Source organism: Brassica rapa, chromosome A03, assembly GCF_000309985.2.
Source record: "Brassica rapa cultivar Chiifu-401-42 chromosome A03, CAAS_Brap_v3.01, whole genome shotgun sequence".
Classification (NCBI taxonomy): Eukaryota; Viridiplantae; Streptophyta; class Magnoliopsida; order Brassicales; family Brassicaceae; genus Brassica; species Brassica rapa.
The window spans coordinates 7,512,366-7,633,608 of NC_024797.2; the positions used below are offsets into that span (position 1 = coordinate 7,512,366).

General features: G+C 34.4%; 21 protein-coding genes, 1 long non-coding RNA gene and 1 pseudogene across 33 annotated transcripts; 12 read left to right on the forward strand and 11 right to left on the reverse strand.

Annotated features, from left to right (window-relative positions):
• Positions 1–1,841: 1,841 nt before the first annotated feature.
• LOC103857322 (trans-cinnamate 4-monooxygenase) lies at positions 1,842–8,170 on the reverse strand. Its single transcript, XM_009134490.3, has 3 exons — positions 7,145–8,170; positions 6,942–7,069; positions 1,842–6,252 (listed from the first exon to the last, which is right to left on the reverse strand). The coding sequence occupies exons 1-3, from the start codon at positions 7,927–7,929 to the stop codon at positions 5,654–5,656; spliced, it is 1,512 nt and encodes a 503-aa protein (XP_009132738.2). The 5' UTR covers positions 7,930–8,170; the 3' UTR covers positions 1,842–5,653.
• A 47-nt stretch (positions 8,171–8,217) lies between these two features.
• LOC103857323 (trans-cinnamate 4-monooxygenase) lies at positions 8,218–12,959 on the reverse strand. Its single transcript, XM_009134491.3, has 4 exons — positions 12,090–12,959; positions 11,871–12,004; positions 10,880–11,576; positions 8,218–8,356 (listed from the first exon to the last, which is right to left on the reverse strand). The coding sequence occupies exons 1-3, from the start codon at positions 12,872–12,874 to the stop codon at positions 10,978–10,980; spliced, it is 1,518 nt and encodes a 505-aa protein (XP_009132739.2). The 5' UTR covers positions 12,875–12,959; the 3' UTR covers positions 8,218–8,356; positions 10,880–10,977.
• A 196-nt stretch (positions 12,960–13,155) lies between these two features.
• Positions 13,156–14,681, forward strand: LOC117132505. Its single transcript, XR_004456098.1, has 2 exons — positions 13,156–13,971; positions 14,068–14,681. It is a non-coding gene; the product is annotated as an uncharacterized LOC117132505 (long non-coding RNA).
• Positions 14,682–15,569: 888 nt separating this feature from the next.
• LOC117132800 (protein NETWORKED 4B-like) lies at positions 15,570–17,443 on the reverse strand. Its single transcript, XM_033287965.1, has 3 exons — positions 17,183–17,443; positions 16,988–17,099; positions 15,570–16,913 (listed from the first exon to the last, which is right to left on the reverse strand). Exons 1-3 carry the CDS (start codon positions 17,195–17,197, stop codon positions 15,727–15,729), a joined length of 1,314 nt encoding a protein of 437 aa, XP_033143856.1. The 5' UTR covers positions 17,198–17,443; the 3' UTR covers positions 15,570–15,726.
• A 1,782-nt stretch (positions 17,444–19,225) lies between these two features.
• Positions 19,226–21,484, reverse strand: LOC103857324 (protein NETWORKED 4B). 3 transcript variants are annotated; one of them, XM_033287968.1, is made up of 4 exons: positions 20,943–21,484; positions 20,397–20,444; positions 20,198–20,309; positions 19,226–20,116 (listed from the first exon to the last, which is right to left on the reverse strand). In XM_033287968.1, the coding sequence occupies exons 2-4, from the start codon at positions 20,409–20,411 to the stop codon at positions 19,377–19,379; spliced, it is 867 nt and encodes a 288-aa protein (XP_033143859.1). In that variant the 5' UTR covers positions 20,412–20,444; positions 20,943–21,484; the 3' UTR covers positions 19,226–19,376. The 3 variants fall into 3 exon arrangements, with proteins under 3 accessions (XP_033143859.1, XP_033143857.1, XP_033143858.1); XM_033287966.1 differs by lacking the exon at positions 20,943–21,484 and adding an exon at positions 20,705–20,912; XM_033287967.1 differs by lacking the exon at positions 20,943–21,484 and adding an exon at positions 20,700–20,905.
• Positions 21,485–22,912: 1,428 nt separating this feature from the next.
• LOC103857325 (root phototropism protein 2) lies at positions 22,913–26,195 on the reverse strand. Its single transcript, XM_009134494.3, has 4 exons — positions 25,704–26,195; positions 25,537–25,606; positions 24,953–25,330; positions 22,913–24,325 (listed from the first exon to the last, which is right to left on the reverse strand). The coding sequence occupies exons 1-4, from the start codon at positions 25,772–25,774 to the stop codon at positions 23,117–23,119; spliced, it is 1,728 nt and encodes a 575-aa protein (XP_009132742.1). The 5' UTR covers positions 25,775–26,195; the 3' UTR covers positions 22,913–23,116.
• A 3,200-nt stretch (positions 26,196–29,395) lies between these two features.
• On the forward strand, positions 29,396–31,284 carry LOC103857327. 2 transcript variants are annotated; one of them, XM_033288967.1, is made up of 6 exons: positions 29,396–29,810; positions 29,893–30,066; positions 30,151–30,243; positions 30,317–30,445; positions 30,563–30,730; positions 30,827–31,284. In XM_033288967.1, exons 1-6 carry the CDS (start codon positions 29,631–29,633, stop codon positions 31,076–31,078), a joined length of 996 nt encoding a protein of 331 aa, XP_033144858.1. In that variant the 5' UTR covers positions 29,396–29,630; the 3' UTR covers positions 31,079–31,284. The 2 variants fall into 2 exon arrangements, with proteins under 2 accessions (XP_033144858.1, XP_009132743.1); XM_009134495.3 differs by having other exon boundaries at positions 29,405–29,810; positions 29,893–30,084; positions 30,154–30,243.
• Positions 31,285–31,311: 27 nt separating this feature from the next.
• Positions 31,312–34,381, reverse strand: LOC103857328 (monothiol glutaredoxin-S9-like). Its single transcript, XM_009134496.3, has one exon. The coding sequence runs from the start codon at positions 31,782–31,784 to the stop codon at positions 31,476–31,478; it is 309 nt and encodes a 102-aa protein (XP_009132744.1). The 5' UTR covers positions 31,785–34,381; the 3' UTR covers positions 31,312–31,475.
• Positions 34,382–34,619: 238 nt separating this feature from the next.
• LOC103857329 (probable WRKY transcription factor 21) lies at positions 34,620–36,496 on the forward strand. Its single transcript, XM_018658108.2, has 4 exons — positions 34,620–34,829; positions 35,002–35,815; positions 35,903–36,028; positions 36,125–36,496. The coding sequence occupies exons 2-4, from the start codon at positions 35,070–35,072 to the stop codon at positions 36,267–36,269; spliced, it is 1,017 nt and encodes a 338-aa protein (XP_018513624.1). The 5' UTR covers positions 34,620–34,829; positions 35,002–35,069; the 3' UTR covers positions 36,270–36,496.
• A 7,860-nt stretch (positions 36,497–44,356) lies between these two features.
• LOC103857332 (histone H1.2) lies at positions 44,357–45,458 on the forward strand. Its single transcript, XM_009134499.3, has 2 exons — positions 44,357–44,619; positions 44,694–45,458. The coding sequence occupies exons 1-2, from the start codon at positions 44,443–44,445 to the stop codon at positions 45,252–45,254; spliced, it is 738 nt and encodes a 245-aa protein (XP_009132747.1). The 5' UTR covers positions 44,357–44,442; the 3' UTR covers positions 45,255–45,458.
• A 4,131-nt stretch (positions 45,459–49,589) lies between these two features.
• On the reverse strand, positions 49,590–52,297 carry LOC103857333 (uncharacterized GPI-anchored protein At1g61900). Of its 2 annotated transcripts, XM_033288963.1 has the most exons (7): positions 52,044–52,270; positions 51,675–51,718; positions 50,699–51,526; positions 50,372–50,617; positions 50,132–50,290; positions 49,983–50,033; positions 49,590–49,893 (listed from the first exon to the last, which is right to left on the reverse strand). In XM_033288963.1, the coding sequence occupies exons 3-7, from the start codon at positions 51,315–51,317 to the stop codon at positions 49,802–49,804; spliced, it is 1,167 nt and encodes a 388-aa protein (XP_033144854.1). In that variant the 5' UTR covers positions 51,318–51,526; positions 51,675–51,718; positions 52,044–52,270; the 3' UTR covers positions 49,590–49,801. The 2 variants fall into 2 exon arrangements, with proteins under 2 accessions (XP_033144854.1, XP_009132748.1); XM_009134500.3 differs by lacking the exon at positions 51,675–51,718 and having other exon boundaries at positions 52,044–52,297.
• Positions 52,298–52,707: 410 nt separating this feature from the next.
• LOC103857334 (TBC1 domain family member 22B-like) lies at positions 52,708–58,213 on the reverse strand. Of its 2 annotated transcripts, XM_033288966.1 has the most exons (9): positions 57,986–58,213; positions 56,892–57,306; positions 56,513–56,599; positions 56,286–56,424; positions 56,040–56,211; positions 54,086–54,156; positions 53,688–53,825; positions 53,531–53,622; positions 52,708–53,426 (listed from the first exon to the last, which is right to left on the reverse strand). In XM_033288966.1, exons 3-9 carry the CDS (start codon positions 56,590–56,592, stop codon positions 53,162–53,164), a joined length of 957 nt encoding a protein of 318 aa, XP_033144857.1. In that variant the 5' UTR covers positions 56,593–56,599; positions 56,892–57,306; positions 57,986–58,213; the 3' UTR covers positions 52,708–53,161. The 2 variants fall into 2 exon arrangements, with proteins under 2 accessions (XP_033144857.1, XP_033144856.1); XM_033288965.1 differs by lacking the exon at positions 57,986–58,213 and having other exon boundaries at positions 56,286–56,599; positions 56,892–57,425.
• A 179-nt stretch (positions 58,214–58,392) lies between these two features.
• On the forward strand, positions 58,393–60,814 carry LOC103857335 (PTI1-like tyrosine-protein kinase 2). Of its 2 annotated transcripts, none has more exons than XM_033288964.1 (7): positions 58,393–58,647; positions 58,930–59,083; positions 59,286–59,531; positions 59,613–60,013; positions 60,106–60,238; positions 60,314–60,400; positions 60,471–60,814. In XM_033288964.1, the coding sequence occupies exons 2-7, from the start codon at positions 59,033–59,035 to the stop codon at positions 60,594–60,596; spliced, it is 1,044 nt and encodes a 347-aa protein (XP_033144855.1). In that variant the 5' UTR covers positions 58,393–58,647; positions 58,930–59,032; the 3' UTR covers positions 60,597–60,814. The 2 variants fall into 2 exon arrangements, with proteins under 2 accessions (XP_033144855.1, XP_009132750.2); XM_009134502.3 differs by having other exon boundaries at positions 58,394–58,647; positions 58,930–59,074; positions 59,284–59,531.
• Positions 60,815–61,037: 223 nt separating this feature from the next.
• Positions 61,038–69,168, forward strand: LOC103857336. 2 transcript variants are annotated; one of them, XM_033288968.1, is made up of 2 exons: positions 61,038–64,825; positions 67,879–69,168. In XM_033288968.1, exon 1 carries the CDS (start codon positions 64,652–64,654, stop codon positions 64,796–64,798), a length of 147 nt encoding a protein of 48 aa, XP_033144859.1. In that variant the 5' UTR covers positions 61,038–64,651; the 3' UTR covers positions 64,799–64,825; positions 67,879–69,168. The 2 variants fall into 2 exon arrangements, with proteins under 2 accessions (XP_033144859.1, XP_009132751.1); XM_009134503.3 differs by lacking the exon at positions 67,879–69,168 and adding an exon at positions 66,771–67,162.
• Positions 66,771–69,203, reverse strand: LOC103857338 (indoleacetaldoxime dehydratase). The gene is made up of 4 exons (XM_009134504.3): positions 68,735–69,203; positions 67,775–68,266; positions 67,409–67,693; positions 66,771–67,115 (listed from the first exon to the last, which is right to left on the reverse strand). The coding sequence occupies exons 1-4, from the start codon at positions 69,143–69,145 to the stop codon at positions 66,786–66,788; spliced, it is 1,518 nt and encodes a 505-aa protein (XP_009132752.1). The 5' UTR covers positions 69,146–69,203; the 3' UTR covers positions 66,771–66,785.
• Positions 69,204–84,925: 15,722 nt separating this feature from the next.
• LOC103857339 (protein JASON) lies at positions 84,926–89,002 on the forward strand. Of its 5 annotated transcripts, XM_009134505.3 has the most exons (8): positions 84,927–85,319; positions 85,423–85,477; positions 85,556–85,608; positions 86,160–86,371; positions 86,511–86,991; positions 87,059–87,150; positions 87,224–87,324; positions 87,580–89,002. In XM_009134505.3, exons 1-7 carry the CDS (start codon positions 85,251–85,253, stop codon positions 87,312–87,314), a joined length of 1,053 nt encoding a protein of 350 aa, XP_009132753.1. In that variant the 5' UTR covers positions 84,927–85,250; the 3' UTR covers positions 87,315–87,324; positions 87,580–89,002. The 5 variants fall into 5 exon arrangements, with proteins under 5 accessions (XP_009132754.1, XP_009132753.1, XP_018512690.1 ...); XM_009134506.3 differs by having other exon boundaries at positions 84,926–85,319; positions 87,208–88,968; XM_018657174.2 differs by having other exon boundaries at positions 87,224–87,958.
• A 536-nt stretch (positions 89,003–89,538) lies between these two features.
• Positions 89,539–90,703, forward strand: LOC103857341 (glutathione S-transferase F9). Its single transcript, XM_009134508.3, has 3 exons — positions 89,539–89,799; positions 89,883–89,931; positions 90,070–90,703. Exons 1-3 carry the CDS (start codon positions 89,656–89,658, stop codon positions 90,522–90,524), a joined length of 648 nt encoding a protein of 215 aa, XP_009132756.1. The 5' UTR covers positions 89,539–89,655; the 3' UTR covers positions 90,525–90,703.
• Positions 90,704–91,951: 1,248 nt separating this feature from the next.
• Positions 91,952–93,401, forward strand: LOC103857342 (glutathione S-transferase F10). The gene is made up of 3 exons (XM_009134509.2): positions 91,952–92,243; positions 92,332–92,380; positions 92,784–93,401. Exons 1-3 carry the CDS (start codon positions 92,100–92,102, stop codon positions 93,236–93,238), a joined length of 648 nt encoding a protein of 215 aa, XP_009132757.1. The 5' UTR covers positions 91,952–92,099; the 3' UTR covers positions 93,239–93,401.
• A 264-nt stretch (positions 93,402–93,665) lies between these two features.
• On the reverse strand, positions 93,666–96,293 carry LOC103857343 (annotated as a pseudogene).
• A 973-nt stretch (positions 96,294–97,266) lies between these two features.
• On the forward strand, positions 97,267–101,814 carry LOC103857344 (cytochrome b561 domain-containing protein At2g30890). Its single transcript, XM_009134510.3, has 4 exons — positions 97,267–99,724; positions 100,088–100,255; positions 100,797–100,945; positions 101,308–101,814. Exons 1-4 carry the CDS (start codon positions 99,587–99,589, stop codon positions 101,627–101,629), a joined length of 777 nt encoding a protein of 258 aa, XP_009132758.1. The 5' UTR covers positions 97,267–99,586; the 3' UTR covers positions 101,630–101,814.
• A 1,842-nt stretch (positions 101,815–103,656) lies between these two features.
• LOC103857345 (alpha carbonic anhydrase 2) lies at positions 103,657–106,685 on the forward strand. Its single transcript, XM_009134511.2, has 7 exons — positions 103,657–104,399; positions 104,486–104,703; positions 104,980–105,086; positions 105,298–105,400; positions 105,495–105,662; positions 106,335–106,388; positions 106,461–106,685. The coding sequence occupies exons 1-7, from the start codon at positions 104,321–104,323 to the stop codon at positions 106,536–106,538; spliced, it is 807 nt and encodes a 268-aa protein (XP_009132759.1). The 5' UTR covers positions 103,657–104,320; the 3' UTR covers positions 106,539–106,685.
• An 822-nt stretch (positions 106,686–107,507) lies between these two features.
• Positions 107,508–110,802, forward strand: LOC103857346 (actin-related protein 2/3 complex subunit 1A). The gene is made up of 15 exons (XM_009134512.3): positions 107,508–107,835; positions 108,011–108,096; positions 108,197–108,273; positions 108,363–108,457; positions 108,547–108,616; positions 108,734–108,803; positions 108,992–109,065; positions 109,159–109,201; positions 109,318–109,399; positions 109,516–109,604; positions 109,703–109,788; positions 109,908–109,971; positions 110,088–110,194; positions 110,316–110,374; positions 110,456–110,802. Exons 1-15 carry the CDS (start codon positions 107,766–107,768, stop codon positions 110,521–110,523), a joined length of 1,140 nt encoding a protein of 379 aa, XP_009132760.1. The 5' UTR covers positions 107,508–107,765; the 3' UTR covers positions 110,524–110,802.
• A 3,944-nt stretch (positions 110,803–114,746) lies between these two features.
• Positions 114,747–117,830, reverse strand: LOC103857349 (mediator of RNA polymerase II transcription subunit 37f). Its single transcript, XM_009134513.3, has 6 exons — positions 117,616–117,830; positions 116,988–117,255; positions 116,682–116,896; positions 116,346–116,588; positions 115,542–116,259; positions 114,747–115,470 (listed from the first exon to the last, which is right to left on the reverse strand). Exons 1-6 carry the CDS (start codon positions 117,668–117,670, stop codon positions 114,960–114,962), a joined length of 2,010 nt encoding a protein of 669 aa, XP_009132761.2. The 5' UTR covers positions 117,671–117,830; the 3' UTR covers positions 114,747–114,959.
• Between the last annotated feature and the right edge of the window lie 3,413 nt (positions 117,831–121,243).

A 121,243-nucleotide genomic window follows, 5' to 3' on the forward strand; every position in this document is an offset into this window, starting at 1 on the left:
GTAAAATTTGTAAATTATGTAATATTTTATATAAAATAAAGTAAAATTGTTAATATATGTTAAACTTTTTATCTACAACTATACATTATCTATTTATTTATTTTAAAATTGCAACATATATTATCTAAAAATTATTACATAAAAATATAATAGAATATAGCTAACATTTACTTTAAGTGCTACTAGATTTTGACCCGCGCTTTTAAAGCGCGGAATGTTTATTGATGAAAAATTATACTCCTATTAAAGAAGTTACTAATTTTTTGTAGATTTGTAAGAATTTTTTTCTATTTAAATTAGTGCTTTTAAATCAAACCGTGACCCGCATGTTAACCCATTTGAAAATCCAATTTGGATTTTAATAAATATTCATTATTTTAAAACCTTATAAAATCTGAAAATGTTAAGGCCTGAGGCTAACCAGTTAAACCGATGGGTGACCGATGTGTAATCCAATTTTATTTTATATTTTTGACAGCACTTTGATTTGAATTTTTATTTTAAAAATTTAAAAACTTATTGATTTTAACCTTATTGTATTTTTATTATCTCATAACTACAACTTGTTATAAATTTTTTTTATATATCTATTTATATCTATAAAATATAATGAAAAACTATTTTAAAATTTTACTATATTTTTAAACATGATTTTTGTATTTTAATATTAATATATGTATTTGTATATTAAAATGAAATAAATTATTGACCAATGGCTCACCCGCGGTCATCCTAATAACCTAATGACCAAAAATATTCCGGTTCAGTGTCGGGTTTAAAAACTTTAATTTAAACATATTTACTTTTATATTTTCTTATAATGTCATTCATTAAATTTTAGGAAAGGATATATGATTTATATACTAAATCTTTGTATTGATTATATCCCAAAAGTTAATAGAATTTATTGGCTGCCTCCAATTATAATGGTATAATCCAGTATTAGAGATAAATAAACATTTATATTTTATGGTTAACTAATTTAGAGCTACGGTTTAGATTTGAGCGGTGAAATTTTGGAGCGGGATGAAGTATAGGATGTTAATAGAATTGTGGTAAAAAAAAGGATGTTAATAGATAAATAATATATATTTAAAACATTAAATAAAAAATTTAAACATAGTTTCAAAAAGAATTCTAAAATTTCAAAATAAAATTTATTTATTTATTTTAAATAGTATAAGGTTGTCAATTTTGGTATAACATATAGTTTGAAAAAAAAAATTCACTTAGACACAAGTTATCCCAATTTTGTGCTTCTATTTTAAGAATTAATGATTTTGACACCCATTTCCAAATATGGAATTAATTATTTTTTGTCGAAAATTTTAATTTTTAATTAAAATGTGTACATACTATATATTTAATTTTTCAGTGTGCATAAATTTCTCTTGGCGACATATAAGTAAAAAAGTATATAAATGTTGAATTATTTATTATTATATTGTTTTTAGACTGTTATATATTATATTGTAATTTTTTTGATTATTTGTTTTCATATAATTTTATCCCATTCCATCTAATGAAATTTACAAAACATTGTTTTAAAATGAGCTATTGTTAGAAGTGGGTGCTGACATAAGAAAATTGTAATGAATAATGAGGTTTTTAATATGCAGCAGATTTATATAAGAGAAATTCTTTTGTATAGCTTTTTTTGTTTTTTTTTTCAGAAAATAGCTATTAAGGAGGAAAATGACCAAAAGAAGAGTAAGTATGCACTTATATCCCTATAATTAACTAATTTAGACTTATGGTTTAGAGTTAGAGGGTGGAATTTCAAATTTTAAAAAAAAAACTATAAATTTTTCAAAATAAAAAATATTATTTTGATCATTTTATTTTTTTGAATATTATTTTTGTGACAAAAACTTAAAGTGGACTATTTGAGAGAATTTCCCTTTATATAACTTCTACATAAATTTATGATTTAAGTTGTGATTTTTTTTTGTTGACCAAAAAAAGAACATTAGTTAAACAAAACAATTCAAGTGGAGACTTATTAGACCCATTAATAAAAACTGATATATATATAGTTTCCTAAAAATATCTGTAGACATAAATCTTAATAACTAAAACTATTAAAATAAAAAAATACTATAATTAAATGGTACACTTATAAATACTAAAGCAAATGAAGAAGTCCTAAAAAAAGGGCTTATATTTTATTAGTATAGATATTAGATTTTGTTGTGAGCAGATGAAGAAAAGTAAAATATTAGTGAATGATTTTCCATTCTCCAACTTGAACCATCCTCTCCAACCGATTGAGATATGATTTTCTAACACCATATAACAAATGATAAGAATGATTGTAGGACTATTATCAAGAAAATAAATAAATAATATAGTAAGAAGTGTTTTTTTTTTTTGGAATAAATATAGTAAGAAGTTAATGAATCCACTTAAATTCTTATATGCAATTAATATAATCTCTAACATTTCACCAGATTATGCAGTGTCAGTTTTCAAATATGTAGAGGACGTTTTACTTGGATTCACCAAAGCTATATTGAGTTCTCGGAGTTTGATAAAATTAATTGGGGCAGGTTTACATTTATATGAATTGTGTGTACGATATGGTTCCGATTAGAGTTAAATTAAAATAGATATATTTTCAATTTATTTGAAAGATTTGCGGCTACAAATCTTGGTATAATTTATATAACACATGTCAATTATATTAAATGGTTTTCTGGTGCAAATTTGAAAATGTTTAGAATATAATGAAATTAGTAATCTCTTTTATTTCCAGTTCCAGATTTTGTGTTGGTCACACATCCACAATCTTCGTGAATATTAGAACCTCATATGAAACAAATGTATACAGATTTTAGTTTTAAAAAAACAAATGTATACAGATTTTGATATTTTCCAGTATGCTAGAATATTAGAACCTCATATGAAACAAATGTTTACCCCACTTCTAGAAGACATCAATTATGAGATATAGCATATCATCGTATTGCTTTGGTGTCACTTCTTTGATTGCTAGAATACACAGTCATCATATTGCTAAAGCTAAAGCAATGGTTTTGGAATTTCACGTAGCATAAAATTAAATGGGTCGGATGTTTTAGAACATTTATGATTTTACAGAAAAATTAATAAATGATAAATCTGGTTCAATCAATACATATATTGTTATAGTTCGTATATTGGAGGATCTTGTTTAGTGATGCTGAAAAGGAAAGGAAATAAAAAAAATAAAAAGTTGTTGGATTAAAATATATTGCAAAATAAAAAGTATATGTTTAAAGTAAATCTCAGTGGCAGAAAGTTGTAAATATGGTTGAAACATAAGGGCACCTCAAAAAAGCCCCTTGTGTTTTAATAGTATTGATTTACAAAATATGCTATTGGAAAACTTTAATTTTTATTTCATTTAAGATACTAAAAGAATTCAATTTTACTTATTAATTTAATATTTATTTTTAATTATGACAAAGAATGTTAAAAAAAGTTATAAATGATTTCATCAAAATTTTGAGTTTTTTATATAAAATAATGCATTAGTTTAGTAACAAAAAAATATCAAAAAATCATCTAATTTTTTAAGCTCAAAAGTTTTGAAAATTAAAAATTCTCCGCACGGATGTGCGGGTTAAAATCTAGTTTTGAATTATATATAAAGGCATAGTTTTTTTTAATTGGCTTGGGGCATCATAAGATGTTGGACCGGGGCACTGGATCAATCATCAACCCATGACCACTTGCCCATTTTCCTTCTATTATATTTTTTTTGTTGCTAAAAAATCTATTATATTGTGGTAGTCTGCAATTAATTCATGAAACACGGACTTGGATAGTCCGAACTCCGAACCACCACTAGATTAGATCGACATTACACGATTCCATATTATAAAATCAAAATTCATTATAACCTTTTTGTATGTTGCCATATTAAAATCAAAATTAACACTAAACTATTGAACTTACAGGAAGATTCGAATAATCCATCATCATAAGAAAAAGCAAAAAAAAAAGCAATCAGCAAAGACTATGAATAGTACTGTTTTTTTGAAAAAAGGTTTTGTTCAAAATTTATATTAAGATCTAAAGAAACAAACTTAAGAATACTAACAAACACATCAATAAATCTAATGTAATTCAAATCAAATTAAAAAAGGAGAGGGATCTATGAATAATACTGTTTTACAATTAAATCCAAACGTATAGATCAAATTCAATGATTGGCTTGAATTACAGAATAGAGATTGAGATCAACGTACTAATTAATTGTGGAGTTTGATATGATTAGGTGAACGTTTTCTGTTTTGGCCATGTGAAACCTCTTCTAAACATAGTTGTCATCACGCGATCTTGGCCAACGTAGCAAGTATCAATCTCGTACCAAACATGTTTGCACATGAGAAACAAACGGCCGCAATATTTTTCTGCTGTATACTGAGAAATTAACAATATATATTACTTACTCGGATATTGGTATTGCAAGTAACATCCAAGGACCTTTTAGGACGGCATGTAAGAAATAAAACCAATTGCTAAAAGCTATAATAATGCCCTGATACACGCACACAGCTGTAATTGGGACTCACGTTCCCAGCTTGCAATATACATCAGTATTATTTTCTCTTAATAATTAAAGTATAACTATAATAGTACTTATATCAAGGAATCTCATTATGCGACATTGACATAATTTAAAAAGTACAAACTTTGTTAAGACTAAGACTAATATGCATTGTGAAAACATAAATATGTCATGCTAATAAATATGTTAGCCTCTCCTGAGTGTAGGAAAGAAGGCTGATAAATATCTTTTTATTATTATAGATTTTATAGGAACCTTATAAAAATACAAAGTTTTCACAACACACGCCTATCTAAATTTGGTAAAAACATGTTTCATGTGATTGGTATTTGGGCTTATACAGAGAGAACCACAAAAGCATCTTAAATAATACAGAGGAGAACGTGGGTAATGTGACTAAATGACAAATACGGTGGCATGTAAAAGTAGGTGCAAAGGCATACGCTGTGTGGATCTTATCCCCAAGAATAAATATTTTCTTTATTTCAGATTTAGAGATAACTTGAAATAAAAGACACAAGATATGGGTATGAATTTTTCTTACCTAAGTTTTTAAAGAGCCAAGGAGCAATGTCTTGTTTAAACAAACAAGTTGAAGGGTGTGTCTTTCCAGCACTATTATCATTTGTTGGAACGAGTCTCTACATGTATTTTCTCCTCCTGATTCTATCTCACACTCAAGTGTTAACTTTATTATTATAGTCCTAATAATAGACAAACAGATGTTTCCAAAAATCCCAACACATGAATTTTTAAGGAAAACATATACATGCACTCAACGCGAGAAAGACCTCTCATTGAAATAGTGAGAGGTGTCAGTATATTTATAGCATATATAACACAACTAAAACAGAAAAATTTAGATGCTAACCTAGGCAAACTAAGGCTGTCTTTATCTTCCTCCAGTACAACGGATGGCTAAACCGGTGGGTCAAACACATTGTCAAATGATAATAACATTTCATTCAAAACAATGAACGGCACCATTTATTCTTGAAATTGTGGAACGAACCCTTTTAAAGATTTTACACAATGTGGCTTATTCAAAACATTTTACAAACATCGTTATAATGCCATTCATTTCAAAAAGGTCAATTTTCAGACGGCCCTTGGTTTCATAACGATTGTGGAGTGGTTAAGGATCTTCAGGCTGAACTGTCCACCTATCTCAGTGGTATCCACTTTAGACTGTCCCGGAGGAGGAAAAAGCTCGAAGTTTTGTACCAATCTACCAATGGTGATTCCCAAAATGGGCAATGCTAGTACAATCCCAGGACAGCTTCTACGTCCAAGACCAAACGGCAAGTACCTGAAGTCGTTACCGTTTGCTTCCACATGCGCCTCTTCTTCAAGAAACCTCTCCGGCCTAAACTCTTCAGGTTTCTTCCAGCTCTCAGAGTTGTTCGCTAGCCACCAGGCATTGACCAAGATTTTGCTTTCTGCTGGGATGTCATAGCCAGCGAGCTTAGCGTCCTTGAGGTTCATGTGTGGTACGAGGAGTGGTACACCCATTCTTAGACGAAGTGTCTCCTTGAGCACGACTTGGAGGTATGGAAGCTTGTGAAGGTCAGGCTCTGTGACTTGCACGCCTGGTCCAAGAACCGTGTCGATTTCGTTTCTTAGCTTGCTCTGAATCTCAGGATGGTTCACTAGCTCCGCAATTCCCCATTCAATAGACCATAGTGTTGTCTCAATAGCTGTTTCGGCATATATTACCCAAGAAATCAGCATCATAAAACTGTATAAATGTCCATTAAGATTCAAGTCTTTTTCAGGGGAGACAAGTGACAATGCAATTTGCCTACCCTACAAGGCTACAAGGATAATAAAAAGGAAAAGATAAAAAAAATTTCTTTTGATTTTTTAAGTTTGTAAGTAATTTTGGATTTTAGAATTTTTTTTTATAACACAAACATGTCCTCAAACCGAAGGAGACTGCAAAGATTCGAACTAGATCCGAACTTAACCCAATTATATATATATATATATATATATAAATACCTGAATGATAGTTAAGACATCTGCAATAGGAATACCTCAAAAAGTATTTCCCATAAAATTAATATAAAAAACTAAAAAAAAAATAGGAGACACATGTATTTAGTGAGAATCTATTTTTACCAAGGTACTCAAGAAACAATGATGATTAAGTTTCTAACATATGGCAATGTTTTAGTGGTGTAAATTAAAAAAACAAAAATTATAATTTTATATTAATTACTACTTATTTATTATTTTCTAAGAAACCCATTCACATTCAACCACTGCTGGTGCTAAACTTCTTCCCAAAAAAATCCAAAATCCAAACCGAACCTTATCCGAATAGGTATCCGAACTCCTGACTACACTGAACCTGTGAAAGTGCATAAAGGGTAAGGAAGTTAACCAGCTACGTTGATGTTCTCGACGATATAAAGAACGTTGTCCGCATTGATTTCTCCCTTCTCTTCAGCTTCAAGGATGTGATCAATGGCGTATTTCACGCTTCCCGTAGGCTTAGCACTCGCAATCTCCCTGTTTGGTTTCCTCAAATGTCAATTTCAAGATCCCAAAATGGAAATACATAATCTAAAGAGACCACAAACTCACTTCCTCTCGTCTACAAAGTACTTCTTGAAGAGCGCTAGTCTTCTCTCTTTCACATCTTGGCAGCTCTTCAAATAGCCTCTAAGGAACGGCCTAAGGATAGGAATGAAATCTCCATAGTTATACTCAAAGCTCTGAGTCAACCTGCTTCTCTCCCCGTTCAAGAACTTGAGCCGGAGGAGAAGAGGATCATCTTCACTCTCGAACCTTTTACCGAACATAACACGGAACATGTTGTTGTACATCATCAACTGCAAACGCTTCCTCGCCACGATCCCTTTCGTGGCCGCGTCAGGGTTCTTCTTCACTTCCTCCACAACGCTCGCAGCTTCGAACTCCCATCCTTCCCGGTTCTGCTGGACCACCTTGTTGGTGAAGAAGGGAACCGTCATGATACGTCTCATCTTCCTCCAGTGCTCACCGTAGACAGTGAACACCATGTCTTGTCCTTTCCCAGTGAAGATGTCGTAGACGATGTTTCTGTATCTGGATCCAAACTCTACACCTTGCGTTTGGAGCACTTCCTTGGCTAGATCCGGTGAAGAGATGACGACTATGTCTCGTTGACCCATCCTTAGGTGGAAAAGGTCTCCGAACTTCTTAGCGTAGTCCACGAGGTTACGGTGATTTAGATCATTTCCGACTTCAAGCCAGTTTCCGAAGACCGGGATTGGTATAGGACCAGGAGGTAGCTTCAGTTTCTTGCTGCAGAGCTTGGAGATCATTTTGGCGAGAACCACCGCCAAGAAGACGGCGATTAGAGGTTTCTCCAACAAGAGAAGGTCCATTACACTTCACTCTCAGTAGATAATGAAAGCAGAAGAAGCTGATGCTTTGCTGAGGAGCAAATGTTAAATGGGAGGCTGTGTATGTGAGGCTTAAAAAAGATGGATATGTTTGGTCGAAGAGAGTTATTATTTATTTAATCTAGGTAACTCAAGTTCGCTTTGTCCTTTCTAATTTTTTAATGTAATTAAGAAACGTTTAATGTAATATTTCCAATGGTTAAACGACTAATATAATGTTATTTTCTCCATTTCTTTCACGTTTGAAAATGAGTTCAAGAATGTTAGTTAAAGCTAGAAAAAAACTCCAAATTAAATAATTTTTTGTTCAACAATCATGTGGGTTTGAAAGTATACAACAACAATATCTATTCAAAATAGTGGGAACCACTATTGGCTTATTGCAACCCTTTAAAGACATTTTACATATACTAGAGCCGGTGTCCGCGCTCCGCGCGGATTACATATTTAATTAAAGTATGTTAATATTTGTGTTAATAGATTTCTACGCGTTTTCCTGGGATTAAAACAAGACTTATTCTTAGGTCCAACCTCTAGGTTCACCAAGCAATATGATTATTTTATTTTATATTCGATATCTTTTAAAAAAGAAACAAAATATTGTCAAATTATATTATGTTTTTAAAATTAAAAGGTAAAAAAAATAGTAATAATTACAAAAAAAAATATTTTACGTCGTCAGCATAACATTAAACCCTAAACCCTAAATTATAATTCCTAAACCTTTAATCCTAAACCCTAAACCCTTGGATAAACTCTAAACTCTAGGATAAATCCTAAACTCTAGGATAAATCCTAAACTCTAAATCAAAATCACTATACACTAAAACATTCAAGCGTTTAGGGTTTAGGGTTTTAGTGTTTTTTATTTAGAGTTTAGGATTTATCCAAGGGTTTAGGGTTTACCCAAGGGTTTAGGGTTTACCCAAGGGTTTAGGGTTTATCCAAAGGTTTAGGGTTTAGGATTTAGGGTTTAGGGATTAGGATTTAGGGTTTAGTGTTTTGTTGAGAACATTAAAAATATATATTTTTTTAATTCTTTTTTTCTGTAACTATTATCTTTTTTTACTTATTTATTTTAAAAACATAATATAATTTGAGAATATTTTGTTTCCTTTTTTAAAAGATATCGAATTTGAAATAATAAAATCCTATTGGTTGGTGAACCTAGAGGTTCACCCTAAGGGGTGACTCTTAAAACAATGGTGAAGAGGTGCCGCATGTTTGTATAGAAAACGATCATCATCTAAAAATCTTCATCACAAAAATGTTTTTTTTTTTGCCAAAGTATTTAATTATTCCTATATGTGTCTTCTAAGGGTGAATGACGAATCTGTTGATACAGTTGGCAGCATGATTTTTTTATTAAGAACTAATTGTAATTTCTTTCATAATTTGTATTTTTAAATAAAAAACATATTTTACTAATAATGTTTATATTTGTTTTATTAGAGTTTTGTAACTATAAAATGAATAAAAATATCTTTATTTAGTACTTATATAAAATTATATAGAGATAGATTATTAATTTATGATTATGATGGGACTATATATTAATTTGGAACAAATATTAAGCAACTCAATTAGATTCTTGCAAACCGGGGGAAAAGGAGTGGCCGGTCATGTCGTCTGTATTTTTACTTTTTCTCAAGTTTTTAAAACGTTTCGTAGCAATAAACAAAAATCAAAACGTAGCATTTCATTTACATATTTGGAATCTTATCAAATAAGATGTAACTTTTCTTTTTTTTGTGCACTTCAAATTTAATAAGATGTAAATAGTCAAAAAAAAAAATATATATATATATATAAAACATAATTTGTATTTTATATTTGTTTTATTAAAGTTTTAGATTAAAGTATTAAATTAATATATCAATACTAATAATGTTTTTGATTCAAAAATGTACTTGTAAATTCAAAATTCCTCCCATAAGCGGAGGATCTTTGGCGGTTGGTTTGACCATGGTATTGAGGAACAATCAATCCTTAAACAAAGGAAAGAATATTTAAATGTTAGGCAAAGTGAAATGGTTGATAATAAAACATAGTGAAAAAGGTCTCAACGGATAAAATGGAACCATGAGATTAATTACAAACTAAAATCTTATAAAGCCAAATAAAAACTAAATATTTTATATGACCGATAGATGTGAACTACAATTGTAGTAGCTTAGCAGGCAGGAACTATTATATTAAATCAAATTTTTTTGGCGGAGACCAATAGCTAAAGACGGAAGATTGTCGGTCTATGTTTAATCTTAACCAACTAAAATCTTATACGTTTGTTCGCACAGATTATCAATATGAATCTATTATTAAAACAATTGAAAATAAACAGTGGAAGGTGAGCCAAACCCCACGTCCCCAACCGCATACGGACTTAACTATCCAACTCTTAAACATATCACTTATGCCAAGAAATTGACAAAATTGTGACATTCAAATATTGACTTACACAAAATCTTGAACGGTTGGCGGTGGTGGTTTTTTCAGAGTGAGAGGGAATGAATATATGGTCTTCAGATTAGAGTTCTTGATCCTAATGGTAGAATATATGTTATTTAATTTTCAATGAATACAGTAGGCATTTTTGGCATGAAATATAACGATTTCTTAAAAATTAAATTGTTCACCAGCTATAAGAATATTAAGTATGGGGCAAGTTAAAGTTGTAAAAATCGATTTTGATTTAGGATGGCAAAGATGTGGTAGCTAGAAGACTAATAATCAACAATCAATGCATGCATTGTTTTATTATGATGTAACTGGAGTTGAACCGGGTTAAACCGTGACTCTTCGCATATTTTAATGGTTGGTTTTTTTTTTTTAAGTCCAGTCCAGAATGACATGGCATAATGGTTGGTTCTGATTATTTTGTTCATGTGGCAAGGCTTAGGAGGCTAGGATTTAGCTCCTTTTATATAGTAGGATAACACATCCAATAGATTTCACAAACATCATTATCATCCATAAAGAAAAAGTCATTTTGCAGAAACTACTTTTATTTTATTTTTTTGTATAAATTATTTAAAAGGACCTTGGCTTCATTACAATTGTGGAGTGGTTAAGGATGTGCAAGCTGAACTGTCCACCTTTCTCAGAAGTATCAACTTTAGACTGTCCTGGAGGAGGAAGTAGCTCGAAGTTCTGTACCAACCTACCGATAGTGATTCCCAAAATGGGCAACGCCAATATAATCCCAGGACAGCTTCTACGTCCAACACCAAACGGCACATACCTGAAGTCATTACCATTGGCTTCCACATGCGCCTCTTCTTCAAAGAACCTCTCCGGCCTAAACTCTTCAGGTTTCTTCCAGCTCTCAGGGTTGTTCGCTAGCCACCAGGCATTGACCAAGATCTTGCTTTCCGCTGGGATGTCGTAGCCAGCCAGCTTAGCGTCGTTGAGGTTCATGTGTGGCACAAGGAGAGGTATAGCCATTCTTAGTCTAAGCGTCTCCTTGATCACGGCTTGGAGGTAGGGAAGCTTGTGCAGCTCAGGCTCTGTGATTTGAACGCCTGGTCCAAGAACCGTATCGATTTCGTTCCTTAGCTTGCTCTGGATCTCAGGATGGTTCACTAGCTCCGCTATTCCCCACTCGATAGACCACAATGTTGTCTCAATAGCTGTTTCACCACAAATAACAAACTTAGTATAGCCATTACAAGAAAAGAAAACAAAATATAGCCATTACAAGTAGGTATCCAGCTCCTTTAGGTGTGTGACACATAAACATATTGGTTGTTAATGGACTGGCCATAACGCTTTATATATTATTTAAAGTACTATTAAATTTCCAATGTGGAATACTTATCCTTAATAAAACATAACAATCTCAATAGTTTCCTACGCAAGCAAGAAATATCTAGAGGATTGGTTACGTATTCTACAAGGAACAAAAACAGGGTAAGGTAAGTTACCAGCGACATTGATGTTCTCGACGATGTAAAGAACGTTGTCCTCGTTGATCTCTCCCTTCTGTTGAGCTTCAATGATATGATCAATGGCGCATTTCAATCCTTCGCTTCCTGTAGGCTTCGAACTTGCGATTTGCCTGCGTGGTTCCTCTCAATATCAGTTTCAAAAACCCTAAATCAAGAATCAAAATATAATTAAAAAAAAAAAAAAAGGAAACTCACTTCCTCTCGTCAACAAAGTACTTCTTCAAGAGAGCTAATCTTCTGTCCTTCACATCCTGACAGATCCTCAAGTAGCCTCTAAGGAACGGCCTAAGGATAGGGATGAAATCTCCATAGTTATACTCAAAGCTCTGAGCCAATCTACTTCTCTCTCCGTTCAAGGCTTTAAGCCTAAGGAAGAGAGGATCATCTTCACTCTCGAACCTTCTATCGAACATGATACGGAACATGTTGTTGTACATCATCAACTGCAAGCGTTTCCTCAACACGATCCCTTTGGTCGCGGAGTCTGGATTCTTCTTCACGTCCTCGACCACGCTCGCGGCTTCGAACTCCCATCCTTCTCTGTTCCGCTGCACAACCTTGTTGGTGAAGAAAGGAACCGTCATGATCCTCCTCATCTTCCTCCAGTGCTCTCCGTAGACCGTGAACACCATGTCCTGTCCCTTGCCCGTGAAGATGTCGAAGACGACGTTTCTCGTCCGAGATCCGAACTCCACGCCTTGCGTGTGGAGCACTTCTTTGGTTAGGTTTGGGGAAGAGACGACCACTAGGTTTCGCTGTCCCATCCTGAGGAGGAAGAGGTCTCCGAACTTTTTGGCGTAGTCGACGAGGTTACGGTGGTTGAGATCGTCTCCGACCTGGAGCCAGTTTCCGAAGATTGGTATCGGTATAGGACCGGGAGGTAGTTTTAGTATCTTGCCGCGGAGCTTGGAGATCACGGTGGCGAGAACCACCGCCGCGAAGACGGCTATTAGAGACTTCTCCAACAAGAGGAGATCCATTGGTGACACGTGGACGGTTGTGAGATTTGATTTGACGGCGAGTGGTGAAAGCAGGAGAAGCTGCTGAGGAAGAAGTGGTGGTGAGAGAGACGGTTTTATAAGAGAGGGAAGAGGTTGGTTGGTTTGAGAATTGAGAAAACCAACGGCAAAAAAAAAAGATAACGGCGTTAGGTGCGTGGGAGTTGGTGAAAGATGGAGTACTAAACGGCGTTAAGTTTAACGGGATGGCTGTTGTGTGAATGGTGGTGGGCTTGGTAGGTAACGACCGTAAAGTGAAAGAGGGTTTGGTGAAGGTAGGAGGTGAGGCAGCTAGCTTGTTGTCATCTATCTATACAACAACAAAAAAAAAGGGTTAAAAACTGAAGTTAGCTTTGTCCGAATGTTATGTTAAGAAATCACTAATATAATCACTTTTAGTAACTAGTCTAAATTAAAGGATTTATTTGAATAACAACAGGTTTCTTGCAGTTTGATAATGCAAAAAAATATATAATATAAATAACTTTGGTAGTGGCATATATCGATCGTACTAATTTAGAAACATATTATATAATTTATTTTATATTTACGTGTCACTATTATTGAAAGTAGCGTTAGTTTTAACTATTTTATTAAAAGTATTATAGTCAAACTAAATCATGTATATTTAAACAAAAATCTACTGAATATCTTAATGGATGATTAAATAAAAATCTAAATAATATTCTTTTACTATATATAGATATTGTAATTAATTTTGATTTCAATAAAAACATCAAATCTTAGTTAATTTAATTTATTATATCAATTTTATTATTTTAAGTTTATACTTAAAAATGTTAACTACAGTTTAAATTAGATTTACACAAACTTGTCATATATTATTTGTAAATTAATTTAATCTAATAAAAATACTATGACTTTATTTGTGATAAAATTCATCAAAGGTCATAGTTTTCAATGCTTTATTAAATGGGTTTAGAGCAATATAAAACGTTAAACCGGTACTAGTTATAAAAAGCCTTGTAAAGCACACAAGAACAAAAAGTCATAGGATACAGGAAGACTTTCAATCGCGAGAAAAGGAAAGAAAAAGCGTGAAACAGTGGCTGATGGTGGTATGAATACGAACGTCTTGAGACGCCGTCAGAGTTGACGCCGTTAAGAAAACATAATACTTAAGTAATAGTGGTTGTTGTAAACGCGAATCGCAGAACAGGCTCAAGCATTTGGCGCATTCACATCCATGAAAATCTTTCAATGTCAATGTCAATGTCAATTTAGCAACAACCCACCGTTTTGACTTCAAATATAAATATTCGCCTATCTCATACACTCTTCAATTTTTTATTTTTTTTCAATACACTCTTCAATTAATTTATTTTAATATATTTGTGGCTACGATAAGGAAAAATGTAGAAAGAGACGCACCTACCAAGAAAGACAGACAGCGACATGGAGAAATGGTGTTACCTGCCTCTCACCAAATCCACCATTACCCCCCAAATCTGTGACCGTCTCGTTTGCAAACCACGTACCTTAAAACGGGCTTTCTTATTTGGAAGTTGGATCCACCGACACATCGCAGCCTGGGCACATTAGCCATGGCTAGAATTGTTTCTTTATAACTTTAGATAGTTATGACGTATGATAGGTGTTTATAATTTATATATAAACCTAGCTCAAAAAAAAAAAACTTGCGTCCACTATGTATATAAGTTAATGAAAATGTAATATCAATCATTGCTTTGGAAAATCATATACCAAACAAATGTTGAGGATAGAAGAGATGACAAAAAGAAAAGAGTACAGATGCTGAATAATAAAAGGGTTTATTTGCTGTGAAATTAGATTTAGAGAGAGAGAATAGAGAGAGATAGAAAGAGAAAGTAAGAGAGAGGGAGTGTTTTTAGTTAGTTAGTGATTTTTTTTTTTATCTACTGGGTGTAATTTTCCATAATAAAATAATAAGATGATTGATAAAGGCAGATACTTCAAAAATAAAATGAAAAATTGTACAATCCCACGAGTGTTTGACAATAAGAGCTTGACTGGTTTTCTCGCTACCACCCGCAAACGCAGTTTTTGCGGTTGGTAGCGGTTGACAGTGTTTCAAAACAATCATACAAACCGGTACAAATCACTTCAAACCGCTCCGAACCTCTTAAAATCAAAAGCTGGTTCTAGCTTGCGTTTGCGATTGCGGGCGGTTGCGGGTAGATAATTTTTTTTTCTTTTTTTTTAAACTATATAAATACAAAAAAAAAAATATTCAATAAATTTTTTAAAATAGAATTATAAAAATACTAAAATATATCTATTATATTTTAATTAATATTATAAAATTTTAAAGTAAAAATATTTTCTATAATTTAAAAAATTTAAAAATATAACTTTGAAAATATAATTTACATATTTATTAAAAATTTATGATTTTTGATATTTTTATAATTATATAAAATGTAAATATTGTTAATTTATTATTTAACCGCTGCTGTATTTGGTAGTTAACCAGTCATAAATATCTTGCAAACGCATCAATTTCTAACCGCAGAACCAGTCGTACAAATCTCTTAAAACCGTTAGAAACCGCAACCACCCGCATCCGCAAACGCCCGCAGCTGCAACCGCAACCGCTGCGTTTGAACCAGTCAAACCCTAGATCATGATTATTATTTTATTTGTAAATACTGATCAGTCTCGTAACTTTTTAAGATGTGAGATAATAATATTAGCATTGATATGTAGTAATATCAAACATACATTATTCATCTTCAACCTTCAAAAAGCATGCAAGTCCAACACACAAAGTAACTAGGATCAGGACATGACACAAAGTCATTTACCTTAAACTACACTTAATTAGCCAAACTTCATGATGCTAAGACCACTCCTCTCTTATGTCCTGCAACAACATTCCAAAGCCTCTCATACCCATCTTTGTAATAGTCAAGAGACATACACAATTGTCTTATGGCCTCTCTTTTCTGGTCAGCCACTTCAGATGCAGCCACTCTCGTCCTCTCCACTTCTTCCGCAAGCTCACTCGACCTTCTTCTTAGCCTCACTTGCTCCATGTGAAGCTCCTTCATATGCTTCTCCATTTCCTTTATCTTCTCTTCTCTCTTCCCAATCTCATCTCTCAGCACATTGCTCTCATCTTTCATCACACTTAGCTTCTCGGATTCTCCTTTAAGCTTCTCCTCTATTCCAGCTTTCTCTTCCAAGATCAGCCTTACATGTGATTCCAGCTCTCTCAACTGCTCTCCAAGCTGGTTTCGTTCTTCAACGAGCTTTGACATCTCTCCCTTGATCTGTGCTTTCTCCGGGAATATCTTCTCTTCAGCGTCAGAGACTGCTGTCTTCAGCGACCTTACCTCGTTGTCTCTGTCCTGTAAACTAGTTTTCACCATTGCAAGTCTCTCAACCAACTTCGAGACTTCTTTCTTCTCTGCGTTGAGCTTGTTTCTGAGAGTGTCAGCGTCGTTTTGAGCCAACTTGAGCTTCTCCTCTGCTCCAGAGGACATGCAGCTCTGAAGCTCAACCTTCAGATTAGCAATCTCTTCTTCTTGCATCCGAATCTGTTCATTGGCTTCTCTAAGCTCTCCTTCATATACAGTAATTTTCTGAAGGAGATCAGTGTTGTTGTCACCGTTATCACATTCCTGCTGGAGAAGGAGCTTCTGTTTTGTTTCTTGAAGCTCAAGCTCTAGTTCAGCCATCCTACGGATTAATGCCTCGTCACCATCTTCATCACTAGCAGAGGAATGATCATGAACCGAGTCAGAATCAGTCAAAGATGATGACTCTTCCTCGTCCTTATGACGGCGACTCGAGGTAGGAGATGATTGGTCAAGAGAGCCCTGTGACTGTTGGTTTTTCTGAAGTTCACCACTAGCTTGATCATAACGCTCAGCCAAAGCGCGGTACATGCGGTAAAACTCCTCCACAAGGTGGATTAACTCGGGACGCTTCTGGTAATACATCTGAGCTTTCTTGGCAAAAGAGTCTGCGTCTTCTTCAATCAACTTCAACATGTGTTTCACACGGTCATCCATCTCTGAGAATCCATAACAATAACAAGTTCAATACATTAATTGGACATAGATCTTAATGGTAAGTAAGGCAACATACTCTCTAGATTCTCTGCAAGCCACTTTGAGTTCTTGGGACAATTGTGACTGTCCCACCACCATGAGTGTGATTTTTTGGTCGTAGACCTCTTAAACTGCTTCTTGCTAAGTGCCTGAAAAAAAAGAAAAAAAGAAAAAGTAAGTCTTAGGACCAGAGACCAAACACAAGGACCAAGTCAACATAATGGTTTCTTACCGCAGACGAGGCCATGACTTTGAGGGGTGTAGAGAATCTTAGAAACCCCTACAAGAAAATTAAAGATTGTCAGTTAATGTTAAGAGACTTGAGTGTCCCTTGAAGATTTGCTTGAGTTTATCGAAACAAGTGGGACAAAACAGATGAGATGAGATAAGAGGAAGAAGATAGGATTGTGCATGCGGCAAAGGAGACACGTGAAGCTTTAACAACCCATTGTGGCATTTGCGCAATTTTCAAGAAGTCCAAAGATTCTCAGCTTTTACCAGCATTTTATATACCAGAGTAATCGATGAAACTAATAACTGCATACTCCTTCCGTTCTTATGTATGTTTTAAAAAAAAAAATTATTTCAAAAAAAATACATTTTTTACTTTTTCAATATATGATTTTATGAAATATCGTAAGTTTCAAAAAATTAATGATATTTATTAAATTTCTATTCACTAAAAGTTATGAAAAAAATTTATTCAAAAAAAACAATGCATATTTAATAAATTTTCATAATATATGTAAAAAATTTAGAATATGCATCTATGTTTTTAGTATTAAAAAAAGAAGAAGAGACAAAAAGTTTCTTCTTTTTTGAAATAAAAGAGACAAAAAATTGTAGGAGGATAAAAGCTTACTTTACACAAATGCAGAAGAACAGAGAGTTTATGATTGAGAATGCTCATAGAATGGTCTTCATAAAGCCCTTTATATCTGCCTTGAAGATGATTAATCTAATCATAAACTAATCATCTTTGTCTCACCTTCCCTAAATAAAATATTATTAAGTAATATCAACAAGGATCACATGAATCTTGAAAATTCGTATACGCGGCTCTGAAAGTGTGAATACGCTTTCTCTACACGTCACAGCATCTCACCTGCTTATTTTAATTTTCTTAAAGTCTTCTTTGTTTTAGAAAAAAGAAAGACTCAATGATTGTGACAGTGTAGTCGTTGTGATTAATGGCGGATCGATCTGCAACGCCCAAAATTTTGCATGTGGCGTCGTTGTGATTAGACAGAGAGAGAGAGAGATATGAAACTTATTTCTTCTGACATATTTAACCAAACCTTCAACAAACTTTGAAACATGAAATATTATGTAATAGCTTGTGTATTATTGATGATCAAGGTAAAGTATATATACAACCGTAATGCCTTAAGATAATAGGAGATCAACATAATCTCCATAGAACTAGGAACGTATAGTTATCCTTATCCTAATACTCCCCCTCAAGTTGGCAGTGAAATGTCTTGAATGCCTAACTTGAAAAGAAGATACTGAAAAGTAGGCGTAGGCTAATAAATTATGATCCTAATAAATTTACAAGCTAGCTAAGTTGATGGTGAATGATATTAAGGATAATCATCAATCAAGACATGTGATCCATATTGATTATTCACTATGATTCCTCTAATTATGTTATTTATCCTATCATTATCCTTGCAGTATCATCTTATAATTACTTAGGATTTTCATCTTTATATGTATGTGCTCTAAAGATATAATGCAATACAACACAGTATTCCATGAAAGATAGCCATAATCAACTAACCAATAGTGGTAATGGTAAACAAACTTTAGATTGCTAAACAACCTAAATCCGAAAGCATTTCTTACCCTTCATTGTGTGGTCACATGTATATAGACGCATTGCTTACATTTTATACAAACATCCAAAGAAAAAAAAAATTATCTGTCGGTTACATTTTCCCTTGGAAATTAGTTCTTTCTATAGGTTTGGGATACCTAGATTTAAAAAAAATAGCCATAAACTAAAACATAAACTTTGATGAATCAAACGCGTAGTGAGCAACGAAGAGAATAATTATATTCCTGCTACAGAATTGACTACTCTTTTTTGACAAAATATTTGACTAATCTGTCGGGTTTATTAAAGAAATGTTATAGTTTACTATAGACGATTGAAGATTTTGAATTTGGTATACAAAACTAATATATGTACGAAATAAGATTGAAATTTTATATTCATGAGATAAATAGAAGGAGTCATAGTTTGGAAACATCTAATGCTATGCGATAGTTCTAATGAGAAAATAGATCATCGATCTTTATTTTGAAAAAAGAAGTAGCAGTGGACGTTAAAATAAACGCGAAGCACAGTTCAATGTCAATGGAGTCAATTTGGCAACAACCCACCGTATTGACTTCAAAAAAGAAATGATCGATCGCCTATCTCATATGTATTTTTTAAAACAATACAAAATGATAATAATAGAAAGAGACACAATACCACCAGACGTGGTTGCGCAGAAAAGAGTGGCCCCTGCATCTTTAGTTTCCTCTTTAACCAAATCAAGACTCTCTTGCTCAACACCAAGTTGAGTTTCTGCTTCAGAGGAAATGCAACTCTTAAGCTCAATCTTCAGATTAGCGATCTCTTTTTCTTGCATTCGAATCTTTACATTAGCTTCTTTAAGCTCTCCTTCATATACAGTAATTTTCTGAAGGAGATCAGTGTTGTTGTCACCATTAAGACGTTCCTGCTGTAGATGGAGTTTCTCTTTAGTTTCTTGAAGCTCAAGTTCTAGATCAGCCATCCTACGGATCAATGCCTCGTCACCATCTTCATCATTAACAGAGGAATGATCAGGAACCGATTTAGAGTCAGAATCAGAATCAGACAGAGATGATGAGTCTTCCTCTTCCTTATGAGGGTGACTCGATTTCTCTTGGGAATTAGTAGGAGATGATTTCTCAAGAGAGCCCTGTGACTGTATCCCAGAGAGATGAATTTTCTGAAGTTCACCACTAGCTTGATCATAACGCTCAGCCAAAGCGCGATACATGCGGTAAAACTCCTCCACAAGGTGGATTAACTCGGGACGCTTCTGGTAATACATCTGAGCTTTCTTGGCAAAAGAGTCTGCGTCTTCTTCAATCAACTTTAACATGTGTTTCACACGGTCATCCATCTCTGAGAAGCCATAATAAGAACAAGTTCAAGATCTACATTTAAGTGGAGATAGGTATCTCAATGATAAGTGAGGCAACATACTCTCCAGATTCTGAGCAAGCCACTTCGAGTTCTTGGGACAATTGTGACTGTCCCACCACCATGAATGTGATTTCTTGGTCATAGACTTCTTAAACTGCTTCTTGCTAAGATCCTGAGAACGTCAGACATGATTGAGTAAATCTTAGGACCCAGAGACCAAAACACAAGGACAAAGATAACATGATGGTTAATTTCTTACCACAGACGAGGCCATGACTTTGAGAGGTGTAGAGAAACTTAGAAACCCCTACAAGAAGATTCAAGATTGTCAACGAGGTAACTAATAAAATGTTAAAAGGCTTGACTGTCTGGTATATATTGAAGATCTGCTTGAGTTTATTGAAACAGTTGGGACAAAACAAGACACGTGAAACTTTAACAACCCATCTTGCCATAATTTTCAAGAAATCCAAAAAATTTCAGCATTTAGCCGCACTTTATTTGTATGAAACTAATAATATAATTGTATATTACAGAGACAGAAAGTGTAGGAGGTTAAAACCTTACTTTACACAGCTCAAGAACAAAGAGCTTTTGACTGAAAATACTCAAAGAATGGTTAACATAAAGCCCTTTATATCATCTTCTGCATTGAAGATGATTAATCTAGTAAAAAAAACTAATCATCTTTGTTTCACGTTCTCAAAAGAAAAATATTAATAATAAAGAGTTTCTCAGATGAATCTTGAAAATACGCGGCTCTGAATGTGTTTATACGCTTTCTCTACACGTCACAGCTACTCACCTGCTTATTTTAATTTTCTTCAAGTCTTCTTTGTTTTAGAAAAACGAAAGACGCAATTACTGAGACATTGTGCTATGATATGGGAGAAAAAAAAAAGATATGGGAAAGCGTTAATGCCGGATCTGCAACGGCCATGATTTTGCATGTGGCGTCCTTGTGATTCGAGTTAGACAGAGACAGACAGATAGATATCAGATATGAAACTTATTTGTTCTGACATCAAACCAAACCTTCAACAAACTTATTAGACGCATAATAAATTTACAAGCTAAGTCGATGGTGAAAGATATTAAGGATAATCATCAATCAAGACATGTGATGACCCATATTGATTTTTCTCTATGATTCCTCTAATTATGTTATTTATGAAAGTGTAAGATGTAGGGGTGGGCGTTCGGGTACCCGTTCGGGTTCGGATCGGGTATTTCGGATTTTCGGGTATTTCGGTATAGAGGTGTAGAACCCGTTCGGGTATTTCTGTACTTCGGGTCGGGTTCGGGTATTTTAAGTTCGGTTTCGGTTATTTCGGATCGGGTTCGGATATTTAGATTTTGAAGAAAAAAAAATGAAAATTTTCATTTTTCAAATTTCTTGTATTTAAATATATAACTTTTCACTTAACTATTTTTTATTTTTAATAGATTGCATGGTTAATATATTTGGACATAACATTTTCAAACTAAAAAGACATTAATTTGGTCATTGTTTTTAAATTTTGGATGTAACTTTTTGTTAATTACTGAAATAAGAAGTTTGACATGCATTTTAAGCGAATAGCAAATCATCTTCTACGTAATTGTATGTATATCATATGAATTTAAAGTATGTGTAGTATCAATATAAATATTTTATATAAAATGAAAGATGTAAACTATAAATATAAGGTTAATTATCATATGTTCGGTTATTTTCGGATATCCATTCGGGTTCGGATATTACCCGTTCGGGTTCGGATATCCAATCTCTTCTAATTCAATACCCGTTCGGATATTTTGCTACTTCGGTTCGGATTTCGGTTCGGGTTTTTCGGATCGGGTTCGGGTGCCACTTCGGATTTCGGGTAAAATGCCCACCCCTAGTAAGATGGGTCTAATATAGAGAGTCACACGTAGAAGTACTATGTTTTGTTTATGTCACAAAATACTACAACAAGATAATAATAAAAATTTCTCCTTAAATAGAAAAAGTGTATTACTAGTTTTCTTTCAAATGACTTACATATCCCACTTAAATAGAAACACTAGCCTAATGATCTATACTTAACCCAAAAACTCCTCTACTCATGACCCCTTATTCTTTATGTCTTTTGTCCACCTTACATTGAACCCCAAAACCTTTATGCGGAAGGTTGTACTCAATACAAGACACACCTTTATCTACTTATATGATGTTGTGGCTCACCCTAGCCAACTTCCCAAGAAAATAATATTTCCAAACCTCTTTTATGAAATATTTTCAAATCTTGTTCAAAGTATTTTGGAAATCTTCTTTTGATTAATTGTTTTCTCCAAAGTAAATATTTAGTTGTTTAGTTTCCAAGTAACCTCTAGTTCAGCCTTAAGTCGGTTCCAATATCTGTCTTCAACTCAGCTATACAACTCTTAACATTTTTACCAAAAAAACTCAGCTATACAACTTCACTTCCTGTAGCACTTTTGTACTATTCCATGTAGTACTTCACTCTTTCTCCCGCTTCTAAAACTAAGTATTCACTACACTATTCCTATCACTATACTCGCAATATAATCTTGCAATTACTTAGGATTTTCATGTTTATATGTATGTGCTCTAAAGATATAACCATATAATGCAATACAATGCAATACTCCGTAAAAGATAGCCATAATCTAAGAACATAAACTATGACGATGCAAACGCCTAAGGGAACAAAAAGTCAATAACCTCGTATAGTCTTTTTCCAATACAACTTAGTTTTATTGAACTTTCAAAATTTTCAGTTACAAACACAAGAGTAAATTATCCATCCTCTTTGATATCAAGCATAAACTACAATAGCAAGCCATTATAAAAAATAAACAAACAAACTCCAAATACAAAATTAAATCACGCATCAAAGGCAAACAAAAGAGAGCACACTAGACTAAAGAAATTTGTACACAAACACACACACACACACACACACACGAACTTAAAAGATCAAACGTTTCCTTAACTTAAGAGATTGAGAATCTTCGTCTTCTTGGCTTTGTAATATCAACACCATCAAGATCCTCATCAATATTAGAAGTATCCTTAGACCCATGTCTAAATGGATTCAACTTCCCAAGCTTCTTCGAAACAGACGAGAAGAAAGTATGTTTGCTGTTCTTCTTATTACTCGGTGCATTCGAAGAAGAAGCTCCTGCTGCAACATTATTTTGTAGATCCGAAACATACATCTTCATCTTCATCAGCTCACTCCTCAAATCTTCGTTCTCTTTAGCCAACGAACTATCACGTGTCCCTAAACCCTCAGGGACTATAACTGGTGTTCCTTCTTTGTCTTCAACCTCGCTTCTTAGCTTTAACTGATCGTAGTAAAGAGTGTGAAGAACGATGTTTACCGGTAACCTCTTGTTCTGCGAAGCGTGGAGACGTGCGTCGTAAGAAAGCTTGAGAGGATCCATTAAGCTACAAACTTTCTCTCTTTCGATCTCGCCTAGGCTCGGATGAGCTTTCAAGAAGATGTCTACCGCTCTATAAAGATCGTCTTCTGACTTTCTAGCGGACTTGGGAACTAGGTTTGCTATCGCGTTGAACTTCGATACCGTGAGCTCCAAGCAAGTAGCGATCTCCGCTAAGTAAGAGTCAACGTTCTTCGCAACTCTTTGTAGCGAGACAGAACATAACCCTTTTTTGCTTTTCTCCTTTTCGACGAAAGCAGAGATGATTCTTCTGACGCTGTCTAGGTCTAATAGTCTCTCGCCGTCATAGGTGAAAGAAGGTACCAAGAGATCATCGACGGTGACGTGTTCAAGAACGGCGGAGATTCGTTTCTCGACCTCGTTCTTGGATGCGAGTGAAGTGTTCAAGAAGACGGCGCAACGGAGGAGAGAGCATAGGAAGTTGATCGGGAAAAGTCCTTTGTCTGAAGGTAAGAGAGAGACGATTGACTCCACGAGATGTCTCTGTTGAGTTCTCTCCTCGGAGTCGTTGTTTTCGGGATCGGAAAACTTGACTCCTCTGCCGGAATGGTCTCTGACGAGGTCTCTTAAGGATCTCTCGGTGTAGGTGATGATTGCGGAGGCTAAGGAAGATGGCTTGAGGCCTCTCTGCTTCATGGAAGCTAAGACGTCGGAGAAGAAGTCGATGTTTAAGATACAGAGCTCCTCCGTCCACCAGTTGGGTGGTGATCGGCACGGGAACATTGCCTCGTTGCAAGCCTTTTTAAAGAAAAAATTAATAAATAATGAAAATATAAAACGTATGAGTTTATTTAATAAGCACTACAGAAACTCATGGAGGCTAACCTATCTTGCATACTTGATACGTGAGACTCAAGGAACTGAAACAGAGATAGGTTGAACCGATCCGAAACCAAACCTAAATAGCTGATGTGAAATTGATTGTAAGTTCTAGTACGGTTAATGAATTCATTTTTTCACTATAGACTAAACATTGAAACCGAATATAAATTACAACGTAGTAATTGATCTTATGTAAATCCTAATATGGTTAATGGATTCTAGATTGGCTCTTATCTTAGTTACTACTATGTAAAACCTGGAATTTTAAATTTTAACCTGAACATCAATGTTCCTAAATCGGTTTAGGTGGCAAATCAGATATAAACCAAACAAAAATTTTAGAGCAATCGTTCGTTTAGGCCTGCCTAGCGTTAATCCCTTATTATTTTATTTTTTTATTATTATTTTTTTTTTTTTGAACAACAGCGTTAATCCCTTATAAAACGCCTAATTATAACGATTTCTTGAACATTAGTAAACACTAACCAAAACCAAGATCGAAGTTTTTAGAAAGTAAGTGAGAATGAGTTACGAGTTAAAAACCTTAGTACCGACAACGTCCACACAACGGCGGACAATACCAAGATCACGAGAAATAGGAAGGAGTATCTCGCAAGACTTGAGGACGACGATGGCTCCGGAGAGGCTAGAGAGAGCGACTTGAGAAAGGAAGTCTTGTATCCGACCAGCGAGGTTGTTGTCGCAGTACTTGTCAGTCATCTGAAGAAACTCAGCGGCGCATTGAAGAGCCGCCACGTTCTGGACGGTGATTTCAAAGCTAACACCGTAACAGAATTTAGCAGCTTTCTCGAACATCTCAGCACCTCCGGGGATATCCGAGAGATCTATTCTCGTCACATCACTGTCTTTGGATTCCATTATTAGCTTCCTTATGTAGTTGCTCTTCGCCACGAGCATGAACTACATGAGATTAGAAAAAAATTATAAATAGAAACTCATGTTGTTATTAACCATTTTTGACCTAGACATGTACCTGTAGAGTAATAATTTGTACTAATGTCTCATATCGTATAACAAACTCATAGCTCAGTACTTTCATTCGTTTGTATGAGTTATAGACGACAAAACAAAAAGAAAATTATTATATACAAACGAATTTTTGTTACCTTATGAAGAGAGAAATTAGCTTCTCCGACTTCAACTACAACATCTGTCGGAATATCTTGTGAGAAACCCCTGAATTAACAACGCATATACAAGTCAGAAATTCATATGATTAGGGGGAGATGAACCGAGCCGGATAATATTTAGATGAAACTGGACCGGATCGTACAATTGACCGGTTCTCTGAAGAGATGAAGACATTGTGTTAATGTTGATGGGGGTTTTCCCTTCAGTAGCCATTTTTATTGGATGTGTAGTGAAAGAGACGATGGAGCAATAATAGTTGAGTGTCTATATATTGAAAATTATTTAATGTTGGTCTCCCCTTTTTCTTCTTTTTCTAATGTTTTAATTTGTCGTTTGGTTGTGTTGTTTCGGTATTATCTCTTTTAGTTAAATCAATCATATCTTTGTGTTGGTCTTCGTCGTTTCACCATGCTTCTTGTAACTTTTCCCTATTTGGATATACTTGCACTGGCTGCTGTTTCAGGCAATTGAGAGTTTCTACCTTTCATAAACGTAAGTACGTTTTCCAACCAGTTGATAATAGACTAATTGGATTCTCTTGAATCTTGATAATACGAATGGGGTGTTGACTCGATAACATTTTACATCTATTGTAATGTTTGGTAGGAAGTTATCAGCATATCATTAAATTTTTATATTTGTCTACAACATGCTTAGTAGATTAATTTTCACCGCCAATCTATACTCTATACTAATAATATTAGATCAGTAACTATTGTTCGTACGTTGCATGAATTTTAAATTAATATAGTGAAATATATAATAATTTTTATTTAAGATATGTAATTTCATCTCATAGTGTTTTTTCAAAAAATTATATCATATAAATTCAATATTATATAACCAATATTATATGCCTAAAATAAGATCTAATCGGCATCTAGCATATTACTCAGTAACATTCATTTGGTTTATTGAGAGCAATTTGTAGAGTGAATAGGCCAAAGATGAAAAACAAAATCGTTCGTTCTTTTGGCTGGGTTAATGAGAAAGTAAAAACAATAATAAAAAGAGTCACGTGTAAAAAGCCTAAAAATTTTGAATAAAGGAAGACAATAATGAATGCATATATAAAATCTCGGAGAAAGTTTGATTATTCTTTTACTTAATCTCTGTGTTTTAGGGTTTTCTACGGTTTGGTTTGTTTGTCTCTTAATCGTTAAGTTTAGAAGGAGTATGCTTATTTCTAAGAGCATGTTTATTGGAGGTTCTTAAATGCTTTCCGAGGGATTTCGATCCTTGTCCACTTTTGGTTCCAGAATCATTTTGCTGGTTAGTGTACTTCCGATGATTAATATAATCTATTAAATGATTAAAAACATTTAAAATGAAATAAAAAGCCAAGCATGTGAATAGTTGACAGAAAGAAATTATATTAAAAATAGTGAAATGGATATACAATTAGAGATGTAGCCAGTAGAAGTTAGGAAAAGTAGGAACATATCATGGGTAGGCCTAGTTCAATATGTGGTGGTGATCCTTCTTAAATCTCGTTGTGCATGTCTTTTCTACGTCAACAAATAATCCTTCAGAATCCAGTTTCCCTTTTGTCCTCCAATAATGCTAATACACGTATCCATAACCCCCTTTAAGATATCTAACGTCTCCACATCGCCTAGTTGCTCTATAATGTTCTGCCGGTGACACTCGTTTTTAGACACTATGGCTCTGATTGAGCACCTCCATCAATGGTTTAAAATGGAGTTCTCTGACACACAAAAAAAAAGAGAAATTGAAAAGGTTCTAAAACAAACACATGCAAGAACCGGATAAGCATGTGTATATCAATCAATGGTCAATTGTGCTTTTAAAATTTAAATTTAAATATAACTAATTTAAATTAAAAATATTAATACTTTATAATAAGAACTTCAAGTTAGCATCTTTAAGGTTGTAAGTGCTCTTAGTATTTTCAAGAGTAATATACTAGTATGGAAGAAAAAAGGAGGTGAAAAATATGAAAAAAAAGAAAGTGGAGTAAATTGTATTAGTCTAACGAAACTCAAAGTAAAAATGTGTGTATTAGGATTTGGGTTGGACGACCATAGAGGATGCTGCTATGATCTATTAACAAAAAGTACAAACTCCCTGCCCTGTACTGCCGTCTAGTTTTTTCTTTGTCATCTGATATTTTTTTGTAATGCCGTCTAGTTTCAATCAACATTTTTTACCATAATAGTTACATCTTACGATTGCTATTTTATTTTAAGTTTCATTACGTAGTAAAATCATGAAGTTGCCTGCATGGTTTTGGTAAAGTGATAGGCGAGACATGAGAATGTGATAAAACATTCTCCGGAATTTGAGCCTCTTCTAAATCAAAATCACTGTTGTGTGGGAAGTTTGGGATTGAGTTTTATTCTCGACAGTTTATCTGATAGTCTAATAATAAGCGATCCGGAAACAAAGAAACAATGTCTTGAACAACAACCTTGCCCTTGCACCAGAAACAGTCTTCAGATTCATTGACAAAGAGGTGCGAAACACCATCACTGCTAGAAGCGAGAGGAAGTACTTCCTCAAACTTATGGCTAAGTGGATGCGTTGAACGTGGAAATTAGTCTGGCTCATCTTCACTCGGGTTGCTACCTTGTTTTTTTAGCTTTTTTGCCAAGGTGTAACAAAAAATAGAATTTTTTTTTCTTGTAAAATCTAAACTTTCATTTATATGATATTTACCTTTTAGGAAAAAAAATAATAATAAGCGATCCGACTATTATTTACCTTTAAACATTTCAAACTTGAGTAAAACAATGTGATAGCTTTTCTAAAAAAAGTTTGCACTGTAACACTAAATATTATGCGTTTCTACCTGAGCTGGCCAGAAGAGCCAATAAGATATTAAAAAAAAAAAAAACTGAAGCAGAAGCTAATATTCTTATCTGGTTATGGATATGCAATTTCAGATTTAGGAGACCATCTTTTTCTTTCTTTTGTGGGGAGGGCTGTGTAATAATGAGCAATGGTCCTGACCTAACCGACGAGACATGAAACAGAGGCTATAGAAAACAAAATGAAAACCACTAATGAACAATTTTGGCCAAAGTTGGTTATTTGTCAGAAAGCCCAATGTCTACGTCAATATCCCTAATCTCGCTTCTTCCAGTTCACACACTTAGTCACTAATTTCGTCTTGTCAAGTAACGCCAACGGAGTTTAGAACATCTCGCTTTCATCTGAGTTATCTCTTATCCGTTATATATGGTTAGGGGAGGGTTGCATGTATTCGGATATATAGAGTCAACGGTATGAATATATATCCTTACGAGAAAATCTCGCTTGATGGATTTGACCAAGAAAGAAGCAAATCAAACACAAAAGCTTGGGGGTGAACATAATAAGGAGACTGCTAGAGTAGTGCCTGAACTTGAAACAAAACTAGTTGTTGCAAAAGGCCATTTGATTCAACTCCAAGAAGCCTAATAATACATGCACACAAACATAGAGTCAGAACTCGTGTGTGCTGCATGTCAATCTTTCTGTACGGTCATGTGTATGCTACTAGCAGCATGCATCAGAAACGATTTTGTTATAATTAAGAAGTGTTCAATTAATTATTTTTAAGTGACGATTATTCGTTGCAGATAGTATATATCGACAGACATGATAAGCAGTCTCGTAAATGTTTTTTGATGCTGTTTTTTTTTTTGAGCAACTAGATCTGTGCTGTGTCTACAAAATTTCAGGTCAGTCTCAATATAGTCAGGTCAAATTTTTATGGTTTGAAAAAAAAAAGAATCAGGTTGTTTTTTTTTTGTTCACAGGCTTAATTTAAAGGAGTCGAGGTCTATTAAGATGTAAATTTCATGAATGAATCAGTGGTTGCAATTACTGGTTGGATCATGAGAATCAATTAAACCGGATGTATATAAATCAAGTGTATTTAAGGGGGAAACCGGTTTAAACATAATTTGAAAACCAAGATTCAATAACCGGATATAGATCCACCATCGTCGTTGACGGACACCAAAACTGAAAAACAAATTGGGAGAGGAGAGGAGATAGATCCACATTTGATTCTCACAGGGAAAACCCTAGATCCACCCCCAAATTCGAAAACTTTGATTCCATGGAGAGAGACAAGGCAAGGATGTTGTCTTCATCGTTTCCCTCTTCGTCGTCGTCTTCATCTTCATCTTCTTCTGCTGCGTCGTCCCTCGCAGCGAAGGCAATTAGAGCATCTTCAGCGCACAGAGACTCCTCTCTTTCTTCCGCCTACTCTTCTCCTCCTGTCCCCACTCCTCCCAAGGTTTCGTCTTTTTTTCTATCTTTCTGATATTTAGCCTTTTCGAATTGAAATGTGGGATCTTTTTTTTTTTTAATTTGAATAGGAGGTGGTGAGGAAGCCGTATGAATACACGTCTATGAAGAGTTTAAACGAACCTAAACGAAGCTTTTGGGGTAGTCTCGCTAGTAAAGCCAAGGCTCTTTTAGATGATGAGGATCCTCCTCCTCAAAGTCCCACCACCACAATTGACCACCACAACACGCCTTCTTCCACCACTGCTTCATCAGGAACTAAGGTTGTTTTGAGATGATTCAGAAAGCCCTTTTATTATAGTGTTCTTATTAAAGTTGAGAACATGTTGCAGGAAGCTGGTAGGAAAACAGAGAATCCTTCCTTACAGAGAAGCTTAGATGCCATCACTTCTTCCTTTAACTACATTGGTACTGCTGTTGAGGTTCGTTTCTTGGTTCTGCTAAGAGACATGTGCAACCTTCTTCACTGTGCTGAATGTGTGAATTTTTCTTTAGGAGGGTATTACTGCTGTGGAGACGCGTACTGCAGGGATCATTCAAGAAACACGTAAGAAGATTAAGAAAAAGCCTAACCCCCCTGAGATACAAGCGGATTTGGAGATTCAACTCAAGGCTTCTCGCGACGTAAGGTGCCTGCTCTGTATCATTTCATTGGTTGCCAGCAGCGAATATATCTTCATTTTACTGATTATTGAGTTTAGAAATCAGAAAAAGGAGTTAATAGATTTTATGTCAAAACAGGTTGCAATGGCCATGGCCGCCAAGGCAAAGCTTCTTCTCCGGGAGCTGAAGATGGTAAAGTCTGATCTGGCCTTTGCAAAGCAGCGATGCGCTCAGCTGGAAGAAGAAAACAAGGTTCTGAGGGAGGATCATAACGGCGAAAACAGCCAAACTGATAACGATGATCTTGTATGAATATATCTTTTACTCTTTTTACAAAGGTGAACAATCTTTTTTAGCATATTCTGATATTTGGTTGTGTCTTTTGTCTTTCATCTTATATAGGTGCGACTTCAACTTGAGACGTTATTGGCTGAGAAGGCTCGGTTAGCGCACGAGAACTCGATTTACACACGCGAAAATCTCTACCTGAGAGGAGTGGTCGAATACCACCAGTTAACGATGCAGGATGTGGTCTACTTTGATGAGAAGACTGAAGAAGTAACCGAGGTATATCCTATTAATGTCACTTCAGTGTCTTCTTCATCAAATATTTCCAACACTCATCCAAACCCACAAGCCTTGGAGTTCAAGTGAGACACAACAACAACACTCAGTTTATTCTGTTCTTGTAGTGATTCAGACAACAAGACAAACGTTGTCTGTAATCACTCTGTATCTGTAGTAATATATGTACTCTGTATTCTCTTCTCTGTGGGGTGATCTTGGGCATTTTAGCTACGAATGTTATTTATAACCCTTTATTATTATATTAAATAATAAAAAAATATCCTATTATTCCCCTGAAAGATTACCATAAAGTTAATTAATAACGTTATAAATAAGTATTATTATAGGATCTTTATGAAATTACAAAACCAACAATAATTATAAATCTACATTACAAAGGTTGAATCGGCTATACGATTCTATGATTTTTGGTTGCTTCTTATTGAACTTGTGTCTTTGAACTTTATAAAGTTAGAACACCTTTTTAACATAGACTAGCTTGAAATGGCTTAACCAGCGAAACGAGCGAACCGCTTAGGTGCATCGACATGACTTCATTGGTCGAACCCACCAGCTTCCCTCCCACAAAGATGGCTGGGACCGGCGTGGAACACCCGAGCCTCATGAGGGCTTTCTCGATCTCACGACAATCAAGGTCTTTGTCAATCTCATGGACGGTCGGGTGAACCCCTAGGTCTTGGAAGAGGACTTGGACCGCATAGGACAGGCAACACGAGCTCTTGCTGAATATAACCACTCCTTTCTCTGAAGACATTCTCACAACTTTGTCCATGGTTTCTTGAAGGAAGTTTCAATCAATCTAGGGCTTGTTTCTTGGAGAAGAAGAAACAAACTCCACCTTTGTTTCCCCTAATAGATTAAAAGATATTTAAAACTGAAAGCCCATGAAATAAATCTCACTTTTGGGTGAAGAAAAGAGTTTTTTTTTTGTTTTTGTTGTAATACTACAGTCTTGTGCTCAGTGTTGCATGAGACGAGTTTCTTGAATCATATGCTATTTATAACAAAACAAAGGAGGAAGAAAAGAATGTGGAGACCAAAAAAAGAGATAAAGAGATCACAGAAGATCGTCCAAAAGGTTCCCCAAGTTTATCAAAGTGACTTTAATTACTGTGAACCAAAACAATATTTTTATTTATTCTTTTTAATTTGGTATAACTGTAATGTTAGTCTCTTTAGACTTGTAATGTTTTTACATTTCCTTTTGTTTTAATTTGAAAGCCAAGTTACAAAAAAAAAAAAAAAATTGCCAAAGATTCTATCCCTCTTGAGTCTTGACTCCTTTAATTAAACGTGGATTAAAGAATTTTTTAGGAATCTCACATCAAATGAGATGAGACCTAAAGTGATATAAAAGACATCAGACATGGACAATGGATTCTCAAGTCGCAATTGTCAATTGATTTTTATTGAAATTTCATGTAACTTAGTCCAAGAAAAGTAATTTGTTATTCCTAGTGTCCATGACTTCTTATCGATGAGGCTCTTGCATGTATATTGTACTCGTAAGTTATATAACCAGCTGGTTAACTCACTCTTATATGGTTCTCCAACATGGTCTGATTTCTAATTTAATCATCTTTTTTGTGTGAAAATTCGACAGATTGTGAAAAATTGAAACAAGATGTACACATGAAGTTACACTTAAAATTACAAGGAAACAGAAGAAGTTTTATTGATTAACGTCCTCACATGAAAAAGATAAGGAGATAGATGAACACTGATGAAGGCTAAAAGACATATTAGTTCCATGTTCAGAGTGAAAGACCAGATTCTTGATCCTCCTCGAGAGATGAAGTGTAGACAAAGTAGAAAGTCCAGATCAAACCAAACAGAATCCAACCCAAGAGGTTGTTGCTCAGCCCAAAGGGTAATCCTGTTCCTTCCGTGGACATCCTGACATCACTTTCCTAATTCTGGATTTGGAGTGTCTACTTCTTTATTTGAAGGAATTATATTGTAGCAGTGTTGATCTTCTGTCTCTAATCATATGACAGGGATGGAAATATTCCAGTTTCTTTTATCCAAAAGTACCTCATGAGGAAGCTTGATCTCAAGACTGAAACTGAGGTACGCAATATTTCTAATGCAGTTGCTACTTTAATGAGTCAGTTCCTACAATCAATAGGGGTGATTATAAGGGTCCATAATTGTTAGTGTATTATTTGAAACTTGTATGAATCAAGCTATAGCGTGATATAAGGGGAACTCTCATTTTGAGATCATCGCTAATGGGTCTCACCGGTTTAGATGAGTTAAAATCCTTGAATATTTGATCTAAAATCAGCTCTCCCTTGTGTTCATTCGTTTTATGTTTATTTTATATAACAGGTAGAGATAAGATGTATGGGAGAAGCAGTAATCCCAACGTTGGAGCTTCACAGCTTAGTGGAGCTATGGTTGGAAACAACATCTAAGCATGAAAGAGTAGCTGCAACTATAGGTTCCTCTGCAAAGGAATTTGTAATGGTGCTTGTTTATGCACGGAAGCTCCCTGAATGCAACAACTAAAATAACAGTTCAAGACTCTTCTGCGGAAGAAACTAAAATGTAATGTTCTTCTTCTTCATTGAATCATTTGTATACCGAGAGAGGAGGAAGTGAAGTGCAGGAGCAGTCCAATGTGCTGTGTAGTTAGCAATAAATTTATCTTGTAATCTTAAAATTAAGGAGTGGTTGAACTTAAACAGACACTTTGTTGTCTAAGAATATTCAAAAAAAATTATTTTTGGACATTTCAATGTATGATAGATAGGATAATGTTGACATTTCTATGAAGAGTTGTTTTCTTGTTTGGACTATCAATGAGATGTACACGGAACTATCGTGAACCGAATGACTTGCGAACTTTCTGAGAAGTCAACCAGAAAACAAATTATTGAAGAATATGCAAATTCAGTTTTTATTTATTTATTATAAACATATAAAATTGGAATTCCCAAACTAGCTTTGGATTTCTACAATGTTACCTTTTAGCAATGAAATCGTTGAAGTGTAGTAGATATTTTTGCCTTTTAATTTAGAATTTAACTTTTTGCTGTGCACGTAGAAAGTGATTGATTTTCTACTGAAAATCCGTCGAACAGAAAAGAAAAGTAAGCGTTAGAAACTGTAAAAGAGGTTCTGGTTCCATTTTTTTGGGTTTTATTTAACAAAAGTTGGAATTAAACGATGTATATCACCTTTAGAAAGACACGTTTATATGTGGTAAAAAAGTAACCGTTAGAAACTGAGAAAAAAGGAACGAGTTTTGGTTCCCACTTTTACTAATTTGGTTTTACTTGGAAAAAAGTAAACTCAAGAACTTGGAATTAAACGATTTTACATAAGTTTTCCTTGATATCATGAATGAAAGCTTTAGTATATTCGTATATAGTTCCTGCCACGAATTTGATTATAGACAAGCATAATTGCCTCTTTGCAATAGTTTAATGATTCCCTAAGTTTAATTAACTAAAAAACGAATCTTTAAGGTCTTCGGATGGGACCCACCTGATTCCTTGTCTTTTTCCTTCTTTGCTTTTTTCCAAAATAAAGTTGTCTTTTTTATATTTTCCTTTCCTTTAAAACTGATTTATCCACTGTGGTTTTTGCCTTTTTGGGGTAAAAAAATCACAATATAGAAAAATCGGAGAAATGCTTTCACTTTTATTTTTTGGTTGAGTGATTGCAGAAGCTCTGCCTAGAGAGAGAGAGAGAGAGAGAGAGAGAGAAAAGGGAGAGTCAAGAAAGTCTTCTCCTTCACACCTCTTTAATACGATGGTGGAAGAATCTTGCCTTTGACAACTCATTCACAGCCCTCTCTTCTTAAAGGAAGGTCCGTTTTGCTTTTTGCTCCCTCTCAATTCGTCCTCTGTTTTCTTCTCTCTCAATTAAGAAGCTTTTCGTCTACAAGCTTAAGAAAGGCAACTTCTTTTGGGTCTTGCTGAGATTGGATTGTGTAAAAACGGAAACTTTACTATCTGGGTCTTTCCCATTTTGGTTTCTAGGGTTGACTAGACTCTCGCGAGGAGGAAAAAAAATTAGGGTTTTATTTGGTCTTGTTTAACTTTAAGACATGGAGGAGATAGAAGGAACCAACAGAGCAGCTGTGGAGAGCTGTCATAGAGTTCTTAACCTCTTATCCAGCAGACCACATCAACAAGATCATCTGTACGACATGAGTTTATTGTCTGAAACTAGAGAAGCTGTGTTTAGGTTCAAGAGAGTAGCCAATCTGTTAAGCAGCAGCAGTGTGGGTCATGCCAGGTTTAGAAGAGCTAAGAGACCTCAGACCCATTTGTCTCAAACCATCTTCCTTGATCCTTGTCTCCAAAGAACAGAACTTACTTCATCTCAGAAACCACCGGTGGTGCTCCGGTCTGATTTGAGCTTGGGACCCGTTGATTCCCTCACTTTAGGGACCCGGTCTTTCGGTTTGAACTCAAATGCAAAAGCCCCTCTCCTCCAGCTTAACCAGCAGCAACAACAGCAGTTACATGAACGGTTACAGGCTCATCAGCAGCATCAGCAGAGGCATCAAGCTGAGATGATGCTTAGGAAGTGCAACAGCGGGATGAGTTTGAGCTTCGATAACTCGAGCTGTACAACTCCAACAATGTCATCCACTAGGTCCTTTATTTCATCGCTTAGCATAGACGGTAGCGTAAACAACTCCTCCTCCTCCTTCCATTTGTTGGGAGCTCCGAGTTCAACGGATCAGAGTTCACAATACTCTAAGAGGAAATGCCTCATGAGAGGTGCTGATGAACATGGTAGCGCTAAATGCGGGAGATCTAGCAGATGCCACTGCTCTAAGAAGAGGTCAGCTTTGTATGTTTCTTTTTATTTTGGTATTTCATTTCGCACTACACTTTCTTCTTGCATTAAAAGCTTGTTGGTAACTGACAGGAAACATCGGGTTAGGAGATCGATTAGAGTGCCTGCTATAAGTAACAAGGTTGCAGATATCCCTCCTGATGATTATTCGTGGCGAAAGTATGGTCAGAAACCCATCAAGGGCTCTCCTTATCCCAGGTATATAAACTTCTTAATCACTCTCTTAGAGGCAGTATTATGTATAAAGTATTGAGTCATTTTTGAGAATGTATGTGTGTGTGTGTGTGTGTGCAGGGGATACTACAAATGCAGTAGCATAAGAGGTTGTCCAGCGAGGAAGCACGTTGAGAGATGTTTGGAAGATCCAGCAATGCTTATTGTTACTTATGAAGCAGAGCATAACCACCCCAAAATGCCATCTCAAACCGTGACAACTTAACTTTCATTTTATCATGTGTGTTTGCTCCAATATTGTGAGATATATGATGGGAGCAGTGCTTTTGTTGGGGTGGATTTGCTTTGTGATAAGAGTTTACTGCAGTTGTTGGTTTTGGGTTAAATGGGTAAGTGTAGGAGACCTTGTCAAGACTGTTTTGTTTCTCAAGTGTATTGCTCTTTATCTCAGTTTGGCAATACACAACCAAAACAATGAAGACTCGACCCAAACTTATCCAAACCCACTTGATGCCTCAAACAGTATATTCGAGTCAAAAGAGTGTATTTCTAATCCTCTTGATGACATAGAAGTTCTGAAGATTTGTTTTACCGTAAATCTCCATATTTTATTGGACTGGTTTCAAGAAGTTGGTCTTAGAAGCTAATCAATGAGGAATTACAGATCTCGCGTGAGAAAAGATGAAATATCATGATCAACTGACAACTCCTTTGACAAGAAGACTTGTATACACAGTATCATGAGGAATAAAAAAAAGAGATCAAAGATTAAACATGAAATGTGTTTGAAAAGAATTTTCCATTTGGAGGCCAAACTCAGCCATTCTTTTTTCTTCAGTTGATTTTACTAGGCATTGCGGTTTTGGACCGAACTGAACTCGTTGAACCAAACAGAACCAAAATTTCCGATTAGTTCGGTTTAATTCGACAGGTTTATAAAAAAATGGTTTTTGGTTCAGTTCAATAATTTGTTAGTTCAGTTTTTCAAAAAAAGAATGAAAAGTTTGCTAACCAAATTTTGAACCGAGCTAATTGAATTAAACCAAAAAATTGAATTAAATTACCCGAAATTTAACCATTATTTTACCGAAATATAAACGAAACAAAAATTTTGGTTAGTTTCGGTAAAAAAAATAAAAACCGTACCAAACTATCCGAACACTGAACCAAACCCAAAAAAAATTATAATTCAATTTGGTAAAATTTTGGTCGAACTAAACTACCCGAACCCACAAGCCTAAATTTTACGATTCCAAGGCTTTTCTGACATCTTTAAGACTGAATATTCCACATCATCCCGGATCATGCCAATACCACCGAACTTATCATCTGGATCACAATTTTCAACTTAGGAAAGCACCGTATGTCGTGTAATCTAACTATTTACGACCAAATTAATCTTGATCCCCAGTGTTTATATTCATCAGATCATCTGGAGAATCCACCAGCTTATCAGAGGCCAAAGAATAGATCTCCATTAAACAAACCACCCATAGTGTTAAATAAGGAGGGAACCAGTCTTGGTCGACAACAAATATAAATGATAAAGGAAATGGTCACATATTTCGATTACTTGAAGCGTTAGGACAATAGCAACGGGATTAAACAAGAAAAAATACAAGTGGAGTGAGTCGTTGATTGGTTATGATTCATGAACATGTAGTGGATGTAAGTTATGGTGAATTTGCAGCTATTGGTCACTGGTGTCTCTTTTTTTTCCTTGGCCACTCGATACATATTTTATATTTATTGAGCCACGTTTCTCTTTCTTTGGAGAATAGGATCGTTGGCGTAGGTCATCATTGTCATAGGCTCTTGTTTAACCTGATAGTTGCTGTTGTAGATCATCATTTTCCTTGGTTCATGTTGGCGAAGAGAGTTGTTGAAGGACAATTACAATCGGCGTTGCGTCGAGACTCGCATGCTATCTTCCATTTGATCCTAAGACCCCAGGTCCCCAACAGTAGATAGTTTGGTGATAAACTAGCATTTCAGCGCCGTATTAATTTGATTACATATTACCTTCTGAATATTTGTGTAAATAATTTATAGTAAAGGATCTTTTGAGATTTTGGCGTGTGCACTTTGAATGGATGGCATGTTTGAATATCTATCTATAATGGGTGGTGACAACTGATAAGCATCCCAAACAATCAAAAAGATATAGTGTATATTTTTATTAAAAGATTCTCAACATATGTAGATGATACCAAAAAAATAAGTTATCATATACTAAAGATTTATAGTTATCGAAAGGTTGGGGAGAGATCTTCCTTTACATTTCGCTAGATCGATATATTGAAAACATAGTATTAACATTTGAGTCAGACCATTCACTAGCTGATTACTGAATCCGCAAAGTCCATTGTTATTAATTTGCATGTTTTCAATGGTGTTTATTATTTTTTTGTTAAAGGGTTTATTTCAATGGTGTTTATAGGAGTCTAGACTCTAAAAATAATAAATTTAGAAACTTGAGAGTATCTTGAATCCAGCATTAGCTTCCATTGGTAAACGTAAAATGTAACTGGCTTCCGAGGGCAGGCGATTAGAAGCAATTAATAAATATGATGATAGATCGGTGGAATGTCAAAGGGAGATTAAAGGTTCTTGCCTTACTTAGACCATCTCTAACCCACCCCTATTTCTATTTCTATATTTTCTTCTAAAATAGAGAAACTCTATTATAAAGGTGAAAATGCTCCAATGTATGCCTCTATAATAGAGTTCCTCTATTTATAGGGGAAAATATAGAGATATGTTATTTTCACCTCTAAATATAGAGGCAAAAAGTAACTTTCCTCTATATTTTCCTCTAAAATAGAAGAACTCTATTATAGAGGCATACATTGGAGCATTTTCACCTCTATAATAGAGATCTCTATTTTAGAGGAAATTATAGAGGTGTACATTGGAGATGCTCTTACTATTGTATATATTGATTGAATTTATTACCTAGGAGTATCCGTTTATAAAAAATTGTATGTAAATCGGGAATTATTCAACTATGATCAGATCGATCATAACTTTATAGACCAGTTCTTCTTCTTCTTCTTCTTTTTGTGAATGAAATTTAATTTTAGGTCAATTTATTCATTTTTTATTTGAATTGGGATTGGTTTTAAACTAGAAAAAGTTTGATGTATATGTGAGTTGGATCCAAATTATTCGATCATGGTGGTTTTCAACTCCAGTTATACATGATGAAGGAAATTAACTTTGTAAGAATTTAAAAACAGGGTTCATACTGGATATATATCAATTATCGATATAAAAAATGACAATTACTAATATCATAATGATTATAAATCTGTAAACCTTTATTTACGCCCAAAAATTAATGAGAACGTCATTCATACCATTAGGACGTTACACAATCATTCGCAATACAAAAACTCGTCAAAAAAAGTAAAAACGCAGGAAGTTTCAAACCGATATCAATATTCCAAATGTAGAATATTACTATTCGTTAGATAATAAATATATAGCAATGTAAGATTTGAATTTCGTATTCATGATAAAGATTAATGTTTGCCAATGAATGTCATATAATTTCATTGGTAATAAAAGTACTTGTATGCCTTTAGAAGCAATATGCATACTTGCATACTTGATACTTGCATACATCATCATGATTGTTTTTATAACAAACTAGGATTGCGAGCCCCCGCGAGTCCGCGGGGGAGAAAGACATCAAAATTTAAATATATATTTCCTTTAAAACAAATAACTATATATAAAATTATTTGGAATGAAAAATAGTGATACATAAACCTAACATTTTTAGTATATAAACTATTTCTGAAATTTATTCTAAAATTAATAGATTATAGAAAGAAAAAACTACAAATCATTAAGTAAAACGAAAATATATTATTTTAACGCAGTGTTTGAGAATGAACGATAAGTCTGTTATATAATATAGTAATTAAGTTTTAAAGTTTACAATGGTCAAATGGATTGGTATAGTTACAAATATGTATCTAAAATTGTGAATATGTATCTAAACAATTACAGTGACACATTTAAACAATTAAAAATGTTCATATAGACAATTACAAGAGTTTAATTTAATTATTGAAATAATTAACTTGAATCTTTTAAAAAAACTTATATTCTCCAAAATGATCAATCTTCCATTTTGTACACATATTTTATTTTTGTTCCAAACCTATTTTTTGAAAGTTCAGTTCTTGTACTTCTGAATGATATTTATTCATTTTTAACTATCTAGTATATATGTTCTCCGATAAATCAACAATACATTTGGAATTAATAATTTTTAATAGTTCTAATTTTTTTTTGAGATTCTGTAATATTTTGAAATATTTGGACATAATAGAATAAAATTATTTATCATTTTTTCCAATTTGAAGGTATTTTGAAAGTGAGCTGTCAATGAGACTATGTTATACAAAATGGATTATAGAATAGAAAAGATAAAAGAGTTAAAATGTATTTTTCCTTTGAAGAAGTGATAGTAAAAATATATAATAATTATAATGAAAAATTCATTTGAAAATTCGTTTATTTAAAATATAATCTCATCTCTGAAAAGATTTTAAAGTTTACATCATTCTGCCAATTTTGATGGGTTGTGAATAGTATTATACTAATTTGTATTACATTATTCATCACATTAAATATTAAAATATATTTTACTGTATCTTCTTTAATAGTGAAATTAAATTCCTATTATTGATTAATTTACATTCCTAATCAAAAAAAATATAAAAAGTAGTTTAAAAAGTAAATAAATTAGTTATAACATATATATTTTTATAAAATTTATATAACATTGAAAGCATAAAATTATATAGCTTAACAAATAAAATTCTATCTACATATAATAAAATGATAAAGTCATTACAAATAGTTAAAGTACTAAAATTATTGAAATTAAAATAATAATATAAAAGCTTGGTTTTGGTATGAAATATGGAGCTTTGATTGGAGATGAAAAATTAAAATAGAACACTAACACACTGCAAGCAGATTTAATTAACATCAAAATTGGTATATTCCCTGAAAAATATTCAATAAAAATGTTTACATGGATTTTGATTTGGCTAAAAACACCTTTTCCTAAATGGACGCAATAATATAAACGTCCTTTCTTTCAGCTTTTTTTGGTCGGTGTAGACAACATGAAACAGTGAAACCTTTTAGAAATATATTTTTCAACATAATTAAGTACATGTACAAGTCAGTAATGTAAAATTTCATTTATATGTTTCCTAAACTTTTCTACTCCTCCCTCATCTTGTATCAAACCACGGCCCCAAGGCGTTACGGTAACTACCACTTCCTTCTGGTCTGAGAGTGCAATGCGATTGCTAACTTGTTTATCAATAAAAAAGATCATTCGGGATTGAGCTTGGCATTGATTTCATTTATAACTTGCTTGTTACATAATTATGTATGACTATTAGCTTTTAATCAAAACTTCATATTAACGCTAATTTAGACTAATTTATTGACTGGTATAATTTATCAATTCAAAATTTATCAAAACAAAACAGAGCTTCTTGATATCTATTACTACTAAAAGGTATCCGTATAATTATTCCAATTCATATACTACAATCTATTAATTTAGGGTACTATTTTTTATCTACTATACAATAGTCTATATTAGATCAATTCTAGATTATTAATGTCTTGATATTTGTTTTAATCAACCAAAAATGCAACCTTAAAAATAGGTGTGAATAGTTATATTATGTTAAAATATGATTAAGCCATATTCCTTTTACTTATATAAGAAAAATAATTTCATTTGTGGCTTACACATATAATATATAACGTTCTACAATCATTTCATATAGAAATAGTAACATTAAAAACAAAAAAAAATTGCTTATTATTTACATTACATTCTAAAAGAATATGCTAATAAGATTTTCTAACAAGTATTATAACCATAAATATATAGCATATTCCTAAAAATCAAAACGTAATTTAAAAGTATACTGATAAGATTGTATTGTTCTATGAATGTAAGTTAATTATTTTAAAATATAATAAATATTTTTAAAATCAAAATATATCTAAACTCCTTAAATACATTAAAGGAAAATTGTAACTATTATTTTAAAATATAATAAATATTTTTGATATGATGTCTTTTATATATATAATATTTACTCTATGACATTTTAAGATTAATGGCTATTTTTGGTTACAATTAAGCTTTATATTCAGCAAACTATATGACCAAAAAATGATAATATACAATAAATTTTCTGATGCTCACAGGAGATCCTAGCCCGGATACTGGAGAATGTTCACTCCCCCCTGCCCCTCTTCTCTCTACTTGACAAATTCCAAGCTTCACTGATCTAAAAGTAACATCATGAATATATTAATGTACACATCGTTGGTTAATTCATATGCTTAGTAGTCTTATTTTACAGAGGGGCAAATGGCAATATACTTAAATAAATGTTTTATACACTCAAAACTGAAAGTAAATACGCGTTAAATACATAGTAACATTACATTAAAATAGAATATATCTGCAACTGTAATGCAATAATGATTTGTAACATTAAAAATATTTTCATCGAATGTTGGTGCTCTTTCCACTTCTTCTTCGACTACAAATTTCTCCACTTAACGCATGTACAGATGAGTTATACGTGCTGCACTTGAGAATTATCAGTTTACTGAATAAGAAGAAGAATATAATACTCAAATTTTCACGATATCAGTACTTCAGGCTCACCGTCACGAACCAAAAACTAATGAAACAGAATCAGGAAAATAAATACGAAACAATAAAAATTGAGTAGACTGCAATACAAAAACAGGGAGAGAGTACAAAATCAGAGACGACATAAGTTGGAATCAATAAATGATCTGAGAAGAGAGAAAAGGAAAGCGACAAACGGATTCGTCGGCCAAAAAATAAGACGCAGTTGACTCTAGCTCCTCCCACCCATTACTAACCATTCAAAAAGAGATCCGATCACAGAGACACTCAGATACTGCAGAGACAAATACGTATACCATAAAAGGAGGAAGATAAACAAAATTAAAGAGGCATAAATTAATCAGACATAAGACGAGCAATATATGGAAAACTAAACTTTCTGAATTGAGGATAGATTCAAGCAAACAAATGGTTTACAAACGATTATGTTGAAAACGATTCTGAGATTCTGGGTGCAAAGATCGATGGATTAAGAAAAGATGTATCGAAGAAGAAGGATTCAGCGCATTTTTGAATTGAGTGTTCACACCAAGTTTGGAGGAAACAGAGAGAAGAAAACCCCAGAGAAGAAGAAGAAGCAAAAGAGAGCCTTTGATGAATAAATTACAAAAAAGATTACAACCCTGTACCGTCGATTTATTTAATAATTGTGAAAAGAGACAACTCTTGAACAAGATGACGGTTCTGCAATTCGTGAAAGCGGTGCCTTCGAGGAGCCATGACTTGGTGAATTGAAGACGACGATTGAATCGTTGACGACTTTTGAATCGTTGACGTCATGGACTTTATCTTAAACAAAATATCAGCCATTAGATTATACACTCCAAACAAATTCCACCATCGGATGTCAATTTTTTTTCCTATAAAAAAATGATGACATCAGCGGTTAGAAAAAACAGGTTTGCTATTATATATAGATTTAAGTTTTTATAACAAATTTAATATAGAATCATTACAGGATGTAATGAATATAAAATATGTAAAATAAACCAATGCATACATATTTAGTTACTTGAGTTATGATACTTTTGAAGATAGACACATCATACATGCACACAAGTTGTGTGGCAGCCCATACACTAGAAGATGGTCATCTATGATCGAATTCTACAGCATGACTTTACACCAAAAAATGATCTGATTTAAATAAATTTTCGTTCGTTACACTCCTTGATTAGTCTAGTTTCCAATGAATACAAACATTAATAATCTTCCCCCAAGCATTCTCCAGAAAAACAAATACACATCAATACTATCAAAACAAACCATTGTCTCGACCAACCTTGCTTCAAAACCGATTTTCTCACCCAATAATAAACCATTTCAAACGCTTCGATACTCAAAAGAAACCTTACAGAATTATCTACACACTGATGAAAACAAAACGGAATTCCGTCAAGTATAACTAAAGTTACGATCGAATCAATCGAGGCTAAAAGCACACCAAACATAAACAAAACACCTTTCCACATCCATTAACTTCCTCATCCTTTCATTATCAACCCTTACCTCCGCACCGTCGATAACGTTAGATCCAACGGCTAAAATTCAAACCTGAGATGCTACACCGATCCGCGTACTCACTGTCTCAACCAATCAGAGCGAAGAATAAAAACTCTGGTCTCTTACACATCTGACTATAAAAACATGTCCGAAACCCTCATCGTCCTCACCAGAATCTTCTCTGACTCATCACATTCACTTCAATTCCCTAGAAAAAAAAATGTCGGCAGAGGCAGAGAACATCCCCACCAACGTCGCCTCAGGTGCTGCAGAGGGAGCTAAAGCGAAGAAGACGAAGGAAGCTAAACCTAAGAAGAAGCCTGCTGCAGTGAAGAAGAAGGCTCCGAAGAAGAAAGCTTCTTCTTCTTCTCCTCCATCTCACCCTAAATACGAAGATGTTCGTTTTCGTTTCCGATCTAAAAGCTTTATTCATTTCCAGATTCGTGATTTTTGTTTTTGAAATTGATGCAGATGATTAAAGACGCGATCACGACGTTGAAGGAGAGAACCGGATCTAGCCAATACGCGATTCAGAAGTTCATCGAGGAGAAGGAGAAGTCTCTTCCTCCTACCTTCAGGAAGCTTCTTCTCGTCAACCTCAAGAGACTCGTCGCTGCTGAGAAGTTGGTTAAGGTGAAAGGATCGTTCAAGCTTCCCTCTGCTAAACCGGCGGCGGTTAAGAAGAAACCAGCGGCTGTATCTAAACCGAAGGCTAAAGTTGCGGCGAAGGCTCCGGTTAAAGCTAAACCGGCCAAGAAGCCTGCTGCTGTAGCTGCAAAGCCAAAGGCGACTAAGCCTAAAGCGAAGACAAAGACGGTTGCTGCTGTGTCGAAGACCAAAGCTGTTAAGGCTAAGGAGAGACCTGCGAAAGCGGCGAGGACTTCGAGTAGAACGTCTCCAGGGAAGAAGGCTGCTCCTGCTAAGAAAGCGGCGGCTGCGAGTAAGAAGAAGGTGGCTCCGGTTAAGAGCGTGAAGGCGAAGACTGTGAAGTCTCCGGCGAAAAGGGCTTCAACGAGGAAGGTGAAGAAGTAGCTTCTCTAGGATATGGTGGTGGTTAAGCTTCTTTTAGGGTAGTCTTGTATAATTGAATCGTCCTTGAAGGGAGCTTTGCTTTCCATAGTTTTTTTTTTTTTTTTGGTTTCTTCTTGGAACCTTGTTCTTGTAATTCTTTTTTTGGTTTTGTCTGAAATGAAGCTTTTTAATCAATAGCTAGAAGCGATGGTGTCTTCATTCCAAGCTTCTAAAGATATGTTTTGGAGAGATGTGGTTTTGTTCGGTTTAGTCTTCATCTATGTCTGCCTGAATATGTTCTTGAATGAATTTAAAGCATTGTATCAATGTGTTGAAGTAGATTCAGTTTCTTGTTTTGCTTCACTAACAGTTCTTGTTTCTTTGCTCATTAGAGAAAGTACAGATAACATATTATGCTTTGAAGGAACTTGTCTATAGTGAGGTTCATACCATTGTCTGAATCATATGATGCATTTTGGTTCTTTAAAACATCTCTCGTCTTTCTCACCTTGGTGTTTCTTGGTTACATTGAGCTCTCTCTGTATATCACATCAGGTTCTTTACGATCATCGGCTTCGATAATCACAGCATCAGCTCCTGCGCAAAATGGTCTGGTCCCAACACACACAAGCATGTACATTAGTGAAACATATACTGATATAGATCTGAGTGAACTTAATTTAATCTTGACTTACTCTTTGAGAATGTCTTTAAGCACAGTGCTCTTTCCTGCAGCCATACCACCACCCATAAGGAGTAGAACCGGGGGGCTTCGGTCCTTGTGTGCAACTGGAGCCATCACTTCTGAGTCATCAACATATGCAATCCACACTCTTGCCACTTTTAGATATTTAGTCACCCTCTCAAGCCTCTGTTCCCCTATATACCAACCAAGGAACATTCATTTGGGACAAGAAGGAGAAAACAATCTGTATTGTTTTTGTTGTTCTTGTTTAGGATCGATCACCTCGTTGCTGCCATGACAATGTGCTTGAGTCTCTTCTTGGGATCGGCACTGAGTATCTGAAACATAGTCCATGTAATATTTTGGTATATTAGTTATAATGTTAACAGGAAAGGATTATAACAGTTGTGTTTTTGTTGAAATCTTTAAGACTAAACATGATTAAGCAGGTTGATCTTCATGGCTCTGTTTTGTGTTTGTGTTTTGAGAGCAAGTTCATGACAAAAGCTTAATTCATTTTCTGAAATATTTTGCAGACACACACACACACCATTACAATATAGAGGACACACACACTTTCTTGACTAACTATTTCAACTACTCACACTAGCACCTTTAGCTCTAGCTTATACAGAATATGAAACAACTACTTCTGACACTTAACAACTTTACTAAACCAAACTACAACCCATTAGTTTCTGATTCTTCTGATTTGGTTTGATTACAAAATGACATTACTCAACAGTTTTCCTGCAGATACCCTGACTGATCATGAGATCGGCATGGATCCAGTGGTAAGCAAAGTAACTTAGAACACAAGGGCTAAGAGCAATCTGATGAGGATATTCTCACACCAATCTGATGAAGAGAGAGAATCAGCATCAGGCCCTTCCGAAAAGAAGCTGTAAATGTCTTCCTCACACCAATCTGATGAGGATATTCTCTCCTTTCCTTGAATCCCATTGCAAAATCAGAAGGGAGACACAAACGACGTTTCCTTATAATCTTATTGATCATAGAGATTTCAAAAGAGGATAAAATGTATACTGATTTTACCAACGTTGTGAGAGAATCTCTCCAGCTTCTCATGGCTTTTGTGTTTGTGAGAAAATCTGAGACGGGGGATGTTCTTGGAGAAATTGCAAGGGCTAAGTGCAAGCTAATGGATGAGATTAAAAAACATGAATGGATCTGGTTTGGAGATCATTAAACAAAAGTCATATGAGATTAAAGATTGGTAAAACTCTAAGACTGGGACCATTATATTGTTTGAGTTTATTTTCTGTTACAAGACATTCTTTCACTGTAATAAAATAACTTTGAGCCCTATTACTCCAGATGTTTCTAGTGTTTTTTGACCATTTAATTCTGTTTTGCGTAGCCAGAATATTCTTATTCTCCATGCATGTATGTTGTGTTTTTGCAAGGTTTAAGAAACTCTTTTACTTAAGGCTATATAACATAAGAACATATATAATTGACTCTTAAGATGATTCGTTGTTTCTCACTTTTATTGGATATCTAACATATTTTAAGTAAGGGCTTGGCAAAGAATACACTAGAAAAGAAAAGCAGCAGAAGAAGAGTCTAAATAGGCTTTTTATATGCTTGGTGTTCATGCATATATGAAGAAGAGTTAGTGCATCAAACCATAACATTTAGACAATCCAGCACTCCGCAATCAGCAACCAGGACCTGACCACACCACACCACTCACCAGACCTCATTTCCATTGCGAACAACCAGATCTTTCTGACACCGGGGTAAAGTTTAGCTGAGTGCTTTAGTTCTGGTGATTCATTTGAAGTATTGTGAGTCTCTCTTGGAGGATTCTTGGTTGGAGAGGTCTGGTGACGTCAAAGGTTCAGCCTCTCCATGATCATCTCCATGCTCTTCTTCACTGGAGTGTGTTTCTATGACAGAACCAGCAATGTTTGATGTCAAATGTTCAGTCTCTCCATGATTATCTACATGCTCTTGTTTACCGCAGTGTTCTTCTGTGGCAGGACCAGTCTCCATTATCCACATCCTTTTCTTCATGATTGGAGTGGGATATCGCAACATTGACATCTCCTCTGCAACATTGTTGACACTAACCTTATTTTCTTCCACAATTGACTGTTCATGTGCCAGAGAAACTGGAAATTATTAGACAAAGGCTTGGGATCTTCTTCAGTACCAATGTGTTGAACACTCTTGCCACTTTTAGATTTTTAGTCACCCTCTCAGGCCTCTGTTCCTTATATACCAACCAAGGAACATTCATTTGGGACAAGAAGGAGAAAACAATCTGTATTGTTTTTGTTGTTCTTGTTTAGGATCGATCACCTCGTCGCTGCACTGACAATGTGCTTGAGCTTCTTCTTGGGCTCACTGAGTATCTGAAACAAAGTCCCATGTAATGTTTTTGGTCTATTAGTGTTATAAAATGTTACCAAGAAAGGATTATGACAGTTTTTGTTTTCCTGCAAAACTTGAGTGATCATGAGATGGCCATTGTGTCTGCGAGAAAACCTGAGACGGTAATGCAGCGCAAGGGCTAAGAGCAAACCAATGGATGAGATTACCAAAACCTGTGTGGAAGTCATTCGTTGTTGAAATCTGGAACACACATTGATCGGTTAAGCATATGAGAGGATTTGGCTTGGGGATCATCAATCAAAATACATGAGATTAAAGATTGGTAAAACTCCAAGACTGGCACCTGTTTGAGTTGGTATCTGTTTTCTGCCCCCACTACTCCGAATGTTTTAGTCTTCGACAATTTAATTTTGTTTTGTGAGTTTTGTGTAGCCAGAATCTTATTTGGTTTTTGACACATGCTGTATTTTTGCAAGGTTTAAGAAACTATTTCACTCAAGGCTATATAACATTATAAGGATATATATATATTGTTCCCCCACTTTTATTGGATATCTAACATATTGGAAAGGAAGGGCTTGCAAATAATGTTTTAAACCTTAAGTTTACAAATGACATTAGATAAGAAAAGCAGCAAAAGAGTGTGCCTTTTTAGGCTGGTGTTCATGCATATATATGAAGAAGAGTTCATTGCATCAAACCATAACATCTAGAGATTTCATAACCAAAGAATCCTTGGCATCCAAGACCTGACCACACCACTCAACTTTTGACAACCCGCTCCGTGGAACTACCCACCCATGGACCCTAGACTCACAGCGCTGCAGCGCACCGACCCCAACCCCTCCATTATGAGTTCTTTCTAACTTCATAATTAGGTTGTTGGTGGGCCTCGAACCCAGGACCTCACCCTTTAACAACATTCCTACAGGACAAGCTGTCACCAATTGATTGCGGACTTGCTTCTTAACAATTGGTACCAGAGCCAATTTTGACAAAAATCTGCAAGAAAACCAAAATACGATTTGAATATAAATGAGACCTTTTAAGTCGGAAAAGGAGGCCTGTGACAGAAACTAGTCAGAAGATCATGGAACCTGTGATGTTGTGGTAGAAATATTCTCAACGGAAGAAAAACACACGAGATGAATGTGGTCCTTAGTTTTGATGGAGAGAATGCAAGATATCAAACAAAATACCGCATTGAAAATTTAGATAAAAAAATCTCTAGATATAAAGGAAAGAAGAGAAAATGAAAAAAAATCTTATTCTTCGTGAATGATAAAAAGTTTAAGAAATACTAAAGAATATAGTGTTCATTCTCGTTCCCTTGATCAACAATTATGTTTTAAAATAAATTATATCACGCTGAAATCAGTATTTTGAAGATATATTACTGGATCATCCCTTACCCTGTTAACAACAAAACATATACAGAAGAAAAAAAAATAAAAAAATGAGCTTGCCACTGTTTTTATCCAAAGTCCTCAGTCCTCACTAACTACAAAAAAAACAAAACCTCCTAAATCTCATTTTGATGTCTCACAGCACCATACACCACAGAGACCAAAATAATAATGAGACGCAACGCTCCAAACGCCTCATCGTGAAACCCTGCAATTACAGTCTTTTGAGTTCTATTGCATTTAACGTTTAATCTGTTGTAAGACTAAAGACTACACTGCAAGCAAACTAATACGCACCGTGATTTATATGGGCCTGCTGCGATGTTGGCAAGGCAGGTAATGACATCTCTGCAAATTTGTAACTCAACTGTATCAGACGAAACCAAACTCTTTTTTTTTTTCTTTGCAATCTACACAGAAGAGAACAGGTAAATAGAAATGTTTACCAGGAGCACAGAGAGACAAAGAAGACACTGACGATGAAGATGGCCACGGCGCAGCAATATTATCCGTCAGATCGCATGTGAAACTGTACCCTGTTGTGTTGTCAAATATCAAGTCTGCAGGATAGCTTCTGAGAAGACAACCTTGTTGCATTCCATATGCTGCTTATCGCCCAAAAGAGAAAATGTCAGGAGATTTGAATAAAAGGAACCTGACTATGCACTTCTTTGGGAGTCTACTACCTTGGACACTAAAATCTTTTAGATCGACATCACAAAGCTTATAGATATCTGTCATGACACCACCTTTCCGTAGCATAGAACCGATGACTGTTGAGCAGACAATGGCCTGCTTGTTCGTTATCAGCATTTGGTTACGTATCCCAGAAATGTATAAATTCAACGAGCTACAGCAAGAAGGGCTTGGAGCAGCCGCATTACGGCAAGCCTTGACCACTTCCGTTGGCTCCTTAAACTCCAAAGGGCAAGCTGTAACCCCCACAATGTAAAACTCAAAAACCATTTCCTAGATGAGCAAAAGGTAATATGATGATTACAGAGTTCAGTAACCTTTGTTGACTTTGCAAGACGATAATATTCTAAACGCTGCGTTTGCTTTGTCAGCAGGAAGCTTCCTTGAGACATACGAAAACACCACATTCTTGCAGTCGTTAAGGGCGTTGACGTTGTTGTTTGATCCTCCTGAAGAGATAGCAAGCGCCGCTTCCATAATCGCACCTTGGCAAACCGGCCTGCAACACTCTTTAAGAGGGTCAACAGTGTGACACGCGTCCACTAATCTACTACCGTTAACAGCTTTCTCGAACGCTGCCACATCTTGTACAGGACAAGACCCCCCGGTAAGATTCGAAGACGTTACAGAACAAAGCTCAGGTATCGTCATGTTGGCTCTTTTGCTGACGAGGATACTAACAAGATCCGAAAAACAATCTGCAGCAACTGAATCAGGTACAACCAACTTTTCAGACTTCTTCAAGTTGTGCTGTCCTTGGAAGATATGAAGCAAACTAACGAACTGTGGACAGCATATCACGTTTCCGACAAGTGCTGCAAACGGCTGGGAGCAATCAGAGGCTGCTGTATCTATAACAGCTGAGATTGCTTGGAAGTCTGCGGGGCATTTACCGGTTAGCTTCGGTTGGTATGTATCAGGGAAAGTAGGGTACATTGGTGGTGTCCAGGGTAGAGGAGGGGATTCGTATTTGGGGATGACGGAAGGTGATACTTGAATGGGACCGGATACTCCAGTACCAGGTGGATTTGCTAACTCAAAGGTAGTGGTTTTGTTACTGTGGTCATTAACTTTATACTGAGAAGCTACATCTTGGAAGCTTGATAACCAGATAATAAATAACAAGAAGCCATGAACCAAATAACCTGATAAGAGAAGCAAAGTTAAAAGATTAACAAACAACTTTTACCACACAAGTTATTTATTTAGTTTCATCAATTAACAAAAAAAAAAAATTAGTAACTTTGAGTGAAGCAGAAAAAAGGAAGTTAGAGTGTTTGGTGAATCTTGTACCTTAGTTGAATAAGCTCATATATTATCTTGCCAACCACATCACTCTATCATGAAAAGTTTTATTTTTTTCAATTCAGAATATTATTCCAACTAAATTCTTACTTTAACAACATGAAGAATCAAAGCCCCCAAAACATAAAAGAGATTCTATAAAGCTTCCACCAAAAATATTTGGCATCTAACAACCATATACTTATGTTTTTTTGTATCCAAGAGCATACATAGATCATCTTAAAAAGACGAAAAGGTTAAAAATTTAATGTTCTGTCCGGACATATGAAAAGCAGAGTCAATACCCAAAACAAGAAATTACAAGTGATTTTCAACACTTCATTATATCTAAATACGAGAAGAAACAAGTGAAGATACCGGCGAATTTCACCATCCCCGGAAACTCAAACCATTGTTTTCCAAGGTGAGAGCTTGATATTGAACCACGTCGGTCGGATTCTTCTTCTGAGAGATAAAATAGATTATGGCGGTGATGAAGAGTGTTCGTTCCTTTACCTCAGCAGAAAAAGAAGAAGACTCAGAGATGAACGAATGAATGAACCACACAAACCAAAAGAAAGCAAAAACAACTTCTTTACTTTACCTTCTTCACTGTGTTTTTTTTTTTTTTTTCATTTTACCGTAACGAGGCTTTGGTCTTATAAAGTGATGACTCATCACATTACATCCATCATTAATCTTTTCTCTTTTGAACCTTTTCCTAATTTTCTCTCTGAAAAATAAATGACAAAAAAAATTTATATCCTAAAAGTCCTTAATAATTTGCTTCAAACACTGTTCCTTGTCAGTTGTCAATGTAAATATAAACAATTATCCCACAGAGTTAATAATGAAACATGCAAATAATCGACCAAAATTAGTATTCTTCTTTCCTTTTCAAAAATAAATAAATAAATAACCGACCAAAATTTCATTGATGTTGACTTTAACATTGTATTGATTATTTATGCCTTAGTTAGGAATCCAAGACAAGAGATAAGAGTCCATCATCATCTTTTTAGTTAGATTTTTGTTGACAACGTTTTTTTTTTTTTTTTTTTTTTCCCATTCTCTGTTTGAATTTTCAGGTTGATTATTACTTCTAATATTTTAACTCATATCTAATCTCATTTCTATTATCTTATCTTATCTTATCTTCGTATTATTACAAAAGAGGGCATGATTAGCATGTATAGAGTGAGAGAGACAGCCATGCAAATGACTGAATGAGTAAAAAAGCTACAAATATTACAAACACAAAACCTGGTGACAGAATAAACAAGTGTCGTGTGAGAAACCATACATAAACTAATGGCACAATTAACACGACAAAGAATGTTAGCATTTACCATTTATACCAAAGCTCATTTTGGGAGTAAAATATAACCAAAGAACGAACGAACAGTCATATCATAATTGAGGAAAAAGTCGCTCATTTTGGGAGTAAAATATAACCAAAGAACGAACGAACAGTCATATCATAATTGAAGCTAAATCTAAAAGTGTAATTTGTTGAGCTTGAACACAAGTCTCTGGATTCCAGGTTGAGCAAACGTGTAATGATCTTGCATACCGTCAAGTAGCTTTGTCAAGCACCAGTAACAATCCGCTTCCACATCTGATATTTTTTCAGAAGATAGATCCGACATTGACCAACTCTCTACACCACCTTCTAGATATTCCGACAAGAATATAACTAGAAAAGGAGTGACGAGATCATTTATTCCCTGAACATATCCACTCGCTGGATGCCTAATGGCCCTACAAACTCAACAAATTACACTTTTAGATTTAGCTTTCAACATATCTGATTGTAAAGTTGAGTGAAGGACAACTGTTCTCAAAGCCCGCATTCTCCAACTCACCACGTGTAAAGAATACGCTCCAATGACTTCTGCACCTGTGCTTGCTGAAAGAAGCTGACGTCTGGTACAGTCCTTGGACAGTCAAGAGCAATCTGAGAAAGAATAAAGTTGCTAAGATACTTTTGAAAGTTCTTAGAGACAAGAGAGGAAGAAGAACCTGGCGAAGCATGTTGATCTCATCATCAGAACGTTCGGAGTCTGGAAGGTCGTAGAATTGGCCAACAGATTCAAGATATTCAAGACGTTTTCTTCTCAGGACAGCCTCCCTTCTATCTGAATTAGGTGGTGCATATCCCTGTCGTCAGTTTATATTTAAACTCAAATAGTAAAAAATAACCAAAAATAAAAACAAAAATTGTTACCACATAAAAGGAAGTGCTAGTAACATCAATTATGTGACTATTCACTGAGATAAGCTAAACAGATAATTACAGAATGTATTATGATGATTACTAAAATTGTTCTAGGAAACAAAGAAGGATAAAAAGCCAAAGTGACCAGAAGTTATAGTATCTAGTAAAAGGTTAAATATGAAAGTGGTAGAGGGCGTAGTACCAAGAGAAGACGCCAGACATCAGGGCGCATATAGTGTGGCACACCATTCCACGCTAGCTCTCGCAGATTCTCTGCAGGTAAGAAAGACCAAATTGAGTAAAGCATATATATATCATATAAACAAATATTAACAAAAGATATAAGGCCATGTCTCGCAAGATTATCATTCACAACCACTACAAGAAAATAGAGATATTGTGACTAAATTTTGGTACTGATAATATTTATCACAGATTTGTGACATTGTTGATACAATATTGTAACCAAAATTTTATGTGACAAATACGTTGTTATTTTGTCACAATGTTATAACTATTTTAACTGTAGCTAAATTTCGTCCCAATTAGAAACAAAACTGTGACAAAAGTGATAGTTGTAACTAAGGGTAACAATATTATGACCAAATGCATGGTCAGAACTTTGTTATTTGTTATGAATTGGTTGTCTTAGTTTATGATGATAGGGTGACTAAACATGAGTTAGTAGTACGAATGCAAATTTTTTTTATTTGTAGCAGACTGCAACCAAATGATGTAATTAACAAGTTCATTGTATTTCTAATGTATTATATAAAATTACTTATTATCATTTTAGTCATTCGTATATATACTTTCTTTATAACAAAAATGAACATATCATATTATATTTTAAATCATTATTTTGATTGATATTTGTACAGAATTGTTTTTCTATTATATAAAAATATTAAGTCAAAAATGAAAGAGAAATACTAACTTTTTATATATAATACCCTCTACAATACATATATATATATATATATATATATATATATAATTTGTACCAAATTGTTTTAATATATAATTCCCTCTACAATATTACGTGACACAAAAATCATGAGACTTAATAATATTTACAGTTAATTATTTTACCTATATCCTTAAAGCCCATTTAAAATCTATTATTATGTAACCCTAAAAAGAGGTGCCTCTGTATATATATGTACAGACTTTCTTGCACTCCATAAAAATCTAAAGCTGCCGCTGGCTTAGAGAGAGAGCTTATCGTTATGGTTAAAAAAATCGAAGGAGTTTCTCTCCGATACTATCATCATTCATCCTTGACGCTGAGGTGGTGTTTGCCGGCAGCATGGTCAGTAAGGAGAACAATGGAGAAGTAAGATTCCCCAGTCAAGGGAAGAGGTGGAGCAGATCGGGGTCGGGGTAAAAGAAATCATCGAAGAAGACGAAGACAATTTCACTGTTAGATTTTGTTTAGAGATTATGGCTGGATCTGAATCGAAAATATCATAGTATAGGAAGTCTCCATATCGTTTGCTTTCTGTGCAAAAATCATAAAGTGTTAAGTTGTTAACGCTATTGTCTATATGAATGTTATCTTGTATTGTATTTTTGTATATTCTAGTTACAAATAATGAATAGCTTCAAACGACTAGATGCTTCTATCAACACATAAGTAACTGCAACACTTCATGAATTAGTGAAAAAACTATGACAAAGTAGTAACTAATTGCAATGGCTTTATGATGATATTTAAGTTATAAAATATACAAATTTGTGACTAACAGGTAGTCGTAACTGAAGACACATTTGTGATGATTTTTCAGTCTTTATTTGTGACAGTTTAAGACTAAAGTTCCGTTGTAATGAGTGACGGAGTTAACACGTTATCGCAGTCACATAATATGACAGTTTTGTGACATTATTTTTAGTTGGTAATTATAACCAATTTGTTACTTGTATATATTGTTACTGTTTGTGACTGAATCATTACTGTATTAAGGTGTCGCAAACACTGACAATTTTGTTACTAAGAAACATTTGTGACGATGGTATTGTAACTGTTTTCAAATTGTCACAATTATGTCACAATATCTTTATTGTTACGGATTATTTAACATTGTTACTAAAAAAATTGTCATAATATAGTATTTTTTTTGTAGTGAACATACTATCAAATTTGAGAGAGAGAGAACCTAAAATGACAGTAGTATCGGAGAGGACTTTGTTGAACTTGATAACTCTACCGTAATCGCTTGATCTAACACCTATCACTTGCTTCACCATCATTTCACCACTGGAGCTTGATCGTAGCTTCCCAGCATATGTATTATCATGTTTCTTGCTCGAGCTCTGATCTTCCACCTCCTCCTGGCACATTTTTGAATTTTTCTATTTACCTATTATTAAGAGAAAGAGGTCAGTCAAAAGCTCTTATGTACCTCGTGGGGATTCTCCAAGTGATCATTTCTCCCGGCGTCGTTCTCGGAGAAGCTGCGGTGGTATGACGTTGGAGACATAGGAGGATCGGGACTCCTGGTGAGGAATGCTTCACCAGGAACACTCCGTCCTTTAAGAAACCTGAAACACAAAAACAAAATAATACAAAAATTCAAATTCAAAACAGATCTAAAGAAATGAATGCAGGTCGACTGAATGATCGGGGTACCCTTGGACGTTGTTCTCGAGTGTTTGATTGAATCTGGAATCGTCCCGCTTTTGTTGCTGCTCCTCTTCTCCTCCCTCCATTCTTTTCCTATTCCCACGTTCAGCAGCAACAACAACAACAACACAGGAGGAGTGAAGAAGGCAAATTGCTTTATATTTTTATTGGTCACTAATTAGTACTTTCAAGTCGACATTATTTGATATATGGTTATTATGTTCGTTAGACAACAGTCTGGAAATAAACATATTCAAAAAAAAATGTCTAGGTGAGCAAAACATTTATCAATTATGTTTCTCAGTCAATTTAATTCTAGTTTCTTACTCGAATATCTCATTAATAACAAGGCCATAGAGAAGGGAGATTTGTGTGCCAGGTTTACCTGACATAGCTGAGTTTCAATATTCATCTTCTCAATTAATCATTTTCAATAGTTAACTGAAATTTTATCAAGGCAATGAGATGGGTCTCTCTGCGTCCATGCACTCCCTCACCCTGTGCAATAGTTTGAGGATCCTTCTTTCATTCGGATTTACCCAATTTAGTATTTTGTCTTTTCTCTGTTTTTTTTTCTCAATTCTTTCAGTTTTGTGATTTTCTTAAATTGAATTAAGCATTAGAAAATCATAAAAAAAATCACTTTTATTTGGAAAAAACATCTTCTCATTAGATTTTTCGGAAGAGAGTTTACTTGATAGAAAACAAAAAAAAATACATCAACAGTTTTCAAACGTAATCTGTTTTCTGAATTAACCAAATCCTGAATTGATTTCTTCCCATGTTGAATGTGATTTTACCTATGTTACATGGAAACGGAAGCGGGTACGTGGAAGCGGAAGCGTAAGGAAGCGCAGAAGCGAGATTTTTTAAAATATTAGGGAGCGGGTACGTGTTGGAAGCGTATATCCATATATAAATATATATATATATATATATATGTAAATTTTTTTAAAAAATTAGGACTAAAAATTATATGATTTAAATTTGAAATAAAACATTTCTTCATTTATAATAATTTTGAAATGATTTTATATTAAAACTGTAAAAATACACATAAATTATGTTTACAAAAAATATTATATTAATTATTTTTAATCTTCATAAATAATTGACACAATATGTTTCAATATGTGCTACATCTTTAATAAAAAATCTCAATGCATAAAGATAATTTATAGTATTATTTTTGATATTTGTATATTTATAACTCAATATTCATTACTATTAATTTTTTTTATTTTATATAGATTAAAACTATGGTTTTATATTTTATTGATATACATTGTATTTGTTTTTTTAAACGGAAGCGTGATTCCAAAACGGAATCATAAGCTTCCAACAGGTTTTTAAAGAGAATATTTTAGAAACGTTTTGGAAGCGAGATTCCGCAAGCTTTCACAAGGTTCCGATTCCGATTCCGATTCCGAAGCGGGAAGCGGACGTCCGATGAAGCTTCCGTGCAACGTAGGATTTTACAAGTTAAAAAAATATTTTTTAAGATTGAGTGTATATGTCAATTTGTAAAGATAAAGATATCATCATGACTGAAGATTGTGAGTGTATATGTCAATTTGTATAACATCATCAGTTTCACTTGAAAATAGTATAAAATAATTCTTTACATTTAAGAATAAAATCTGGTTTATATATTCTAGTCTACAAACGATTTGAAGCCTTATAGTACTAATCATGCATGATAAAAAATAAATTTATAATCAGGAATGACCAAGTACAGAGAATTTGTTCTGAACTGATTCAATATATATTAGGTTGCATATCTGTGAATTCAAAGTTAAATACTTATTTAGATAAATTGAAAATTAAGGGATCTACACACAACAAAAAGTGAGTGATCGGGGTCAATTATATAGTGGAAATGAATATAAATTTTTTTTTTAATAAATTAGAAAACAAAAAAGAAGAAAAAGCCAAAAGGGAGAAAAAAGTCGGCTTTCCTTTTGGTTTGGCCGGTTTATATCCGCCCCCAGAGTTTGCCTATCTGTCTCTCTCTGTCTTCTCCTTCTCCACTCACCCTCTCTGTCATCTCTACACAGAAGACAATCATACGCAGAGGAAGCACCCCTAGAGAGAGATCAACACATAAGTCTCAGCTTAAGCACGTTTTGGAGATTCGACCGGTAAAAGAAAGAATCTTCCTTTGTTTCTGGAATCAATTCTCTCGATTTTCCACTTCTTGGATCGTTTCAAGCAAACCCATCTTTGCTTTCCTCGCTTAGATTTCGATCTTCTGATTTCGATCTTCGTTTTAGACTCTGTGCTTAGTAAAGTTGCAGTCTTGATGCGAACCCTGATTCCAGTTTCTTGTGAGATGAAAGCCTTGAGCTTTATTGTGATGGCGAGCTTAGTAGAAGAAGATAGTTTTATGCATACAATAATCAGTTGGGTTTGAACGGTTTCAGGAACCAAAAGCTCTGAGGAAGGATCTTTACTTGAAGAAGAGAACAAATATGCCCAGGTGGATCTGTTGTGGTGGACATAGACGAGGAGATTCTGATATATCAAATGATGACCATCATCTCAAAACTCAATGGCAGCAACCTGATGGTATGTAATGTTTTGTATGCTTGAGACTTCCCCTTATGGTTATTATTCTTGTGCTATGCTTTGCACACTATATAGAGTGCTTTAGGCTTTGGATAATTACTAGTATCATATGTTCTCACATAATGATTAGGAGTTGACTGTTTTGGAGGTAACTTGAAACATTTGATGAATATATTTGTATGTTTCTAACTGTAATACATTACCTGCAGCAAATAAGGCAAAACCACAAGCTGTTGCAAAGCCTGAGGCGCCCAAGGAAGCACTCCCCATTGAAGTTCCTCCCTTGTCTGTGGAAGAGGTTGAAGAGAAGACTGACAATTTCGGATCAAAGTCGCTCATTGGTGAGGGATCTTACGGAAGGGTGTATTACGCTACTCTCAGCGATGGTAAAGCAGTTGCTTTGAAGAAACTCGATGTTGCCCCTGAAGCTGAGACAAACACCGAGTTCTTGAGTCAGGTTAGTTTCAATCTCTCTACCCTCTTTTGTCTTTAGGGAAGCTTTGTCTTTATATCCTCTTGCTTGCTTCTTCTCCCTTAGGTTTCAATGGTTTCAAGACTGAAGCATGAGAACTTCATTCAGCTGGTGGGTTATTGCGTCGATGAGAACCTCCGTGTTCTTGCTTACGAGTTTGCAACGATGGGATCGCTCCACGACGTCCTACACGGTAGAAAGGGAGTGCAAGGCGCGCAGCCAGGTCCAACGCTTGACTGGATAACGAGGGTGAAGATAGCCGTTGAGGCGGCTAGGGGTTTAGAGTACCTTCACGAGAAGGTTCAGCCTCCTGTTATACACAGAGACGTGAGATCTAGCAACGTGCTTCTCTTTGAAGACTATCAAGCGAAAGTTGCTGATTTCAATCTCTCGAATCAAGCTCCTGATAATGCTGCTCGTCTTCACTCTACAAGAGTCTTGGGAACCTTTGGCTATCACGCTCCAGAGTAATTAACGTTCCTTTAAAACCTTAAAGCTCTGTTGCATTGCATCCAGATGAAAGCATAGCAGCTAAGGACACGTGTGTTTCTGTTTGCAGATATGCTATGACGGGACAGTTGACACAGAAGAGTGATGTGTATAGCTTTGGGGTTGTGCTTCTTGAGCTTTTGACAGGGAGGAAACCTGTGGATCACACAATGCCACGTGGCCAACAGAGTCTTGTAACCTGGGTATGTTTATCATCTGTGCCCTCTCTCCAAATCTGTGTCCTGCTCTGTGTTTAATCTCATGTCTTATTATTTCAGGCTACACCGAGACTGAGTGAAGATAAAGTGAAGCAGTGTGTTGATCCAAAGCTAAAAGGAGAGTATCCTCCTAAGTCAGTAGCTAAGGTACTATCGAAGCATCCTAAATATCTGAAATAATTGGATGATAATAACTCAGTTTCCATCTGTAATGCAGCTAGCAGCGGTGGCAGCATTGTGTGTGCAATATGAATCAGAGTTTAGACCGAATATGAGTATCGTTGTGAAAGCTTTGCAGCCACTTCTCAAACCTCCAGCGCCGGCCCCTGTACCTGAGTCTTGAGTTTGTTGGATTCTTTCTTTGTTCATACAAAGTTTAGTTTGTATTTTGGTGTGAAAGGGAGGGATACTTTGATATTTTGCATTTGTTTTATGTCTGGATTGGAGCAACAAAAGATGTATTGCGTTTGCTGTTCTTTTGACATTTCCTTGGGGAATCATTTGAATATTTGGTCTCATTTGGTCTCTCGACTATATATTGACACCTCTTTTCAAGGTTAATCTGATTCTCTTTAGGCATTTACAGAGTCAAACACAGTGACTAACAAGTTGTGAACAGCGCATGTTATGATTCTGATTCTACGGTCTAAAGTGCGTGTTCCACGATAAAGAATCTATATATGTATTAATATGTTATTTGAACTGTATCACAATCGAACATTACGACACAATTGTGCTAGCTGGAGAGAGATAGAGAGAAATTAAAAAAAAAAAAAAAATTCAGATTGGATTTGGAAGGATGAGTAATGAGTAAGTGGTCTAATGAAACAAATGTAACACATGGTTTAATATATCTCGACGCCACACTGATTAAAGCAGACAGACAGAAGTAATAAAGAATACTGTAGTAGCACCAGTTTGTTCCTGGCCATCGCTGTCATCAAAAAGCACTAATAATAGTGGCTTTGAAAAAAAAATATTTCGAATACAAGAGAGAGTTGAAGGCAGATTTATGAAGTTTTGTATCATGTCATGGACTCACGTTTGGTAAGAACAAGGTTTAAGAGACTAAAACTTAAGTATGTATTGTTTCATTGCATCAGTATTTACGCATAGTGGAGACCGTAAAACTATCACAAGTAAAATCGCGAGGACAGTAGTGTGCGAGTCCATGTCATCTCACCCTACCTATTGAAGTCTATACTCTACATGAAATAAATCACATCCTCGATGCATTTACTGCAGATGAAACATATATCCACACAAAGGGGGTGGATAAAAGAGAACGAAATGAAGTAGTAAGTAGTAACATTCTCCTTTGATGCAAATGATGCCCATCACGCATCAGCCCATGTGTTCTTCTTCTTTAAGAGCGCAAAAAAAAACCATATGGACATACATCTTCTAAAAAGAGGTGACCACAGCGTGGAAGAAAACTCCAAGACTCACGTCCAAGGAGTTGGAATCTAAAAATTATCAACCCCACCAAAAGTTATAAAGCTCATTAAAACAAGTAATACAAATATCATAGGCATCGGAACTGAATTTAAAAAAAACAAACCGATCTTTACAAATTACCGTGGTTCTTATATCTTTGGAACAGAAAGACTGAAACCAAAAAATCTAAAAATCGAAGCGGAATCGAACCAAAAATCGTACACCCAAACCTAGTTTAAGCATTGGAGAACACGATATGAGGCACAATGTCAGTTTTCTTAGTTCACCACTCTGGTCTCTCTTTTTCTAGGGGAGTTGTGACCTTTTTTTGTCACTAAAATACTTCAAATTAAAGTAGGCATAAAGCCCAGTCCATGAGGGATCCATTACAATATAGATGATCTGAGAGTTTGTTTTGCCAAAGCATCGGCATCCTCATTGTTCTTTTCTAGGGGAGTTGTAACCTAAAAACAAAGATACCACAATTTTGTACTTGTTATAAACCAGCTTCATATTTTAATGAAGTTCACATATTTAACCCAAAAAAAGGCAACCACAATATCAATATTCTACTTGAACTGTAACAAATTCTCTAGAGTTTTCATCAATTTAAGTTCTAAGCCAAATTAAATGATACACACCTCAAATTTGAACAAACTCTCTAGTGTTTTCATCAATTTAGTCGTGACAGTTATATATTTCACAAATAGGCTCACTAATTATTTTTGACTCATGCAATCCTATCTTTCATAAATATTATACATAAATTCAAAAATAATTATTAAGATTATTTGCAAAATATATAATTTTAAATCTCTCTCTATATATATATAATTATCGTAAAGGTCTAATATATATCTATATAATTGTAAAACTACAAATGAAATTACAAAAGTGAGATTTTTAATAATATATAAACTTCATTTTTGAAATTTCAATTTTTCCAAAGTTTAATATTTGTTTTTGAATTTTGACTGGAGTTTCACTGCTACTCATTGGTGGTTTGATGGTTTTGTATAGTTCTGCCAATGTTGGCCTCTCTTATTTGGTTGCTGTCTAAAAGCATCTCCGATGTAAAATTCTGTTTTTTCCTCCAAAATGGAGTAAAAATAAAAATAGAGTAAAATTATTTCAATCCTATTATATTTTTCACTCCATAATAGAGTAATGAACAAACAAAAAATAGATTACTCAATTTATGGAGTAAATTTTATTATGGAATTAGATCTATGAAGGTGTGTTGGAGTATTCCTTACTTCACATTTACTTTTATTCTATTTTGGAGGAAAAAATAGAGTAGGGATAGAGATGTCCTAATTCGAACATCAGTAGAGTACATCTTGAATATTAATTGGAGAAGAAATCATTAATTAGAGCATTTTAGAGTCGTGAGTAGCTCATTAAGTGGCGGATCTGTAAAATATAATAAGTGGGGAAAAACGATAAAAATAGACAAAAGGTTATTTCATGGGTGCAAATGTTTATACAAACTAAGCTGCAACATACATATGAATTTTGGTGCATTTAAATAAAGTTGTATTTTTTACTGGGGAGCCCATTTCTAATTGAATAATACTATGACTCAATTTTCCATATGAATTATTCCAATGAAAGTAGCCAACATATAGACAGTACCGGCTTAGAAGGGTGTCAAAAGGGACATGAGCCTAGGATCCAAATTGTTTTTTGTATAAATAGTATTAAAAAGGGTCCAATTTTTTGTAAAAAATTAAAGATAAAGACCAAAAAATTTAAATTACCATAGATATTTATGTTTAAAAAAAAATATTTTACCATTTTGCCACGGATCTAAAAGTTTTTTGAGTCGGGCCTGCATATAGAGTGGAAAGACTATGCCCGAGCTTTAGGGTTTTATGCTTTTATCCCAAAAGCTATAATGCAGAGAGTATATATGAGGTCATAATATGTTTTGACACATATGTATGTAGATATTGTATACATAGACAAAGGTACTAGAAGGCGCATGGCGAGGCAACGTAAGAGTGTGCATGAACTGTTCCCTCCACGTGAAAAACGCGAGCTGCGACCAACTTCCATGAGGTTGGCTCATGTGTGGGCCATCATGCGCCACGTTGTACAAAGCTGTGGTGATAAGCGTGGCCATGTCGCACTTTGCCCTCTCTTAGCTTTTCACAAAGGGCAAAGAAATTAACAAAATGTCCTAGAGATGGAAATAACATAAAGTTCCACTATAATATTTATTTTTTATATTTCACTTCTCGATTATGTGTCTAAACATGTTTATAATCAATTTAATATGGTGCGGCTGGTGCCTTGTTTATGCATTTTCATTAGGTTTATTTTGTCCACAAAATATGTTTAAACTACAGACACACATTTATGTCTGTCTAAGGTTCTGAATGTTCACCAACCTCATTTCACCACATTGCAGTTAATAATAACAAAAAATATTTGCAGCTGTTCTGCATATTTTCATTCAGGATCCTAAGTAATTAAAGATGTGTAAGAGAATTGGTAATCTATGATGCAATATTATTGTGTCTTTTTGATATATTTGTTTATCACTTTACACTAGTTTTCTCTAGATCCGTCAGATCATATTTCCGTAAACTGTGAAACGTTTTCATTTGAATGCTAAACTGTCAATGAATAGATACTAGAATCTAACAAATTATTACTTTTATAGCTATGTAGATCCTACCTTCTTGATATAAAATTCCAAATAATAATTAGATTGGACATTACCAGAGTCTCGTAATCACGTGTGAATATATTTGTTTTTTTAATCGTTCAAATATAACCCCACAAAATGCCCCGGTGTCGCTGTTGATTAATTATTCTTGAGAGTTGAGAATATATGAAAGATGAAAACACATGGTAAACCTAGAAGTGCTATAAATTGAGGGAAGTTCATGAGCTCATCTGCAACCATTACTAAAGAGCTACAAAAAAAAGAAACAACAAAACCCTTATTTAAAAATGGCAGTGATGAGTCACGACAAAGCAGAAGACAGGCTATACGAGTCAGCTCACACACGGCCTATTCCTTATAACTCACAAATTGTTGGCCAAGAGAGTGGCGGAGACGATGACGATGACGACAGTGACGTGGCTCCGGCGGCTTGATCTTCCGCACTGACAGTTAAATAACTAGTAATTATGCTTCTTATCTTAGAACCACACGCACAACACAAATATATATATAAGCTTAGCTGAGCTGCTGAAGCACGGGATCGTGCCTGTATTTATCCATGTCGCAAGCAGGCTTTAGTATTTATTACATAAACAACATTTTTGACTTTGGAGTGTTGAGAGACTTAGCTAGATTTAAGTAATAATGTTATGTATCGGTGTCTATTACTTATGAATCATGAAATAATAATATTACATTATGTTCACAAGATTTCTGTCATTATATATATATATGTGTGTGTGTAATACAATTCTTATCTTCCTTTTGCTCATCCTTTTTGTCGCCTCTCTAACTCGTAGGACCACTTACAGCAAATTTTAATAAATTAATATATATGATTCAAATGTGAGGTATATATAAGAAATGAGTTTATGGGGGTGCATAGCTGATGCAGAGTAGAATTAGAATAATTACCATTTATTTTTATTATCTTTATTTTAATATATATTTTTTATTTTAATTAGGATTAGGGTTTCCATAGTTTTTATATTTTCATATATAGGCTTTTTATGTCTAGAGTTGTATTCAATTTTTGATTAAGTTATAAAAGTTAAAATTTTTATCTTTGTTGCTTGTTTTCGATAGATCATTGGTAATCTCAACGAATCGAAGAAGACTTGGTTTATTCGGGGATTCTAAAACTAAACGAATAACCTTGTGATTATTTTAGTTTTTCGAATATTCTCAGAATCAACGGATCTCTAATTCTATTCTGTAAAGTTTCTGCTTCATCAATAGCACTACAAGAAAATAGAGATATTGTGACTAAATTTTGATACTAATCATTTTGGTCACAGATCTGTTACATTATTGATACGATATTGCAACTAAAATTTTATGTCACTTTCGTGAAAAACATTTTGACTATTTAAATTGTAGCCAACTTTGTTATAATTAATGACAATATTTATAAGGAAATCGCCACAAATATCACATTCATAGTATTACTTTTCATTGTTTACACTAATCACTTTTATCATCACTTTTAATGAAAGGTAAAAAATACTTAAAATCCTATAGTTAACTAATCTAGACTTATAGTTTAGAGTTGAGGGACGGGGTAAGGTTTTTGGAATGTGAAATTTGAGATTCTAATAAATATATAAATAAATATTAAAAAAATAATTAAAAAAAAAAAATTCAAACGTAATTTTCGATTTCCAAATTTTTTTTTTTACCTAATAGAACTCTTTTTGAGAATTCTATTTTGGCAAATATTCATTTTGGTAATTTTCGATTTCCAAAAAAATATTTTGAGCATCCTTATCGGTAGAGGTTCTCAAAAAGAGTTCTCAACTCAATGTAACACAAAGTGTAAAACAGTTTTTTTGGTTGAATTAATTTAACATTCTTTCAAAAAAAAAAGAGTTTTCAACTCAAAATATTCATTTTGTAACATGATTGAATTGTTGAATTATGTTTTAATATTTTTTTAAACATTAAACCACTTAGAAACAAACTACTGGCAAACTAAATTTCTTAAGAATATCTAAAAACATCTCATTTGAGAGATTTTTGTCATTCTTTTTTATTATTTCTTTTTCTTTTTTCCTAATAGTTACTACGTTATGAGTATCTCCTGATTTCAATAAATTCTGTCATGGAAAAAGGCTTTTACCGCAAACAAGACCGTGCAATGTATCTTTATGTTCTGTTTTACTAATAGCGCGGTTATACATATGTTTCTTAATACTATTTAAATGCAAAATTCGTATAATGTTTCGACTAATAATTTAATCATAAAAAGGCATATTAAGAGTTGTATAAACTTTATTAATATGTATACAAAATGTAGTTTACAAAAAAAAAGTTTATAATATAACGTTTATAAAACAGAAGAAAGTAACAACTTAAACAGAAGTTGTTTTCCTATTACAACTCTTCTTATTAATAATACATAACTAGGTGATCAAGAGCATCTCACACAACCGAAGATGGAAATGCAATCAGAGGAAACTTGCGGCAAACATCGATACCAACGGCTTCAGCTATATCAGATTGATCTCCCTTTGGTCGAAACCCTGCTCTCCAGTCAAATCGGCCTACAAGATTGGCCACTGCCACTTCTGCCAAACCCAAAGCGAATCCTATCCCGGGACAAATCCTTCTCCCTGATCCGAATGGAATGTAGTTTAAATCTTTTCCACGATAATCAGTAGGTGAATCTAAGTGCCTTTCTGGTTTAAATTCTTCTGCTTCTAGTCCCCATATCGCAGTATCTCTTTGGATTGCCCAAGCATTTATTATCACCTGGACATGTCTCCATTACACTTTTATCAAAAATCATGTTCTCTATATATATGTAGGTTTAGGATGCTAAGAAATTACATTATAAATCACCATGACTTGTTGATCAAATATGACCAAACTATCTATATATATCATTATTGAGAACAATGACTTAAGATGTATGTGTTAAATTATGTGTTAACAAATGCTAGTTTACCAAAGAGTTTCTTTTCAGCTAATAAATGATTAATTAGTTTGATAAAAAATGATTAATTAGTTACGTATGATAATTTGATTTGGTAAAGATGGTTTACCTCTGTCCCTGCGGCTATGTTATATTCCATTAACTTAACATCTTCACTCAAAACTCTAGGAAGTATTAGTGGAAGAGAAGGATGCAACCTGAGCACCTCTTTAATCACGGCTTTTAAGTATTTCATCTTCTCAACTTTTTCTTCTTTTATGTATGAACTATTCGGTATAAAACTTGACCGAATCTCGTCTTGGAGTTTCTTCATACATTCGGGATGCCTAATCAGTTCCGTCATGGTCCATTCTAGTAGAGTCGAAGTTGTTGACGTTCCTCCTATAAACATATCCTGATATTGAAGTGATTTGAAAGTTACATGTCACTGCTCAAACTAATGTTTTAATGAAATATTAGTTTATAATGATCTTACCAAAATCATAAATTTTATGTCGTTTCTTTGAACCTGGAATCCATTACTCATCTCTCCTTCGATTGCTAACAATATATCGACAAAATTCACTTTCTTTTTACCAGCTTCTAGATGTTCTTGCACCACTTTGTCCATAAGATCGCTAAACCCGCGACTCACTTCCTCCACTTTATCATTGAATCCACGGATTCTATCTATCCATGCCAAGGATGGGACATATTCCCCTATCGGAAACTCGCCTAGCAGCTCCATGATCTGCCTCACACGATTCTTGAGATCCCTCGCAGTTTCGTCATCACTATGTTTTCTTCCAAGGGCAACTCTACTCGTAACATCACTTGGTAGAGTAATAAAAAGCTCGCTCAGATTTTCTGATGAAGAAGACCGACTTGCTTTCTCCAGCTTCTCAATCATTGCATTTACCTCTTCTTCTCTTACTTTCTCAAAGGACCCAACCATTTTGTTGGTGAGTAAATTCAGAATGCATACACTCTTCATCCAAAAGCAGATTTAGAATTATCATAATATAATTGTGAAGAGTATACATAATTTTTCAGCCTTTTCAGTTTTTTTGTACATAATTAATTGGATATATATGTATTGATGGTTCAATATGTTTATATATCGATATGATAATTCTCTGTTAATGATGATAATATATGGTAGTACACTGTGTAAAATAATTCAAACATATCATGGCATAAAAATACATCATGTCTCTTTCTTATAATAGGTTTATATATGCACTACTTGATATTTTTTAATCATTCTATAACTTTAGATAATAAATTTAGTTGATCAGAGCTTAACCTAGCCAATGATTTTACAACCATTTCATAATCCGGGTTCAACTTAGTAGTGTGTGCGGGGGTGTAAGTTATAGACGAAAAAGGTATAAAGATGAATATAACAAATAAACACAAACAATTAAAGAAGAATTAGAAAGGGTTGATAAAATACCTTCATCTGTCTCCAATACTCTCCATAGGGAGCAAATACTACATCACGCCCACCATTCATAATCCTATGAACAGCTTTTGATCTCGGGCGGTTGGCAAATTTAAGATCGTGTGTTTTCATAACCTCATAAGCTACTTCACCAGAAGAGACAACGAGTACTGGGACACGGCCAAAATGAAGGAGCATGAGTGGTCCATACCGGAAGCTGAGGGATCGGAGGGAACGATGAGGGTGGAGTCCGACCTGATGGAGGTTTCCTATCACGGGAAGTCGCCATGGAGATGGTGGTACGTTCATTTTGCTGGCGGTTCGTTTAAGGATTGATTTGAGCAAGAGAAGGGCTAAGAGGGTCGTTAAGCACAAAGAGAGCATTAAAATTATTTCCATTTTTGTTAGATTTTGGTCTCTCATGTAACTAAGTGTTTAGTTGGTGATTTTTAACTCCTCTTCACCTCAGAATTTATAGGGTTGTAGGAACTCATCGTTTCTCGTCATCATTTTAGCTTACTTATAATAAAATGTAGTATTATAATTTGGTTGCATGTTCGTTTACGTTGAGATAATAATTGTTTAACGTAAACAAAAAAGACAATCACAGCCAATTTGGAATCACTATATTAACGTAAACTCAACGTAAAATCTATGATCAGTTTGTTATTATATCTTGTATTTTTTAATATAATTACTATTTTCAATTTGGTCAAGTATTATATAAATGCTATTTTTCAATTATAAAAATACTTAGTAAAATAAAAGAATAGACAACAACTTTTGAGATTTACTAGTAATTACCCGCGCTACGCTGCGTTATTTTTGTTATCATATTTTTATTAAATAAATATTTTCAGTGAAATATCAGTATATGTGATAAAATTTCAGGTATAACTACTTGAAAATAGATTAAACAAGAAGATAAATATGTGTTTTTATAACACAATTTTGGTAATTTGTATATTTTCTTAAATCTTATGTCTAGTCCAGTTTGCATTATACCATTAAACCTTTCTATTTTATAAAATAAGAGAAAGTCAATGTTAACTTTTCTATATATTTTTTTGTTAAATTTTACGATTTTAATTTGTCATTTTTACTTAACATTTCTATTTGTTATAGACAACTAATGACTTTCACCTGAATTTACTATGTTATCAATGTTTTTGAAGCTGTGACAAAAAAAAATCAATGTTTTTGAAGTTGTTCCAGCCCTGTTCTCTTAGATACTACCATTCTTTGAAATTTCATCCACGTCATACCAGTAAACAACTTCATTTTTGTTTTTAGTACTCATTCAAATGTATCTCTTTTTCTGGTCTCCAAATCTCCCTATAATTAGTCAGCACAGTTCATCTACTATATATTTTATTGGACTGACATTGCGTACAAGTGAGTTTGGGTACCTTCTCACATTTTGCTTCTCAACTTTGGATCCAGCCATACTTAGACCTTCTTATAACTATTTTCTTTTTATTATTTATTTACAAATGTTCTCTCTACTTCTAAGACAAGACAATTCATCTTACCTCATACTTAGACCTTTTATTTTATTTTTGTTTGGTTTTCTAGAGTTGTCGCCCTAGCCTCCAACTTTCTTCCACCATTTTCCAAATTGTTATTTTATGCTTTTTGGCATTGATTCTTAGTAATTGTAAATTTCATTGTCAAACATTTCTAACGTTATTATTTATCTTTATATTCACTTGTGTTTGCACAATCAGGGACATAGAGATCTATTTGTAAAAAAGATGTACTACTACTCTAGATACTGTAAAAACTGAATTAAGATATAGTCATTCTTGTCAAAATATAGTCAGCCAGATGTGATTCCTGTAACGAAGAAGACAAGTTAAAGTTCAAATTGTGGAAGAAGAGACAACAAGAAGCATACATCAAGTTAAAAAAAAAAAACTTGTTATGATCCAATGAAGCAAATAAAATATAGATGAGACGGACATCGGCTAATTGTTGGATAGAAGGTAACATAGGATCCTTCTCTATATTAAATGTGCAACAAATGGGATGATCCCATTCACGGCTAGCCACCCGGAGAGGCTCACGTCCTCCTCCCCCCACTATTAGAGTTGCAACTGTTTCAGTTTCTTAAAGTTAAATCTTGCAAGTTGCAACAGTTATGAAAAGCTGAAGTTTAATGACTAACAAAAACAATCAGATTGGTTAGTATACTCGAACTTGAACCGTGTAACACTCACGTTTATTGGGTTTTCACTCAAGTATTGAATATAGCGTCTCAATTTTGCCAACGTGTAAACTTAGGTGTATAAATAAAATGTTTTTATTGGGTTTTCAACTTTTTTCATTTATTGACATGTCAATCTCTTATGCTCTTAAAAATCTGATGTGTCATTCCCTTGAAAGAACCTTGTGCTATTATTGTTTTGATTTTTAGAACGTTCACTACTATCATGCGCATTATTTATGCTGATTTGGAAGTAGAGGGGGCCGATAAATATTTGCTAGTGGGTCAAATAAATTAAATGATAAATAAATTAAATGAAGTTTTGATAATTTCATGGGGGCAAGTGTCGACCCCTTAATACAGCACCGTATATGATCCTTAGTTTCAACTTGCGAAGACATATGTTGCTACCTAGATCAGGAAGCAGATAATAATATGATCCTTATGACCTTATCGAAAACAATTCATCTACATTTTCCTGGTCTCAAGTAATATTTATTATTACACTGATTTTTCTTCCGTATTTTTGTTTCCATATATGCATCTAATGTAACCAGTTATCTGGAATACATGTCATCTTTTGTTTTAAGCATACATGTCATCATTGATTTTTCGTTCATGATTCTCGTCGTGCATTGATTTTACTTCAATGATTTTTTTTCTATCATATGTAGCTGATGCAACCAATTTCTTGTCACACATTTGCAGAAACTTATTTAAGTCATTTCAACACCTTATGCAAGCATATTGATATGGGCGGATCTACGTGTATCAAGGAGGGGGCAACTGCCCCCAGTCAAATTCATAAATTATTTTTTAATTATTTGAGTTTCTAATTAATGCCCCCATCCTAAATTTAAGTTTTTCCCCATTCAGCTTTTAGTTTTTCTCATGTGTGTATTTTTTCCTTTCAGGGTTTAAGTTATTTTTTTTTAACTAAAAACCTTAGATTTAATATACAAGTTCAATTGAATTATAAAAGCTATTAATAATGTGTCTTCATGGATTTAATGCTTTAACGCTTGTTTCCATTACTTCTATTACTCCGTATTTACGTTTAGTTTGGACTTTGAATAGTACTCTCAGTTTATCATGGTTTTCACAAAATATAAATTACTGTTGACTTGAATACAAAATATGTATACTTACTATATACATAATAACTAAGGAGGAATAACTAATTTGCATAAATATTAAAGAGTACACTAAGTTAATACCATTAAGAGTTTAACTAACAACAAATTTGAGAATATTTCAAAAATACCGTAATACCAGTCTTCTGCATCATTTTGTTTCCCTAAACCTAAAGCTAGAGTTTGTGATGTTAATTTTTTGGATTTTGGTAATATTTAAATTAAATAAAATTTGAGAATCGTCATAAAAACTGAGTTTAAATTATGCTGATATTTTATATTTTTTTTTGCTAAAAAATTTATATTTATAACACAAAAAAGCGTTTGAAGATATTATTTTTACAATTAAATAGGGAGTATCTTTCACTATTTATTTTTGCCCCCAGTAAAATAAATTTCTAGATCCACCAATTATCGGGTAGAATTATGTATTTAGAAGGTCTCAAGAAACTGAAAAAAAAAATCATATGAATACAATTCATGAATTATGTATTTCTCAAAAACTGCTGATGTGCCCCTCTACTCTTCACAAATCATTGACCAAAAACAACATTTAAAAAGGCTATGCGCATCTTATTTATCTATTTAACAAACTAAAGTATATGCTCAGAGATTGCTAATGTAAAATCTACTCTATTTTGGTTTGACAATTGGCTAAGTTTGGATAAATTGATGATATTGCAGGTGAATCAAGTATAAGTATTTTTGGCATTCGATGTTATGCTGATTAATTGTGGAAGCATCATCCTCTGGACGGTGGAACGTTGGTCGATATGGTGGCTATCACCTGCAGACAATGATAGATGGCATCAACTCAGATCGTTGGCTTTGACAACATGGAGAGAATGAGTTTAAACAACTGTTCTCTACAACCAAGACTTGGAAGCAGATTCGTGAATAAGGACATGTTATCAACAGGAGTGCACACACGTTCATGAGGGTGTAAACCACACTTGTCTTTTATGTGGTGAATCAAATGAAATTCAAAATCATTTGTTCTTTGTATGCTTTCATTCATTCACAGTTTAGATCGATCTTATGGAATTTCTCTTGGGGATAACCCTGGTTGGTCAATCACGACTCTTTTCTTTCCTTGAAGACCAACCATTGACACACGCCTCCTAGAACTAGCCTTCCAGAGCACATATTATGGTGTGAAAGAATCATGGTTCGTCTTATTTGTGAGATTCATCGATGAGACAATCTATAACTGAGTAACGTCTATGAACAAAAGTCCCACAATTTCTAGTGACATAATACATCGATGGATTGAAAGACCATGCATCCCAATCGACTCTAATTATAATATCAAAAGCTATATGTAAAATATATATTCCAGCTTCTTTTTTCTTATAACTAAATTTTATTTTCAATAGAAATATATGATTTTGATCGATTTTTATTTTGATAATTTATCTTTAAAATATATTTTACTATTTTTAACATAAATTTTCACATTTTATTACATAAAATTTAATATCTAAATTTCAATGATCAACATACACGACTATGATATATCAGTCAAACGATCATATTTTAATACTTATAATTTCTATTAAAATATAATAAATATTTAATTTACATAAGAATAGAAAATAAATATTGTGAGAAAAATTAGTTAGAAACCAAATAGTAAAAAATAAAATAAATAATTTATTTCATAGTGAGTTACTTAAAAAAATATTTTTAATCTTATATAAATGTTAAAAGTTTCTACAATAATGTTATAAATTAAAGTAAATATATTAATTAAAAACTAGTAAGAAACATATTATAACTGCTATAACTGTTTGGGGTCCAATAAAATATCCTGCTTTTTCAGTTAACTTTAGAGAAATTTAAAGATGTAAAAAGAAAAATCAACATCTTCGAAATCATTCATATACTACACACATGTAATAAAAATGCGGATAACCTTTCATGAATTGCTCTATATAATTGTCTTATCCATTTTGTAGATTTTACACCACCAACTTGGATAAATGAATTGATTTAGTTTTTTTTTATGATCTATATTTGTTAACAAAAAAAGAGCAATTTAATTTGTATATGTTGTATTTATAAAAATATACGAAAAATCGTTGATGACTTTGGTTTAAAATTTTGACTAACCCATTTAAAAACTAAAGTTTTATTAATTTGGTCGACTCCTTGAGATTTCAGTTATTGATATATAGCTCATGTGACTTATTCTCTGGAAATTCTTGTTGAATGGGTTAGTCGTCAAGCTCAAAATAACCCATTCTTTGGAAAACTTATGCGGGTAACTTTAATCAACATTCATAAAATATGAGGGTAAATATTTTCAACGTAAAGAAAACTCTTTTGCAATTGAAAAATAACTAATGAATTGTCAAACTTCTCCACTTTTCTCCTATTTGTTAAGAGAAGACTATATTACACTCCTTTAAGAAAAAGACTATATTACGCTGAATTATTGTGTGTTTAAATTATTCTCAAAAACTCATTTACTATCTGTACACTCTCACGAAACATATTCTGATAGAGAGGCGGAAGCTAGGGTTTGAGAGATCAAGGTGTTGATCTTCAAACAGGTAACGTATTCCCGAAGTTAACTCGAGAACAAGAAGATAAGGGTGCGAATACTCTTCGCAGTGCTCGAAAGCTCTTTAAAACTGAAACTCAATAGTTATTATTAATCAAAGCGTACCTTACAAAGAGGTTGAATACCTCGTTTATATAAAGCTTAAAAGATCACGATCCTTAAGGGTTTACGTGATTTCCTATTCCTATGATAAAAGTACTTTAAATAAAATAAGTAAACTTAACATAAAGATAGAAAAGGAAAGTCCTAATTGGAAAGGGAGCTGTGATCGTGAACGATCACAGGTGGCGCTGCATCAGGTCCCCCCTGGTTTGGAAGATTCGACCACGAATCTGGATCATCGTTATCACCATGATAAGGAGAAAGATGTTTGACATTAAACACATCCGAAGTTCGAAGATGAGAAGGCAAACGAACACGATAGGCATTTGGATTGATACGTTCAATGATCTCGACGGGGTCAATCTTTCGTGACTTCAATTTGTTGTACTCACCCGCCGGGAGACGGTCCTTGGTAAGGAAGACCCAAACGAGCTCCCCAGGTTCGAAGATCAACTCTCGCCGTTTCTTATCTGCATCCAGCTTGTATCGAGCAGTTGACGTAGCAAGGTTATCACGAGCCAACTGGTGGACCTGTTGTAACTCAGTAACAAAATCAATGGCGTCACCATGGAGCCTAGTTTTGTCGGGTAACAATGTAAGATCAAGAGGTCCCCGCGGTACAATGCCGTACACGACCTGAAATGGAGAATAACCTAAACTCCGGTTTAAGGCGTGATTGTGAGCAAATTCTGCTTGACTGAGCTTGAGATCCCAACTCTTAATATTATCACCGACCAAACAACGAAGCAAGTTGCCAAGGGAACGATTAGTTACCTCCGTCTGCCCATCAGTTTGCGGATGGTATGCAGTGCTCATATCTAAGCTAGTACCCACCAATTTCCACAAGGATCTCCAAAAATGGCTTAAAAATCTAGTGTCCCGGTCAGAGACAATAGACAATGGCAAGCCGTGTAATTTATACACCTCGCGGAAGAAGAGCAGAGCAATATTGACCGCATCAGAAGTCTTCTTGCAAGGCACAAAGTGAGCCATTTTAGAAAATCTATCAACCACCACAAAAATAGAATCAAAACCCCGTTGCGTTCGCGGCAGACCGAGAATGAAATCCATACTGACATGGGTCCAGGGTTGTGTTGGAATTGGCAAAGGAAGGTACAGTCCCGCATTAGACGCCTTACCTTTTGCACGCTGGCACACGCTACAACGAGCGACGAACCGTATAACGTCACGCCGGATCGTCGGCCAGAAATATGATGAAGTGGCCAAGTGGAGCGTACGATCACGTCCTGCATGTCCTTCATTATGCAACTCCTGAATAATTTTCAAACGTACGCTGCTGTCTGGAATACATAGGCGAAGCCCTTTGAACAGGAACCCATCGTGGATGGTATAATCAGACAAGAGTCCGGTCTGAGCTTCCTCCCAAAGGCGACCAAAGAAGCCATCGGTTGGGTATAACTCTGACAATGATTGAAAACCTGTAACAGACGTCCGCATAATAGTGAGAACTGTATAACGTCGGCTCAAAGCATCGGCCACCTTGTTGTTTTTGCCTGATTGATGTCGAATGGAGAAAGTGAACTGTTGTAGAAAAGCAATCCATGAAGCATGACGTGACGAGACTTTAGCTTGGCTATCAAGATGACGTAAAGCGTCATGGTCAGTGAATAACACAAAATCTCGATGTACCAAATAATGTCGCCAATGTTTGATAGCTTGAATGATCGCATAAAACTCTATATCATAAGTGTTATATCTTGAACGAGCTCCAGCCAGCTTCTCGCTGAAATAAGCGATCGGACGGCCACGTTGGCTGAGTACTGCACCAATGCCAAGTTTAGATGCATCAGTATGAAGCTCAAAGGTTTCTGTGAAGTCGGGGAGGACGAGAATGGGAGCTGTTGTAAGCTTTTGTTTGATTAATTCAAATGCCTCAGTTGCCTCCGGAGTCCAAAGAAATTTTCCCGCCTTCATACAACTAGTGAGTGGTGCCATAATACCGCTAAAATGACTCACAAAACGTCTGTAGAATGACGCAAGGCCATGGAAGCTGCGAACTTCTGTGATTGTTTTCGGGATAGGCCACGAGCGAACGGCTTCAATCTTGGACTGGTCCATTGACAAACCTTGTCCAGACACCACATAACCCAAGAAAAGAACCTCAGGCACTCCAAACTCGCATTTGTGTTTAGCCGCGAAAAGTTGTTCCGTGCGTAGAACTTTCAAGACGTCGCGTATGTGAGTGATATGATCGGCCACCGAAGAACTGAAAATTAAGATGTCGTCAAAATATACGACGACGAACTTGCCAATAAAGGGACGCAATGCTTGGTTCATAATGCGCATGAAAGTACTGGGTGCATTAGAGAGACCAAAAGGCATGACTAGCCACTCGAACAATCCTTCGCGGGTTTTGAAAGCAGTCTTCCATTCATCCCCCGGACGGATTCGTATCTGATGGTAACCACTCTTCAAGTCGATTTTTGAGAAAATCATTGCTTTACCAATTTGGTCGAGCAAATCGTCGAGTCGGGGTATCGGAAAACGGTAGCGTACTGTTATTTTGTTAATGGCTCGACTGTCCACACACATACGCCATGTTCCGTCTTTCTTTGGTATGAGAAGAGCAGGAACAGCACATGGAGAGAGACTCTCGCGAATATGGCCTTTACTGAGCAGATCTTCTACTTGGCGTCGAAGCTCTTCGTGTTCGTCCGGACTCATTCTGTAATGAGGTCGATTGGGAAGTGTTGCTCCTGGAACCAAGTCGATCTGGTGTTGAATGTCCCTTAATGGTGGTAGGGACGTCGGTAAGTCGCTTGGAAATACATCCTGAAACTCGTCGAGGACTGTTTTGATGTCACCATGTATTTGACCCGTGAAGATTTTAGTGGTGGGAGATGGTAGCAATGCGAATGCGACTCCCTCGGTTCGGAGTTCGGACTTGAATGCCTTGTACGAGCAAAGCAATGTTGCTTTGGTTGTCGAAGGTAAAGGAGCTGGAGACGGGACCTTTGGGATGGATGTTAAGGGAGGTACTGTTTCTTTCGACGGAAGAAGCAAGATTGTGTGATTGTTCCACACAAATTGGTAAGTGTTGTCGGCTCCACTATGTATTACCTTGCGATCGAATTCCCATGGCCTTCCCAACAATAAGTGGCTGATATCCATAGGAGCTATATCGCAGTAAAGTCGATCCTTGTAGTGGGGTCCAATGGAAAAGGAGACGAGTGCTCGTTCGGATATACGAACTGTAGCGCTATCGTTAAGCCATCCTAATGTGTACGGTGACGGGTGTTTTTCCCTGGACAGACCGAGCTTTGTGACAGCCTCGTCGGATATGACATTCCGACAACTGCCTGAATCGACGACGAAAGTGCATACGCGACTATTAATCGTGCAAGTAGAACGAAAGATGTTAGTGCGAAGCCATTGTTCATCATGTCGACGAGGAGTGATGCATGACCGGCGTAGCACCAACATATGACCCACGTCGCCCGTTGTAGGCAGAGGCAAGTCGTTGTCATCGTTGTCATCGTTGTCTTCTTCTTGCGAATCGTATACTTCCTCGTTATCCTGTTTGTCCTCTGTGATTAGGCCTCTACGCGTTGCGTGTGGACAAGCTGTCTGTCGATGTCCATGCTCTCCACATGAGTAACAACGAAGGGCATTGGGGCGGCTAGACCGGCGCAGAGTTTGTTCTTCCGGTGTAGTTTTTTTGCCCTCATCGGTCGCTTCTTTTGCTGGCGCTGCGTTGCTTGCTACGTCCTGTTGTTTTGATCGAGATGAGTTGCTCCAGTTCGAAGAACGGGACTGTTGTTCAAACGTTGCAGCGCGCCTATGTGCTTCGCCCACGGTTGTCGGATCAAACTGAGCCATAGCTGTTTGAAGATGTTGTCTTAAACCTCCAATAAAGCGAGAAACTAATTGGATTTGACTGTCGTGTATCTCTGTGCGGGTTAGTAACAAGGAAAACTCTTCTGCGTATTCATCAACGCTACGACTTCCTTGACGGAGATTTTGTAGTCGATTATAGATTGTGCGCTCATAATTATGTGGTAAGAAGGTATGACGAAGGTGTTTGGTTAGCTTCTCCCAGGTCTGAATCGGTGTTTTTCCAGTACGGGAACGGGTTGTTTTGAGCTGTTTCCACCAAGTCGCTGCATGACCGCGAAATCGCATGGCCACAAGAGAGACTCGTCGTCCGGGAGGGACTTGCTTAAAGTCCAAGATCTCTTCAACGGCAACCATCCAATCAATGAGATCATCGCCTTTTAAACCGCCATGAAATTCCGGAATATCGACTTTGAAACCGTTTTCCCATCGATTGTCAAAGTTTCGTCGTTGTTGAAAATCATCGTGATATACTTGCCTATGACGGTCATCGTCTTCTTCATTCGCGTGTAGGTCACGTATGTTACCAAGCTGGTCATTGCGTTGTTGATGTTGACGAAGAGGCTGTTGCTGTGGAGGAACCTGACGTTGCTGGTGGGGCGGTGGAAGTTGCTGTTGCTGGTGAGGTTGATGAACAATTCCCGGTTGCCGGTTAAGCGGTTCCAGGCGAGTGATTAAAGTTGTGTTGATAGTGTCCAAACGAGTCGCCAATGATTCGCTCAACTGTTGAATTGAGGTCTGCATCGATGTCTGAATGGTGGTGGCGAGAGCCGTTTGCATCTCGACAATTAGTGCTCGGAAATCATTCATATCTTGAGAAGTACCTTCTGTCGTTTTCTTAGTCATTGAAAACGATAGATGAAATCCCGAAACGTGCTGATTCTGATACCAACTGATAGAGAGGCGGAAGCTAGGGTTTGAGAGATCAAGGTGTTGATCTTCAAACAGGTAACGTATTCCCGAAGTTAACTCGAGAACAAGAAGATAAGGGTGCGAATACTCTTCGCAGTGCTCGAAAGCTCTTTAAAACTGAAACTCAATAGTTATTATTAATCAAAGCGTACCTTACAAAGAGGTTGAATACCTCGTTTATATAAAGCTTAAAAGATCACGATCCTTAAGGGTTTACGTGATTTCCTATTCCTATGATAAAAGTACTTTAAATAAAATAAGTAAACTTAACATAAAGATAGAAAAGGAAAGTCCTAATTGGAAAGGGAGCTGTGATCTACGTTGCACGGAAGCTTCATCGGACGTCCGCTTCCCGCTTCGGAACCGGAATCGGAATCGGAACCTTGTGGAAGCTTGCGGAATCTCGCTTCCAAAACGTTTCTAAAATATTCTCTTTAAAAACCTGTTGGAAGCTTATGATTCCGTTTTGGAATCACGCTTCCATTTTTTCTAAAAATACAATGTATATCAATAAAATATAAAACCATAGTTTTAATCTATATAAAATTAAAAATATTAATAGTAATGAATATTGAATTATAAATATATATAAATATCAAAAATAATACTATAAATTATCTTTATGCATTGAGATTTTTTATTAAAGATATAGCACATATTGAAACATATTGTGTCAATTATTTATGAAGTATTAAAAATAATTAATATAATATTTTTTGTAAACATAATTTATGTGTATTTTTACAGTTTTAATATAAAATCATTTCAAAATTATTATAAATGAATAAATGTTTTATTTCAAATTTAAATCATATAATTTTAGTCCTAATTATTAAAAAAATTTACATATATATATATATATATTTATATATGGATATACGCTTCCAATACGTACCCGCTTCCTAATATTTTAAAAAATCTCGCTTCTGCACTTCCTTACGCTTCCGCTTCCACGTACCCGCTTCCGTTTCCATGTAACATAGGCTGTGATCGTGAACGATCACAGGTGGCGCTGCATCATATTCCTACAGTGTATTTTCTCCCATTCTACTCAAAATCTCCAATGATCTGCTTGTATTTTTGATTTTTCACCTGGGTGGATTCCCAAATTATTTTCCTAGGACATATATATATTACCAGATCATACTGTAAATTTGCAAATGCATAGTGCACTATTTAAGAAAATTAAACAATAATGTTTCAATGTTTTGATACTATTCCAAAATGATAAAATGAAAAGAAATATTACAAAACTCAAGATTATAATTTCCAATGTAACGGAGAATACAAAAGAAAGTAAAATTCAAAGCACAAGCTTAAGTATGCATGTTCAACTCGAAGCATGAATATTAATATATAAAAGCCTATAAGTATAACTTATAACTATTTAGTGCTTTGGTAAATTCAAAGTCGTTAGTCAAAAACTATATACGTACATAAAATATACTGGTGTGTTATTTGAAATTTCAGTAAAAGAGAAAATGAACAAAACAAATGGGCAACGTAACAGATTCAATCTAGTTTGGATAAGTAATTGTCTTGAATGGGTGATATCATTATCACGATTTTTTTCATCACGATGTCGCATATCTTTTGAAAGACATCAAAGTTTTACGATGGTATAATTTTATCACAAGTTTCGGAATTTTTACACAAGTTGCGTTTTTTTTTTTGGTAGTGAACATAAGCTCTAAAATAAAAAAGGATAAAAAGAAAACCTAAAAGCCTGAAACAAATCACGGTCGTAGTGTATCAGGACACATGCACGTATTCCTAATTGTATAATACTTTTTGAAAGATATTATTCAACCTACATGGAAATCTAATGAGCAGAACAATACAACCTTCTTGTTAAAACAGAACACAACTTTGTTTTTCCATTTAACATTTTTTTGGTTGAAAAAGATTCACCTATTAATTCTCACCTTTTATTTATGTACAATAAGATAGACAATTTAGTTAATTCAAAAAAGAATGTTAAATTATTCAAATAAAAGAAAACTCTTTTTACAGAGGATGTGTTCTTTGATCTATTTTGCAACCAACATGGTTTAAAAATAACATGAAATAAAAATCTCTATCTCTACTCTTGTGATGCAAACCAAGCCATCATAGCATGATCTAAATTTCCCTCCCCTCCTTTTGAGTGAACTGATTCTGTTGCGTACTTGCTTGTCGATGAAGCTAATCATGTAGTTTGAGTTATGATGAATTTCGCCATGGCGCCTTCCATTCCTCTCATGTCAAATTGAGTGTACCAATGCCTGGAACACATAACGAAACAAAAACTCCCTCGTGCTGCTGATAGTGTTCACTGTCAACATCTCTAGTACGTGGTTCCAATTGTTGGAATAGTTCGGTCCAAGGATATTCTCCATAAGGTTCCTCCATATTGTCTGAGTAAGGACAGCTGAAATAAATGTGGTCCCGTGAGTTTGACAGAGAATTCAGGTTGCATCCGCCTGATTGTTCCACTTTAAAAGACAATCTCCGGTAGCCAACCTATTGTAAACTGCAATCCAACTGATCACTGAGTATTTAGGCGTTGCTTCAGAGAACCACACACTTTTATGCCACTGAACTGTTGGTCGTATTTCCCTAATCAGTTGCCACGTCTGAGACGCATGGAAAACAGGCTTGAATATGTCTTCTTTCTCTCTCCATAAGCACACATCCGCCTATGCTACCAACTCTTGTACTCTTAGTTTGAGAATTTCTTCTTCAATTAAGATCAAGGTTTCTGATCTATGACGTTGTCTGCGGTAATTTTGAACTGCATATTCCACAGAATTCGATTAATTCAACTTTGTTAGCAAAGAATTCGCTAATGTCAATCCTTTGAAAAATATATTAGTTAGAATAATGAATGTTTCCTGGTTTTACATCTAACCAGATTACATTACTAAAAAGTTAGCAATAAAATATATAGAAATGTAGTTAGAATTGTGAATGATAAACCAAATGTAAATACAATTAGCATGGTTAAACCGAGAACACTTAACCGGAGTTACCATTTTCCAGCCACTAGCTAATGTCTATGGCAATCGACAAAAAAAGAAGAAGCTAATATGTCTATGGCCTGAGAAGCCCAATCAGCATTAGCCTTCTCCTACAGTAAACCCTAATTCTATGGTTTCTGAAGATTCTCAGCTCCTATCTTTAGAATATTTTCAGTTCATCTCTATGTTTTTCTATAACATAAAAAGAGATATTATGCATACATGCATTAGAAAAAAAACCATTTCTATAATCTCTAATATTGAGAAGTAACTAATGGTGATGCATAATATTAGAGTTCTTAGAAAAATAAGTTTAAAATTATTAGAATAGTTACAATATATGTCATTCATTATTTGGTCATCTAAATATATATTATATTTTTCATTAAATTAACCATACAATTAATTAAAAATCAACAAAAATATTTAACCTTATTTCTTTAAAAAAAAGTTACGGAATTACCTAATGTGAATTAAAATATACATGAAATTAATGATATTTATAAAACAAATTTGATCACAATTTATGCATCCTATATTATTAAAAAAAGATATTAGTAAAATAAATTAAACAGCACATTAATCATATAAAAATTAGATTTTTTTGTGTACGTTATATTTAATTTTTTAAAACAACTATAAAATGAACAAAACTGTTAAAAGTTTCACATTAATATTTTTTATAATCAGTAGTTTAAATTCTTTGTTATAACAAGATAGAAATGATCATAAAATTATAGTAGTATGAGATCTCATTTAATAGATACTCAGATTAAAAATATATATATCATATGAATTAAATTATACACCATATAAAAATTCATAAATATTTTAATTTTAACAGTATGTATATATTTGAATTGATCAAATAAAATTTTAATACAATTTTAGCTTGATTAAATCATTAAAATATATTTTGTCTATTTTATTATTATTTATAAAAAGAATTATTCATTTAAAAAATATATTTTAGAAAGAAAAAAAATAGAGATAATTTTTTTTTTGACATAAAAAATAGAGATCGATAGATGGTCTAGTCCTGAGCTTTTTTTGTGCTCCAAAGCCGAACCTAAGTGGTCAATTTATCGACAAACTCAACAGTGTGACCTGCTCATCATACTGATTTGATCCAAATTAAAGGGTTTCGGTTTTTAAAAAACGAGTTTTAGCAATAGGCAACAACAAGTAAGAGTTTGATAGCGTTATGGATCAAAAAGCAGGGCAGTGGTTGTTTAGAAGTTATCGTGATGGAGCTGGGATCGTCGAGCTTATGGATCAACTCTTCTCGCTTCCTTACATGGGCTCTTCATCTTCTGTGTTTTTAATAAAAAGTTCGAATATTGCAATCTGCCATGTCTCTAATATTTTGGTCTGTAAGAACGTAAGATCATTGAGGTAAGCCAAAATTATATAGATTAAGGTTGTTTCTAGATTAGGTTAGTCCAGGATTTTTTTTTTGTTTTTGAAAGAATGTTAAGTTAAATTCAAATGGTCCAGGAATTTAAGTTTGTCAACTTTAGGTTTTGATGTTATGTTCATGAGTCATTTCAAGTTTTAGAGTAAAGGAGAAAGACAGTTAAGAGTGTTGTATCCCTTTGACATCAGAGGAGTATGCAAAAGGAATCAAAATCGCAGGTCGAGGCATGGACATAAATAAGCTTTGCAGTCTTTCTTTACAATGAGGCGAAGTCAGACAAACTTCAGTTTACAATGCTTTGATGAGGAGTGCTAGTCAGTTTTTAGAGATTTCAGGAGGCAAACGCATTGTGCTCTGACCATTGTGACCTTTAACATTCTAAATTTCTAATATAGGTAAAGAGAATATGTAAGCAGCTTTGGAAAAAAAATGTACAAACAAAAGCTTTTTCCAAAATGCTAGAACTTACAACTGTCTGATTGCATGGAGGTAGGGTAAAATAGAAGCTACGTGTATGCAAATTTGGAACATCTTGGTGGATGAAAATCACTGTGATCCGTGAAGAAGAGAATATTCACTGCATGTATTTGGTTGCCTGTTGATATAATTGGAAGTAAGTACGTTTTTTCTTCTTTCTTGAGAAAGTAAAAGGCTCTGCCAAATGAAGGGTGTTGCAGCGTGTTAAAAGTTATTATGTTAACATTCAACACTCTTCTTTTTTGACTGAATTTTTGCACTCAACACTAGCTCTCTTCTTCACACATTCTTTTCTGTTGTTTTCTCCTTGAGCTCTGTTCATATCTCATTTTCTTAGCTCACTTTGCATCCATCAGATTCGAACAATAGATCCATTACTTTCTAGTATTAAGTACGTTTATCCTTTACAATATATCAAAAAAAAAAGATTTCTACTTCTGGAAAGATATAAAATTATTTTCAAATTATATATATAAATCGATCCACGTGTCCATCACACGCGCCAGCGAGTGTGAAAAACGTACGAAGCTAATAAATATCTGACGCCATATTCAAATCGAAGCTCACACCCACAAGACACACACCTGATTGATTGATTCCTTTCCCTCGTAAGCACATTGTTTGGGATATTTCAAATTTGAAGAAAAAAAACCAAAGAAAAGAAGACTCAGACCCACCACCTCTCTCTCTCTCTTTCTCGGGAAAATCTCTGTAGGTTCCTCCATCGCTGTTCCTCCTTGAATTGCCACCAATAAAAATTCAAATTTATAATTTGATACCAACACCACTCTTCATAATTGAAACAAAGCCACCACCTACATACAGTACATTTCTTAGCTCTGGAGTCTCTATCGAGTAGCAATGGGTTGTCTCTTCCCTTGCTTCCGTGCCAGAGCCGCCCAATCTACTACTAACAGCCCCGTCTCTCAAGTAATTCTCTTGTTACGCTAAGTGAGCTGGATGTTTTTTTTTTTTTGGTATATGGTAACTGTCCTTGACCACACGATTATATATATGTTCCTCATGATTACAGAGAGGTCATGCATCAAAGAAGAATCGTTTGTCAGATTTGTTTCTCTCTGAAGAAGGTGGATCTATTCTTTTGATTTTGATGATGTTTTATTTGTTGTTGTTGGTTCTTTCTTACTTGGTTTCTTTTTAACTAGAGAAAGCACCTCCTTCGCCTTGTATTCATACGGACAAAGATCTCAATGATGAGGTAAGTTACTTGCTATGTGATACTTGATGTAACTTGCTTGACACTGTTCATGGTTTCTCTGTTTTTTAATATTAATTTTCAAAGGTTTTGTTAAATATCACATCATCCTTACGAGTTATATGATTCCCAATCATTATTAAGCTTCCATGTTTTTTTTTCTGTCTTTGTGTTTGCCTGAGAGTTTATGCACCTTCCTGTCTATTTTGATTGCTATGTGAGAGCTAAAGCTCTTTACTTGTGGAGTGAGAATTGTTCTTTTTGTTGTTATTGAGGTGATGTAGAGCTTTGTTTCTATGACGAATGGCTTTCGTACTTTTCACAGCCTTTTGCTTTGTTTTCTATTTTTTTTTCTTTTATCTCTATTTTGTTGCGCTCAGTTATTTTAGATTGAATATAGCTTATGTTTTCATATTTACTCTCTTGAAGTCATAATATCTTTATACACCTTGGCGAGAATCCTTTCTTGCATTTGCATATATCAATAGAATTTGATTGCTGGTTCCGTCAAAAATGAGAACCTAACTTTCTTTGATTTACTTGTGGAGTTACAGGCTCAGTTTCTTAAAGCTAGCGACACAACACCAGCCACACCGGTTAAAATTAAGAAAGCACCCGAAAACCTGGAAACTCCTCAACGTGGAAAACAGTTTACATCGTCCCAGTTTGATTCTTGGATCTCCAGTAACTCTGATGCAGTGATTCACTTGGATGAGAAAACACCTGAACCCTGTGGAGAAGAGGTTTCAGAGCAAACTCCTAGCAGGTGAAGTTCTAGATGTTACTTTCCTTAACAAAAAAAACTCTTTACTTAAAAGCGTTTTTGAAAAGTAAAACCGGCGGACTGTATATGTATCCTAACATGGATCTGGAACTTACTCTTTTTCTTCTTTTCTCAATATCAGTTGCATAACTGATTCCCAAAACAGTGCAAAGATCTCCACTGGGAATAGCGATGCTGGTGAAGAAAGCCAAGGAAGCATTGGTACTGCTTTCAGGGATGGGGTGGATAGAACTATCAAGGTGCCACTTAGAGCTGAAAACATCACGGGAAAAATAAAGTCAGTTCGGTTTGAATGTGATTTTGATCAGTCTTACTCTTCTCGTTCTTCCAAGAACACCAATTCAAAGATACCTGAGAAGGCTGGAGAAAGTACTCTCTCAGTAACTTGTGAGGGAAAGTTGGAAGACAGCTCAGCTAGTGTTTCTCCTTGGGTGAAGCAAAGTGAAGAGAAGAGTAACAATAACATATCTACTATAACCTCTAGGGACAGGCCTATTATCGGAATGGTTGCAGCTCACTGGAATGAGAAAGAGCAATCACAAATCTCACCCAAATGGTGGGATGGTAATGGGATACCAAACTCTACAAACAAGTACAAAGAGGTACTACTCTCCCGTTTACTCTCTAGCCTTCTTCCCATTTTAAACACGTTTACTTTTCTTGTTGCAGGACCAGAAGGTGAGTTGGCACGCAACACCTTTCGAGGAGAGACTGGAGAAAGCACTTTCAGAAGAAGGTGGCCAAGGTTTCATCTCTTCAAGGTATACTCTTCTCATTCCCTTACCAGTGTGGCTAATATACACAATGATGATGCATAGACCTGTTGTTATGCAGAAAACTTGAAGTAATGGAAGATAAAGAAAGGGACACAGCTATATCACAGCTGCATCATTCAGCGCAATCAACGTCAATCGTTTCCTTTTGAACAACGTGTGGTATATGATACGTAGAATAATCTATATAGCAGGGTGGTTCATGGTTTCGTATTGGCTTTCTATTATCTCACATGATAATATATGCAGTGTCATTTTTCTGCAAGTCTTGAGTGATTTGGCTGTCAAGTGATTGGGTTTTTAGATTCTTATATGGTTCATTATCTACATATTCCGGCTTCTCCTTTTGATCCATACTTTAGGCTGATTCTGTTGAGAGGGAAGTTCTTTGATTGAAAAGAAATTGTTTACTTTCAGATCCTGAAATAAAGCAAAGGAAAACCCACATCAAGCCCTCTAGTCAAGTAATCTCTTGCCATTTCGGTTGTGGTGGTGTCGTCTCTCTACTTGGCAGAGTTTTGTTTAGACAAAAAAAGCTCTTTAATGGGTCCATATACTTTTGCTCATTTGATATGTTGTGCCAACCCTGTGGTCCACACTTACAAACTTATCATTTGTTATATAAGCTGCAAGAAACCATCACACAAGCATATGTAGATATTTGTCAGAATATGGATCGATTGGTGTATGTAGGAAAAATAGATAAGAAAATGCAATGACATTTAGCTATATACTTCATTTGTTTCTGAAAAAGTGTCATTTTATCATTTTTTGTTACATAAAAAATATCATTTTAGAATTCCAATATATTATATACTTATTTTTAGCTGAATACTAATTGTAAAATGCATTTATCTAAAAAATAAATTTATTTATCTTAAATACTATTGGTTCAACAAATGTAATTAATGAAAACATAAATGCATTTCTATCATTTTCTTAATATGTGTGAAAAATGTCTAAATTACACTCAATGTACATAAAGTTTAATTATAAAATCTAACAATGAGTAAATCATATGGCTATTAAAATTTTAGTATTTTTTATTTATAAACTTGAGATCTTACAAATATTTTGTCAAGTCAGACAACACCTACCAGAAAAACCAATTGAGACATGTGGTTCACTGGTTCAATAAAACCGTTGAGCTCATTCTCTCACGTTTTATTTTGGCTCCACCTACCTACTTAAAAGTTTAAACCACCCATCCTTGTTTCCTCCTCTCTGTCTTTCGTCCTTTGTTTTTCTTTTGCCTTTAAAACACAAATCATACATAATCAACTTTGATCAAAAAAAAAAAAATCATACATAATCAACTATACTGTGGTTCAAAAAAAAACATAATCAACTATACAACTAGTTGTTTTTCTTATCTTGGTTTTGTTTACACTCAGTAGCGGATCCATTTTCATTGGGGCACATTCACTATTAACAAAATTTATTCAACTGTTGTATAGGTTTAACCTTTAATGTGAATAAAACTGCAAATAGTATTTCTTCTATTTCAGAACTATATAGTATATATAAATATATACCAAATGGATCCACATTGTTCAACTTTTATGAACATATATATGTTTAATTTAATGTATGAGGTAGAACTAACAAAAAAAAAATTAGTTGTCTAACTGCGCCTTACATAAGGGGTTCGAACCCACAAATGGGTTAGGCTGACATGAAAGATATAGACATCTGGCCAATCAAATCCGTTGATGTAGAATATCTGAGTCATTACATAAAATGTATAGAAACAATATGCTGAAATATAGGTAATCAAATACATACATAGAAAATTGCCAAATCTCTCAAAACACTATAAAAATATTTTTTAACCAAAAAACATACAATGAAAAAAGACTAAAAAAATTTCATTAATTAATAATTTTATTTTATTTTCGTAACAATGTTTGTTAACTAAAAAATAAATAATTTTATATTTTATAAATAAATATAAATTAATAAATTTTATTTTATTTCCGTAATTTTTTTCAGTTCAAATGCTTTTCAATTTCTTTTAATCCAAAAAAATTGTTCTTGAAACATTTTAAAAATCCAAATTATTATTATTTAAAAAAATCTTATAGTCTACCTTTTTAGATCTAAATCTTAAGTTTAAGTTACCTCTTTGATAAAAATATATTTTGATCATTTTAGCCTTATGTTATATTTGTGATAAATAAATTTAAAGGGTATCTTTGAATATTTCTATAGAGAAAATTAAAAGTAATATTAATGACAAAAATGTAATCAAGTGTAGTTTCATAATAGTGACTAATAATCTCTCTTTTTTTTTTGCTTTTTCAATTTTTTTTTATTCTTTTTCCACCGCGAAAGCAACGGAAACGCAACGCCACGTTTCGCCACGAGTCGCAATATCTCTCTCCCCACCCGTCTAGCATCCTCTCTCTCTATAAAACGGCGTCGTGAGCACCGTAAGATTCATCACTTAAACAAGCCAACTGTGACCGCAAGCTAAGACAGAGAAACAGAAAGATGGTGCTAAAGGTGTACGGACCTCACTTTGCTTCACCAAAGCGAGCTCTGGTAACGCTCATCGAGAAGGGCGTCGCCTTCGAGACCGTCCCCGTCGATCTCATGAAAGGAGAACACAAGCAGCCTGCTTATCTCGCCTTACAGGTTTCCTTCCTCGATCTCCCTGTTTCTTTTTTTTTTTTCCTTTTTCAAGATTCTCACCATCTTCTTTGTTTCTTCCCATGCAGCCTTTCGGTACCGTCCCTGCTGTTGTCGACGGCGACTACAAAATCTTTGGTACGCCTTCTTTCAAGAAAACCACAACACATCTCACTTTTCTTACAGATCAAACATAGTTCTGTGTTCTTGTCTTGTTATTCTTTTATGTTTCTGTGGAGATGTAAATAATTTTTTTTTTTTTTGAAATTTTGACAGAGTCACGTGCCGTCATGAGGTACGTAGCTGAGAAGTACAGGTCACAAGGACCTGACCTTTTGGGGAAAACCGTGGAAGAAAGAGGACAAGTTGAGCAGTGGCTAGACGTGGAGGCGACCACTTACCACCCACCGCTACTTAACCTGACACTTCACATAATGTTCGCGTCAGTTATGGGATTCCCATCTGATGAGAAGCTGATCAAGGAGAGCGAAGAGAAGCTCTCAGCTGTGCTCGATGTCTACGAGGCACATCTCTCAAAGAGCAAGTACTTGGCCGGTGACTTCGTAAGCTTGGCTGACTTGGCTCACCTCCCGTTTACTGATTACTTGGTCGGTCCGATCGGGAAGGCTTACATGATCAAAGATAGGAAGCACGTGAGCGCGTGGTGGGACAGTATTAGCAGCCGTCCTGCGTGGAAGGAGACTCTTGAGAAGTATTCATTCCCCGCTTAAGAACATAATGTTCTTTGTTGTTGTTGTTGTTTGTGTGTTTATGTGAGGTTTAATAATAATGTGGAAATGTATGCTTCTTCTTATATTATGTTACCTCTACTCTGTTTCGTTTTGTAACTCGGAACTCTTTGTATGGTTGAGTGAGGCTTTTAATTTGAGGAACTTAATTATCACCCTTCCATCAAGGATCATTATAAAGGTTTGCAAAATCTTGAAGAAATAGACATCATTCCTAGGCTATGGTTACAATACCTCTTCCTATGTGTAAATTTAACAGAATTGAACATAGATATTCGATATCTAGTAGTGTTGATGTAATGTTGAAGGTTAAGATTGTTGTGCTTATTGGGATTACTATTGATGATCGCATTATCTCCTTCAAATTCGACAACACGGTATCCTAGAGATCAGTATTCATAGCTGATAGTGGTACAGAACATTACACTTCTTCTGACGTATGATTTCCCTCAAATCTTCCCATTACACAATCCATAAATGTTTCACTGCTTTTTCTTACTACCCATCATAGATTAGTGTCTTTGTCACCTTGAAAATGCGATGCATCATTATTATATTTTAGCCAACCACTTGAAGATCTCTTCTATTTAACTTACTTTGCACCCTGTCGTTTCTCAGCACATTGTATTTCTTTCTAGAACTCTCACTCATAAACATTTACCTCTTAGTTCTAGAAAAAAAAAAAACATTTGACCTGTAGTGGTAAATGCAACCGTTTGGAACTTTGCGTAAGCATTTTGTACCGGTTTGAGTCATTTGAGTTTTGACGAGTAGGCCACTCACATTGCCCCACATAAATAAAACCAGCGACATTCAGAGAACCTTTACTTTGATAGGTTCATCAGGCTTTATTGGTGCATTGATCAACATAAAGCATTATTATTAAGTATAAACTCTATTATGAGTGCACCAAAAAAACTCTATTATGCATACACTTTAATCACTAACTTTTGTTTTATCCATCTAATAATTTTGTTTAAAGTAACATAGTCTGCCAGAATATGATTAACAAAATAATTTGACTCATTTCATCACGTTTTGTTGATACTTTCTTGCCCCCACCAACCTAATTTTAACCTGCCAAGAAATGGCTCTGTTTAGTCTCAGATCATTATTTCATTGCATTATGGTTCTAAAATGAGAATCATTATCGCATCTTATAAGAATAAACTGGGATTATACTCATGTTCCCCACCAGTCTTAATCTAATAAACAAGTGGTCCTTTTGCATTATGAGTTTCATTGAAATAAAGTAAATAACATTAAAGACAAAAAATAAAGACCATTTATTCAAAATTATGATGGGACGTATTGAAAGTTTCTTAGTAAAAAGTCAAAAACGACGTGTGACTCAGAGCCGCCACCGACGAGTTTAGTACTAAACAAGTGTCATACACTAATACTAAACAAATTACACTTGTTTTTTTAACAATACTAAACAAGTGCGACTGCGTTTACAATACGACCGCAAACGCACCGGTTTCCCTATAAGATCATGTCCTGAGAGAGTAATATTATAACTGATAGGGAAGAAGAAGAAAGAAAAGGAAAGAAAAAATGGTGTTGACTATCTATGCGCCTTTATTCGCATCTTCCAAGAGAGCTGTAGTGACGTTGGTGGAGAAGGGAGTAGAGTTCGAGACTGTCAATGTCGATCTCATGAAAGGAGAGCAGAGGCAGCCTGAGTATATGGCCATTCAGGTTCCTTATCTCTATCTCTCTTTTTCAATCATATTTTTTATAATATATGCATTGATCTTGATATATTCCTCTCTATTGATCGATGCAGCCTTTTGGTAAGATCCCTGTGCTCGTTGACGGTGACTACAAAATCTTCGGTACACTTCTTCTACTCTCAAGATTCTTGGCATCATAATCTGATATTTACTGCGATCAACGCACAAGTTAAATGAAATGAGTTATTGAGTTATGACTATATTATACATATAGTAAGAGTTTATATTGTTGGAGTTTGACTTCGACCAAGCTTACAAGAGGTTGTAAGATTTGTTTCTTGATCCGCCGGATCTGAGATTTTAGAGGTTATAAATATTTCGTAATATACCATTCATAAAAAAATCGTCATCAAACCTATGTAGATTAGTTTTACAAAATTTGAGGACCAAGACAAATATTTCATACGGCTGTAGTTTGTAACTGGATGTTAGGAGATTAGCTCGTGAATGTTGAATGTGTGCAGTGTTGTGTGAATGTTCAAAAAAATTTCACTATACTTTGCAGAGTCACGTGCCATCATGAGGTACATAGCAGAGAAATACAGATCACAAGGACCAGACTTGTTAGGAAAGACAATTGAAGAGAGAGGACAAGTGGAGCAATGGCTTGACGTGGAAGCAACAAGCTACCATCCACCACTACTAGCACTAACGCTGAACATTGTCTTTGCACCACTCATGGGCTTTCCTGCTGATGAGAAAGTTATAAAAGAGAGTGAAGAGAAGCTTGGTGAAGTGCTTGACGTGTACGAAGCACAGCTTTCAAAGAACGAATACTTGGCTGGAGATTTCGTGAGTCTAGCTGATTTAGCTCACCTTCCCTTCACTGAGTACCTCGTGGGTGCTATTGGGAAGGCTTATATGATCAAAGATAGGAAGCACGTGAGCGCGTGGTGGGATAAAATTAGTAACCGTGCTGCCTGGAAGGAAGTGTCTGAGAAATACGCATTGCCGGTTTAGAAAAAAAAAAAAAAACAATGAGATGTGGTTTGTTTGTTGTTGTCATGTTGATTTGGGATTTGTGTGAGGCTTTGTGTACTGTGTGGGTGTCTGTTTTCAGGTCAATGTCTTTTGGTTCTAATAAAAACTCTATTTCATAAACTCTATCAAAGGTTGTTGAATAATGAAAGAAACAGCTAAGCATGATTTCGGATATATAAAAAAATAAAAAAAAAATCAGGAAAAACAACCAACAAATTTCAAATTAATATTCGGAAATGAGTAGTGAAATCTAAACCAGTCTTCCAAATAGTCTATTTTATGTTTATTTTGATCTGAATGTAAAAAGTATTATTAACCGAACTTTTTGAAAAAGTTTGAATCTAAAATAGTTATAAAATCTTTTAAGTGAAATAAAAGTAAAGCATTATGTCAACAAAAGTTAAAGGAATCCAAAACATAGCTTCATTCCACAGGGTTAAAAGATTAAACACATCTCTTTGTTCTTCATGTTGTAATAAAGGAGGGGAAAGAATCCTTCCTTTGTCAGACAGAAACTTAACAGGCTGCTGATACATAGACAAATCTTGAGGCACAAGAAAACTCTCTTTTGGTTTGTTAGAACAATTGCCTCTCCAAACATTTCAAAAACATCAAAAGAGTATATAAATAATGTACCAATTATTCATCAAGGCTGATGATGAAAAGATTCCGGAGACAGATCATTGCTTGGAACATCAGATTCAGAAGATACTACCGTGATATCTAAGCTGCTACTTCTGTCCGGTTCAGATATTTCTCTTTACATCAGAAACTCTTGCCTCTTTTGCCTGAATATCATTCCATTCGTTTTCTCCAACCGGAGCCTGAGCGTTTACTACCCCATCTTCACTCATATGGACTACATTCTCCCCCGGCATAGAGGCTGTTCTTGAAACGCTCAAACATGCTTTATCCACATCCTTTTCTGTTTCTTTTGTCATTGGAAGAGATGTTTCCCCGTTGGTAGATTCAGTCTTCTCCTCAAACACTTGCTTCGTCTCTAGTTGCTGCCTGTTTATTCAAAAGACAAAAGAGAATTATGAGTCTATATACTTGAGTTTCATTGGGAGATAGATTCAGATAGGCTATAACCTCTGGAGCTGGGTTTGCAACATGTTCACATAAGCTAAAAGCTCTTGCTTCTCGGTCCATGCAGTTGCCTCTCCCTGAGAAGCTTCCTTTGCTTTTGCTTCACCACTTGCCTCTGCAACCCTCGCTTTCTCTTCAGCTCTCACAACAGCTCCTTCACGTATGACCACACGCTCCCTGGCTTTTCCAAGCTCAGAACGCCCCATGTGTGCCTCCTGGAGAGCAGAGTCTCTTTCCTTCACCAACTGATCTTTCTCCTTACTCAGAGCAGATGTCTTCTCTTCCAATTCCTTTAGCTATACATGGACGATACAACAATCAAATCAATAAACAACAATATATGCCAAACTCCATAGCTCTTCATCTTTCACACGCAGAGTCTCCTGTAACATGTAAGTGTCTCTCAATAAAGTAAACATGTGCAGTGGTTGATATGCTGTATGCTACCTTCATTATAGTCAAATCATCAAGTGGTCCATCGATGGGTTTCATTGCAGATATACTCAACGCATTCCTCAGAGAGACCTGCATCGCTGCTTGGATCTCTTTGGAACAATCCAGTGCTGTTGAATTAGCAGCTGCAACAACGGTTGCAACAGTACCAAAGCGTTGAAGAACCACTTCCGCTTAGAGAATCAACAGCCTCTTTATGTGCCTTTAGAACTAGTTGTGTCGCACTGAATATTCCAAGATATATGAAATAAGCGTCTCTATGAGAATGGTAAGCAAAGACAAAAGATAAAGAACGAGATGACTTACTGTAAGGTTAGCTCTGGCTGCACCATGAGTCTCAGCACACAGAAAGTAATCTTTCTTCGGTGGTGTACTAATATCTAAAGCCAAGTGGCTTTTGATCATTATTCTCACTCAAAACCGAACTTACAGTTTCAGACCGCTTGAAAAGTGGTCCCTGTAGCAAGTTCCGACCGGAGCTAGATGCTAGTTGCCGCTTGATCTTGTCCAAGCTGTTCTCATGGCTTCAAACGGCGCATCTCCGATTGATCAGAAGTGAGTAATTGCGGTTAGGTTTGGTTCTGCAAAATTGCAGATGAATGATGAATCTATCTACCCGTCTTCACTCAACGTGATCAAATTAAAATAACCGGCCGGTACGTATGTGGAGGACCACCTTCGCACGTCAAATAAACCGGTTCTTGAACTTCTCTTAACTTTTTTTTTTTGGTGTAACTTTTTCTGTTTCTTTTTTTTTTCTGGATTATCAATCACATCAGGAGTACAAGGATTTGGAAAATACAAAAAAAAATATTTCTTTTTTTTTGTTGCTAATTTTGGTGAATTAATTTAAAATACAAAACATTTCTTGCGGAAATAAAAAGATTTTCACTTATTTTAAATACTCTGTCTGAATTTTAAATACTTATGTCTCATTATATAACTAGTAATGTGCCTTCAACTAAAAAGCTTATTTGAAGTGAATTCATCTATTATATAGATGCCACCACATTATCGTCAGCTTTCTGCTTAATTTTTTGGTATTTACATTCGTGTTCTAATACTTTCAGTGAACTTTTGTAAATGTATGTTAATGCAAACCTTCGATATAGTCTTTCTTTTACGAAAACAAATTAAATGCCAAGCATGATGTGATTCCATCGTAGCCAAAACCGAACGAACAAAAAATCTTAAACTAGATACAACTTTTATTATGCAAACAGCAAAGGTTACAACTCAAACAGAGAAACATTACATTATCAAACTTTTATTGCCATTGTTTTATTTTCTTACTTCATTACACACGCACCACGGTTTACTACACACACACACGTGTATATGTAGATGCAACCATGCATGGTTATGAAATATGAATACATTATATAGTCTTTGTGACCGGGCTGTGTCTGAACAGCTTCTCCGGCATAAGAACAGCACCTTGCGCATCCACGGTAATTTCTGTAGCAGCAACCATGACGGCAATAACCACCATCATAATGATCAGGTTGCACGGTTTGCTCACTCTCCGACTTCACAGTGCCATGTCAACTATCATATTAATTCAAAAAATTCTAAAATGAAGATAAATTTGTTGCAAAACATAAAAGAAAAATTCTCAAAATGAAGATAAATTTCCGTGCATGATTTATCACATATTTAGTTGCATATAATTGTAACAAATAGAACGAACTCAACGTCATTTGAAATTATGCATTATTGCATTTCTTGTAAAGTTAATGAATCATCATTTTAATTTTTTAATGGGATAATCCATACAACAAGAGGATAAACTATTATACCCATCATTTGGTGGGTATAGATTTATTTTTCTATTAATTTTTTTTCTGTTTGTTAAAATATTAATTGCTTTTTTATATAAGAAGTGACTAATAGGAAATTTAAAATCGAATTAAAAATTAGAAGAACATAAAAAATATAAGGAGTATTAGTGTACGATCATCTAAAGAGAATAAGAGATGGTGATGATGTCCAAAGGGAAGACGCTCATCTTTTGGTGACTAGAGAGCAACACACGCAGAGAGGTTGGGAGAGAGAAGCTAGCTCGAGTGAAGACGATTATTGAAGGATTTGAACCCTAGGAAGAACTTGAACAATAACATTAATGGACTTGGTTTGAACACGGTTTTGTCAAGCCCAGCATTGAAAAGAGAATGTCACTATTGGCCGTAATGGGGCGGATCTAGGATGATATGTAGATGGGGGCACACAAAAAAAATTCATTATGTTCAATATATGAGATGGGGGCATTACAGAAAGTCTATGTAAATTATTGAAAGAAAAACAAAAAGAGATGGGGGCACGTGCCCCCGTAAGTGAACAAGTGCGTCCGCCCCTTATGTCTGAGTACGGTGCACTCTGTCCAATTCATCTTATTAGTATATGATGTTGTTCTGGATCCCTAGAAAACAAGCTGGCACGCATTTGCTGTTAAACTTTTTTTCAAAAGACATTTTCTAATCAGAGCTAATCTTATTTATCTAAACTTTCAATAAAAAACATATATTTATATTCCAATAATCTTCCTCTCAAGGTAAGGAGCACACAAGTTTTAGGCTTTTAACTTCCAGCAAAATCTGATATCCATTTTGTTGTACTCACCAACATAGTTTTTCACCTAACTTTGAAACATTATTAAAAAAAGATTTTGATCGTAAGACACCAATATAGACCACAATATCTCTTAAATGACTTTATCCCCATGGCACTCCCCTTTGTCGAAGTTTTCAAAATTAACATTTTTTCTTAATACTGGATACATTATCGTATAATTTTTATTTCTATCATAAATGATAAATAATCGGCAACATATACGATATTGGGAATAATTTCACAGAGAACATTCCATAATATTGTCACTCTCTCTGTAACACTCGACGATTTTGCATGTAATATACAGCCTTTTTGATGGATAGACTCTATATCTAACAAATGACAATAATAAACGTACAGCTAAACGTGGAACATTTTAAAACTTCTGGTAGGTTTTGCATCTTAAAATCTAGGATAAATGGCATCTTTAAGAAATCGAACCCAGACCTGACCTGATATATAGTTTTTAACTCATTGAGCACTGAGCTAGGAGACTTCCACAAAGTTTTTCGAAATTTATCTTTATACCTTATACCGTTTATTAGGTTTCTAAGCCAATATAACTTTTTACATTAATATTATATTATCATGTTGAATCTAAATCCAACCGTTTATAGATTTTTTAAGGACTCATTCCTTCATGTTAATAAAAGATATATTATTTATATATTAGATAATATTTGTTTAAACATTTTGATGTACGGTTGGATTGATATCCTAACAAATAGAATTGTTGAGATATAAAGCATAATATTTTAATTTTATCTCAAATATTTTTACTAATAAAAGTAAGGTCATGAACTAAATTTTTTAACGAATTTACACCTGACTGGTCCGTGGATTTTAATTTACTACAACTTTCCTAACCGTAGAAATAAAATGGGTTGAATGTGACTAGCAGCTGGTAATTGCATAGGACTTTAGGAGTGAGATGAACTTGTGATTTTGATTCGGGGATAGTCGAGAGACAGATTATTGGGGCGAGAAAAGGATTGGAAGCATCAAAACAAAAGAGTAGTAGACAGGTAAACCAAGACAAGCTACGGTTTGGAGTTAATCGAATTTGTAAAGCTACAAAACGTGAAGTGGTCCTTTTTCTTTATTTATTCCTTTTGTATCAATTGTCTCATTTGTTTCTGATAACTTATATGGCAAATTCGTCAATCATACATGCTTTCATTTCCCTAATCGAAACGGGTTGGTCCATGAACTAAGCAAATCGCACTTAAAATGCGCTAGCTAGACAGTATCAGGAAACTTGATACTTTTTTTAAGAAACTTAAATGCTACAGAAACTGATTCAAACAGATGAACAACTTTTTACATTTATGATCATTTATATAAATTTGTGATGCTCTTAACATTCATGTTTGAAAAGAGAAGTAGTTTTGCATGTGGTATTTGATTTATACCTTCCATAGTGAAATCATGATGTTTGTTGACAGTAATATATTTTAGTGGCCTTTGAGTGCAACCTGCCATGACTCACTTACCCTTACAAACTCTGACATTCTTCCACAAAACATAGAAGTCCAATAAAATTATACTTTTGGATGAATATAAGCTAAGGAATTTCGGTTTAATTTTAATTTTTTGTCAAAGAGAGCACAAAGTAATGCTTCATAAATAGTGAGACCCACTTGAGTTTTTTTCTTAAAAAACAACGAATAAATTTCCATTATTGGATTTTATTGGTAAAACATCATTGTCAATATCTAACTAGTTAAGAATGCCTAAGCATATTTTTTACACTTATCACGATAATCGAACTTGGCTTATTCTTTCGAAAATCAGCTCCCTTTAAATTCTAAATCAAATCAGTAAATTTAACAACTGAGTAACTTTATTGCCCATTCCTCCACTTGATTTTCTTCCATTCACATCCAAACCTACAAATACGAATAAACCATCAACCTCCATGCAAAACCATATTATATTACAAAGTTGCGCGCTTTAATTTGATCACATTTCTTTACACTCTAAAAGCAGATTATAAAACCCCACTTTTCTTTTCTCTTCTTCTATTGCTAGGAAACTAGTGGATGAAGTATCATATCTCCATCCTTCTTTACACACACATATTTGTGTGTGTGTATATATGAAATAAACTCATGATTTAGTTATCTTCATGTCCTAAACTGTTTTTGATGTTCCCGCTTCAAACCACATGAGATCATGGAGACTCATCAACTCTTCGTCTCTCTCCTTCTTGTTCTTGTTCTTCTTCCTCTTCCCCTATGCTCCTCCCAAGAAAATACCAGAAGCTTGGCCATTGATGTCAATAGTCCCCTCGATACTTCTCCAATATCCCAGGTTAATATGTACTTCTCTCTCTCTATCTCTCACACACATCATAATAAATTTATTTCGCTCCTCGCAATACATAGCTTATAGTTCTTTACATTGAAGCTTAAGCATTTCCGTTGTTACTGAAACTTATAACATAATGAGTTCAATTATCATCACACGATGGATTTAAATGAAACCATGAAGAATCCTTGTGGCCTATAAATAATTTAATCACTTACAAATAAACGATGTTCTTTTGCATAAAAACGATTAAAGAATAGAGAAATCTTTACTATCATTTTCTTTTGTTTATTCCATGTATGAACTGAGTGCTTGTTAATTACTTTACAAAAAACTCAATTTGAATTTTTATTGTTGTTGAAACAGAAACTAAATCCAAAGCTTGTGTACGAAATCAAAGTACATGGCTTTATGCTTTGGGCATCGATGGGTGTTTTGATGCCAATTGGTATTATCTCCATCAGATTAATGTCTATCAAAGGTCAACCTTTAATCTGTTTTCGGCGGCTGTTCTTTCTTCATGTTACTTCTCAGGCAGGTTTCACTTCTTTTTTTGCTCCTTTCTACAATATCAGTATTTTAATTCTACAACTAAATCATAAGAATGTTGAAAACATTATATGCTCCGAAAATGAAATTCAATGGTCGGTGTGAAAATATGGGTGGATAGAGAGTAAAAGTAAAGATGCCTCTTTCCTCTTTCCTCGTCTAAAGAATAAAGATAGCATCCAGTTAACGACTTCTTATGTTTTTTTTATTAGTAATTAGTAGGGCCTTTTGGGTTGTTCTAGATTGTTAATCACACTGATAATCATGGAGACTTGAATGTCAAGCAAATTAAAAGCGTCAATATCTTATTAACCTTTAATTCGTTCTCTCTTTTTGGATACTTTCACTCCAAATGTTTTAAGAAAATGAGTACAAAATTAAGTTTCCTTGTTAATAACATATTTTGGCTATGGTTAATCAACAATAATCACTTCTAACTATTGTCTTGTTAGTAATCAACAAGTAGATCATGGTTTGCTTGGAAAATTAAGCGAGCAATTAACAATGAGATTGATTGATCAAACAGATGGTTGCAGTGATAATTGTGACGATAGGTGCAGTAATGTCAATAAAAAACTTCAATAATTCCTTCAACAATCATCACCAACGGCTAGGAGTTGGACTTTACGCCATTGTATGGCTCCAAGCTCTTTTTGGCTTCCTCCGACCTTCAAGGTACTTCTGAATCATATCTTGTGAAAAATAATGGATAGTTCTAAAAGATTTCACTTTACTATTTAAGGTTCTTCACAAATTTCAGATTTATAAAGATTTTTATTGTGAAGTGGTCCTAAATGATTTAGCAACATTTCCTATATGAGCTTTTATGAACTGTTACTAAACCTATTATTTGTGGTGATTATGGCTCTTTTTCAAATTTATGGTGGTTTTTGGAGCTAAAGCTTGTTTTGTGGTGTATATGCATACTAAATACAAATTATTGAAGACTTAAACTCAGTAAAATGTTATGATACAATAACTACTGAATATATCTAGTTCACATTGCATCTGTAATTGATTTATACTAAACATTGCAGGGGAGGAAAAGCTAGAAGGAATTGGTTTGTAGGACACTGGATATTGGGAATGTCAGTGGCTATTCTTGGGATAATAAACATATACACAGGCTTAAACGCTTACACTCAAAAGACATCAAAAGGTGCTAAGCTTTGGACTATACTCTTCACGGCACAACTCTCCGCTATTGTAATGCTCTATCTGTTTCAAGACAAGTGGTCTTATATCCAAAGCCAAACCAATAGAACCCAATCCGTTGATCATAACAGCAACATCTCAACCGCAGAGCCTAGTCAAGGAGACGAGGTCGAAGAGACTAAACTAGCGTTAGAGAAATGCTAAAATCATCCCCCCCCCCTCCCAAGAAGCTATACGTAATTGAAATTGTTCTGTAAAATACTTCTCTGCTACTTTAGTTACTCTCTGATCTCCTCGATGTATTTCACCTGAGTCATCTACGAGCAGTGATTCTATTTCGGTTCCTTCGCATAGTAGTTATACAATGGTAATACTTTGTGTTTCTGTCACCTTCTCTTTACCAAGGCTTCCTTTTCATTTTCAAGAAGCTTTCCACGTCCAGGTAAGCTCGGTTGAGTTGATCTCTCAAACGTTCTTGGTCTGTGGCTGGTGCTCCCCTCGAGCATGCTTTGTCTAGTTGATGTCATCATGTCAAAAATCAAAAATCTTCAGAGTTTCAGAATTTTATAATTTTTTATACCTTTATGTGATATTCTTTGGCGTACTAACAACCAAACAAAAACATTGTACAAGGGAGTCTGTTAGTTTTTGTTTTTCATCTCGACCAACTTTCTTTTCTCAAGTCGCTCTCCTTTTATCATTGGGCCGAGATTATTATATATCGAGGTTTGAAAAGGATCAAAACCCATCTCTAGCACACAAGAAACTAATCTGATTACATATCTATGTTGCTTCATGTTTTCTTTTCCATTCGCTAGATAATTTTCCTCTAGCTCACATCATTGTATACCTGAAACTTAATTTGCTGATACTGATTTCACACTGAAATACTACTACTAAGGACAAGTTAGAATTTTCTTTACTTATTTTCTTACAGAGTACTGTACTATTTTTGAAAAAGTACTGCAGTTTCTTTCGTGAAAGTATTATATTGAAATGTATAACTACAATATACGAAATCTATTAAATATACGAACTAATTCAAAGTAGAAAGCGAGATAAACTTTTCATTTCATCTCATTCACTCAATCATCTGAAGAAAACTGATGCATATGATCAAAATTGTTTGATATATACATACATTATCTTTTACAAGTGTTGTTAATTAGTTACGAAGATGCACACTAACACTAGAGTAGTTAAGAAATTGATGCACAAACCGAGATTGTTCTTAATTTAGAACAATTTTTCTATTAAAAAATAAAGATTTCTGCAATATGAAGTAAAATTAAGCAATGGTGTTATGGTAGTCTGGTGGTAAGTTAAGGATCTCAGATAAAAATATAAACTTATTTGATAAGGTTCGATTCTTACAATGAAGAGTTACTATTGTTTGGCCATATGACATGAGACCATATGGACCTCGTTTCTTTAAAAAAAATTTTGGACCTCGTTTCAGACACTGCCAATTATAATTAAAAAAACTTCAGAGATTTAGAATTTTGTGATTTTAATTTTATACATTTTCATGATATTCTGTGGCGTACAAACAACCAAACCAAACATAGTGAAACACGCATTCTAATATAAATTTGCTACGAACGCGTAATGCTCTGTCAGTGATATTATGTAATTATAACAAAAAAATTATTATGTTATACAATTGTTTAATATAAACAAATCTAAGTGTTGGCACGAATAAACTAAGGATAACTGAAAGCTACACATTGGTTGACATATGACCTCCCTGATTTAAGTTTAGTCTATTTAATCAAACTAAAACTAAAATATAATTTATAACATGATATAATATATATATTCTGAATATATCATGATTTATATTTAAATCTGCTAATCTGTGAACTGTAAGCCATAACATAAAAACTTTAATTAATATGAAAACCGTACGTCGGTCCGGGACCTTGTAGTTGAGATGTAAGAAAACAAAATTGGAACGCCACAATTTACATTCAATTCATCTATTTCGCGAAATAAAGTTATACTCTCTTCGTTCCTAAACGATTTATATTTTAGTATTTTTACACATTTTAATAAAACATATTAAAACTTACCTATAAATAGTTTTTTGTAATTTTATATTTTATATATTTTTAAACCAATAAGATTTTAATAAATGCAATTAATGTTCTTGAACTTTATAATTTCTCATTATTAGTCGACAAAAATTACATTGAAAATATAAAATATGTATCTTTTTGAAACAAAAGTTTTTTTAATAGAATATCGATCTTTTAAGAACGGAAAAATATTATTTATGGATACTTAAACAAATATGAGTTTATGCTTTCGGTCAGTTTACATATCTAGGGTCTAACCGTACCATATCTCATTTTAAAGAATTAGTCTAAATTTTTATATAAATCTGGAAAAATCCAAAAAATGTCTGAAACACTGAGCGCCTCTTTGATGTTTTGTCATGCGGTATTTTGGAAATCTACATTTCGAAATCTTTTTTTGTAAATCTACAGAAATGTTCTTGGAAAAAATGCATTAACTTGGTCGATCGGTACGTAAAAAGATCATGTTGACAAATTGAATAGATATAAAAGAGAAACGAACACAAGACAAACCTATATAAAAGGGGATGTCTAGTTGGACAGACAAAATATGTGAAAGAGAAACGAACACATGTATTCAGCAAGGTCAAAATATGTCGTCTCGAGTGGAACAAAAATCATTTAAAAACTAAAGAGGACAAAATTTGACAGATAACGTGGCGTTTCACATGCACGACTAATCATTAGAATCCTAATGCACGTATCATCTCACCCACTATATATTATGCATCTAAGTTGGCATCTTAGATTAAAAACAACTAAACCAACTCATCTCTCTCAGACATCTATCTCCCTTTTCTCTCTCTGATACAGAAAGATGGAAAAATCATCAATACAATGCTTATTATTCATACTTCTCACCATCATTTCATGTTCGAATGCACAAAGAGAAGTTGGTAAGCTATATATATATACATTTGATCTTGGTTTATTTTTCTATTTGGAAAACTGTTAACTACGATTGATGGATTGATGTATGTAGAGGATGAAAGTGAATTTAGCTACGAGGGGAATCAAGAGAACGGGCCAGAGAAATGGGGGAAACTGAAGCCGGAATGGAAAATGTGCGGAAAAGGAGAGATGCAATCTCCAATTGATCTTATGAACAAAAGAGTTAAAATTGTTTCCCATCTTGGAAGACTAACTAGAGACTACAAACCTGCCAATGCCACTCTCAGAAATAGAGGCCATGACATGATGGTATTATTACACATTTATAGATCAAAATCATTTTTTGTAGAACCTATTAATACAAATATTGTCTAAAACTCAGACTAATCCCAAAGATCTGTAGAAAAGTCATGTATTTTTGCTATTAAAACGTCTACAGTGGGAACCACGTCAATTTTCGTAGATCACCCCATATGACGAGTCAACTACCTACTCCAAAAATAAAAACACTGGGCCGGGCCACACTTGGTTCCTCATTTTTAAATTTCATAATTTTAATATATACTCCTATTTGTTTTGTGGCAGGTGAGATTTGAAGAAGGACCAGGTAGTATTAAGATCAATAATATTGAATATCAACTCCATCAGCTTCATTGGCATTCTCCCTCTGAGCATACGATCAATGGGAGAAGGTTTGAAAATTTATATAAAAATTATTTAGTTTCAACTATTTATACTATATGATTTAAGCTAAACTTAGAGGTGTGATGACGTTTTATATAGTTAGAGGCCTTACAACTTTAGGAAAAAAAAGTTAAAAACAAATTTACAAAAGACATTTCAAAACTTTTTAAAATAGGTTTTTTGGTGTAATTTTTTAACAGTTTATCGTAAATATGGTAGATTTGCTCTGGAACTGCATATGGTTCACGAAAGCATAAACGGAAGCATGGCTGTAGTCACAGTGCTTTACAAAATCGGAAGGCCAGACTCTTTTCTCAGCTTGGTAAAAATCGATCCATAATTGTAATTAATTAAACATCTGACCTTCTAAATAATAATTATTTCCAACCAATTTTCTTGTTTTTTTTTCTGGTTAGTTGGAAAATAAATTGTGTGCGATTACCGACCACAATGAGGCGGAGATAAATATAGGAATGATTGATCCAAAGGACATCAAGTTTGGGAGCAGAAAATATTATAGATATATTGGATCACTTACCATTCCTCCTTGTACTCAAAATGTTATTTGGACCGTCATAAAAAAGGTACAATATTATATATCAATATTATTAAAACATGGTCATTCATATTTTTCCAAAATAATCAATTTTATCTAAATTGTTCCTAATTTAATAAACAAACTAAAATTTTCATTAATGACATAATTATCACTCGGTTTTTGAGCCTATAACTACATCTAAATATTGTTGACAAAAAAAAAACATCTAAATAGATTCGATTTAGTACAAGAATTGAAGTTAATATTCCTCCTGTTAGTGATGTAGTCATTTAAACCGGTTTGTTTGATTTTAATGTTAAAATCAAATTATATCATTAGCAACATGTTATTCTATGCGTGTACTTTGAGTATGACTACATACAACAAAAAATCCAAGTCGCTAGCAACAACCGATATAAGGTCATTTGAAACTCGATCCGTAATTGTGATTAGTTAAACAGTTTGCCTTCTAAATAAAATCTTATGTTGTCGATAAGTAATCAATACTACAATAATAGTCATTTTAGTACAGTCGATTATGTGATATTGTCTGTAAAGTTTCAAATGATTTTATATCTAATAAAAATAAATTTATGCAATATCCATAAAAATAAACTTCAAAATATATCCGCGCTATTAAAATCTACTTAATTCTTATGACTTATTGGTTCCATTTATATCATATCTACTAGTTTATAATATTTGCATAATTTTTCAGGTAAGGACTGTGTCCAGAAACCAAGTAAAACTACTGCGCGTGGCTGTTCATGATGTAAGTTTTATTTAACTATATGTACTTTTTTTACAACCCTTTACTAATATGTATTTGCAAAATAATTTACAGTATTCGGATACAAACGCCAGGCCGGTTCAACCTACAAATATGCGTACGGTCAAATTATACAGACCAAAATCTTCCTGAAGCAGATACAAATATAAAATGTATTTTTATTATTTTATTATACAATAACCAGTGTAATTTATAATATTTGAATAATTGAGATTTCTTAATATGTTACTATGAATTGACAAAAATAATAATAATATGCTACCATAATTAATTTATATTTCTGTAATATCCAGAACACATCTTCATGATTAATGTAATCAAACTACTTTTAGCTAACTTCGTACGACCCATATCCTCGGCAAGTTCCGCTTTCCGCTTGTTTGAATTCATAATCTTTTGAAATCGAATGTCGTTCTCAACCATTAACAAGGACCACGAGAAAGGAGAGATTCACCTTGTTTCCTCGGATGTTGGGGTCTTCCCGTGTCGTTTTCGAAGTAGCTGAATTCCAACGATCTTATCTAAATATGTAACCTAACCCATCCATGACGCGCGAGCCAAACATTAACCGATAAGTCTGAAAATCCCTTACGGGAAGAGAAGCACGGAACTGGCCTGTACACCCGCCAATGTCGCTACGAAGAAACGGGTTGTAATCTCCGTACTCCCTGACTTGAGCTCCATAACCTGCACAGAAATATTAGGCACACCACCACGAAAGCTCAAACAAAACCACAGTGGTGCTGGGATGTGATCGAAGACCAAGTGCGACACAACGACAGTCAATTTGTTTAGATAAGAAAAATCCTTTTTTTTTTCATTTTGCAGTGGATGTTCAATTTTTATGTAGCGTCTGACTAGTTTCCTTGACATGCCATTCATTACCTGCTCGACATAAAAAAAAAAGTTTACGTAAATAAAATTCATAATTAAGCTTAATTATAAGTTGAACCAAACATGTCATTCCAATAAGTTAGGTGAATCCACTTTAATAATTGTAGACTTGGTTTGGGTTGGTAGATTGGGTTTTTAGATCGAGTTTCACATCAAATTGTATCGACAACATAACTTTACAATTCGTTCTTCATACCAAACCAAATGAATTCCGGTTAAGTCAGTTAAGAGTTTATTAAAACTTGATTAATCAAACCCAACCAAACCAAACCGAAATTGAAATTGATTTGGTCATTATAACTTGGTCTTAGCGCAAAAGACAAACAACATTCTCTCTCTCTCTCTCGAGTGTCCTCGTGCTCCGGATCTCATCGGAGTTTCTCCAGCAATCATTCATCCGTCGATCTGTTAGCCGTCCTGGGCCCAATCTGAAGATATCGATTTGAGAGTCTGCAACAAGGATCAATGGCAGTGGTGGATGTTCACCGGTTCGCAGAGTCAATCACATGTCATGCTTGGAGTCCTGATCACTCCAGTAAGTTTCTTGTTTTTGTTCCTTCGCTTGTCTTTTGTTTCTTTGTATATAAAGGAGGAATCTTTGTGCCTGATTGATCTCAGGGAGATGATGGGTTGGGTTGGGTTTATCATTGTCTTTTGTTTTTAAAGTCTGTAACCCATTTATGTGAAAGTTGTTTCCTTTTTTATTGTAGTGGTTGCGTTTTGTCCTAACAATAATGAAGTTCATATCTATAAATCATCACAAGACCAGTGGGAGAGGTTACATGTCCTCGAAAAGGTATAAGCTTTTCTGAGACTAATGAGCATGCATGTACTCCTTTACCGCTTGAATCTCCCTTTCAAACAACGTCATTGAGTTTTGTGTGAATCTGTTGCAGCATGACCAGATTGTTTCCGGGATAGATTGGAGCTCAAAGTCCAACAAAATCGTCACTGTTTCCCATGACAGGAACTCGTGAGTTGCTGCAACCTTTGACCTTGTACTTCGATTAAACTGGTTCACTGTTCTGATTATTCGTTGAACTGGGTTTGATATTCCTGAAGGTACGTGTGGAGCCTGGAAGGAGGTGAATGGGTACCAACTCTTGTTATTCTTAGACTAAACCGTGCTGCACTTTGTGTCCAATGGAGTCCAAAAGGTAAATGATTTATATCAAAAAGTTATGAGTTATTTAGATTCATTTCCTATAATTTCTGCACCTTCTAATTTTTTATTCAATTCATTTAGAGAACAAGTTTGCTGTTGGAAGTGGTGCTAAAACTGTCTGTATATGCTATTATGAGCAAGAGAATAACTGGTACTTTCTTCTTCTTCTCCTCTTTTATTTTCATTATTAATCATGGAATTATATTATGAATTCGTGTAAAGTTTTGGCATTTTGGTAGCTAACATTGCTTGGTTTTACTGTTATCAGGTGGGTCAGTAAACTTATCCGGAAACGGCATGAATCTTCAGTCACAAACGTTGCTTGGCATCCTAATAATGTATACGTGCAATCAACACAGTCTCATGTATTTCAGTAGTTAAAATATTAATCAGGCTTTCTATAGATTCATTATCTACTGAAAATATTCTATAAATTGGCGACTGTATAGAGTACATGATCCCTAAAATAGAATATCAATCTCCTCAAACTGGCTAATCTTCTAACTCATGGTCTGTTTTGCATTAGATTCTTCTGGCAACGACATCTACGGATGGAAAATGTCGGGTGTTCTCAACATTCATCAAAGGAGTAGACACAAAGTAAGCTCATGACTTGAACATCTGCTTTAAAACCATTTTTTTTGAGAATGTAGGCCAGTTTCTTATCTGTCTTCATTGACTGGTATGATACAGGGATCCAAAAGCAGGCTCACCAGCAGAATCTAAATTTGGGGAGGTTTGTTTTCTTTGGCAGGCTTCCTTGTTTTTATAATATACTAATACTTATGACTTCTCTCCATCCTCTCATCTGACACTATGGAGCTTTTTCGGCTGTGTCTGTTGTTGAAACAGCAAATTCTTCAGCTTGATCTGTCATATTCTTGGGCTTTTGGTGTGAAATGGTCTCCAAGTGGAAACACGTTGGCCTATGTAGGTCAGAATCTCCTTAACACTTTGCCCATTGCTTAACGACTGGAATCATACAATGTAACTTATCTTTGTTACATAACTTTTTTCTCACTTCCTTTGTATCTGTAATCTTGTATATAGGTCATAGCTCAATGATTTACTTTGTTGATGACGTCGGTCCTTCTCCTTTAGCTCAAAGCGTTGCGTTTAGAGATTTGCCTCTTCGTGATGTGGGTCAGCATCCACCTTTCTTTTATATTTTGAGAACCTGGTCTTCTCCGTGTGTTATATTCTGAACTGATATGTTATCTTGAACTTTCTGTTTCAGGTCCTCTTTATTTCTGAGAAAATGGTGATAGGCGTTGGTTATGACAGCAACCCAATGGTGTTTGCTGCAGATGATACTGGCATATGGTGTGTAACTCTCAGAATCCTCTTTATTATAAGCTTAGATCACAGGCCAGATAACTACTTCTGAAATGATTGACACACCGATGATTGCTTTGTTTTAAGCTTTTGGTTTTGGTCTGTAGGAGTTTTATCAGATACATCGGAGAGAAGAAAGCAGTATCCTCAGGTTCCAGTTATAGTTCGCAGGTACATACCAAAGTTCTATTTCTTGCAATATGTCTGTGTTTTTAGCCTTACAGTATATAATCTGAGTGAAGCTTTTAGCTTATTCCTTAATTTTCGTTATGTTATTATGTTTTCAGTTTTCGGAAGCATTTACGAAGTTCTACGGTCAGTCAAAGGCTACAACAGCGAACGAAGCTTCTGAATCCTCTAAATCACGTGGGGGCGTTCATGATAACTGCATAAAGTAAGAAAAACTATGTTTTAAGCTAACTTTACTTTTACAAATTCACTTGCAAGGCAGTGTCTTTTTGATTCCATTGTCTGTTAAGAGAGACTGACCTGTAAATTTTACCTGAAACTTGCAGTTCCATTGTACCTCTTAGCAAAGCTGAGAGTCCTAAAGTGATGCGATTCAGCACTTCAGGTCAGTCACTAATTCAAAATTTACATATTCCTTCATGGATACCAGCCGATTCATTTGTATATTGGTTTGTTATTTATATAGGATTGGATGGCAAAATAGCCATATGGGATCTAGAGAACATGGAAGAAGAACTTGGCCATCAGTTTTAATAAACACATAAATAAAGCAAATCTGGATCACAAGTAAGGTTCTACTTCATCTGTATATCAGATTTTTTTTTCCCTTGCCTTTTGTAACCCTTTTTCCAAATTTCGTAATTGTTTCAATTTGTAAACTACAATAATAAAGGCCTTGCTTTACTTGGTTTGTGTTAGGACAGAAATAAGTTTTGAGCTTTATGTCCTTTGCCTCTGGAACTTTGTAATATCTTGGATGCTTCATGATTGATTCATTTTAGTTATATAGCATCTTGTAATGCCTTTGTTGTTTAACTTGGCATTAAATCTGCTGATGGATGACAGACAACTAAAGTTCCTGTCATCCCCTTCACCTGCAAACTATTGTTTCATGTTAATAATTTTCTACCACAATGTATATAGAAAACAAGACCGTCGAGATAAATAGAAGAACAATCGGTCTTGGCCACATATGCATATAGTACTTTTGTCTCGTTTCGGTCCGCTTAAGTTATCAAGATTGACATAGGCGTTATTGAAGGAGAGGAGGAGCCTTGGCTTACATCAAGTGAAGCGCTTTATAATATCATAGTAAGTTCTTGAGGAGTTAGGAAGCTGCAGGTGATTTTGTAAAGAGACTTCAGGAAATGGTGTCAACAGAAGTTCAATGAGAATTGAAACAGAAGATTATTACTCATGTAAAATGTACTCAGCTGCAACAATGGCGTTTATTATGGAACTGAAATTCACTCGAGTAACATTATGGAACTTAATAAATCATTTAAATTCACTCGAGTAACATTATGCAGCTACCAAGGCACCAGTAACAGCTGCAGTTGTAGCACCAACATGATCTGTTCTGTGATTCTTTTTATTATTTTGGAGAATTTTTATGACCGATGCAAACAAACACGGTCATGGCTATTAAGGAGAACGTGGCTGCAACCGCTAATACCCCCTAACTAAACCCGAGCCACCGGTTCCACCGTCGCTCAAAATTTCTCGCCATAACTTCTTGTGTATTTTGCCTAAGTTTGAGGTTTTAGATTTGGTTTTGGGTGAGAATTTATATGCTTTTGGATGTAATGAGAGTGAATAACAATGTTTCCAGATAATTCTTTGAATGGATTGTGTTGGCTTACGTGACGTGTGTGTGTTTACTATATGATCTAAATCGAGAAGTTTCTTTGATGTCTACTTTTTAACGTGTTATAACATTTGATTCAGTTTAAGGGATGCTTAAGTCTTTGGATTTAGCACATGGACGATGGTTTTCGTATTTTCAATTAACATATTTTGGTTACTAACTTGTTATTAGGATTTAATTAACATGCATGAAAAATAAAAGTATCAATTTACACACAAAAATGCATAAGTTGAGTCTTAGTTTCAATAATGCTTTTATGTATATATATGTTGACATCTTGCAGTTGTATAGAAAACCCAATTTCTATACGTGGGTGATTTTCTTATTGATATATTTGTTAGATTAGCAGCAAGTTATATAGGTAAATTATGTGTAATTTGGTTGCTAAATTAAAATAGTCACAATCCGTAAAGACTGTAGGTAGATTTCATTTTATAAACCAAACTTTTTCGAAATAATCTGGATAATGTATGCAGCTCATTTTTTCCTCCTCGCAGTTACTTTCATACAGTGTCCTGCATTTGATTCCAAGTGAACGTTATGAGATTACCATTACCTTATTTTCAACTTGATTCAACCATGCGCAATGGAGCATGATTCGAGACTTTATTGTGTCTTTTAGACAAAATAATTTTTCCTTTTCAATAAAAAAAACTTGATCAACCAGGAGACTCAAACCAGATTTCTAGATAAGCAGGTGGACGGTATCGAATGTTTTCATGCAATATCAACCGTAATTAAATTCTACAAAAATATCAATACGAGATATATAACAGATTTTGTGAAGGTTTAGAAACTAGTATTTGTGTTTTTTTTTATTGAAACGTTAGAAACTAGCCTATCCCTCAAAGTTTATTGAAGAATTCACTCGAGCTAAAACTGTGGAAACGAATACAGAATTGAAGTTAATATCAAAATTCTATTATTAATGAAATTTATTAATTGTAGGAATAATAAGGGAAACGATTACAGTATTTATATTTAAGCCTGATGCTAAACAGATTGAGTAAGTCTTTCCATATGGATTTTTCTTTTTTTTTTTCCAAATCTATAACTTACATGACTTATAATTTTTATACGCTTTAACAACCGGTTGGAATTGAAGGAACAGACGCCTGAGAAGCATAGACTCCAGCACCAGGTCCAGTTCTGTGTTCCTTTTCATTATCTGAAGATTTTTTGTCACCACAAACAAATACGGCCATGGCTATTACGGAGAAGGTGGCTGCAACCACTACAAACCCCCAAACTAAACCCAATCCACCGGCTCCACCGTCGCTCAAAAAGCTTCTCGCCATAACTATTGTGTATATTATTGACTAAGTTTGAGGTTTCAGAATCGGTTTTGGGTGAGAATTTATAGGCTTATAGTTTTAGATGTGAGGAGTGACATAGTTTTTCTAAATAATTTTGAATGGACAATATTGCTTTACATGACGTCTATATGCTTACGTAATGCGTTTCTAAATCCAGAAGTTCTTTGGTGGCTACTTTTCAACGTGTTATATCATGTGGCTCCGTTTGAGTCTTTGAGGGATGCTTAAGTCCTTGGATAATGTCTTTGTACTTAGCACATATGACAATCGTGTTCGTAGTTTTTATTCTTTTAGAACACTGTCTTCGTAATTTCCATGAATTAAGATTTTTGGTTATTATCGGAATGTTTAACCCGAAAAAAACAAACTAACTGGAACCAAATCGAAGTGAAATAGAGAAAGTGGTTTAGATTTAGTAATACCATATAAACAGAATACATGTTATTTTGAAAAAAAAACACAATATATAAAATGATTCGGTATATAAACCGATCAAATCGATTAATTAAAATATAATTATATCTAAATTGTATAATATAATGGATAATCTATACATAGTTTATTTTATTTATAATGAATAATTTGTTAGTAAAGACTTTCACATACATACATTTATATTAAAACTTAGTTGTTTTATAATATTATTCTTATTTGAAAATATAATAATTGTTTTTAATCTAACTACTTATTTTAAATAGTTAAATAATAGAAAATATTTTATTTTAAAATTAGAATACTATTTAATATATCTGATATTTAGTCCTATAAACTAAAATTGACAAAATGTTATAAATTCATTTTGTTTTCTTTGAATAAACTTGAATAAACCGAATATCGACAATATATAATCCGAACTAAACTAAAGTAGATCTGATTTTAATATGATAACTAATTTTATAAATTAAAATATTGAAAAGTCAGAAAATCGGAAAACAAAAAAAATTTAACCGGACCAAAATCCTGATTGAACAGTAATAGTTACTACGTTGTTACTAGGATTTAATTAACGTGCATGGTAAATAGAAGTACCTCGCACAAAAAAATGCATAAGTTGAAGTTTTTTTTTTGCTAAAAAAATAAAAATAAAATAAGTTGAAGTTGTACTTTCAAATAATGCTTTTTTAGCTTAAGAAATAATAACACTTTCAAATAATGTTTTAATGTGTATATATGTATATATGTTGTATAGAAAATCCAGTTACTGTACTTGGGTGATTTTCTGATTGATATATATAAATATGTTAAGATTCGGAGCAAGTCATATACGTAGATATATATAGTTTGGCTGCTAAATTAAGCCAGTCGCAATCATTGAAGACCCAAGGTTTTTCATTTAAACCGAACTTATTTATTGTGATAGATATTTCATATTTATTTAGATAAATATTATTTATTTTTGTATAATCGGTATCCGGCGGAGAGAATCCTACCCGATTGGTCTCACTGAAATTCGCCAAGGAAAAAGAGAGCTACAAAAGTCATTTGAACCACACAAGAAACTCGAGCATTACTTGATTGTGTGTGTTACTATTTGATGAAACTAATATCTTTTCTAATGTATTGCTCTTTATCTTATATTGTGTGGCATCAACCGATTTATACCCAATAAAACCGCTTCCTATGAAGTTTCGTATATATATATTTCTTGATTTTGATACACTTCATTTCCAGCGAACATTTTTTGTCTCTCCGGCGGCCGGTTTCGACCGGAGGTGGTTCCGGATTTAACACTATTAGTTGCACTCTTTCGCAGTGAAATGGTTCCTACCAAACATTGTTTTTACGCATGGAAGGAGAAACCAACTGCAACTGGATAGAAAGATATAAAAGTACACGGCACACGAGTAGAAGAAATGGATAAGATGAAGCGAACTAAGGGAAACTGTCTAAAACAAAAATAAAACATATAAAAGAAAACAAAATGAGTTCTCTTCTTCTTTATCCTCAAAACTTAACCAAGAGGTCTGTCTAATCAAATTAACAATAAAAAACAAACATTAAACATTTTAGAGCTCATCGTGAGACTCATCCTCCTCCTCGGTCGCTCCTTCTCCACCTGCACCACCTGGTGCACCACCTGACCTCTGATAAACGGCCGTGATGATTGGGTTACACACTGCCTCTACTTCCTTCAACTTCTCGTCATACTCTTCCTTCTCTGAGTTTTGGTTCTCGTCAAGCCACTCCAAGGCTTCTTTCGTCGCTGCCTCAATCTTCTCCTTCTCGTCACCCTCAAGTTTGTCCGCGAGCTTGTCCTTGTCGTTTATTTGGTTCTTCATGTTGTACACGTATGTCTCGAGGCTGTTCCTTGCGTCGATTCTCTCCTTCACCTTCTTGTCTTCCTCTGCAAACTCCTCTGCCTCCTTCACCATCCGGTCAATCTCTTCCTGGCTCAGACGTCCCTTCTCGTTTGTGATTGTGATCTTCTCTGATTTACCACTCGCCTTGTCCTCTGCCTTCACGTTCAGGATACCGTTGGCGTCCACTTCAAACGTGACCTCGATTTGGGGTGTTCCTCTGCCAAAACAAAGAGTGTTATGATTCTCGTCTAAGATGCAAAGCATAAACAAAGAAAGATGAAGACAAACCTTGGTGCTGGTGGGATTCCAGTAAGGTCGAAGTTACCGAGCAGCCTGCAGTCCTTGGTGAGACTTCGCTCACCTTCAAAGACCTGAATGGAGACGGTGGTCTGTTGGTCTTGGTAGGTCGTGAAAACCTGAGACTTCTTGGTTGGAATCACTGTGTTTCTCGGGATAAGTTTTGTCATCACTCCTCCCACGGTCTCAATACCCAAAGTGAGTGGTGCAACGTCAAGAAGAAGGATATCTTTGGTCTCATCACCACCTTCTCCGCTCAGAATGCCACCCTGGACAGCCGCACCGTAAGCAACAGCTTCGTCGGGGTTCACACCCTTGTTGGGCTCTTTTCCTTCGAAGAAGTCCTTCAACAACTGCTGAACCTTAGGGATTCTAGTACTTCCACCAACAAGGACAATCTCATCGATCTGACTCTTCTGTAGACCAGCATCATCCATGGCCTTCTTCACGGGTCCCATGGTCTTCCTGAACAAGTCGTTGTTAAGCTCCTCAAAACGAGCTCTGGTGAGTGGCTCCGAAAAATCAAGACCATCAAAGAGGGACTCAATCTCAACACGGACTTGGTGCTGGCTACTAAGAGCTCTCTTGGCTCTCTCACATTCCCTGCGGAGCTTTCCAAGAGCCTTGTTGTCCTTGCTGATGTCCTTTTGGTGCTTCTTCTTGATCAACTTGATAAAGTAATCCATGATCCTGTGGTCAAAGTCCTCACCTGCGCAGGAGATTACAAACTCGTATGAATATTCACGCCACAGCAATAATACAGAACATGAATTTGTTATGTTAAGTATAAGTTACCTCCCAAGTGAGTGTCACCATTTGTGGATAGAACCTCGAACACTCCGTTGTCAATGGTCAAAACACTGACATCAAAGGTACCACCACCAAGGTCAAAGACAAGGATGTTCTTCTCACCACCCTTTTTGTCAAGACCGTAGGCAATAGCAGCAGCAGTGGGTTCGTTGATGATTCTGGCAACATTAAGACCAGCAATAACACCAGCGTCCTTTGTAGCCTGCCTCTGGGCATCGTTGAAGTAAGCTGCAAATAATCAACGCCATATAAAGAATCAATAAAACCGTATATACATATTTAAAAAAACGTATGATGAAGCGGAATTGACAATAAGCAAACCTGGAACAGTGACAACAGCGTCCTTGATTTTCTTTCCAAGGTAAGCCTCAGCAGTCTCCTTCATCTTAGTCAAGATCATGGCACTGACCTCCTCAGGAGAGAAAACCTTAGTCTCACCATCCTTGATCTTCACTTGAATGTATGGCTTGCCATCCTTGTCCACAATCTGGTAAGGAACAAGCTTCCTATCCTTCTGAACCTCCTTGTCCGCGAATCTGACATGACAAAAACAAAGCAAGAATTAAAGCAACAGTCAATACGCAAAACAAGACAAAACAGAAACTTCCAGAAAGAGAATGCACTTACTTTCGCCCGATCAATCTCTTGACATCAAAGACAGTCCTCTCAGGATTAACAGCCGCCTGATTCTTAGCAGCCTCACCAATGAGCCTCTCATTGTCAGTGAAACCAACCCACGAAGGTGTAATACGGTTTCCTTGGTCATTAGCAATGATCTCAACATGGCCATTCTTGTAAACACCAACACAAGAGTAGGTAGTACCAAGATCTATCCCTATCACCGTTCCCAACTTGGTTGCCTCTTCTTTAGCAGTTGAAAACGCAAATAAACATCCTGAAACATTACGAATTTATATATTCCATCAGTCAATAATCAAAAACACAAATCTCCCAAACCGTAACCTAATTGTTCACACCACATTGTACAGCAAACGAATCATTATGAACAAATTATCTTAAGATCGTGATCATCAGAGTATCGATCTAACATCTGAAGATCGCAATCCATCAAATCTCGCAAATCAACATTAACGAATCCACAAACTAATATTCAAACCACATTATCAAGTAAACGAATCATTATCGAGCAAATCGTGAGTGGAGCATCGATCTAATATCGCAGATCGCAAAACTGTAAATGATATTCAAATCTAAGAGAACAGATCGAGAAGTAGAGATCTGAGAGATCACTCACCGAAGAAGATGATCGCGAGCACAACGGTGCCGTTTGCTCCGAACGAGCGAGCCATAGCGAGTACTTTGTGTGTGTCTGTGTGTTTGAGCTCTCTTTAGATCTCTCTCTCTTTTTTTTTCCTTCTTCGCTTCTTTTTTATTTTAATTTTAATTTTAGTTACTCCGCTTGGAGGTTATATATATAGGGGTAGTCTCCGGAGGCGCTTTTTATGGGAAGACCACGAAACGTAGACTTATGTCATCGACGATTACGTGGACCAATGAGGTTGCGGCGATCTGTCGCGCTAGCCAATCAGATCGGGTCTTGTGTTGGAGTAATCGTGGCCGTTGGTTACTTGCTAGGAGCCTAGGACTATGTTTCTTTTTCGTTGTAGAGAATGGGCTTTCTTTCCTTTTTGTTTAGGCCCAGCCTTGAGTCGATTCTATTTTGAGAAATGTTTGTTGTTCTGATCATTATGAACTAATTAAGGACAAAAACATATCATTGATCAATTTCACACATTAATTTGCTGCTAGTATTTGAATGCTGTGACCAACATAAATAGGCCATAGGAAGATATTGTACCAAAAGAAAAGGAAAAATGAGCCTGATATAGTAGAGGTGGAAATCCAGAAAGGGAATAATTCAACTCAGATTTTTGGACCAAACTCGAATCGGACCATAATTTGTTTTTTTTTTGCACAAAAAAAAACCTACCTAGTTCCATTAACTGATGATGAGGTTACTAGCAACATGTTTATATTATAAAAATAGGAATACAACAGTTTTTTATTTCTTTAATAGGAATACAGCAGCTTTTTATTTCTTTTTTTTTAAAATAAAGTGTTTTCAAAACTAAACAGAGATTTAATAAGTATTCAGAAAATGCTTGTAAAATTTCAAAACTTTTGAAGTTTTTTTCAAAAATGATATATTGTTGTAAAAGTCTTCCACATTTATGGTAAAAGTCTAAAGATAGTTAATGTGGTAAACATGTCATCAGCGTTTTTTGTTTTGTTTCTCTTTCTTTGCCTTCTTCGTGTCTTTTTGTGTTGCGAAGAAGAGAAATACGAGAGCCCTAATTTACAATTTCACTAATTCGATTTTGTTTAACTCAATAGGCTTTCGAATCAAAGCAATCGGTTTTTGTGAGTAGACAATCACTGTTCCTCAAACGCATTTTAGATATTTAAACTTGATTTTGAAAATTTAATTAGAGAGGGGAAATTGGACAAGAGAAAAAAGATTGGAGGGCTATATGAAACGATTATATATTATTTATATACTTTTGGGTGGCTTCTTGAGGAGTTGTGAAGTGATGATAATAAATAGAGTTATTTTTTTTGATAAAAAATGTTTACAAAGGTTTAAGGCAGTCATCCTTTAATTTCTCACGTGCGTCATGTATTAATGTCCTTTGCCGACAGTTTCTCACTGTGGTTATACACTAGTACATAGTACATATAGTACCTATCATATTTTCTACATTTATCTTAGGCATCTCAAACTTATGTTTAGAATGTTATGAGCTGACAAAAAAAGGAATGTTATGCATTTTTCTGAAAGACTAAATCCACTTCTTCTCAACATTTAATATTTTGTTCCTGATGATATTCATGAATCATTCCGTAACTACAATAACTAGGATAAGACCCGCGCCTTGCGCGGGATTAAGTTATTATTTTTATTATATTTTGGAGAATGAAACAATAGTTTGGCTTCATTTGGATTACGGGTGTTCAATCCGAATATCGGGTTGATTTCAGTTCAGTTCGGTTTTTTTCGGTATTTGGTTAGTAAAATATAACTACTATTCTAAATCCATATTTACTTTGACTTTAGTCTTTCACATACTTTTGAAAGATTTCAACTGGACGATTAAATTGATCAGCCAATCTTATTGCTTTAAATCATAAGGTTATATATATATATATTATTTAGTTTGAATATTTATTAAATAAAAATTCATATGCGTTATATTTTATGATCATTTGTAACTTATTATAACAAAAAAATAATCTATTGATCACAAAATTTTCAGAGTGGGAATATTCAAATTTCTAATAGTATATAGACGTTTTCAAAAATTCAAATATAACATATAAGAAAAAATATAAATGTTTTTATTATATATTTAATGTGATTTTTTAATATCTTTCAATAATATAAAATTAAAAAAAGAACTAAGATACCAAAATTGTTATCAAATATTTATTATTCATAATAATTAATTTTCATATATACGTTAATCATATTAGGTAATTTCGTAGCTTCTAATTAAGGAAAGTGCAAAAAAAATTTTGGTAGATTATTTATCAGTTCGATAGTTAGTTTAATAAAAAATATAATGTAAGTCAAGATGGACCAATCTATTTTTCCAAGAATAGTATATTTTATATAGTCATTTATTAAATGAGAATTTATAATCATACAGTTCTATGATCATTCATATCATTTTATAACTGAATATTTAAATCATCGATAACAAAATTTTCAATGTGAAATCTTTAATAAGTTTATAATTTATAAATGTTTTTGAAAATTCATTGAAAGTTTTAATATTAAAATATTTATGTAATCTTATGGTATATAGTATAATATATATATATATAAATATATATGTTTTATTATTAAATGATATTTTTTACTCATATGGTTTTAAAATAATGTGTAGCTTCTTATAATATTAAATAAAAGTTCATATTAATACAATTTTATGATAATTTGTAACTTATTATGACAAAAAAATAATCTATTGATCACAAAATTTTCAGAGTGGGGATCTTCAAATTTCTAATAATTTATAGACGTTTTGAAAAATTCAAAATATAACATATAAGAAAAATTATAAATGTTTTTATTATATATTTAATGTGATTTTTAAATATATTTTAATAATATAAAATTAAAAAAAGAACTAAGATACAAAAATTGCTATCAAATATTTATTATTCATTATAATTAATTTTCACATATACGTTAATCATATTAGGTAATTTTGTAGCTTTTATTTAAGGAAAGTGCAAAACATTTTTTGGTACGTTATTTATCAATTCGATAGTTAGTTTAATAAAAAGTGTAATATAAGTTAAGATGGACCAACCTATTTTTCTAGGAATAGTATATTTTGTATAGTTAATTATTAAATAAGAATTTATAATCATACGGTTCTATGATCGTTCATATCGTTTTATAACAAAATATTTAAATCATCGATAACAAAATTTTCAATCTGAAATCTTTAATAAGTTTATAATTTATAAATGTTCTTGAAAATTCATTGAAAGTTTTAAAAAATTTTAATATTAAAATATTTATGTAATCTTATGGTATATAGTGTTTAATATATATATATATATTTATTTTATTATTAAATGATATTTTTACTCATATGGTTTTAAAATCATGTGTATCTTCTTATAATAAAAATGTTAAACCATTGATCATTAATTTTTAACATAATAATTTTAATAGTTTTAGTCATTTATTGTCGTTTTTAAAAATTCAAAATATAACATATACGAAAAAATCTAAATTTTATTTTTATAGCTAATTTGATTGTTTAATTTATTTTAATAATATAAAATTAAACAAAAAATGATGGAGGAGATATACATTGTTATCAAATCTTTATTATTAAACTCATTAA

Bases quoted from the DNA above. Each gene is read 5' to 3' on its own strand.
- LOC103857333 (XM_009134500.3), bottom strand. The intron at 50,618-50,698 runs GTTACTGAACTC...TGGGGGTTACAG, and splicing joins GTCTTGCAAAGTCAACAAAG to CTTGCCCTTTGGAGTTTAAG. The intron at 50,291-50,371 runs GTAGTAGACTCC...GGCGATAAGCAG, and splicing joins AAAAGATTTTAGTGTCCAAG to CATATGGAATGCAACAAGGT.
- LOC103857325 (XM_009134494.3), bottom strand. From the start codon at position 25,774: ATGGCTACTGAAGGGAAAACCCCCATCAACATTAACACAATGTCTTCA. The intron at 25,607-25,703 runs GTACGATCCGGT...TTGTTAATTCAG, and splicing joins CTTCAGAGAACCGGTCAATT to GGGTTTCTCACAAGATATTC. The intron at 24,326-24,952 runs GTTTTTAACTCG...TTCTTTAAAAAG, and splicing joins TGGACGTTGTCGGTACTAAG to GCTTGCAACGAGGCAATGTT.
- LOC103857327 (XM_009134495.3), top strand. From the start codon at position 29,631: ATGGAGAGAGACAAGGCAAGGATGTTGTCTTCATCGTTTCCCTCTTCG. The intron at 29,811-29,892 runs GTTTCGTCTTTT...TAATTTGAATAG, and splicing joins CTGTCCCCACTCCTCCCAAG to GAGGTGGTGAGGAAGCCGTA. The intron at 30,085-30,153 runs GTTGTTTTGAGA...AACATGTTGCAG, and splicing joins CTGCTTCATCAGGAACTAAG to GAAGCTGGTAGGAAAACAGA.
- LOC103857341 (XM_009134508.3), top strand. From the start codon at position 89,656: ATGGTGCTAAAGGTGTACGGACCTCACTTTGCTTCACCAAAGCGAGCT. The intron at 89,800-89,882 runs GTTTCCTTCCTC...CTTCCCATGCAG, and splicing joins CTGCTTATCTCGCCTTACAG to CCTTTCGGTACCGTCCCTGC. The intron at 89,932-90,069 runs GTACGCCTTCTT...AAATTTTGACAG, and splicing joins CGGCGACTACAAAATCTTTG to AGTCACGTGCCGTCATGAGG.
- LOC103857339 (XM_009134505.3), top strand. From the start codon at position 85,251: ATGGGTTGTCTCTTCCCTTGCTTCCGTGCCAGAGCCGCCCAATCTACT. The intron at 85,478-85,555 runs GTGGATCTATTC...CTTTTTAACTAG, and splicing joins TTTGTTTCTCTCTGAAGAAG to AGAAAGCACCTCCTTCGCCT. The intron at 86,992-87,058 runs GTACTACTCTCC...TTCTTGTTGCAG, and splicing joins CTACAAACAAGTACAAAGAG to GACCAGAAGGTGAGTTGGCA.
- LOC103857323 (XM_009134491.3), bottom strand. From the start codon at position 12,874: ATGGATCTCCTCTTGTTGGAGAAGTCTCTAATAGCCGTCTTCGCGGCG. The intron at 12,005-12,089 runs GTGAGTTTCCTT...GGAACCACGCAG, and splicing joins TACTTTGTTGACGAGAGGAA to GCAAATCGCAAGTTCGAAGC. The intron at 11,577-11,870 runs GTAACTTACCTT...GTGGTGAAACAG, and splicing joins CGAGAACATCAATGTCGCTG to CTATTGAGACAACATTGTGG.
- LOC103857322 (XM_009134490.3), bottom strand. From the start codon at position 7,929: ATGGACCTTCTCTTGTTGGAGAAACCTCTAATCGCCGTCTTCTTGGCG. The intron at 7,070-7,144 runs GTGAGTTTGTGG...GAAACCAAACAG, and splicing joins TACTTTGTAGACGAGAGGAA to GGAGATTGCGAGTGCTAAGC. The intron at 6,253-6,941 runs GTTAACTTCCTT...ATGCCGAAACAG, and splicing joins CGAGAACATCAACGTAGCTG to CTATTGAGACAACACTATGG.
- LOC103857334 (XM_033288965.1), bottom strand. The intron at 54,157-56,039 runs GTTCTCTCTCTC...TCTTACCTGCAG, and splicing joins CGATACTACTGTCATTTTAG to AGAATCTGCGAGAGCTAGCG. The intron at 53,826-54,085 runs GTACTACGCCCT...AACTGACGACAG, and splicing joins ATGTCTGGCGTCTTCTCTTG to GGATATGCACCACCTAATTC.
- LOC103857342 (XM_009134509.2), top strand. From the start codon at position 92,100: ATGGTGTTGACTATCTATGCGCCTTTATTCGCATCTTCCAAGAGAGCT. The intron at 92,244-92,331 runs GTTCCTTATCTC...TGATCGATGCAG, and splicing joins CTGAGTATATGGCCATTCAG to CCTTTTGGTAAGATCCCTGT. The intron at 92,381-92,783 runs GTACACTTCTTC...TATACTTTGCAG, and splicing joins CGGTGACTACAAAATCTTCG to AGTCACGTGCCATCATGAGG.
- LOC103857328 (XM_009134496.3), bottom strand. From the start codon at position 31,784: ATGGACAAAGTTGTGAGAATGTCTTCAGAGAAAGGAGTGGTTATATTC.
- LOC103857335 (XM_009134502.3), top strand. From the start codon at position 58,978: ATGCCCAGGTGGATCTGTTGTGGTGGACATAGACGAGGAGATTCTGAT. The intron at 59,075-59,283 runs GTATGTAATGTT...CATTACCTGCAG, and splicing joins TCAATGGCAGCAACCTGATG to CAAATAAGGCAAAACCACAA. The intron at 60,014-60,105 runs GTAATTAACGTT...TTCTGTTTGCAG, and splicing joins TTTGGCTATCACGCTCCAGA to ATATGCTATGACGGGACAGT.
- LOC103857344 (XM_009134510.3), top strand. From the start codon at position 99,587: ATGGAGACTCATCAACTCTTCGTCTCTCTCCTTCTTGTTCTTGTTCTT. The intron at 99,725-100,087 runs GTTAATATGTAC...TTGTTGAAACAG, and splicing joins ATACTTCTCCAATATCCCAG to AAACTAAATCCAAAGCTTGT. The intron at 100,256-100,796 runs GCAGGTTTCACT...TTGATCAAACAG, and splicing joins TTCTTCATGTTACTTCTCAG to ATGGTTGCAGTGATAATTGT.
- LOC103857324 (XM_033287968.1), bottom strand. The intron at 20,117-20,197 runs GTATGTTGCCTC...ATGGCTTCTCAG, and splicing joins GCTTGCTCAGAATCTGGAGA to AGATGGATGACCGTGTGAAA.
- LOC103857346 (XM_009134512.3), top strand. From the start codon at position 107,766: ATGGCAGTGGTGGATGTTCACCGGTTCGCAGAGTCAATCACATGTCAT. The intron at 108,097-108,196 runs GTATAAGCTTTT...AATCTGTTGCAG, and splicing joins GGTTACATGTCCTCGAAAAG to CATGACCAGATTGTTTCCGG. The intron at 108,274-108,362 runs GTGAGTTGCTGC...ATATTCCTGAAG, and splicing joins GTTTCCCATGACAGGAACTC to GTACGTGTGGAGCCTGGAAG.
- LOC117132800 (XM_033287965.1), bottom strand. The intron at 16,914-16,987 runs GTATGTTGCCTT...ATGGATTCTCAG, and splicing joins GCTTGCAGAGAATCTAGAGA to AGATGGATGACCGTGTGAAA.
- LOC103857332 (XM_009134499.3), top strand. From the start codon at position 44,443: ATGTCGGCAGAGGCAGAGAACATCCCCACCAACGTCGCCTCAGGTGCT. The intron at 44,620-44,693 runs GTTCGTTTTCGT...AAATTGATGCAG, and splicing joins CTCACCCTAAATACGAAGAT to ATGATTAAAGACGCGATCAC.
- LOC103857349 (XM_009134513.3), bottom strand. From the start codon at position 117,670: ATGGCTCGCTCGTTCGGAGCAAACGGCACCGTTGTGCTCGCGATCATC. The intron at 117,256-117,615 runs GTGAGTGATCTC...GTAATGTTTCAG, and splicing joins GCTCGCGATCATCTTCTTCG to GATGTTTATTTGCGTTTTCA. The intron at 116,897-116,987 runs GTAAGTGCATTC...TTGTCATGTCAG, and splicing joins AAGAGATTGATCGGGCGAAA to ATTCGCGGACAAGGAGGTTC.
- LOC103857336 (XM_033288968.1), top strand. From the start codon at position 64,652: ATGGCAGTGATGAGTCACGACAAAGCAGAAGACAGGCTATACGAGTCA.
- LOC103857338 (XM_009134504.3), bottom strand. From the start codon at position 69,145: ATGAGAGACCAAAATCTAACAAAAATGGAAATAATTTTAATGCTCTCT. The intron at 68,267-68,734 runs GTATTTTATCAA...TTTTGGATGAAG, and splicing joins AGTATTGGAGACAGATGAAG to AGTGTATGCATTCTGAATTT. The intron at 67,694-67,774 runs GTAAGATCATTA...CTTCAATATCAG, and splicing joins ACATAAAATTTATGATTTTG to GATATGTTTATAGGAGGAAC.
- LOC103857345 (XM_009134511.2), top strand. From the start codon at position 104,321: ATGGAAAAATCATCAATACAATGCTTATTATTCATACTTCTCACCATC. The intron at 104,400-104,485 runs GTAAGCTATATA...TGATGTATGTAG, and splicing joins GAATGCACAAAGAGAAGTTG to AGGATGAAAGTGAATTTAGC. The intron at 106,389-106,460 runs GTAAGTTTTATT...AATAATTTACAG, and splicing joins TGCGCGTGGCTGTTCATGAT to TATTCGGATACAAACGCCAG.
- LOC103857329 (XM_018658108.2), top strand. From the start codon at position 35,070: ATGGAGGAGATAGAAGGAACCAACAGAGCAGCTGTGGAGAGCTGTCAT. The intron at 35,816-35,902 runs GTCAGCTTTGTA...GGTAACTGACAG, and splicing joins TGCCACTGCTCTAAGAAGAG to GAAACATCGGGTTAGGAGAT. The intron at 36,029-36,124 runs GTATATAAACTT...GTGTGTGTGCAG, and splicing joins AAGGGCTCTCCTTATCCCAG to GGGATACTACAAATGCAGTA.